The 144,179-nt window shown below is 36.9% G+C and overlaps 1 protein-coding gene across 1 annotated transcript; it reads left to right on the top strand.

Annotated features, from left to right (window-relative positions):
* Window positions 1-34,202: 34,202 nt before the first annotated feature.
* On the top strand, window positions 34,203-111,225 carry mav (maverick). Its single transcript, XM_069837090.1, has 3 exons — window positions 34,203-34,565; window positions 65,802-65,946; window positions 108,533-111,225. The coding sequence occupies exons 1-3, from the start codon at window positions 34,296-34,298 to the stop codon at window positions 109,435-109,437; spliced, it is 1,320 nt and encodes a 439-aa protein (XP_069693191.1). The 5' UTR covers window positions 34,203-34,295; the 3' UTR covers window positions 109,438-111,225.
* The last annotated feature ends 32,954 nt before the right edge of the window (window positions 111,226-144,179 follow it).

Here is a 144,179-nt window from a genome sequence, read left to right as displayed (position 1 = left end):
AATGTAAGTGAAAATATATTTTGGACAATTTAGGAAACTCAGTTTACAAGAACAGATTATTTCTATACAAAAGGGAAGGCCAACCCCAACACTACCTGGTCTTACATGTATGCATGTAGGCTAATTTGTAGCATGTTTCTCTCAAGAATGTGTCATTTTGCGCTGTTAACTTCTTTCCTCCTCTTAAGAAATATGCAGGAGCCGCCACTGTAAGCATTGTTTATCTGCTGAAGTCCCGTGCTTTGATAATAATAATAATAATAATAATAATAATAATAATAATAATGATAATAATAACAATAATGAAATGTAAACACAAACGAAAAGGGGAGACAAAAACTTGCGGCCAGGCTCTTAATGGATCTATTCACATTGATTTGAATAAACGTAAGCATTAAAAATAACGTTGGACGCTAACGCGAGAGTTTGCAAACTCCAAGCTTTCATGTTCGCATTGACGTGATTCGAGAAAAAACACTGCACCGAAATAAAAGACAGATGCGCTAAAATAGATTCATTTGATGAGAAATTGATAACACTGATGAGTGAGGTGGTGCATGGTGTTGTTTACCTGTGCTTTAGTGTACAATCCATTTCGTGATCAGAGGCACAGTATTCTTCCGTCTCTCCCTGCGAAACGAACTCAGGCCATCACAGTGCATTTTCAATTCACAGTGACCAGATTTTTCGAACTATTTACAAGTATGTACAGGGACATCACTTTATTTTTACCAACATTTTTAACATTAACCTGGCTATACTTGGAAACACTGTTATACCCCCTTCCATTACAGGAATTTGGTGTTACTAGTGCAATATGTAAACAAATAATTTTACTAGCTACAGGAGGAGAGAAAAGTAGTGTATACCTTATTTTATTTCAAGGAGTGCAGTTCGGTGGCTCCTTTGAACATCCACTTACAGATTTATGACTTCCTACACAAACAAGTCTGACAATTCCATCCTTCTTCATTTTCCACCGTCACTAGATTGTACTATTAACAGTAGAATATAACGCAGCACATTGACGTCGTTGTTTACATTCACATTATGTTCAAGAAACTCTATAGTCAAGTTGTGCGTACATTGGTTGCTGAAGTGTCCCGGATCCTAAGCCTGCTGATGAATATGGTAATTGAATGAGGAAATGTTGACGGAGTTACGTCGATATCTACATTGGTAGAAAGGGAGAACTCCGAGGGAAACCAGTTGCTGCCTTGCGCGCCACAGGTGTCTTGGATTTTGTTTGGAGGAAAAGTTCTGACCAAGGCTCGAACCTGGACCGCCTGATCTAGATCACAATTCCTAATTACTCAACAAGTGACTCTTTTGCGCTCGCCTCGCGACCGCGACGGTTCCTGGAATAGTCATGCACAATAGGACCCAAGTGTTGTATACACCACGCCCAAGCTGGATTCCATGCCAAGGTTGTCTCGCCTCCGGCCGGACTTCATATCTTCATATTCATGAATTGAGGTGATGCTAGCTAATGCATGAGGCGTCGATCCCGCCCTTTGTTGGATGTTTTCACGAGTTTCCTTCGCATTTGGATTTTCCACTTCTCAGTTCAGTAGTTTGATATCTAGTCATCATTCTGCTTTTAACCTACGGCGAAGAATTGTAATTAATAGTGTCCTTGCATTAATGAACTTATATACATGTGTTTATGCATGTTTAAGTATGTATATGTGTATGCCTATATAGAAATGTATGTAAGGATTACTATTTACCGTATTTTTTCGAATACCCCGCGCCCTCGAATAAGCCGCGCACCCCACTTTTGAAAGGGGGAAAAAGATAAAACGCATGAAAATAAAATTTTAAACAAATTTATTCAAGACAAATTAAAACCAATAACACTGGTCAACAGCATTTTTATCACAAAGAATGTGAATAGTGCTGAATTCGAAAATGAAATCAGTTTTTGCCTATCGGGCTCAGTTTTCTTGTGACACTTCCCTCTATCTATCGAAATTCTTGAAAACGCTGCATATTGGTTATTCTACTGAGACTTAATTTAATTATTCTGCACATGTAACTCTTGAAAAACAATCTAAATATGTACAAGGAAATCCCTCAGTTAAGGAATCTACCTCCAGGAAATGAAGGAGATTTGGCAACATTGCCAAGAAACAGAAAAAACCACTATTTTGGGAATAAATGGCCTGTTCTGAATGAGCTACTGCCTGGACAGAAGAATGTGTGAACACTCCTCTTGTTGACCCCAGAAATGTGTATCTATCTCCGTTGCACATTAAATTTGGTCTCCGTAAAAAACTTTATGAAAGCCTTGGGCAAAACATCACATGAATTCATGTACTTGCGACAGAAGTTCCAAGGATCAGTGAAGCAAAAATAAAGGAAGGGATATTTTTAGGACCGCAAATTAGGGAATTAATGGCTGATGAGCATTTCCTTGATTCATTGTTGAGTGATGTTGAAAAAATGGCATGGCTGTATCTCACAAGTGTCTGTAAGAGCTTTTAGGCAACCATAAGGCAGAGAACTATCGCGATATTGTACATGAAGCACTGAGATCATACCACCGTATGGGATGTAACATGTCACTTAAACTACATTTCTTGAACGATCATTTGGACATCTTCCCGGATAACCTTGACGTCCTTAGTGACGAATACGGCGAACGGTTCCACCAGGACATTTCTCAAATGGAAAAGCCTCATGAAGGCAATTAGAGTGCAGCGATGTTATCCGACTACTGCTGAACCTTAAGAAGAGAGGCAAAGTATCGCAGGAAATCGGGAGGGAAATATTTTTAGGCATGTTTCTTCACTTTTCTTTACTCTTATGTTGTATGGAATAAAATTCCGCCTTCCGAGACTAGAAGTTTGGTGGCATCAATGCCAAGACGTCTCACAAGAGTTTTGGAAACAAGAGCAAATCCCACCAAGTATTAATTTCTGTTAATTTTATGAAGAATGGGACATTAATTTGTAACTGGATGAACACTTTTTGTTTGTTGCTTTTAGTTTGCTTTTAGAGAAAACAGTTATTTTGTATTAACAGAATTGGTCCTGATCCTGGGACACACTCACGGACAGGAGGACGCGAATTCGATTATGCGCACTGTTCAAAACATACAGAGGTGAGCCTGCCCGGAGAGAAATAAAAAATAGTTTGCAGCCGCCAAATTATTCTTCAAGGAACGACCACTCATATAAATTAAGGGAAAGAAGACAGAGGACGGACACTGGAAAGTTTTCTTTTCTCAATCGTACTATTAGGGACTGGAATGCTTTACCTGCAGACTTACTAAAGGCTTTACCAACAACCAAAAATGTATTTAAAAATAGGCTTAAGGACTTTACTAATAGACGGTAATTATACACAGTATTTAAATGATGTAAATGATATTTTGTTATTGAAGTGTTGTATCAGTGAAGAATTATGTGATGTCAGTGAAGTGTGTTGTGTAAGTGAAACGTGTTCCTGTCAGTGAAGCTTTACAGTTTATAGTAGCAGTACAAAGTATTTGAACAGTGAAATGTTTTTTAAGTGTTAATGAAATCAGGATAGAATCAGTGAAATGTGTCGTAGTTCCATTGCAGTGAGTGAGTTGACAGCGAAATGAGTGTAGTGTTGAAAGGTACTTGTGCAGATATGAACATATCATACTCGTGGGTTTTAGTTCGAACTTAGATTTAAGATACAAATTAGATTTACTTTAAATGTTATTTTAAGTGATCGTGCTTCATTTAATTTAGGATGTTCCCTATTATTATTATTATTATTATTATTATTATTATTGTTATTATTATTATAAATTATTGTTAGTATTGATTATTAATATTATTATTAATTGTGTTTATTATTGTCATTATTGAGTGTAATTAGTTACCACTGCCACTGCCACCGGGTATATACCCATTGCAGTGTGAATAAATAAATACATACATACATCATGTGCATATAAATCTGTTATGTTATTAGGTGTACACGAAAAAATGATTGTTATTTTTACTATGTAATTTAAACCCTGCATATAAGTCTATTTAGTTGAAATATTTTGGTGTATGAAGACTTTGTACAGTGACAGTATATATGTATGTACATGTATATTTAATGCTTGTGTGTATACATATGTTTATGCATGTATGAGTGACTTTCCACCACCGGTCGTAGGGCGCAGAGAACCCAACCCAACTGCAGCTAACTGCTTTCCAGGAACAATGCATCTGCAGCAAGACTGTTTCGCTGTTTAGTGTATTTTTCCTGTATCACGTGAAGGTGACTGCACTGGGTCTTTTCTATTTCAAGACGTACTGTGGAGGTGAACTGAAGGTAAATATTGTTCGATGACGTTATGCCTTTACTTGAACCATAACCTGTATATCTGCTTCCTCCCTCTATCTTTGAGAGAAGCAGATTTTAGCTGTCGGAAGACAGTCATCTTCGAGAGTTCACACGTGATGGGTACGCATCAGAGGTCTGCATCGGACGTTTTCGCTCGAGCGCCAAGTAGTTCATAGCATAATCCGATAGGTAGCGCACATGCATGATGGGTAAAATTGTCACGAGCGATAAATCCTCGAACGGTATAAGCCGAGCGTTAGACATTCGTTCTTGTTACAGTGATGAACTGTGTAGTAACATAATAGATGTTTATCATTTCAAAACTTTGCAGTGTTTAACTAACCTCTCCATAGTACAACTACAAAACTTGCTTTAAAATGTAATATAAATCTTGTAGGTAAATGTTTTTTTTTTTTCCACACAGGAGTGATTTTCTTTTTGCCACATCTGATAGATGTTATTGGATGTAAATGTAATTATTATCAACGGAGAACACAATCACGATAATGCAAGAACTGTATAATAATAATCATAATAATAATAATAATAGACTAATAATAATAATAATAATCCGTAATAATTAGTGTATCAATTTTTGCGTCTGTAACAGTTGTGGCGCATGATTATTCGTTTTATTATATTTTCTGTGACGTTATTTCTGTACTAATATTGTTATTAATCTACTGGTATATCAATAATATTTTGTAAAACGTTTCTACATTGTCGCAGTATATAGGCGGAACACTATGTATGGACCTATTATATTATATGTGTAGTAAATCAAATATTGAATAATTATTAATTAGCAATAATAACTGTATATCGAAGTGTTTCATACTATTTTATTTATAACTTCATGTTACTGTTTTGGTACGTCCCATTAGACATTTGTCATAAACGCTGAAAATAAAGCCTTATTTTTACCGTGTGAGCAAAACATATGTGTATCTTATCTGTCGCCTTCCATACAAGATAAGACATGTCGGTGAGATGACCTTGTACTGTGCTTCTATTTATTACGAGCGTATCACGACCGATCGTATCTTACTCGAGGGTGCGACACTCGACCGAGTTTAAGCGAGCGATTTAACTCCAATGCAGCAGTCTGGTACGCAGTAAGGCATTGGTGTCACGAAATCAACACGGCAACTTAAGCCTTGGTTTTTCTGAACCGACGCATGCGAGATCCGAAGTGAGAGCCCGCTTCGCACAAATCCGGACTAACGAGAGATAGTGGTTTCTATAGTTGCGAGGTGCGCAGATCTCGCATCTCGTATTTATAGAAACCACTCACGTAGTCCAGATTTGTGCGAGGCGGGCCTCGCATCTCGCACGTCGCATGCGTCGTCGTTTCAGAAAAACCAAGGCTTTACGATTTTGAAACTGTTCGATTCGCGGCGTGCCACTCTGTAAAAGACGACGTATAACTGTACGACATTTCAACATTCAGGCAAGGATGTAGAAAAGTGTTAAGGTAAGAAATTACAGTCGTAGGGAAGAACACAATCATACAAATGAGACACTTTTTGTGATAATTGTCTGAGATACGTCATGCAAAATAATAATAATCAGCAGTAAATAAATTCTAATGATTTTAAATAACAATTTATACATGAGACAAAGTATAAGGCACAAACATGATTTGAAAGTTTAAATTTGTTTGTGATATATAATTATGATTTTATGACTATTTTTTTTATAAATTAACAGTACTTCACGTTAAATAATAGGCCTATAGTATATTCTTCTAAGAGAAAATAATATGTACTGTATGTATTGCGTCATGAAGAGCTGAAAGAAAAAAAAAACAAATACTCGTACGTAAATACGTACAAAGCCTGAAACAAAAAAGTAATTATTTTCTAACTTTTCATTCTATTGCTTATCTATTGCTCTATTGCTAAGACCTCATTTTTCTCACTTGAAAGACTTGCTGCAGACGTTTGGTGTTCATTTTTTAGAAATAACATTCTCAATGTCAAGTAATATTACGTTAGAAGTTACAATCCTTAAAACTGAACATACATGATTGTCTATCAGTCGAAAGTTACGATGAACAAGAACATATATTCTGAGATTATGAAATTCATATCTTTTACTGTAACTACCAGTAAAAATTTAAGGTAAGAAAATGTTCTTCCTACATCACATGACGTTACAGGGACACAATAATAACAAAAATCAATATACAAATCAGCAATATTTACATTTTACACAATATATACAAATAATTCATTTATCAAAACCTATCGTATTGCAGTGAACGAAAACATATAAGCTATTCTGAGGTTATGAAATGCAAATCTTTTACGAACATCACATAAAATTTGTTTGAACTAAGAGAATGTTCTTCTTACGTCAAATGACGTTAAAGGGGCACATTTATAACACATTACATCATTGTTATTTAATAACCCCAGGCGTACCTGCTTGCTGTTCTACCCTGCTTATGCATCCACGTAACGTAATAGATGTACCGGAAGAAACTACTCGTTCAGCTGTACGTTTGAGAACAGAAATGCGCTGCCTGTTTATTGCATAATTTCACTTACTGGCTTTTAAGGAACCCGGAGGTTCATTGCCGCCCTCACATAAGCCCGCCATTGGTCCCTATCCTGAGCAAGATTAATCCATTCTCTATCATCATATCCCACCTCCCTCAAATCCATTTTAATATTATTTTCCCATCTACGTCTCGGCCTCCCTAAAGGTCTTTTCCCCTCCGACCTCCCAACTAACACTCTATATGCATTTCTGGATTCGTCCATACGTGCTACATGCCCTGCCCATCTCAAACGTCTGGATTTAATGTTCCTAATTATGTCAGGTGAAGAATACAATGCGTGCAGTTCTGTGTTGTGTAACTTTCTCCATTCTCCTGTAACTTCATCCCTCTTAGCCCCAAATATTTTCCTAAGCACCTTATTCTCAAACACCCTTAATCTCTGTTCCTCTCTCAAAGTGAGAGTCTAAGTTTCACAACCATAAAGAACAACCGGTAATATAACTGTTTTATAAATTCTAACTTTCAGATTTTTTGACAGCAGACTGGATGATAAAAGTTTCTCAACCGAATAATAACAGGCATTTCCCATATTTATTCTGTGTTTAATTTCCTCCCGAGTATCATTTATATTTGTTATTGTTGCTCCAATGTATTTGAACTTCTCCACCTCTTCAAAAGATAAATTTCCAGCTTTTATATTTCCATTTCGTACAATATTCTCGTCAAGAGACATAATCGTATACTTTGTCTTTTCGGGATTTATTTCCAAACCTATCTCTTTACTTGCTCCCAGTAAAATTCCCGTGTTTTCCCTAATCGTCTGTGGATTTTCTCCTAACATATTCACGTCATCCGCATAGACAAGCAGCTGATGTAACCCGTTCAATTCCAAACCCTCTCTGTTATCCTGGACTTTCCTAATGGCATATTCTAAAGCGAAGTTAAAAAGTAAAGGTGATAGTGCATCTCCCTGCTTTAGCCCGCAGTGAATTGGAAAAGCATCATATAGAAACTGACCTATACGGACTCTGCTGTATGTTTCACTGAGACACATTTTAATTAATCGAACTAGTTTCTTACCAGTAAAAAATTGTTTAAGATAAGAAAATGTTCTTGCTACATCACATGACGTCACAGGGACACAATAATAACAAAAATCAATATACAAATCAGCAATATTTACATTTTACACAATATATACAAATAATTCATTTATCAAAACCTATTGTTGCAGTGAACGAAAACATATAGGCTATTCTGAGGTTGTGAAATGCAAATCTTTACGAAAATCACACAAAATTTGTTTAAAATAAGAGTATGTTGAAATAACTACTGAAGCTTTCCTGGCGACGTGATAACTCAAAATTTTCTTCCTACGTCATATGACGTTACAGTGGCATATTTATAATACATTACATCATTGTTATTTAGTAACCCCATGCGTACCTGCTTGAAATTCTACCCTGCTTATACATCCACGTAACGTAATAGATGTAAAAGGTAAAGGTATCCCCGTAACATGCCATGAAGGCATTTGGGGGGCATGGAGGTAGAGCCCCATGCTTTCCATGACCTCGGCACTAGAATGAGGTGGTGTGGTCGGCACCACGCTCTGACCGCCTTTTACCCCCGGGAAAGACCCGATACTCAGTTTTATAGGAGGCTGAGTGAACCTCGGGGCCGTTCTGAAAGATTGGCAACGAGAAAAAATCCTGTCACCACCTGGACCTTCCAGTCCGTAGCCAGCTGCTCTACCAACTGAGCTACCCGGCCGTCCAACGTAATAGATGTACCAGAAGAAACTACTCGATCAGCTGTACGTTTGAGAACAGAAATGCGCTGCCTGTTTATTGCATAATTTCTCTGGGGGGGGGGAGAAAAAAAAATCCTGTATAAAATCTGAAATAGCCCAAAAACCTTACGTGATACAGAAAATTCCGAAGACATATTCGGATTCTGCAACCAAAAATATGGCTGTCAATCAGTTTAATTAGAAACTGGAATAAAATTTAAATGCATTTTATAAAACTTTGAGAAGTTCTCTGAAACCTTCCGACTTAGGTACTGCAAGGAGTTTGCGAACCACAGTTTGGGAACACTCAATTGCCACGGGCTACGCAGAGCTGCTGCATAGGGTCGGGTTCGACCATCTCGGCCAAGCAGTCTGGTCAGCGTGCCGCGGCGGACGATCTCTGGCATTCCTTCATTCAAACTGCCATGCCGCTGCCGGTCTTCTTCCACGTCGCGTCACAGTGAAGTCTGGGCACTGGAGCAGACTCAGCCTGCAGCGAATTTGTATCACATCTATCGCATTCATCTTCAAACATCACAACTGCTTTTATCCAACATTTATTCAGAGTAAACAATTTCGCTATACCAATACGCAGCAATTTCCCTATTACCGAACTTCACTGATTTCTGTTATATGCTATAAAAAGTGTCAAAAATATTAGTTACAGTAGCGTGCAAATTAATCCGAACACGACATATTTTTACATTTTCTGTCATTGTTGGCCTCACAGCTACTCATACCGCTTTAATTGACATCTGTAGTACGTGTAATTCCATTGTTGAAGGTCTGTCATTATTTTTTTATAATATGTGACATTTTGCCTGTCGTTTTGTACTTATAAGCATTTCAGTTGTGTTGAAGACTTAATACTGCAATCCTGTGTACATTCTGTCGTCTTCACAAATGGATACAACTCCACGAAAACGATCTAAAATTATAACATTAGCAGAGAATTCTTCTATGACACAGAGACAAATTGCTGCAGAATGTCACATCGGTTTGGCTACTGTTAATTCGATCATAAAACGATACAGGGAGACTGGATCCATCACACCCCAGAAAAAAGGAAACTGTGGCCGGAAAAGGAAGACTTCACCTGCAGATGATCATTTAATTGTCAGGAAAAGTAAATTAAATCCTAGACTAACTGCTGTCGACTTAACCCGCGAGTTAATGGCTACCACTGGGGCGAATATTCACGTCACAACAGTGCGGTGTAGGCTTCTGGAAGCTGGACGAAGGGCTCGTAAACCTATTAAGAAGCAACTGCTAACCCCTGTTATGTGCAAAAAACGCTTAATGTGGACAAAATTACATCAACACTGGACAGTGAATGACTGAAAGAATGTACTTTTTTCCGATGAGTCTCATTTCGAGGTCCACGGCCACCGTGTTTCTTACGTACGGAAAGGATCCGAAAAAGTAACAGCAGCTCATCTCCAACAAACACCCAAATACCCCCCTAAAGTAATGTTTTGGGATTGTTTTACACATGAAGGGCCTGGAGCATTAATACCTATCAAGGGAATGATGAATTCTGACAAATATATTCACTTATTGGAAACCAGAATCGTACCCCAGCTGCAAAAATCATTTCCGGATGGCAGAGGTGTGTTCCAACAAGACCTGGCACCATGCCATACGTCTCGAAAAACTACAGAATTCTTCAACAAGAAGAATATTCAGGTACTCCCCTGGCCAGGCAACTCACCCGACATCAACCACATTGAGAACTTGTGGTCAATTTGCAAAAGAAGAATGCAAAAAATGGATTGTTCTACAAAGGAGAAGATGATTTCTGCCCTCATTGGTGTATGGTTTCGCGATGAAGAAATGAAGAATATTTGTGGGAAATTTGTGGAATCCATGCCAAATCGTCTCAGAGCTGTTATTAGGAACAAGGGAGGCCACATAGATTACTGAGGTATGTCTTAGATCCTTTTTTTTATCCCGTTTGAGTGTTTTTGCATAAGTAATTACGTTGTTCGGATTAATTTGCACGCTACTGTACAATGTTTCAGGGATAATAGAGGAGGCAAACACAATAGTACAGTGGTTGCCAAACACCACGAAATTGTGACGTCATAGAAATGCAACCCGCATGCCTCTATCGCAGGGAGAGGGGTGGAGTTGGTATCTCCTCAGGTAATGCAGTGAATGACAGTGCAGAGACGGACTGTGACCAAAAAACAAAAACAATATAATATTCTTCTACTTACTAACTACACAAACTTTTTCCCGTGTTAACTTTTATCTTCCTATTCATTATTTTTGAATTATTAATAAAATAAAAAATATATTTTTTTATTTACCATAAAAAGAAATGTACTTTGCATCAGCAGATATTTGAAATTAGAAAAACGTACTAGGCTGGTCACGAAGTTGTAAATTACACTACATACTTTAAAAAAGTCTTAGTATTTTACCTCGATAAAGACATAGAAGCCGATACTTTTTATTGTTCGTTTAGTAATGAAATATTTAATTTACAGGTAAGGGCGTGGTAATCTTTATATCAAGAAGAAAAATCACAACGTACATTGTTCTTTTATACTTAATTTAATATTTTACAACAAATAATGTAGGCCTATCTCATATTTTTGACGTCTACACAAAAGAAATACTTTTGCTCTCATCCTCTTTGAAATTAAGTTTTTACATATTATCTGTTTTCTGTTTTGGAAAAGACATCGAAACATATTATCCTACACACTTGTAACATTACATGTGTACGTCCGTTGCTGATAAATGTCTTATCTTATATCGAAGTGAAGGCTGTAAACAGAGGGTGGGGGTATGATGCCATGGTTACGCTTGAGTGGAGGCAGGGGCATGTGTCGCGACACAGCTTTTGGCGATCACTGCAATAGTAATATGCTTTACAAGAGCGGTATGTTGAAGTTTTCATGTTCGAGGAAAAGTTTGAAAAAGCGAAACGTAGTTGAGCTTTTTTAATTTCCGAGAATTGAAAGAAAACATACCGCTCGTGTATCGTACATTATTTTGTGCGAAGATCGTTTATTACATACTTGAAAGACGAATTTCTAATTAGTTGCAATGAAATCTCCATCTTGGTTTCTGTTCAATGACGGCAAATTTGCAAAACAAAAATATCTATCTTCAAAATTGTTGCTTTAAAAAGTGTTCTGTGTTTACTATACTCCAGCAGGCCGTGATATACGTCTGTCTTTTTTCCCCCAGTCCATGACGAGTCTGGAATCTTGTTGATTTTTTCACGGCTTCCTTAATGTTACTTGCATCACGAATGCAGTAACTTTAGTGGAGTTGTAGAGTTTACTTAATTTTTGCAAATATTTAAAAAGAATAATTAACAGTGCAATTTAGGTGAAATTGCAGTGGTAAGTTTCCAATTTATAATTATTCCTACATTGAACGTCTCTAAAAATAATATGTTAAAAGCCTAAAGCAGTAAAATCAATATGTCACTTAAGCGGTAATAAGAGGGAAATTGATATGTGTGTTAGGTTGGAAATACTGAATGTGGAATTTTAGACTTTCCGCGGATTGGTTTTGTGCGGAAACCAAGCAAATACGCACGATCTCGCACAAACATTTTTTTATGTGACGAAAACCTCTCATTTTCAGATTTGTCATTTTGGCGCTACCATACTTCGTTCCATAATGTCTGGCAGGAGATGTAAACATTTCCGGGAGAGGAGGAGAGATAACAATAATGATAATAATAATAATAATAATAATAATAATAATAATCCGTGGCGCTACAGCCCGTGAAGGGCCTAGACCGACCAGTCGGCTGCTGGCCTCAAGCTCACATGCCGAAGCAGAGGTGGACGATCATCCAATCAGAATGGAAGTATCGTGTGGTTAGCACGATGATCCCCCCCAGCCGTTATAGCTGGTTTGCGTAACCGGATTTCGCTACCTATCGTAGCTCCCCAAGTGCATCACGGTGCTGAGTGGGCACCGGTCCCATACAATGGCCGAAATTACATTAGAAAATTTCTTCCCCCATGAGGACTCGAACCAATGCGCATTCCGTAACGTGAGTCCTAGGCAGGATGCCTCAGACTACGACGCCACGGCGTGGGACACTACTTCATTATTACGTTCACAAAATTGACAGTTAACTAATATTTTGTACTCCAGTAGAAGATCTTAGAAAGTATAAACATATATAAAATATTTGTATATTTTGAGAAAAATTAATTTTAAATCGTTTTTATGCACCTGCAAATTTACAGATAAGAGATATCACTTCTAAGGCATCGCTTTAGAATATGCCATTAGGAAAGTTCAGGATAACAGGCAGGGTTTGGAATTGAACGGATTACATCAGCTTCTTGTCTATACGGATGACGTGAATATGTTAGGAGAAAATCCACAAACGATTAGGGAAAACACGGAAATTTTACTTCAAGCAAGTAAAGCGATCGGTTTGGAAGTAAATCCCGAAAAGACAAAGTATATGATTATGTCTCGTGACCAGAATATTGTACGAAATGGAAATATAAAAATTGGAGATTTATCCTTCGAAGGGGTGGAACAATTCAAATATCTGGGAGCAACAGTAACGAATATAAATGACACTCGGGAGGAAATTAAACGCAGAATAAATATGGGAAATGCGTGTTATTATTCGGTTGAGAAGCTTTTATCATCTAGTATGCTGTCAAAAAAACTGAAAGTTAGAATTTATAACGCAGTTATATTACCGGTTGTTCTGTATGGTTGTGAAACTTGGACCTCACTCTGAGAGAGGAACATAGGTTAAGGGTGTTTGAGAATAAGGTTCTTAGGAAAACATTTGGGGCTAAGAGGGATGAAGTTACAGGAGAATGGAGAAAGTTACACAACGCAGAACTGCACGCATTGTATTCTTCACCTGACATAATTAGGAACTTAAAATCCAGACGTTTGAGATGGGCAGGGCATGTAGCACGTATGGGCGAATCCAGAAATGCATATAGAGTGTTAGTTGGGAGACCGGAGGGAAAAAGACCTCTGGGGAGGCCGAGACGTAGATGGGAGGATAATATTAAAATGGATTTGGGTGAGGCGGGATATGATGTTAGAGACTGGATTAATCTTGCACAGGATAGGGACCGATGGCGGGCTTATGTGAGGGCGGCAATGAACCTTCGGGTTCCTTAAAAGCCATTTGTAAGTAAGTAAGGCATCGATATGTGTGTGCAATATACGTGGGCCTACTGAGTGCGATGTATCAAAAATGACTATGCCATATATGTCATGTGCCGCTTTTCGGTGCATCCTCTATTAAGGTACGGTCACACGTCGCTACTTTTGCTGCGTAACTTTTGTACTGCAGCTGCAAAAGTTGCGTGTCGTGTTCACACGTAAGCCAAAAGTAGCGCGCTGCACGCTACTTTTCGTGCTGCGCAACCCAAGTGCTGCAAAAGTTGCAACTGGAGGTTGCGAGTCTGTTCACACGCAAGGCGCTACTTTTGCAGCCGCAGTCATGCTGCAGGTTTCCATCTCCGTGTTGACTTCTCAATATACATTTTGTGGTTATGTTCGCATTATTAAGAAACCCATGCGAAAGCTTCCTTATCTATTATTTGCTCTTCTGTCGTATCTAGTATTCAGAAATTGACATTATTTTTACTATAAAGCTTTTAAAAACGCCTATATACTTAAATGATAACCAACAGCATATTCACGTAATCAATGTTGGCAACCCTCCTGTTTGAAACTACGCTATGGAAAATTAAAAAAAAATAATAATAATTTTATCGTGAGCAAATATTCTCAGGCTGTGTTGTACATTTAGTAACTGTTACAAATCATTTATTTTCATCACCTCTCACATTAAAATATATCCAAACAATGAAAGTGTCATTGGCACATTTGGGTGGTAGCACTGGTCACAACCACAGCAAAAGTTTCAACAAAACTGCGGCTGCAACCCTGAACACCCTGTTCACACGTCGGTACTTTTAAGCTGCGCGCAGCATGAAAAAGTAGCGGGCAGCAGGTTCGGCAGCCGCTACTTTTCGGGTTGCACCCTTGTTCACACGTCGCAGTACAAGAGTTGCGCAGTTTTTTGTACTGCAGCGCTGCGAAAGTAGCGACGTGTCACCGTACCTTAAGGGAAAGGTTTTTTTTTTTTTTACTTACTGTAAATCTATGACATTATATTAACAGCTTTAATTGCGTGTTGGAGGAAGCCATGCTAAGGGTATTTTTCGTAAATACATTCCAAAGATTTTGGCAGAGTTTGAACCAACAGACCTCGTATCAAAGGGGTCGGCACGGCATTCAGAATAACTAGACGTCCGCAGACGACTTAATGTTTCATACTGTTAAAGTTTGTTTCTTGTAAGCGCACAATAATAACTGGAATGTGGTAGCACAGAAACTTTTAAGAAGGCGTTTAATGCTTTTTCCCCATGTTTTGAAAATGCAGTACGGGAATAGCAAACAATAAGCGGGCAAGATCACCACTTTTAAATGAGATGATTGTTGGCAAGCTTCATTTCTTGGAATGAGCGTAAAGAAGTTATAGTCCTCCATACAATAAGTCGTCGCCCTAAACAAAGAAAAAGGGAAATCCCATTTGCCCTATTCTAAGCACCACGCAGTTTTAGTATCCAGTTGTCGGTTTAACACCATGGCGGAAGCTTGTGTGAATTTCAATGTTAAATGCAACCGTGCCAAATAAGTGAAGGTCGGTGGGAGGAAAAATATGTTTTCTGGAGAATATTCAACATTATCAAACTTCAAAGAAACAAACTGCAGTTACGGCGGAATGCGTTGGTGTGACATACTCTGCGATAATGACTACTTCAGAGTTAAGGTGAGTACCAATACATGAGCGGTCTTACTAATAAAAATTCTATATATAGACGTTTAACTGTCTTATACAGGGACATCATTTTATTTTTACTTGCATTTTTATTGTACCTGCATTTCTGAATGTACTTCACTCTCACCCCTTCACTAATGTCCTTGCTCCCGTCAGACACACAAGCTTACGGCCGCTGTTGCATTCGAAGTCTTCAAGCAGTGAAGTGAACACTGCAGTGTATAGTGTGTTTCATAAATATGATTGCGTTTTCTATAGAAGAAAGAACCTATATTAATAATATCGTACTAAAAATTATATTCAAGAAACGATAAATTCAATTTCAGAGAATATGCTTCAAAATGTTTTTAATAATATGCGTACTGAATTGAAGCCTGCATTGTAATGAACGGCAACCATTTTCAGCAACTTGTTTAAAAATTCAGATTAGCTTTTTTGAATTGAGGTGGCTAGAAGCAAAGGAATGCTAGTGACATTTGTAATAACATGAGTTAAGTGCATCCAGTGTAAGCAAAAGTATCTAAAATTTTAGTGGCAAAGGGATATTTTAATCGCATCACACATTAAAATTTAAATAAAAATTTCACCGATTTTACGAAAGCTTAAATATTTAAACCCCATTTTCTCAAAAGTAACTTAAGTGCACTTACAGCCCTTTACTTATGAGCCCCTCTTAAATGCACTCTCTATATTGTATGTTAACATCAATAATTAATATGCTAAATAAAGTAGACATTACATAACGAACATAGCCGCCTGAAAAGTTGAGTTTTTGAAAAAAAAAATGTTACTACTCTACTGTATTTTGATAAATTCCTTAAAAGTGATGATCAAACTTAAAATCGTAATATCGTATTTCCCTACAACATAAATGGATACACTACTTTTCTCTCCTCCTATACCTAGTAAATGATTTGTTTACATATTGCACTAGTAACATCAAACTCCTGTAATGGAAGGGGGCAACAGTGTTTCCGAGTATAGCCAGGTTAATGTTAAAAATGTTGGTAAAAATAAAGTGATGGCCCTGTACTTATACAATGAGTAGCTCGTTTATACGTCGTGTGTAAATTCCTTACTAATAATCACTACATACGTCGTATATAACAATATAACTGTTACACAGTTACGTCATAGTTTCGTCACTACTTTGTTACGAAAGGTAATAGAATATCTAAGTTTCTCTATTGAATCCGGTAGAACGCTCTAGTGTGGCGTGTTAAGTGTCGATAGTAAAACTGGCTCTAATCGATTACCACACTATATTTTGGTCAAAGAGTGCAAGCTACAGCAATATTATTCTATTATTTTGTGCTCTTTGGTTTATTCTTCTGTGGTTACAAGGCAACCATCATCATAAAATGACAGTCGATACGAACAGCTGTTAGAGGGGCGGCCATTTTTTCTCTATATACAACGCTTAAACAAGGGGTTTCGTGTATATAACTACTGCAAAGCAATTCCCATTGTGTAGTTACAGCCTGTTTATATATCCATTGCTTATGCATGGTTTATTAGTAAAGTTTTCTCTCTCAACTCTGCATAAGTCTCGTATAAAAACTATACACGGTTTATTAGTAAGACTGTATATCTTTAACATGGCTTCCTCAAGAATAGTAGTAAATCTCTGGACTCGTGTCACAGATTTAATGCTCGTAAATTACCCTGTATAAATTATCTGTGCGACAAAACTTGTTCTAAGATTGTAAGTACTGTAGTTATTACCACAAATGTTCAGTAATGGTTCACCTGACTCTTGCTTAACATCATTATCATCCTCATCATAGGCATCATAATTAGTAACTCTTGTTCATCATAATCATCATCATCAGTAGCAGCACAATTCCATTTTTCATGTTGATGGCTGCAGTTCTTTCTTCAGTTTCTCTTAACCTGAGCTATTTATAATATATTATGTTGTACTTACTGTTAGTTTTAAGTAGCCGATTTTACGCGTTGAGGAGCCAGTTGATCTCCAGCTTCATTTGAAGTTATGCTAACATAACTTAGAATCTATGCACGCTGAATCATTTTTTTCGATATGCTCAAAACGTGTTTTTCCTTGAAAATCTCAAAATTTATATTTTTGTGTTTATACCTCACCTCGTATAATGTGGAAGGTAAACAGAAACTATTCTTACCAGTGATAAAACCAAAATATTGTCATAAACTTTTAAATCCAGGATTACTAAAGCCATAAGTATTTTAGTGGAAAGAAATATTTAAGCTTCTGCAAACACACAGCTTCCAGTGCAGGGCGGAGTACTCGGAAGCAATACTCATAATTCACAGCCGCTCGCTGTGACCTAGAATGTAGCTAACTTCGGAACCTATGAACACAGCCCCGACCATGGTTCTCGGTATGTTAAGGCCCTGGGTTCTAATCTTCCCACTGCAAAGATTCTTCTCTTTTGTTAATGGACAGCAGGGCCTAGGCTATGTCCTGAGTTCTTCCGTGTGGAGACCAGACTCTATGCTGATTCCACGCCACGAAAGTTCCACTGTTCGTCCGTCTGGAACAAGGTCCGATTAAAATTTAAATTCGCGTAATATAAAGTACAGTTTGAACTAAACTTTAAGAACAACCCTGTATTTTATTCAATTTGCTGCTGAACGTAAAATTTTGGTATAAGAATTTACCTTTTTTTCATTATTTTGTAAATAACTGAATCCGTTAAAATACTTATTTGAAGAATTTTATTGTTATCTTATTAATCTGCAGTAGTTAAAAATATTCATCTTTATATTTTTAATAAAAAATGTCGTATTTTTATTGTCTTGGAACATGCTTGCGAATTGTGATGATGATGATGATGATGATGATGATGATGATGATGATGATGACGATATAATAATATTAATAGCAATAATAATAATAATAATAATAATAATATTTGTGTTGATGGCTATATAACTTTGAATCATTTAATTAAAAAAATTAAGAATTTAATAAAGAAACCCATATGGCATTTGTTGATTATAAGAAAGTATTTGATCGTGTTGATAGGAAGAAGTTACTACAAATTTTAGCAGATTGTGGAACACGAAATCAAATAATGCATACAATTTTCCAATTAGAGTCTATAAATTCTAACGTAATAGCAGTAGAAATAGGTGCAGAAATTTCTGATTGGAAACCAATAAATTGTGCGATACGACAGGACTTCCTTTTATCACTGCTCTTGTTTAACATTTGTAGTAATGCTGTCATTACCTACTTACTTATAAATAAATGGAAATTCTACACATCCAACCAACAAGCCAGAAACTGAACATACTAGAACAATACGAAATATACAGACACACAAAAACATATCCAAATGAAATTCTCAACACAAAACTCAATTTCATAACACACACACTCTTTGACTACACATTACACTACACAAACACACCCCCACAGGAAACAAAACAAAAGGCGCCAAGACCAACAACAAGCAGTTCTGAAGTTGGCCAATAGCAGGCCGAAACATGTAACAAGGTAATATAAAATTTAACACGTGAAAGACACACAATCCATTTTCCGAAGTGATATAGTGTTAAAAGTTGTGTAATCAAGATGTGTAATATAGAAAAATTGTTATATAATCCGCTGTTTGAAAGATGGAGAGATTGGGTTTGCAGTAAAAAACTTCATTTTTCACAGGCATCCCTTTATAAGCATCAAGGGATTTCACATACGTATAAGGACAGGAAAGTTCCGCGCCGTGGCGTCGCGGTCTAAGGCATCCTGCCTAGGAATCGCGTTACGGAATACGCGCTGGTTCGAGTCCTCATGAGGGAAGAAATTTTCTCATGAAATTTCGGCCAGTGTATGGGACCGGTGCCCACCCAGCATCGTGATGCACTTGGGGAGCTAAGATAGGTAGCGAAATCCGGTTGCGAATACCAGCTATAACGGTTAACCACACGATACCTCCAGTCTGGTTGGATGATCGTCCACCTCTGCTTCGGCATGTGGGCGTGAGGCCAGCAGCCGGCTGGTCGGTCTAGGCCCTTCACGGGCTGTAGCGCCACGGATTTATAAGGACAGGAAAGCAACATATCTTTCGAAGGAGTGTCCTTAAACTTTTGGTAGAACTTGTAGGCCTATATCAGCATCGATAACCCGTACTACCCCTAGACTTCACCCCAGTCTATTTTTACTATTGCGGATGATGGATGAAACGAAAGGGGAGGTGGAGAGTGCTGATGGAATAATAGAGGGAAACGGAAGTAGCCTATTTCAAGGAACGTCTGCTTTGTCCATCACTAATTCCATCGCGACCTGGTCGGGGATCGAATCCGGGCCGTCTGGATGGAAAGCCACCGCGCTAGCACTGTAGGCACAGACGCGGCCGTTGAATTGCAGCAATCCAAGCATAAACAACTGGAATATTTCTTGCATCTAACTTGCGTTGCGACGTCCAGGCTATAGGTACAGTACCTGATACCACCTGTACGCATTCCGGTGCGGATCTCCTTCCTGAATAGGCCTATGACACAGACTCGCTGAGCATTGATCTCAGATAGCGGGTGGCCGGCAACACGAATCAGCCTGGGGCAAACAATCACGACGACCTTGCACAGATCGAACCGGATCATGGCGTGACTGTACAACACGCCACGCTTTCAGAGACGCTCTAGTGTCGTGGAATGACGAATTGGACTGGACTAGAGCTGTTCAAGCTCGTCGGTTCCATTATTGAGTTTGAAGCTCTTTACAAAAAATATTAAATAAATAAGTAAATAAATAAATAAATAAATGATATTGCACTCTCAGGAAAATAGTGTCGTAACTCGAAAATTGTTAATTGCAAAAATACGATATTTCCTAGTAAAATACTGTTGTAATAGTAATATGCGTTACAAGAGCGGTATGTTGAAGTTTTCATGTTCGAGGAAAAGTTTGAAAAAGCGAAACGTAGTTGAGCTTTTTTAATTTTCGAGAAATGAAAGAAAACATACCGCTCGTGTATCGTACATTATTTTGTGCGAAGATCGTTTATTACATACCTGAAAGAGGAATTTCTAATTAGTTGCAATGAAATCTCCATCTTGATTTCTGTTCAATGATGGCAAATTTGCAAAACAAAAATATCTATCTTCAACACTGTTGCTTTAAAATGTTTTCTGTGTTACTATACTCCAGCAGGCCGTGATAGACGTCTGTCTTTTTTTTCCCCCCAGTCTATGTTGAGTCTGGAATCTTGTTGATTTTTCACGGCTTCCTTAATGTTACTTGCATCACGAATGCAGTAACTTTAGTGGAGTTGTAGAGTTTACTTAAGTTTTGCAAATATTTAAAAAGAATAATTAACAGTGCAATTTAGGTGAAATTGCAGTGGTAAGTTTCCAATTCATAATTATTACTATATTGAACGTCTCTAAAAATAATATGTTAAAAGCCTAAAGCAGTAAAATCAATATGTCACTTAAGCGGTAAGAAGAGGGAAATTGTTATGTGTGTTGGGTTGGGAATACTGAGTGTGGAATTTTAGACTTTCCGCGGATTGGATTTGTGCGGAAACCAAGCAAATACGCACGATCTCGCACAAAATATTTTAATAAATAGGTACCAAAAACTTTGATAATTTACTATTTTATTGTTATAATTTCATACCTCCAATCAGTAAAACAGCGTTGGAAATTAAATACGAAAGTAATATGTGATTTTCGCAGTGACGGTTCGTGCCCAAAATGACAAGGGGTTCACTACTTTTATGATATTATATCATTTTCCAACAATTTAAACAATATCTAATTTCTGAAAAATTAAAAACAAAATACTAGAGTTCTTTAAAGTAGATAATTACCTTAAAATGAGCCAGATGATGATGATGATGATGATGATGGTCAATTATCTTTGAAAGAACGTAGCAGTTTATCCTTAAGTAATACAGAAGAAAGATTGGAGAAAGCTGGGTTTGCAGTGAAAGACCTGCCCTTGTGCAGAACACTGATTGAATTAATTCTTCTCCTTATCCGCATTTCAAATGCTTCTAGTCGTTTTTCTTCACTTCGCCGAACGTCCAATTTTCTGCAAATCAAGCTTTCAGGTATAATTCCCTGTAAAGTTGATCTGAATAATTTCGAGGGAAAAATTGTTCCGGGGCCGGGTATTGAACCCGGGCCTTTTGTAAAACGTACAACGCTCCACCAACTGAGCTACCCGGGAACTCTACCAGACACCGATTCAATTTTTCCCTCTATATCCACAGACCTCAAAGTGGGCTGACAACAGTCAAGCAACCAACATTGAGTGTACACTAACTCTGTGTGACTTAAATTGTGGTTTTCTGTTAACGAAGAGTGACGTGTAGTATGCAAATCAAGCTTTCGGGTATAACGCCCTGTAAAGTTGATTTGAATAATTTGTCCAATTTTCTGTCCCATACAATGCAACACTCCATACTACAGTCGAGCCGTTCTTATTTCCGGCGTGGCCACGCCTTCTCGACTTTTGGCGCGACGAAGGTAGGCAATAGCGGTGTTGCTAAATCTCTGTCAAGCCAATAGTGAACGAACGCAGTTCTAATAGCAGGTTGTCGAAGAATCAGTCGGTAGTGCAGTTTTATTGTTGTTAGTGCGGTGTTATCGCTGAGTTTTGAGCATCATAATGCTGTGGAGGAGTCGGAATCCCATCAATTCGCAAAGCAGAGAAATGATTCTAAGCGTTATAGATTATTTCGAAAATGTACGTGAAAATCAGGGTAGTTTATTGCCTTTAATGCAAGTGGTGCAAAGAACAGCTGATGCGTGTGATGTGTACAAGTGCACGGTTTCTCAAATAACGACAGAGAAATACGGACAATCCGGCAAAGAAGAAAATAAACTGAGAACTATGGCGGCGGCAGGTACCAACAATGATTGTAACGATCTAGGCGTAGCACCTCTAAATTGAACAATACCGGTAGGCAAGTTTCTTCGTGTAATTTTTTTTTATGTAGCAATAACTTATCATGACAAAATTTCTAATACTAACATATTTTACTTAATTTACAGGTTATGTAGTTTTAGTTATTCATTCACATAAAAATGTTTATTTATTATATTTTACAGCTTTCTCCCATTTTAATAATTTCTTATATTGTTTCTGTATTTACGAATATCGTTATTTCAAATGGTCGGAAAAACCAATTATAGCACAACATGGTAAGTATTCTGTGTCCTGGGATGCTGAGATCAACAATAACAATAATATACAATATTATGTATTCATATATTACTAATTACTTATCGTATGAAATAATTTTTCGTTCGATGTTTAAGACTAGACATGTGCTAAAACTTCGTTAAGAGTACAAGGGTAGACTTGACAACACAGTAACATCCACCGTGAGCGGGAAGCGGTATGTCGTCTGCGTAACCTTGACGACAACCACTGCCAGTGAAGCAGAGTGTCAGCTGATCAGAAACTGTCGTGTGATTTGCTGCCGGAAATAAGAACGGCTCGACTGTAAGCACTGGTATTTAATATTCGAATGAAACTTTGGATAAACAAAATGGTAGAAATGAATCCTGACAAAGTACAGAAAGCCGTAGTGCTCACTACCTGCAATGCGTTCTTTAATTTTCGGATGTTTTCTCTATTCTCACATTTAGCATCATCATCTTGCTCTTCTTCTAATGGATGGTCGTAAATTCACCTGAAAGAAGGGCGTTTCAAGAATAGCAACATTAAAAACAATGACATAAGAACCAAAATACGAGTAGTTTCTTCTTCTCCATCCATTCTGAAGGCTGCTACCTTCTAATTTTCCGGTTATGAAAATCCTCTATGTCTCGCGTAACGAGAAGCAGCATGAAGGCGGCGTGGTAGAATCGCAGACCAGACACGAAATGTCGTCACGTACTCACTCACTCATGTGCTGGAGGATTGCATCGCGTGCCATCCAGCAACACCACATAAACATAAAGCATGGCATCCCAGCATCGTGCAGCAGGGCCAGACGGCCTCTTGTGGATGAAGAGGTCTAGCGGAGTATTTCAATTTGCTCTCTCATGTTTATCCCAGCACTCTTCACCGTGCATTCCAACGTCTTCACTTCAAATACTCACCGACTGTGAGTAGAGTGCCCATATAAAAAATAGATAATAAATAGCTTAATGTTCGTACAAGTACGTACTGTGAATGAATGAATGATTGATTGATTCAGTGATTGAATTGATGAAAGATGCAGTGGACTTATTGATAAATGATTCAATACATTAATAGACTCAGTGAATGCATAAATGCTTTAGTGAATGGGAGGATCAATAATTTATTGAATGTAAGGAATGGAAGAATGAATGATTCTGTGAATGGATTGATGAACGATTCTGTGAATGATTCTTGTGAATGGACAGATGAATACTTATGTGAATAAATTAACCAATGAATTAATGGAAGGACGAGTGATTTAATGACTTTACGGAGGAATGATTCTATGAATAGATGGTCGAATAGTTATATAAATGGACGAATGAATGATTCTGTGAAGAAATGGATGAATGGTTATACAGGGTGCGTCAGAAAGAACGGATGGATTTCACATGGCAAGAAAATTGTAAAGATTCATCAAATCAAAAATTTATTGTTATCAACATATTCACCAATACATTCAGTTTATTTATGTAAAACAACATTATCCATATGATGTCCTTGGATTTCAATACAGGCATCGAGGCGTTTTCTGATGTTCGCCATCACTTTCACAGTCATAGCTGGTGCAATTGCCACGATTTCTTCACGAATCGCTGTCTTCAGTTCGTCCAGTGTATGTGATCGATGTTTACAAACTTACGCCTTCAAATGGTCCCAAAGAAAGAAGTCGCAGGGCGCGAGATCTTACCGTAGCCTCGGACAATCTCAGTGCAATAGAATTTCGTCCAGGTGATTTCTTCTTTAATGTTGAACCTTGATACGAAATGAAGCCACCCACCGCAAAATTGTATTCCGAGTTGGAATCCTAGCGTGACATCCGATGTCGAAATGAGTCCTGAGTGGCGATCACAGACTCTTCATTTTTCAAAAATGTCTCTACGATGAAAGCACGTTGTACACCAGACCAACACCATATTCTCAACTGAAACTGCATTCTATGGCTGACCCAACAGTCGTGGTCCCCCTCACTATATCTCTCTCTCCTCGTTGCGTATCGATAGTTTGAAATCCATCCGTTCTTTCTGACGCACCCTTTATGAATTAACGGATGAATGATTATATGAATAAACGCATGAATGATTTTATGAACGAATAGATGACTGATTCTATGAATGGTTGGACGGATGATTCCATGATTAAACGGAGGAATGATTCTATGAATAAACGGAGGAATTATTCTATGAATAAACGGATGAATGGACCTGGTGATTTGGATCGTTTGTTCACGTTTATTTAACGACGTAGTTTATATATTTTTTATTTTCCTGTTGCATATAAAAGTAAAAATAGAAAACGTTAACAGAAAAGGAGATGGAAGAGGCTCTTGCTGCATTAAGAGGTTTCATGTCTATTAAATAAGCTGCGAGGCGGTTTAAAATTCCTTATTACTAGACGGCGGGCTTGGGATACCTTTACGGCGGCAATAGGTTGATGCACAACGGAGCTTAGACATGTGACGTTACTCTCGTAGGCACATTTTGTTAAGAAGGCAAAATGACCTGTCAGCCGTCCCGTTGCGTGCTGTAGGAACCGAATCTAAGCCAGCAGAGTACTGTGCGCAGTCATAGTGAACAGTTGCCTGACGTTAGTGTCGAGGTTCTTTGTGTGCAGTACAACGTCTCGTTTAGGCACAGTAAAAACGTAAACAAAGTGCAGGTAACGTGTGGGGGAGGTCGAGCCGTACGATAAGCACGAGGGATGCACAAGGTTTTAGTTACAATTAATTATAATAAAAATTATCATTAATTGACATATTTTACAAAAGCGCTAAAGTGTCAGTGAAATGCGTCATAGTGCCACTACAGTGAGTGAGATGAGAGTAAAGTGAAAGACTATTGAAACTTATGTAGGGCCTATACATAATAATGTAGGTTGAAATGTTTTTATTATTATTGTGTTAAATTATATTGTGTATTCTTATTGTATTGTGTATAAAATTGTAGGCCTATTGTGTATTGTATAATTGTATTGTGTATTGTAAATTTATTGTGTATTGCTTATCATTTCTTTATTGTGTATTGTTTATATTGTGTATACCACTGCCACCGGCTGCATGCCCACTTGCAGTGTAAATAAATAGTGTTGTCACTTCAGACCAATATACTGTAGTTTTGTTAATTCAGCCACAGAAGACGGTGATATTATGTTAGTCATACAGAGAATGAAATTCATGATCGTAAAAAATTCAGCTTGAAAGCAACATCATATAAGTAGCAAAATTTGATTTGTTATATTGAATTATTTCAACATTACAATTGCTTGTTTGTTAAAATGTGTATATGATAAAGTTATAAAATTTGTGTTCTTTTGTTTTGTGTGTTTTTGGAAAATATAATTTCAATTAATGCTCCGCCATAAATGTTGTAATTAAAACCTTGTGCATCCCTCGTGTTTATCGTACGGCTCATTCTCTCCCATACGTTACCTGCACTTTCTTTACGTTTTCACTGTGCCTAAACGAGACGCTCTACTGTATTTGGTAACGTGTACAAGTGCAATGTCGAAACACTAGTCGTATTATTTGCAATCGCCATTGACATCCTGTGATGTTGAACGGTCGTTCTCAAAATATAAAAACTGTTTTAGTGATCGCCGCGGGACGTTTCAGTTCGCAAATCTTCGGATGTATTTTGTTGTTCATTGTAATGCCGGCAACGAAATCGAAGAAGACGGAACCTTGCATGTACAAGATATGTACTCGTTTACTTTATTTTCAATCATAACCAGACTGTACTACCTTTGTTTAGCCTATGTCCGCAGTGTGCCCAGTACCGAGTGTGTAAAAGTTATAGTCAATGCTTGCGTACATTGATTGCTAAAGTATCCCGGTCACATCCTCTACTTATGACATACAATTACGCACCAGAATGCAAACAGAGAAAGAATGGATCCTAGAAACACCAAAAGACAAGAAAAGGCAACGGCTTCTAAAGTTTTTAGTGATGAGCTTCAATTAAAAAACCAAATTGTCTAACTAGCTGATTTCGGCTACTGTTTAATGAGGAATTAGGAAAAATGTGTGCCTGTTTCTTTTTTCCTGTCTTATGATTATCCACGATCTGTTAAGAAAGCGGAATGGATTCAGTGTGTGGGGTCAAAGGGAGAAAACTGTTTATTTGTGGCAAATGGATGTAGATTATAAGTTGAGTGACTGAATATTTGAGGGAAGGCTGAGCAATGAATGCACTTGTTCTTTAGCTTAGGTTTATAGGTGTTATTAATTATAGATAAATGTTTACTATTGTACTGCCATAATATTACTTGCTTTTAGTGTGTCTTTCACGTGTTTAATTTCAACGGACAGAATCACCCGACATGCGATCGGATTCCCCCGAACTTGGAGGGTGAATTCGATCGTTTACAAAACTCGTAAAATATATCAAAGCAGCTAAATTATAATGTTTTAAAGAAATATTTTCATACTGCATATCTGCATATTAGAGACAATGGAATAACCTTTCAATTCACATTATATTTTTGTGAAAATATGTTATATTATTTAGTGTTTAGCAGTAGAAATATATCCAAATAACACATAACTAGACTTCGATGAATTGCCACACGCAGCATGCAATCAGGTTGCCGATGTATGTAGCATAGAAGAGGTAAGCGATCGCCCGGTCTCGTAGTATAAGCAGTTCATGTTAAGAGTTGTGACCGGTCCAAATAGATAGAGCAGCTACAGCTAATGTATACCTATGTAAGCACTTGTTTTTGCATTACTGTGGTTGGAATAGTCGAAGCTTAACATTTGTTCAGTGTAGACAAGAATTCAATCAAACATACTACAATGAGAGTGTTGCTGTTCCAAATAATTGCCCCTGGAATACCCTTAACCCCCCAGCCATTCTTGACCCGTTGGGGAACGTGGTTGGATGGTGGTAATAATAACATTACGTCATCATAATGGAGGTCATTGATGCATTGGATAGGACAGACAGTTCCGCTGTTGCAGCTGTAAAATCATTGTCTTCTGAACAGCTATTGGAAGATATTCTGTTCATTGATTCTAATTTTAAAATCGTGCCCAAAAGCATCATTTTGTTAGAATCGTCTAAACTACAACTCTCAGAAGTCCTTAATATAGTGGATAAAGTATCACAAACCGTAATCTAAAATAACAATTCACTAATTTCAGAAAAAGTGAAATGTAAGTTGAGAAACATTATTGCTAGAAATTCTGCCTATTCACAACTTCGTATTATAAATTATGTACTATCAGGTCACGACAAGACGTCTGAAGTTTGTGTACTAAAACGTAGTGACTTTCCGTTCTTCAAATATGCACGTATTACATCGTGTGTTGTTGAACGTACATTTTCCCAATATAAAAACTGTTTAAGTGACCATCGGAGGAGGTTACTTTGCAGTCGCTCAAAATGTACGTAACTCTTCACCGCAATGCACATATTCAAGGATGATGGGAGTATATTACATTAAATTTTAAGAGTTAATATATCTCACTACAAAATAATTGTGTATTTACATGTTTAGACATTTTCTACTTCAATGATCATTCATTATATTTCTTGAATGCAGGATACAGGTTTTATTGTAACCGTAGTATACTGCTCAATGTTTACATAAGTGGCATACTCCATCCGTTGCACGTCCTCTTCACATACAATCTATATCGCGTGCGTAGTAAACCTTACGATTCTCGTGGCAATTCCACCAAGTCTACACATAACACATAACAGATCTTTACCTTCATGATGGACCAGGCCGTTTTGCTGACACAACTCCTCCTTTTGAAGTTACATATTGTTTTCCTAAAGATCTAGCTATCTTGTGTTTTTCTTTTACACATTCATCAATATTTCTTACTCCCTTTCTTCTCCGTTGTATTTGTTCATTATCAGAATTACTTTCACTCATGTTGCTATGGATGATTTACAGACAACTAACTTACAACCACACTGACAACAATATTACCAAATTAAACAAGAGACAGACTTCCTACTTGACAATAGTGATTGGAAAAAGGAAGAAAGTCCGGACATTCTTCCTTATTCCACCAATTGAAAACTTTAACGGTCTGTTACTTCATTGTTATTGCTGGTAGATTCTTCCTTTTTCCACTAATCGATGGGTGGATGGCTCAAGAAAAAAATGTGTATCTCAGCTTATTTTTGAAAATATTTGACTTTCTTCCTTATTCCAATCAGTGATTCATTCAATGTAGCGGCAGTTTTTCCAAATTCGATCGATACCGCCCTACTCTACCCTATTTATTCTTATACCGTTCGTAATTTGTTTTACAAAATCCCGTAATAAATTGCAAGTGATATCATTATAGATTTTATTAAGCATTCTAATTAATGTACTGTATATTCTTTACTCCTAAACTAGGTTTGCCAGGTGTCCCTTATTGTGAGGAATGTCCCCATTTGACGTCAGAAAAAAATGTCCCGTATGGACACCAAAACTCCCGTATTTACGGACATTATGTCATAAACGGCCAACGATTTTTTCTTTTATTCTTTGCCTCACTGTTTGTACGGATATAGTGTTGTAGAATTGTGATAAGAAACAGTCATATTTTTATTATCAATGTCTTCAGAACGAAGCAAATAAATTTAAAGCTCTAACTGACTCTGTTTCAATTAAATCTCCGATGGGCACGTGGGATCTTTGGAGACCCCAAATTTGTTCTGTAATGTATAGCGAATGAACTGTACATATTGGACCACCAGCGTCCAAAATATTTTTATTGATTTTATACATTAAGTTATTTCTCTAATTTAATTTTTTTTTACTCTTGTCATAAATTGATCTGAAATTAAAAAAAAAATAATTCCATTGGCCCTTCGTGCTTTTGAAGAGCGAATGAACGAGTAAACGAAAGAAGGAACGAAAGAGCGAACGAACAAACAAATATATTAATGGATAAAAGATTGGACGAATAAATAAATGAATAAAATAATAAGTGAATTAATAAATAAATGAGTGAGTAGACGAATGGATGAATAAGTGAATAAATGAATGGTTGAATGAATGAATGAATGAATGAATGAATGAATGAATGAATGAATATTATAAATAAATAAATTAATAAGTGAACACACAAACAAATATGATAAGTAAATAAATAAATCAGTAAATAAGTAAATAATAGGCGTCCTCATTTCCCAGAGACAGATACCGGATTCATACATTTTTCTCCGGCTAAAATCTGTCCTCGAAATGTCTCCGGTTTTTAACAAAACTCCTAAATTGTCCTTGTTTTCAAACGTTAATTAATTTATTAGGCCTATTATTAAGTCGCTAACGTAAGAGACATCAGCGATTATTAGGTCCTAGTTTATATATTTAACCCATTATAAGTTAATAAAGAAATGATAGACATAATTGTTCAATTGTTCATTCATTCATTCATTCATTCATAGTGTTCTGCCCAAGAGCAGGACTTTCACTACAAACCCAGCATTCTCCAGTCTTTTCTATTTTATGCCTTTATCTTAGTCTCTGAATATTATCCATATACAGTATCTTAATATCGTCTATCATCTGATATCTTCTTCTGCCCTGAACTCTTTTCCCGTTCACCATTCTTTCCGGTGCATCCTTCAGTAGGCAGTTTTTTTCTCAGCCAGTGACCCAGCCTATTTCTTTTCCTCTTCCTCATCAGTTTCAGCATCATTCTTTCTTCACTGGAACCAATTGGTTTTCTCAGCTATGAAAATAATGTTGACTTCACAGTGTTCAAGATTATGTGTAAAACAGCCAAATCCATGTTGATTCCCACCACAAACTTTCCCATTGCATGTCAAGAATTTGCAACAGAGAATTCTTTCAGACTATACTTACGCCTATTAAAAGAAAACACTCTTCAGAAAAATATGTGTGATTTTATGTCAGAACTATTATAGTGCATGTTTCAATCTCATAATAATTTAATTTATAATAGTAATAATAATAATAATAATAATAATAATAATAATTATGGGCTAAAGCAAGGAGATGCACTATCACCTTTACTTTTTAACTTTGCTCTAGAGTATGCCATTAGGAAATTTCAGGATAACAGAGAGGGTTTGGAATTGAACGGGTTACATCAGCTGCTTGTCTATGCGGATGACATGAATATGTTAGGAGAAAATCCACAAACGATTAGAGAAAACACGGGAATTTTACTGGAAGCAAGTAAAGAGATAGGTTTGGAAGTAAATCCCGAAAAGACAAAGTATATGATTATGTCTCGTGACCAGAATATTGTACGAAATGGAAATATAAAAATTGGAAATTTATCTTTTGAAGAGGTGGAGAAGTTCAAATATCTTGGAGCAACAATAACAAATATAAATGATACTCGGGAGGAAATTAAAAACATAATAAATATAGGAAATGCCTGTTATTATTCGGTTGAGAAACTTTTATCATCCAGTCTGCTGTCAAAAAATCTGTAAGTTAGAATTTATAAAACAGTTATATTACCGGTTGTTCTTTATGGTTGTGAAACTTGGACTCTCACGCTGAGAGAGGAACAGAGATTAAGGGTGTTTGAGAATAAGGTGCTTAGGAAAATATTTGGGGCTAAGAGGGATGAAGTTACAGGAGAATGGAGCAAGTTACACAACACAGAACTGCACGTATTGCATTCTTCACCTGACATAATTGGGAGCATTAAATCCAGATGTTTGAGATGGGCATGGGTATGTAGCACGTATGGGCGAATCCAGAAATGCATATAGAGTGTTAGTTGGGAGGCCGAAGGGAAAAAGACCTTTAAGGAGGCCGAGACGTAGATGGGAAGATAATATTAAAATGGATTTGAGGGAGGTGAGATATGATGATAGAGAATGGATTAATCTTGCTCAGGATAGGGACCAATGGCGGGCTTATGTGAGGGCGGCAATGAACCTCCGAGTTCCTTAAAAGCCAGGTAGTAAGTAAGTAAATAATAATAATAATAATAATAATAATGATAATAATAATAATAATAATAACAGAAACAACGGCGACAATAGCAACAGTAATTTGAGGCATTCAGAAGTCAACATGATTAACTCCTTTTCCAAAGAATTTGAGATATTCAAGGTTAAAGTTGAATACACATAATTGATTCTGTGTAGTAGTCAAGAAGAATATTGCATTATGTTGGCTTTTTACTGAACTATGGAGTTAATCACATTGACCACTAAAAATATGGTCAATTTTATACATTGCCAACTTAGAAACTGTAAATAACCAAATGTGGAGTTAATCATGTTGACTTCTGAACGCCTCATTTGGATGTCGTACTGTCGAACTGACTATTGTCCCCGGATTTCAGGTAAAAATTCAGGTAACCGTACCTTATTGGCATTCTGAAAACCTGATAATCCTATAGTGTCCCTACACATTTTCGATAATCGTGATAATGGCAACCGCAATTAGATATTGTAGTCGGTTATTACACTCCGTGTCAGACCAGCAAGTTACTGTGCATTTGGAATAGGGAACCATTTCGCTCATTTAACAATAGCTCTTGGAAGAAATATTTAAAGGACCTTTGTATTTTGCAACTCAGCACGTATAGAACTGTAAGCTTAAAACCACCACCGCGTCTTGATTGACAGTTACCGCTTGTCTCTGGGCTCGTGCAAACGTATTACTATCCTGTTTGAAAGTGTCGATTGCTAATCTATCCGCTGTTGTACTTTGTGTAAATATTGCTTGTTTTTTTGTATACAAATAGTTTTAAGTTTACTTTAGTTCATCTTCAAATAGCTGTGTAAGAATAAGTCAGTGTAGTACCTTCAATTAGTTTGTTCTTTCTTGTCGTACTGAAACAATGGAGAAGTCGCCAGAATGCTTAAAAAAATTGCGAACCCGGAAAAGAATATTGAGTTCCGATGAAAGAACTATGGTTTTAAACGTGTAATTTGTGGGCTACTTTCGTACTGCCTTTTTATTCAATGTAACTGAAGCTCCTAAACATGCGGCGTTAATCACAAACATTTCCTTACAAACTAGTGCTAACAATAAGAAAGGGGTTTAAATTGAAGGGAAAACTTCCAACACCCGTGAAAAAAGCCCAGGCGTTCAAAAGACGAGAATGCAGAAATATGACTCAATGACTCAGATTGCAATAAGGCGTCTTACTGTATGCATTCATTTTACAGGAAAAACACACTGCCAATTTAGAAGTCACTCCTCTTCCTGATTTGTGGTATTACACTAATTTTATTCTTTAATTCAATTACTGTCGATGACACAGCTCATCTGCCCTGAACCTTGGGGAAGTTAGGGGTGTTGTTTAGAGGGGTGTGAGGCTAACTTTGGAGCAAGCGGCTGGCTAACGGTACTTTTGGTGTGAATACCCTCTGCTTAATCCCCTTTCTATTTTCTTCAAAAAAACATTTCTCTCTCTTCATTTGTACTTGGAAGACGAAGGTGAACGTTTGCTTAATAGAATTGCTGGTTTTATTTATTTTAGTTCGTTATTTAACGACGCTGTATCAACTACTAGGTTATTTAGCGTCGATGAGATTGGTGATAGCGAGACGATATTTGGCGAGATGAGGCCGAGGATTCGCCATAGATTACCTTGCATTCACATTACGGTTGGGGAAAACCTCGGAAAAAACCCAACCAGGTAATCAGCCCAAGCGGGGATTGAACCCGCGCCCGAACGCAACTTCAGCCGGCAGGCAAGCGCCTTAACCGACTGAGCCACGCCGGTGGCTAGAATTGCTGGTATAAATATATATTCAAAATTAAGACGTAGCAATATAACTTTCATGTGTAGTGTAGTCCATAGTAACGTGGCACGGAATTGCTAAATCAATGTTTTTATAATGCATGCTACATTGTATTTCGAACTTTCTCTCCATCCACTCCATCCACTATTAGTGCGAAACTACTACCCCAACCCCGCATTCCTTCCAGGGCAGATGAACTGTGTCACTGACAGTAGTTAAATTGTGTGCGTAATGTAAAAGAAAACATATTTTTATGATGGATAGTATACACAAGGAGCCAGTACGCTCTGCCGTACTTCCCTTCCCCCACACCCCTGGACAATTACTATTACTGATTGTTTGTCTGTGGCTGTGGTGTGAGGGTTTGTTATTCCCATAAAGCCTGCAGTAACTTGCTGGTCTGACACGGAGTATAGTTACGTTGAATTTCCCTATGAATTTGAAATTCTGCACGTAGGTTTAAAGGGCCTAATAACAAGAAACATCTGAAATAAAATTTGAAAACGTTTTAATTGCATCGAACTCAGAACTCGCACGGACTCGAGGGGGCGTAGCACGTTAATCAGACCTCTTCGGCGGGCAGGTGTTAACACTTGACACGTGTGGGCGCAGCTTAGGAACGTGGACTCGACACATTCGGTGTAATTGCGGAGGTGCGAGGCCCGCTCTAGATTGATCGGCGGTCGAGGATGCTACTGTTTGCGGTAATTCCTGCCCGCTCTGTCTCGCGTGGGGCGAGGGAGAATTAGAGGAAGAGGCATAGTGGGGGGTGTGAAAATGTATTCTAGGAAAATTGGAAATTACCCCAAAATCGTTAAGTACGGAAACTCGCGGTTCGCATCTTGTGGGCAAGTGCAAGTCAGTGCGGATCTACTTCCGGCAACAGTCTCTGAGCGCAGAGAACTCGCCCCGCCTTCCAGCCAATCACGAGCGCCGCCTTTCCAGTCAGCCTAGTCGGAATCCTTCATATATAACTATTTGCCAAGTCGGCTGCGAAGAGCCCACATGGCAGTGAACTAGCGAGTGCGGTGTGTCGTCATGAGCCAGTGAGCTCCGAGTGCACGGCTATGGGCAGGCATCCACTGACCCCAGCAGCTGTGTCCGACCCCGGTCCCGTTCCCGTTCCCATTCCCGCCTCCCGACTGCTTCTTGCCGCCGTGGTCCTGTCCGTCTTCTTCCTCGGGTGGAACATTGATGGCCAGCACGGTGTAGCGGCGCTGTCCCTGCCGGTTCCCGCGGAGCCCGCGCCCTACGACCTCGACAGGGAGGAGGTCGCCAGACTCAAGCAGAGGATCCTGGAAGGACTGGGCATGACCCGAGTCCCCGACGCGTCCAAGGTAAGCGTACACCTGCTCCCGTGCTCCGGGCCCCGGGCACGTAAATTATCTGTCTGATCTTGCCGTGCCAGTTACCACAGTCGGCTCCGTTCGCTGAAGAATGCAGCTCGCTTCGGCTATTGGATACATTGAATCTTACCGCGGATATCTGAGGACTAGGAGCCTCTAGGAACAAGTAACCACCTCGGTCTGTGGATGCAAGTCCATTTCTAATAACGTCTGCAGAAACAGAAGTGAAGCAGCAGGGACTTTACAAGAAAGAGGAATGCTGACCGCTGATTAAAGCTCGGAGCAGCTGAGTCATCGCTCCGGCGGGCGATCATGACAATTTAACGCTCTGATTGAGGTTATGAAACTTACTATTGTTTCAACGCGATGTCGAGGTGTCTCCGAGATCTGGTGGATGACTGGCCTTAGTGCAATCATTGTTGTAACTGCCTTGTTGAGGTTTTACACGATTTGTGAACAAATTAATATTAACAAGTGTTTCGTCTTCTGTGACCACTTCGACGCGTACTGCTTTATCAGTGATATGTCTCGGTATCAGAAGTGTGGAAAAATACAAGCTAGTCTGTCGTGTGCATGACGACAAGAGCTCAGCTTGGAAACCCGAATGCTGTACGCGGCATACAGAGATATCCAATGGGGTATCTCAGGTGGAGACCTGACACCATGCCGACTTCATGGCAGGGGAGTCCCAGCAAGTGTAAGATCGAACAGATTGACGACAAACATTTGTGACAGTATAATGATAAACTAGAACTTGGAACGCTGGCAGAAATATGTATTACAAAGTGCTCTGGCAAGATGCTTATTCATACGGCTTAAAGCGGTTGGTAATTATTTTTCAATTAGTACAACAGTGTATTTAGTAATTCCACTTTTTCACTCAAGGCAAAAAAAAAGCTCATTTGAAAATTACGAAATATAACTCGACTGCCTCAGCTGCATTTACATTGAAATTTTCACTCGGTTATTTAACGACGTTTTATCAACTGCTAGATTATTTAGCGTCTATAAGTTGATGATAGCGAGGTGGTATTCGATAGATGAGGCCGAGGATTCGCCATGTGATTAGCTGAAATTCGCCTTACATTTGGGGAAAACCTCGGAAAAAATCTCAAATACTTAAGGTAATCAGCCCAAGCGGGAATCGAACCCACGACGGAGCGCAGCTCCGGGTCAGCAGGCAAACGCGCCTACAGCCATATTGATGTTGGAATGAATGTCGTGCAGAAGGTCGACTCGAATTAACTGGCTCTACATCAGACTACATTTCCTTCGTACCGGTAGTTTAATTTATTTAGACCTATTTGATTTTAACTCTCTCATATAATGCAAGAAGTAGCATTCAGAGTCCACGAGAATGATGGTTGAGCTATCTTCCAGAGTTCTGAGTCAAGTCCAACCATAAACCATTCCTTCGATTTCTCGTTCTGGAGTGAAATGTTTTGAATTATCGCAAGTATAAAGCTTTCTGGTTCCTCGATCTCGGTTCCCCGCAAATTGTATCTCCTTGTGTTGACAAAAGCCGCCTGTCGATTTCTTCTGCATTATTCGAGGACTATTAGCAATCTGTTGTTCTCTAGTAACACAAGTCATACCAGATCAACGGATAAACTGATGTTCGCTACTGTTTTTGATAAAATATATACTGTCGTGGGCAATATAACTCTAAGATTACGTAAATTACGCCTTATAAAATATTCAGTAATTCTGTTGAGTACCTTATCATCCTGAAAAAGGAGGTAAACCCCTAGCGTTACGCCCATCATAGTGAACTATTACGCTTTACTCCCTATTTTCGCATTCTCAACACCGTTGTCTGTGCTAAGTTCGCTGCGTCTCCAGTTTTCATGAAGACATCCTCACATAGAGAATGGCCAGATTGATATTAATGTCTTCGTATGAAAACGGCAAAACTCGATAAAAAAACAACTGCGATTTAGTCCGCTACTGGTCTCACAACAGATTTTTCAATAAAAACCCAAGTACGATTTAGTCCGCCACTAGTGTCACAACAGATTTTTCAATAACCCAACTGCGATTTAGTCCTCCACTAGTGTCACAACAGATTTTTCAATAAATATCCAAGTACGATTTAGTCCGCCACTAGTGTCACAACAGATTTTTCAATAAAAACCGAAGTACGATTTAGTCCGCCATTAGTGTCACAACAGATTTTTCAATAATCCAACTGCGATTTAGTCCGCCACTAGTGTCACAACAGATTTTCCAATAACCCAACTGCGATTTAGTCCGCCAGTAGTGTCACAACAGATTTTTCAATAACCCAACTGCGATTTAGTCCGCCAGTAGTGTCACAATAGATTTTTCAATAACCCAACTGCGATTTAGTCCGCCAGTAGTGTCACAACAGATTTTTCAATAACTCAACTGCGATTTAGTCCGCCAGCAGTGTCACAACAGATTTTTCAATAACCCAACTGCGATTTAGTCCGCCAGTAGTGTCACAATAGATTTTTCAATAACCCAACTGCGATTTAGTCCGCCACTAGTGTCACAACAGATATTTCAATAAAAATGCCAAACCTGTACTCGAACCTCGACCGTCTGCGTGACAGGCTGATAATCTAGACTGCGCAGCCATCCCAAGAACATTAACAATACGTATGCAAGTCAATGAACATTCACTGCATCTTGACAAAACTCGAAACTGGAACACGCAAAAATCGCCCTGAGCCCAAACACCACCTCACACCCGTGGTCTAAACATGCTCCAGTATCAAGTAACCTAGTCTCGTATTTTCAGCCCTTAATGAACGATCTGGCGGAGAGGTACATAAATTTCGCAGCTCTTCTTAACTAATTGGTCCATTGTGTGGGTGTAAAATGAGCTCATCTTCCCTTACATCATTTCGCGCGTAAGTGTTCGTGAATGTGTAATTGGTCTTCTTAAGCGATTCGCTAAATTTCATTAAATTTTACCAAAATATCACCTCTGTCAACATCACAATGGTGTAGGTGTCACGAACGTGGGTCTATTGTCTCGGGCGGACATAGCTACACTTGTCCACGAATGTCATTGATTTCTTACAAGGTTTTGTTGGTAGTTCAAAATTAGACGCCTCCTCCTTCACTGGTTACTTTCGATGTCTGATTCATTTTCTTCTGCAATATTTGTCGTGATGTCTTCATTTAGCACCTTACATCTCCTTACGTGTAGTTCTGGTGCTCTAATTATTGATGTATATTGTTGCTTTACTAACGAATTTCGTATAAGTTTACATTTGTAGGCATTTCCAAAGTTTTAAATCTTTTCAATTTCTTCATAGTGTTTTCTAATTACATTAGTAATTATTAGATATTCGGTTTTATTATTTGTAAGATACTTTTCGCTCAGCAATAGTTAACGTACAAGCGATTACTAATATTAATTTTTTGTTTGTTTTGCTAAAACTGTATAACCACCGCCCATGAGCTGGATACACTGCAGAGCCCATCTCATGAGCCGTTGGAGTCCCGACGTCCTCTTGCCACTGATATTATACTCTGAGTTAGCGAGGACGGTTTGTGAATATATTTCCATTGTCATAGTCCAATTTCTCCATACGTCTACCCTACGCGGTAAGTTCTCATTACGTCACCCAATAAAATTCACAATCAGGTTCATAATTGAACGTCCAATTGCTTTTGTCTTAAGGATCGCGAAATTCAGCGTTGGATTTAACGGAATTTACTATAAGAGAGAAAGAGTTTATTTCATAGCGAAATTACATCTATGTCTTCCATTTTCGAATCAAAAGTTATCTTCTTGATAGACATTAATGATAAAAATAACTGTACTGTTTCCGTTATTAAACTTAGGAATTGCGAATACACAGAAAATAATCCTAAAATTATTATAGAAATGGACGTGAACACAAATATTTTTAATGTTAAGGCTGGTTCACAATAAACCGGGAACGGAAATGACGAGAACGAGAACGGAAATATTGTTAAATTAAATGTATTTAAACGTGAGCATTCACAATTAACTATTGTGAACGCTCACATTTAAATACATTTATTTTAACATTATTTCCGTTCTCGTTGTCGTTTCCATTTCTGGTTTATTGTGAACCAGCCTTTATTGTGTTGAAAATTGTTCGACAATTATTTGCAAGACAACTCGAAAAGATTTCGCTTTTTACTACAGTAATCGAGAACTTGTGGTTTTTGAGGACACAACTCGTTAAACTCGCCTTCATAACTAAAAATGCCCCCGATACCTTCATTGTCAAATTTCGAAACTAGTGTTTTCGTGATTAGTGATTTGATTAGGCCTATTTTCACTGGACGATGATTAACTTAGGCCTAAATAGTGTGTATTGTAAACTTTCTGGAAATCGTATGCATATTTGGACGCACACTTAGAGTGGGCGCACACAAATGATTTGTACTCAACTAAACTGTTTTGTTGGATTTATGCGCACACTAATAACTTTAAGTTGACCAAAGAGTTGAGATGAGTAGACACCGCACACAGCCATCTCAGCTGCTAAATTTTCTATTAAGTACAAATACCATACACTTCGACTGCAATAAATGTCATAGAGACTGTCATAATTTGCTGCTCGCTAATTGCATTACGAGTCTCGCGCCGAAACGTCGTGGTATAAGGCATCATGCCTGGGTCTTGCGTTACAGAATGCGGGATAATTCGATTTCTCATGGGCGAAAGTATGTCCTCTTGAAATTTTGGCCAGTGTATGGGACCGGTACCCACCCAGCATCGTGATGCACTTAGGGAGCTGCACAGGTAGCGAAATCCGATTACATAAGCCAGCTGTAAATGCTGGAGAATCACCGTGCTAACCACACGATATCTACGTTCTGCTTGGATTATCGTTCACCTCTGCTGAGACATGTTGACGTGATGCCAGAAGTCGGCTGGTCAGCCTCGGCCCTTCATGGGCTGTTGCGCCACGGATTAATCAGGCAAACGGTACTATTTGGTTCATCCTATACACAGTGAAAGATTATTTGGAAATTTTTATACTCTCTGTGCTGAGTTGTACCTCTGATTGAGGTTCTGGCTAATACATCTATTATCAGGCAGTACATCTCACTTGTCGATGTGTCAAAGGAAGAACAATTGCTTGTATACAACTGAAGTCTGTTTACTAGTCAGCGATACTTGCAATGGTGGGGGAAGGAACTGCCCACCCTACCCCATTACTTCCTGGCTTAGTTGCCTCATGAGTATTGCTTTATTGGTGTCATGAAATTCCAACCTGTCTTCGAACAGTTGACATACCTGGTAAGGTTTATCTTGTCTCAGTAGCAATAAAACCAAGTCCCTTCAAAAGAGGGTGGAGATTGTAGGAGGGTTGTAAATTTTCAGGATTCCTTTCAAAATCTTGTTATTGTACAGGCTGCCGGAACTCAGTTTCTTGAAAGACAAGCTCAGTGACGGAACTACACAGTACGAAGAGAGATATTTTGTTATTTTATTTTGCGCTACAGAATGTATCAACTAGTCCCTTCCGCCACTGGATGGATGGACGGCATCGCTCCACTCCCCCATCCCCATAACAACACAGACGAAGTAAGACATACCTCCTTTGTCTCTCTTTTCACAGTGAGACAAGATACATTACACAGCCTTTAATACATTTGCTGAATTGAGACATTTCTCAGCACAATTTTTTCTCACTTCCGTACTCTGCTAAATGTTTGTCATAAATTACTGGGGTCTTTGCTATTTCTTTAATAAACTCTTCGATATCATCTTTATTATTGACATCGTGGGCCATCTGGACAACGACATTGCAGATTGAACTAAAATGTCAGCTGGTGTCGGGAAGGGGAGAATATACGTCCAGCTTTTATTTGTCAGTGTGTGCATTTTCATATTGTAATATGTGCATATTTGAATCACGTTCGACAGTTGATTAGAGTGTTTGGTTCGCTTGTAATTGGTCTCATTCCCAACCGAAAAGTTGAGCTGGTGATCAATTTGGAGTGCCTGCACTCTGCCATGTAACATCATACGCTTTTAACATGCAACAAAACTGTTGAGTTCATCTTCTGCGCCTAACCTTAGCGTGACTCCCTGTACGTGGGTTTCCCAGGACGCCTACCTCGAAGACTACATTGACAACAGAATTCTTAAACCAGCCCTGCAAATAAGCACGGAATATTTAGGGGCCAACCAAAAAAACTAGAGGTCCATTTTCTTAGGTATCTGATCTTAAAGACAGGTCGGCGTGATTTGGTAACAAACCAGTTTTGAATGCATTCTGTTGGGTCAAAGGTGGTAACGGATGGCCCATTCATGCTAATGGTCATTAAATTAGTTGTTGTTTCAAATATTAGCATGCTTCTGTGAGTAGATTTTATTCCATTCATACAAGAGGTACCACGTTCACACGCAGCTGTAGACACTGGCAATGTTGCAACAATTGTCAAAAGTACACAAATAAACGTGAAATGCTGAAGCTGACATAACATTTTTGTTCGATGTTTCAAAAGGTCTTTGGGCACTTGTTTTAACTCTAACCGTTCATCAAGCAACTGATCTTCACTGAATTTTGGAAGGGAATCTTGGTATGTTCTGCCAATTCCAATGTTTCTTTGTTTCCAGCTATAGCTGAATGTCGTCAAACTAGCCATTTAATTGTGTCAAAAAAAACGTCCATGTTTGACAAACAGAAGATGTATTAATAAATATTCCTTTCAGATATACTTGCCCGTTATTCACATTCTTATGATCTTTTGGGAAAATTGTCTTCCCGATACTCTTCATCATTCACCGTTTCAATTTCTCGTCATTGGAACTCCCTACCTCACACCTTCAGGGGCTGTCAGACATTTACTAATTTAAAAGTCCGGTTGTCAGCTAGACTGCTTAGACTGTAAGCTTCCTAAAATATACATATTTTATTTATATGACTTTATCAGTAACACGTGTATGTTAGATTTCTTTTAATTCTCGACATTATACATTGATTAAAATACAATGTCTAACCAGTTGGATGTTATATTTAAGCAAATTACTTCAAATGAACTGTCTTTAGAACAGTATATTGGAAAGATGCTGAAGAAACAAGGAGTGACCGAGAGGTAGGAGAAGGTTACGAACACTTGAAAATTGTAAGGAAACCCTGTTTTGTTTGTACACCATGTTTTCGATCACAGGGCAAAACAATAGAAGCCTACCTGCTACTTGAAACCCCACAGTAATATCATTGCATTTCTGCGAAAATGAAGGTATTTTAGAACTATTCTGAAAAACTTTCATAGCATTACATTTCTCCGAAAATATAGGTATTTTTTTTATCTAGCCTAAAAATCTTTCATAGTATTACATTTTACCACGGCTCGTTATGGTTTAAATGAATGCATAAAATATGAGAAATGTTCAAACATAATATTATGACGCGAATTTTTACTATAAAACCTTAAAAAATGCCTAAATATGCTTACATTTATCCCCTAAATATAAGGTTATTATGCAGTTTCGTACTAAATATGCTACAGAATTAAAAACGGTTCAAATATGCACTTATATGCCCAATAAAAACCCTTTCATTTTCTTCAGAATGCTTGGAATCTAGTCTAAATCAGTCTGAAAACCGAAACAATCCCATAGGAAAAAATATGACATGTCATAGAAATCCGCCTCTTAATAACAATAACTGATATTGAATATGTATTTTCTACGAAGTGGAAGTCCCAGTAGCTTTGAGGATCACAGAGGTGGGTCCCTGACAAGAAAAGTTGGCCACGGCTGTATAATGAGTATCCTGCTGCCTCCCTCTCAGCTATGCTCCGACAGATTGGGATCGAATACCTGGCAGTCATCAATCACATTGCGCGACGAGTTCCGCAAGGGGTTGTGTCCTGCGCGTAGGTAGGGTTCCGCGAACTCTACGTGGATGAGTAATGTGTCGAGTAAACGGCTAACGATTTCGCAGAATGACAAAGCAAACCACCCCCACCTCCACCTCCACCGTCTGACGGTTCCTTCACGTAGAAAGTAGAAAGTTCTCATTGGCATGAATGAAGTCAGGGAATTCAGATTGGCTTAATAGTAGCAGGTCACATCTAATTTGAGCAATGACTCCATGCACATTTCATCTTCCTTCGCTGAAGTTAGTTTCTTTCACATTGATATGGGTAAGACGCTATTGCCGCAACTTCACTAACTTTCTGCTGGTTACCGTAGGAACGACGCTACTGGGGTCAGAACGCAAATGTAGCTGTACGAAATTAGTAACTTCTCTCCTAGAAACTGTTCCACTGTAGTTGAACCTTGACCTAGTCGTCTCGTGTAGGTTACGTGGGCGGCAGCACGTGAAAATATTACGAAGTAGATGCAATTTCGTCTACTGCGCATGCAAGGTCATGCTTCAACCACCGTGGGACGGCTTCTATACGATTATAACAGATTTTTATGAAGTTTTGTAAAGGAGTTACAAGTAGCATACATTTTTTTGTAGCCTATACAAACTCCGATTATGTTCGTACACTACCTGTAATTTCTATTTAAAGTTTTAAAATATCCCTTAGATACGACAGAATTAATAATTTTTTTCTAAATACATCACTTATAAAGGGGTAGTTCCTCTTATACATACGTAATCAGAATTTGTACATAAAAATATATGCTACCTGTAACTTCTGTACAAAGTTCCACAGAAATCTGTTAGATAGAGAAGTTGATAATTTCGTCTAAATGCACCCACCATATAATGCATCCCTTGAGCGTTGTTAAATAACCGAGTATAAAATATAAGCAATATCGAAGAACATTCCTTGCTCAGTTCTTTGGCGTAGCCCGACGTAATGAGTCCAACAGAGTAGGCGATTTCTTTGTTCATACGTACCTGTCCTGTTGTTGGAACTTGTCTGTAGATCCGAAACGTTGGAAATGTTAAGTTTCAGGGCACGGTGAAATAAACAAATGTCATTTTAACCACATTCATGGTCAAACCTAAAATCGCATACGTTGCTAAGTTCGCAACATTTAACTACCGGTACTTTCGCATCTTTCTCCTGAATACAATTAGACAAAGATTGGCTTCAGATCTGTGTATGTCCAGTTGAGTACACAGACGTCCGCCAGAGTTTGTGAAAATATCGTAACAGTTCTTTCTTGAAAGTATTTTTTAGAAAGAATAATATTAACAATGAATAATACTTAAAGATAAACCAGTTTCAAATATATGACCTTCACGTTTGAAGACTTGAATTTGGTAATGAATGACAAGATCATGTATTATTATTATTATTATTATTATTATTATTATTATTATTATTATTATTATTATGCATAGTAATCGCTTGTCTTTTTTCATCATTTTAAAATTAGCTACTTTTTATTTCGTGATATCTTGTGTCAAATAATTCTGGAAATATTTCTTACTCGTTGTCCAGCGATGATTAGCTGCTTTACGATCTTCACACATATTGTGGTCTAAATAACTAGTGACGCCTTAGACACATTCAACATTACACTTAACATTTCGAGTCATATTTGGCTACTGCAAATCTCAGTGTAGTGACAGCCGTAATGGGGCGTTCAGAGCACAAGAAATGAAGTCCAGTTTTGGTCAATTTGAAGATATTTTGTCTGTAGATACGTTAAAGGCTATGTGATGTATCTTGTCTCACTGTGAAAAGAGAGAGAAAGAAGATATGTCTTACTTCGTCTGTATTGTTGTGGTGATGGGGGGAGTGGAGCGATGCCGTCCATCCATCCAGTGGCGGAAGGGACTAGTTGATACATTCTGTAGCGCAAAATAAAATAACAAAATATCTCTCTTCGTACTGTGTAGTTCCGTTCCTGAGCTTGTTTTTCAAGAAACTGAGTTCCGGTAACCTGTACAATAACAAGATTTGAAAGGAATCCTGAAAATTTACAACCCTCCTATAATCTCCACCCTCATTTGAAGGGACTTTGTTTTAGTGCTACTGAAACAAGATAAACCTTACCAGGTATAGCAGAAGCTACATTATTTCACGTAAAAGTACAATATTTGAAGTTTCCCCTGAAATTCAGATATTTAATATCACTAGCATCTTTTCCATGTAATTAATTATACACAAAAACAGGTGTAATTTTCTTGAAACCTTATTTTTGGGACTTAATTCCCTTGTGTTCTGAACGAACCATATATGATTGGGGTTTTGTCGTCACTCTAAGCGAGTAAGAATTGTGATTGGTAAATACATCAGGCGAGTGAAAGCACCAAATTGACGCGAGGCCCATGATGCCCGCCCACTGCTGAATACAGAAGCAGTCATGGAAAGCTCGGAATGATCTACTACTTTCACCCGACTGATAGCTCGAGCGCAGATAACGACACTTGGAAACAGTTGAGAGTCGAGAACGTGCGCGCATGGGCTATTCCATATGAAATCGATCAGTAAAAAACCTCGCATTTTTTATACTCTAATTTTTTCCTTATTTATACAAGGTGCTGAGGAGAGTGCATTTGCAAAAATATACTATCGAAAGTCAAACGGTTTTCGTATTGTTAAGCGACAAATTTAGCGTATTTTAGAAAAACAAGCCTCTTTCAGCGCTCAGAACTCTCGAACCATTTACTGCAGAACATTGAACGAGAGCTCATTTTGAAGCTGACATTTGGTAGGTTATGATAAGAAGTAATCCTTATTTTTATTGTATACAGAGAGACAGATAATCTGATTTTACTTACTTTTAGGCTTTTTGCCCATTTGTAAAAATGTGAAAAAATATTGAGAAAAAACCTTGCATTATTAAGGGGGATTCGGCATTGTTTGCTTAGTGTCACGGCAATAAGTTTCGGGGGTATCAATTAAATTATATTCACACGCCTAGACTTGAAAGGCGCAACACAGCAAGCACTGGCCGAGAGATGAAGATAAGCGAGCTTTGGGCGTCATTTTACTCCTGTGTTTATGAAAACCTGTGATAAAGCTAGCCCAGCTATGCGCTACTAGACGAAACATCACGTGTTTATGTCTCCTGGCCTTGCTTGCCTAGGCTAGCTCCCGCCTCACAGTCAGCTGGTTAGCTCACGCGCGTACTATTTATTTTCTTTATTTGATTTTTCAATACTCTCTTATTAACGTTGCACCAGTAAAAAATACGTGTTTATTTGTACTTTCAATGCGGAATCTAACCATATATTTTAAAAATATTTTTTCGTGGGAAAAGGTGTCTTAATTAAGAAAAATCTAAATTTCTCCATTTCCATAAAAAGTAAGAAAAACTGTTTACATGTCAATATAAACTTTAACTTTTCTGCATCAAAATAAACCATGATTTTGATCATTGGGTGAAAGGGTTTCGGAGCCACAACAGTTTAAATTTGCTAATTTTATGAAAATACGACAAATTAAAATAATTTTTAATTTAAACACTATGAAGTTCTGATGCCTCAAACTTTGCACAAAGCATTGTATCATAGTTGTCTACGGACAGAAAAAGTTTCATTGTATTTAAAAATTGCAAGGTCAATTTTCTCTATATTTCGGTCGATTTGAGATGGAATTGCCAGCATACAAGTCTTTGGAAAAGCATTATACATAAAAATAATAGTTATCCTATCCTATCCTGCGAAACTTTCAAATCTTCATCAATGAAGGATAGTCTTCATTTTGTACAGTATTAGGATGTGTGAATGTATGACAGCTTCCACTTGTGTAATCTTTGTGAACTTCATGGACAGTTCAATGTCGCAGCGTGTTCTGATAACGCCCTTTTTTTTCTGTTTGTGAATTAAAAATAACAAATCCAAGAGCAGCCAGGCGTCACTTCGATGTCGCTTCAACTCGATTCATACACGAACTATCAAGTATTAAGTGGACGAAAGGAAAAATTCCGAAATACAAAGTCTTCGATTTCAATTTTTCTGGTTTTTAAGTGTCATTTAAGATTATTTTCAGGGTTGGACGGGATCCGATAATTTTGTAATTTCGTTCAAATAACGAATATAAGGCGTACTGGGTTTTGATATACTTACTTACAAATGGCTTTTAAGGAACCCGAAGGTTCATTGCCGCCCTCACATAAGCCCGCCATCGGTCCCTATCCTGTGCAAGATTAATCCAGTCTCTATCATCACACCCCACCTCCCCCAAATCCATTTTAATGTTATCCTCCCATCTACGTCTCGGCCTCCCTAAAGGTATTTTTCCCTCCGGTCTCCCAACTAACACTCTATATGCATTTCTGGATTCGCCCATACGTGCTACATGCCCTGCCCATCTCAAACGTCTGGATTTTAAGTTCCTAATTATGTTAGGTGAAGAATACAATGCGTGCAGTTATGTGTTGTGTAACTTTCTCCATTCTCCTGTAACTTCATCCCGCTTAGCCCCAAATATTTTCCTAAGCACCTTATTCTCAAACACCCTTAACTTATGTTCCTCTCTCAGAGTAAGAGTCCAAGTTTCACAACCATACAGAAGAACCGGTAATATAACTGTTTTATAAATTCTAACTTTCAGATTTTTGGACAGCAGACTGGATGATAAGAGCTTCTCAACCGAATAATAACACGCATTTCCCATATTTATTCTGCGTTTAATTTCCTCCCGAGTGTCATTTATATTTGTTACTGTTGCTCCAAGGTATTTGAATTTTTCCACCTCTTCGAAGGATAAATCTCCAATTTTTATATTTCCATTTCTTACAATATTCTGGTCACGAGACATAATCATATACTTCGTCTTTTCGGGATTTACTTCCAAACCGACCGCTTTACTTGCTTCAAGTAAAATTTCAGTGTTTTCCCTAATCGTTTGTGTATTTTCTCCTAACATATTCACGTCGTCTGCATAGACAAGATCTTATTGTAGGGATTCGTAACAAGCTGTTTTTTACGGTGATGGGTTGTTGTTAGCCCTTCGCCCAACCCCCAAGCTGGAGGACCACCCCTTATCGGCTGTCCACGACTGCTTATTCAATATATTCGCAGCTACCCTCCATATCTGAAGGCCGTCTCCTCTATCCTCAACCTGAGGACGCGCCATGCGTGGTGATAGGGACCCATCATACATGGTGGGTTTTGATATACACCAATCAAAATTAAACTTGTTCAAGCAAGATCAGAAAGTTCTCGCTACAGAAAATCATGCGCTGCTCAAGTACTGTACAATTTTGTAGAAAGTGACACTGAAAACTTTTTCAATTATGAAACAGTAATGAATCTAAAGGGGATACCTTTACCATTACAAATATTCTTAACCTACATATTCTATTCAACACTGTACCGAAAATAAATTTAAATTATATTAAAAATGGCCATAAAAACTGTAAGTGCCAATATCGTTGAAAATTAGTTTTTCCTGAAAATAAAGCTTTTATGACCCTGTCTCAATCCACTAAGAAAAATGATAAATCCTATTGTAGCTTTTCCGGAGACGAACAAAATGTATGAATGTACATTACGTTACTATTAGCACAAGAATGCTTTGTTTTCTGGGTTTCATCTCTTTGGCACTTACAGGCTTCTTTTATGTCCATTCTTCAAATATTGGAATTTTAATTCGATTTTCATATGTATTTAAAATAAATAATCATAGAGCTGTAAGTATAGTTGTCTCCATTGTTGTAAAAAGTAATACTTCAAAACCATTACCTTATAATTAGTAAATTTATAATTCAAATTAAATTGAAATTGTGAAAACTTTTTTATATACAATAACGAAAATCTTTGCAAAATTTGATGTAATTTGGACAATTGATTATTGAGGTATGCATGTATTCTTTGAAGTGATTGTTTTCAAAGAAATTACTTTTAAAATTCAATAAACTTTCAACTAAAATGTACTGTAGCCTACTGTATATTCACTCCAAGAAGACTCCTAACATAGGCATACCGTAACAAATAAATTAATATCAAATTCGTTACACTTAATTCAACATTTCATATATGTCCAACAAGAAATAGGGGACCGGAAAGTTGAAAAGCTCCAAATTTTCAATTATTTTTTATCCATAATCTACAGAATTTCTCCTTTCCAATGATATATGATACACATATATTACTGTGCTGAAGATGAAGATGAGGTTGCTGACAATCCATCATATGGTGTTGGAATGCATTGACAAACTTTGAAGCCCGTTTCCCGCAAGTTGTAAATTTTAATATACAATTTTCTTTTTCTCAGGATGTATTTATCTGAATTGGTTCAAACTTAAGGGATAAAATTATTGAGGCCTTGAGTATATTTTGGCATGGAGATTTTTTATTTCTTGCATTTCAAAGAAGTTAGGCTCTTACAAGCCTTGAAAAATGTTCTAAAAATTTCCACTTTTTATTAATTTTGATTTTGGAAATAATTAATATTTTAAAAAATCCCTGTTTTAAAGCAATCAGAAAGGTACATTATATAAATCATATTTTTTGCAGGATTGTAATCTTTATATATTATAGGCTATGTATGCATTTTTAACATTGGTAAGATAGAATCTTTCCGGACTCCCTTAACTCTAGAACACTACACCTGAGTAAATTTTACTCACTCTGCACGATTTCACTTCTTTACTCGAGAGCCCTGATTACTTTGAATGTCCATTGTAATATTCCTTTTTTTTAATTTCATGTTCAAATTTACAGAGATAATATTATATTATAATATAATATTATAATATTATAATAGATAATATAATATAATAATATTATAATTATATATATAAAACCTATGTTATATTTGTATTCTATAATTTTGAAATATATATATATATATATTGTCCTACTTTTCACGTGCGATATTATTCTTCTCTAGTGTTAATATTATATTATATAATTCCATTGCTGCTATAATTTAAAAATTTAAATTTTAGTTCCTATTTTATTTTACTTATTTATTATTATTATTATTATTATTATTATTATTTTATTTTCTATATTTCTCTTATATTAATATTGTATTGTATAATTTCTGTAACTGTACTTTTAATTCTATTTTCTATTTTATTTTATTTTATATTCTCTTATAGGCCTATTAATATTATATCTGAACTGCGACCGAACACGAGCGCTGCTCATTCGGTCTCATATTTTGTTAATACTACTGTATCTCCTTTTTATATTGTTTGTATTATTTTATTTCTATTTCTCTTGTTTTTATGTAATTATATTCTTTATTCTTTATTCTGTATATTTAAATTTAAATAAATAAATAAATATCAAAAATAAATAAATAAATAAATAAATAAATAAATAAATAAATAAATAAAAATCATGTAGTTCAGCAATGCAGTAAATACTGCATAAATTGATGTTTGAATCTTAATTCACATAATATATCATGCTAAAATTTCTTATCCACAAAAAATAAACATGAAGGTAATCATAAAATACTCTCTTAAGATTTTAGTTAGTGGTGATTGAAAAATATATGAGTAAATTTTACTCCTGATTAGTATGCACGGGTGTAGAATATCTTTAATATTCTAGTGTTAAGATAGTTTTCAATCATCATCATCATCATCATCATCATCATCATTGGCATTACGGCCCTTTTAGTTTAGCCATAGCCTCCCTATAGTCTTCAATTATAAATTGAAATCAATGTCACATTTTGAAAAGTTTTAAGAGAACAAGACGCGATGTGATAGTTCTTGACATAAGTATCTGTTATATAAGCAAGAAATCGTAACATGAATGCTTTATCGGAGACAATTTCGGAGTGAGCTTCATTGAAGATATCTCGGGTCACCGTCGATACGCGTATGTGGGCCGAGCAACATCAGTGTGAATTAACTGGAAAGTCTAATGTCTACTGATTAATGATTGGAATTTATTGAACTATAAATTGTCCTTTATCTGTCCGCGTGATTCTCGGCATCCATGTTTATAGCTTCGAACTGGGCGATTATTACATCCATTTAATGCGATTTGAATGAAGCGTTTGAAAGTTCCGATTTGTTTCGAATTCCGCAATAACCTTTTCGCCTTATATTTCGATTTTTCAGTGACATTTCCAACTGATAAGCAAATTCAACATGTCACTTGGCGAGCACGAAGATGTTAAGGACGGATTGGTGATTCTCTTGAAACTTTATATTCGAACTAAAGGACCGTTACATTGAAACCAATAATTGCGCATCATACATTTTAACACTAAGAAGACTGGATATGGTGACATACCTAGAGAGACTGAGAGGGTCATTTTGACCCCTTGTTTTATATTGCCTTAATATGTACGGAAAAATGATTTGGTTGTGTAATATATAATGTAATGCGTTAGCAATATATTTTTAAGTATCATAATGATGGCTCTTCATAAGAGAAGTACAGTCAGTATAAAAGTCAATAGGTAGCACAAAGCAGTAAGATTCTAAATATTATAGTGTTTAGGATTAAAGTTATTGTCTTTTTAGTAAGTACTATTTTCGTTATTTTCCAACTGTTATAAGAACTATTCTAAACCACTGAACTACAGTCACTAAAAATATAATAGTATTTACGAATTTTATTTTGCTTTGGAACATTCTCTTATCAACTTATATTATTCACATATCACACCACACAATTCGCTTCTTTTCACACTCTCTACAGACATTTTGCACATACCATCACAGTTTGAATTCAGAGCATAGAATTGAGTCCATAACTAGTCACTAATTGAATAATATATTCTTAGCAGGTTATTTTACGACGCCTTATCAACATCTTCGGTTATTTAGCGTCTGAATGAGATGAAGGTGATAATGCCGGTGAAATGAGTCCGGGGTCCAGCACCGAAAGTTACCCAGCATTTGCTCATATTGGGTTGAGGGAAAACCCCGGAAAAAACCTCAACTAGGTAACTTGCCCCGACCAGGAATCGAACCCGGGCCACCTGGTTTCGCGGCCAGACGCGCTGACCGTTACTCCACAGGTGTGGACAATATCATTATACTTCATTACTGATAATTACATCTCAAGTCTGATTAGTGTATTATGTATCTAGTCAGCGATGTATACAATGGAGGGGGGAAGGAACTGGCCAACCCACCCCATTATCTCATGGCTCAGTTGCCTAATGAGTGATGCCTTATTGGTGTCACTTGGTGTCACGTTCAGACCAGTCTTCGGGCTGCTGACTTTACATACATACTGATAATATCGACGGATATCAATTTGACCCCTCAGTCTTTGTAGGTATTTCTTTTAATATCTTCACTTCTATAAAAGTTTCAACGTCCAGATTTCAGGTGAACAATATATTGGTAAAATTAAGAAATGTCATAGAGCTACAATTGTATATGACATGTAGCATAGGATTAATGTCCTCATAAATAAGGAAAAAGGACTCCTCCTTCTTTCTAGTGTTAACGTGTTGACTTGTCTCCAGGTATTAAAGACACGGAAGCGGCGTAAAAGCGTGCTGAAGCTGCACTTGAGCTTGGTTTCGATTTTCGCTCGGCCTGATTCCTTTGGTTTTCTCTGAGGGTTCCCCACAGTAAGTAAATATCGGGTAATCCCTTGGAAAGTTATCGGATTCGTCCCGCTAATTAAAGCCTCGCTATCACCAACTCCACCGACGCGACAAGCACTCCTTCAAAGAGCAAGAAGTATGAATGTAATTATCAGTTGAAGCACTTGGAAACGAGTTTAACTTCATTTCTTGTGAGCAACAGTCACATCGGACACCCGCATGTACGGAAAAGATGCAAGTAGATACCACATAACTTAGTCTTCAATTTTTGTAGCAAAAACGCCCTACAGTTAGTTATTCACTGGCTATTAAAGAGCGGAGAGTTGTGTTTGTATGCGGGTATAAAATATCACAGCCGACCACGATTCTGGAGATCCGATCATACGTTCTGAACCGACGCATGCGACATGCGGGGTGTGAGTCGGGGCCTCGAACAAATCCGGACTACACGAGAGATAGTGAGTGGTTCCTATAACTGCGAGATGCGATGTCTGCGCACCTCGCAGCCATAGAAACCACTCACTATCTCTCGTGTAGTCCGGATTTGTTCGATGCGGGCCTCGCACGTCGCATGCTCGGTTCAGGAAAACCACGGCTTAACAACTCCTTCTACAGAAAAGTGAAGTTCGCACTAAAACCTAATAACATGCTTAATTGTCATGTTTCGATCTACACAAATCGCTTAACCGTAAATAGTATGTTTATCTTTAGCTTATAGTAACTGACGTACGTTAATTCGTACCCTGAAGCCTTAGTTTTTCTGAACCGACGCATGCGAGTTGCGAGGTGCCAGGCCCGTCTCGCACAAATCCGGTCTATACGAGAGATAGTGAGTGGTTTCTATAACTCCAAGGTACGCAGACCTCGCACCTCGCAGCTATAGAAACCACTCACTATCTTCCGTGTTGTCCGGATTTGTGCGAGGCGGGCCTCGCACGTCGCAACTCGCATGCGTCAGTTCAGAAAAACCAAGGCTTTAAGTAGGCCTATATTTTTATTTCAGGACGTTGAAGGAAAAAGCAAGATACATTTACGCAGTCTGGCTCTTCAGCGCATCATTCGTATCCGTTGTAGAGAGGTTGGCAAAGCTGACGTCATGATGAAAATTAAAACAGAACATGTACATGGACATGGTTGAAAATCACCGAAAGAAAGGACAAGTGTGGAATGTAATGGACATGGAATGGAATGGAATTTCGGAAGGGGGCACTGTGACACAGCTCTACGACCTTTAAAGATTTATTGCGCTAACCCTCAAGTTAGGCGCATTTCCACTGTGTGTCGCCAGGCGGCGTTCTGGGAATGCTATGGAATGATGACGAAATGGAGAAATACAGACGAAATAATGCAGGTGCCTATTATGGGGAAACGGGAGAACTCCGAGAAAAAACCCAACTGCGATCTTGTTCGCCACAAGTATCACTATGGATTATTCATTGAAAAATTCCACGACTGCTCGGGACTCGAGCCCAGACCGCCTGCGTGTCAAGCTGAAGTTCTTACCACTCAGCCACCACAGAAGTCCAATGGACATCGTTGTGATTGAAAACCTCCGAAAAAGCTGGACGAATGTAAGTGGTTTGAAACTGCCAGAAGAGCAGGACAAGCGTAGAATGTAATGAACGTGGATATTGATTGAAATCGCCGGAAGAACGAGCTCAACATGGAATGTAATGAATATGGATATTGGTTGAAATCACCGGAAGAACGAGACCAACATGGAATGTAATGAATATGGATATTGATTGAAGTCACCGGAAGAACGAGACCAACATGGAATGTAATGAATATGGATATTGATTGGAATCACCGGAAGAACGAGACCAACATGGAATGTAATGAATATGGATATTGATTGGAATCGCCGGAAGAACGAACCAACATGGAATGTAATGAATATGGATATTGATTGAAGTCACCGGAAGAACGAGACCAACATGGAATGTAATGAATGTGGATATTGATTGAAATCACCGGAAGAACGAGACCAACATGGAATGTAATGAATATGGATATTGATTGAAGTCACCGGAAGAACGAGACCAACATGGAATGTAATGAATGTGGACATTGGTTGAAATCACCGGAAGAACGAGACCAACATGGAATGTAATGAATATGGATATTGATTGAAGTCACCGGAAGAACGAGACCAACATGGAATGTAATGAATGTGTACATTGGTTGAAATCACCGCAAGAACGAGACCAACATGGAATGTAATGAATATGGGTATTGATTGAAGTCACCGGAAGAACGAGACCAACATGGAATGTAATGAATATGGACATTGGTTGAAATCACCGGAAGAACGAGACCAACATGGAATGTAATGAATGTGGATATTGATTGAAATCAACGGAAGAACGAGACCAACATGGAATGTAATGAATATGTATATTGGTTGAAATCACCGGAAGAACGAGACTAACATGGATTGTAATGAATATGGATATTGATTGAAGTCACCGGAAGAACGAGACCAACATGGAATGTAATGAATATGGATATTGATTGAAATCACCGGAAGAACGAGACCAACATGGAATGTAATGAATATGGATATTGATTGAAGTCACCGGAAGAACGAGACCAACATGGAATGTAATGAATGTGGACATTGGTTGAAATCACCGGAAGAACGAGACCAACATGGAATGTAATGAATATGGATATTGATTGAAGTCACCGGAAGAACGAGACCAACATGGAATGTAATGAATGTGGACATTGGTTGAAATCACCGGAAGAACGAGACCAACATGGAATGTAATGAATATGGATATTGATTGAAGTCACCGGAAGAACGAGACCAACATGGAATGTAATGAATATGGATATTGGTTGAAATCACCGGAAGAACGAGACCAACATGGAATGTAATGAATATGGATATTGATTGAAGTCACCGGAAGAACGAGACCAACATGGAATGTAATGAATATGGATATTGATTGGAATCACCGGAAGAACGAGACCAACATGGAATGTAATGAATATGGATATTGATTGGAATCGCCGGAAGAACGAACCAACATGGAATGTAATGAATATGGATATTGATTGAAGTCACCGGAAGAACGAGACCAACATGGAATGTAATGAATGTGGATATTGATTGAAATCACCGGAAGAACGAGACCAACATGGAATGTAATGAATATGGATATTGATTGAAGTCACCGGAAGAACGAGACCAACATGGAATGTAATGAATGTGGACATTGGTTGAAATCACCGGAAGAACGAGACCAACATGGAATGTAATGAATATGGATATTGATTGAAGTAACCGGAAGAACGAGACCAACATGGAATGTAATGAATGTGTACATTGGTTGAAATCACCGCAAGAACGAGACCAACATGGAATGTAATGAATATGGGTATTGATTGAAGTCACCGGAAGAACGAGACCAACATGGAATGTAATGAATATGGACATTGGTTGAAATCACCGGAAGAACGAGACCAACATGGAATGTAATGAATGTGGATATTGATTGAAATCAACGGAAGAACGAGACCAACATGGAATGTAATGAATATGTATATTGGTTGAAATCACCGGAAGAACGAGACTAACATGGATTGTAATGAATATGGATATTGATTGAAGTCACCGGAAGAACGAGACCAACATGGAATGTAATGAATATGGATATTGATTGAAATCACCGGAAGAACGAGACCAACATGGAATGTAATGAATATGGATATTGATTGAAGTCACCGGAAGAACGAGACCAACATGGAATGTAATGAATGTGGACATTGGTTGAAATCACCGGAAGAACGAGACCAACATGGAATGTAATGAATATGGATATTGATTGAAGTCACCGGAAGAACGAGACCAACATGGAATGTAATGAATGTGGACATTGGTTGAAATCACCGGAAGAACGAGACCAACATGGAATGTAATGAATATGGATATTGATTGAAGTCACCGGAAGAACGAGACCAACATGGAATGTAATGAATGTGGACATTGGTTGAAATCACCGGAAGAACGAGACCAACATGGAATGTAATGAATATGGGTATTGATTGAAGTCACCGGAAGAACGAGACCAACATGGAATGTAATGAATATGAATATTGGTTGAAATCACCGCAAGAACGAGACCAACATGGAATGTAATGAATATGGGTATTGATTGAAGTCACCGGAAGAACGAGACCAACATGGAATGTAATGAATGTGGACATTGGTTGAAATCACCGGAAGAACGAGACCAACATGGAATGTAATGAATGTGGATATTGATTGAAATCAACGGAAGAACGAGACCAACATGGAATGTAATGAATATGGATATTGGTTGAAATCACCGGATGAACGAGAATGTAATGAATATGGAAATTGATTGAAATCACCGGATGAACGAGACCAACATGGAATATAATGAATATAGATATTGATTGGAATCAGCGGAAGATAACAGTGACGATATAATAATCATAACAATAATAATAATAATAATAATAATAATAATAATAATAATAATAATAATAATAGTAATAATAATAATAATAATAATTTGTGGACTGCATAACTTCACGGAGCAGTCATGGACTACATATATTATAAGCTGTAGGATTAACATAATCTATTCTAATGTGCATACACAGAATCTACCCCTGTGAGAGGTAAACCTCGTGCATGTTGAAACGTGTAGCAGACTGCAGTAGGAAACGGCGCTTATTTCTTGAGAAGTGAACGTCCTTGATAGTGACTTGTTTCATATCACAAACCAAAGTTCAAATATAAGGTGAAATACGTGTGGCCCAATATAATCTCAACATCAGCATCCATTAACGAAGAATCTCCACCACCAGACAAGCAGATCGAAGCTGCTGCTTCAAGGTTAATAAATTGAAAAGGAATGCAGATGAATTAAACTAAGGCAACGAATCGCAATGTTGCGCAATAAGTACAAACGAGATGTAACGCAACTCTTGCGACAGTTTCTACATCCTACAATGTGGTAACAGTAAGTTATGAGCTTATTCACCGTAGGTATCGTGTATTACACCGATCATCGTCGAGACTTGAACATTATTTCTCTATTTTATGGGTGCGTTAATCTTGCATTCCAGTAGAATCATAAATGTGCAGTACATACATTGAACTTGTACTCTCAACAATGAACAGCAAAGCTTCATATTTCGTTTTATGGAAGTCACTTAAAGTGTCGATCGGTAGATGTTTTACAAAAGGCGACGTTATAGTGTTACTGATTTAAAAGAGTTAATAAGTTACATGATTGTATAATTTTATGACCACTATTAAGTCCATAGTCTCGACTTCTGAGCTTCCCATCCAAGCGGTCCGTCTTTCTATTCCAAGCTTGTGCAATGAAAGGGATGTATCTTCCGCCCACGGGATTGGGTGTAATGTGCGTCCTGTGTTGTCTCAGCGATGATTATGTGTTGTGTCAAGGAGACCTGGAATGTGTATCTATCTAGTGTTGGTCAAAAGATATAGTGTATTCTCCCCTTAGATTTTAAGTAGGCCTACATTCTACTTAGAAATTGTTTTATTGAACAGGAACTAGACTTTTGTGAAAGTCTCTAAATAGTCTTAATGATCAAGTTGTTATTTATTTCTCCTCTCTTTTCTTTTTTTTCCCGTTTTTATTATCTTGATATATTACTTAATCATTTGTATCTGTTTGCCATATAGTACGATTTTGCTTTTCAACTGATTTTGATTATATGTAATTTTCTACTTTATTTTATATTCTCCTTATATTATGTAACTGATCCTGACTATTTATAATTTTCTACTATATTTTATATAATTTCTAAGGTACCTTCTTTTGCGTTGTTTTGTAATCTATCACTTAACTTTGCATTTCATGTGTATTATTGAAACCTGGTTGAGTGGAAGAGAAGGCCTTATGGCCTTAATTCTGCCAGGCAAAATAAAACTACTAATACTACTGCTAGATTGTAAATCATAAACAGAGAGGAAGAAAGAAAAAAATAAAGAAATGCTATTATTATAATAAAAATCACAGACAGTTCTCTACTTACGTAGACAAAAAATTCCGTAAGTTGCAATGCAAGTAAAAGTCAATATGTCGGATCATGTCCTACACTTGTTGCACACTCAGTAACAGAGCGCTTGCGGGGTCATCGTAATGACCACACATTACCGCCGTACTCCTTGGATGATCGTTCACCTCTGTCAAAATATGTGGGCGTAAGACCAGTAGTCAATTCAAGTAAAGTTCAAGAACCCGAATATGTTACAAAAACATTTACGTCAGGTTCGCACCTCCTCACGCAAGTCTGATAACTGGATTGATAGAGTTACGTAATGTACAGTCTTAGAATAAAAATTTTGTCGCACAGATCTTTACAAGTCCCAGAAAGGAGGCATTACGCATGATCAGAGGACGAGCGACCTGGTTCACAAGAAATGGGCTAGTTGAGGTAATAAAATTAGTTTTGTTTCGTTGTATGTGTGATCATGCGCATTGCCTCCTTTCTGGGACTTATAAAGTATCTGTGAGAGAAAACGTTTTTCTAGGTCTGTACATATATAGAATTAGAATGTATTAAATAGTTGTGACTCAGTCTGCCATTGAGAAATTTTTCTCAAAAATATTTCCATTTTCGTAAACAAACTATTTCGGAGATAGGTCCAACTTTGTCATTGATAAACCTATGAAATGCAGCCTAAATTCCATATCACGTAGAATTAGTCAAATCAAATCTTTGTAGCTGTCTCATTGATTATCTTTTCTCTTCATAGTCCACGCGTGTCTTATCATTAGGCTTCGAGACTTCGGACCCGATAGAGCAGTTCAGTGGGAAATCTGCATAACGGCGTACTGAGTATAGTGGTAAAGCGTACTGTGGGTGGGGGTACTGTAGAATGAATGACAACAAATACGCAAAGGAAAATGCTCTGGATTTGAAGGTTCTGATGAATAATTTGGTTTTCATACAAAGCTATTTTCAAACTGTGTCTGAAACTATTACACGGTTAGAAAAGTCAGAGTAAGAGATACCGGAAGCCCTCAAATTAGTTGAGGAAATGACACAGAATTAATGGAGACACCAAGTACGCCGGTTAATGAACATGTAAAACAGAAATAGAAATAAATTTATGTAAAAATAACGGATATGGAGCATTTCGTAATATAAACAGCAAGTAAGTGGACATAGAGTCACCCGAGAATGAAGGACTGTCTCTTAGAGACTGCAATTGTTAGGTTTTTTCGTTTTGATTCTATAAAGTCATGCGACGTAGATGCATCTTTTCACAGTACAAACTGTGTTTGGTAGACAAATAAAAAAGACTTACGTTTGAGACACTGAATATGTATCTTGTAGTACATTTCAATTCGGTACTGTAACTGCACTTCCTAAAGACAACCAATAGGATAAATGAAGAAATTAAAATTGCTACATGTTTATTTCCACCATTAACACTGTGTAAAATTAAACACAAATGCTTATAAAAGACAGGTGAATAAAATGCTTTTCACATTCTTTTGACATTGTCATTGTGTAATGTATATTTACTTTCAGAATGTCCATATGTGTGCGTTTCCCCATACCACCGTACTCTATTCTAAATAGCAACGTTGTTACCTGAATACATCTCTACCTTTCACTACCTGCAGCGAATCAACAACCTATAATGCAAGCACAGTAAACTTATTGTATTGGGTCCAAAGTCTCGAAGCCTGCTTATCATCTATTGAAGAAGTTATGTAGAAAGATTGTTAAAGTGGCTGTAGAAGTATGCATGTGCAGCAATATTATCGAAAAATCCCTCTTCTGGTACTCTTTATCTTCGTATTTGAATAATTTAATGATCTTTCATTTACTTACGAGGCGTTTCTGTTCCGATCACGGAGCTTCTTTCCGTCTTTCAGCCAGACGACCCACATTTCGTCAGCCATCTCCCACCTTGTTTTCCTTTGCCTGCGACTCCAAGAGTCGGTCAATTCTTCGCATTCCAGCGAGGAGCCCCCCACGAGCCGTCAGCTGTGAGTAATTATTTGGCCCGACGCGACGCGGCAAGTTGGGCTTGCGACCTCCGCATTGTCTGAGGTTCGGCTTGTCTGACTCAGACTAGTGGCTACCGTGAGTCACACGTTGGCAGCCCAGTGACGATGGCTCACGAAACACTTTGGATCAGGTTGTGCAAATGTAATCCTAATTACGGGCTCCATTACATAGACATTTAGTTTCGCTTCGTAGTTGGCAACTTTCCACATTCAAACTACAGATGTTACTCGGAAAATGTTCGTCGTCGTTGTCTTCCTTTCATGGAATTTAGGCCAACTGACCTGTTTTGCTCTCATGCAATCTCTTCTTTGGTCTGTCCAACCGTTTCTTTCCTATTAGCTGGCAATTTTTTATGAATTTTGGTACCCTAAAATTCGTCTTTCTTTCAATGTGACTGATTCAATTTGATCTGTAATTTTTTACATGTTGCAATATTGAGGTTATTTTTAACACTTCCAAAATTGATTTCTGTCCATTACTGTAAAATCTACAGAATTACTATATTTGTTTTTTTTTAAAGATGGGACATGACAAGAGCGTTGCGATCGGAAAAACAAATGAATGTTACATAGCGTGGTAGACCTGTTGCTATGGTAACAACGGTTACCAAAGTTACACTTCCCACGTGGCGAGTGCTTAATAGCTCTCTTGGCGACATTTATTGTGCACATAATGTTAGCATTGGCACGTTTCGTCTTTGATTCTCTGTCGATTTTTGTATTGTTTTCTTACCTTCGCGTCAATTGTCAATGAATGTTTTAACGTCAGCCATCTTAACGACAATTGCTAGCTTCCATCAGCTGGCAGCGTGGCAGTCCATATTGGCAACATGGCACTGTAGTTCCAAGATCGGCCGCTTAACTGTCATGTCTCATCTTTCAAAAAAACAAGTATAATATGTCGCATTTCTACGATCTGTATTCTTTTTAATTCCCTTTGTTTATAAGTCCATTTTTCACTTCCATAATATGTTTTAGTCATAATATTATTTAAAATACCATATAATGTAGGCCTAATTCTTGTATTTTTTTTGCACATATGGTAGTTTAAATTTGCTGTTAATAAAATCTGTTACCCTTATCAATTTTGATGTTATTTCTGTTGCATCTTTTTCATTTTCATGTGATATACCTTAATCACCGCAAATATTTAATTTTAGGCCGACTTTCTCTATACTTTCATTATCGATTACTATTTTGCTTTTAACCGAATGATCTTTGCTTTACTTTTAGATGTTTTCGTTGTATGGTTATTGATTATTTCATTTAGACATCTCTCGGAGAATACCTACTCCTTATCGGCTTCGTTGTCCAAATGTTCACGGGCTGCGTGGGATCCATGTTATTTCGTTTCTACGTTATTAGCAGGCTTCGAGACTTCGGATCCGATAGAGCAGTTCAGTGGGAAATCCGCATAACGGCGTACTGAGTATAGTGGTAAAGCGTACAGTGGGTTGGGGTACTGTAGAATGAATGACAACAAATACGCAAAGGAAAACGCTCTGGATTTGAAGGTTCTGATGAATAGTTTGGTTTTCATACAAACCTATTTTCAAACTGTGTCTGAAACTATTACACGGTTAGAAAAATCAGAGCAAGAGATGCCGGAAGCTCTCAAATTAGTTGAGGAAATTATGCAGAGAATTAATGAGACACAAGTACACCGGTTACTGAACGTGTAAAACAGAAGTGGAAATCAATTTTATGTAAAAATAACGGATATGGAACACTGTGTATATAAACAGCAAATTAGTGGACATAGAGTCACCCGAGAATAAAGGACTGTCTCTTAGAGATTGCAATGATGTTAGGTTTCTTTGTTTTGCTCCTGTAAAGTCATGCGATGTAGAGCGCATCTTTTCACAGTACAAACTGTGTTTGCTAGACAACTGAAAAAGATTTACGTTTGAGACACTGAAAATGTATCTTGTAGTACATTGCAATTCTGTACTGTAACTGCACTTCCTAAAGACGACCAATAGGATAAATTAAGAAATTAAAATTGCTACACGTTTATTTCCACCATTAACACTGTGTATAATTAAACACAAATGCTTATAAAAGACAGGAGAATAAATGCTTTTTGACATTCTTTTGACATTGTCATTGTGTAATGTATATTTACTTTCAGAATGTCCATATGTTTGCGTTTCCCCATACTACCGTACCCTATTCTAAATAGCAACGTTGTTACCTCAACACATCTCTACATGCAGCGAGTCAACAACCTATAGTACAAGCACAGTAAACGTATTGTATCGGGTCCCAAGTCTCGAAGCCTGGTTATTAGTCTCGAAATTTCTTTCTGTGTTTTACGTTTCAAGAGAAATATGAAACGTTTCTGCAGGAATGAAAATTTATAATTTTACTGTTACGGCCTAAAGATGAGAAGTATGCTACGTTTTTTATTGGCTATATAAATATTTATATTTGTTTATTTATTTTTCTTCATTTATATATATATATATATATATATATATATATACACTTTTAACACATATATCACTGATTAAACTTCCAACTTCTTTACTGTGTAACTATGGCTTTGGACAATGAAGAACAAGACTTCGAAACTAGTCAGCCAAGGTAAATCCTAAATATTAACACAGCAAAGAAGTTGAACATTTAATCAGTGATTTATTTGTTTGTTTACACATTCATTTTATGTATTGTTTATTTAAGAAATGTGCTATTAATTCCATCAATTATATTTTTAAGAGTAGGCCTATATGTGCAAAAAAACAGTCTAATCCTCAAAATGGAAAATTTCCAGATTAGTGCTGCCATCTCTTGGCTGCAAGGGATAACTATGAGTGTTCTGGAATCAGGAAGCATCGCTGGGGTTAAGTATATCACATCGAATTTCTCGTGTTTTTTGCTCTCGCCTTATAACATTGTCAAAGCTGTTTTTTTCCCTCTTTTTAATATGTAGGTTATACCGTTTTTGTGCATATGTCTCTGAATGAAGCTGTTTTACTCCCGAAAATGTCTGAAAGTATTTTGTTCTGCAACACCATTCAATAAATGTTTAATAATAAATTAATCTGAACGTCACGTTGTACACAGTTCATTAGGAAGTGTTTCATTGTGGTTTAAGAATTATTAAGTGATCTGAAGAGAATGACTGCTGTAATATAATCAGGATATTGTATCACTTAGTGTGATGTGATAGGTTTGTATGTTGCAATAAACATCAAAGTATAATTCGTTTCTTTAACATTATGCAGTGATTTTTGTTAGAAAATATAAGTGTTATTGTAGGCTGGTATTTCAATATATGAACTTATTAAATATGCATATTTTTACAAAATATCATAAATAATAATTATCATACTTAATAAGTAAATATATAAACTTATATAAAAATATGCATATATAATAAATTTATATATTTAAATACCAGCTTAAAAAACTTATATTTTCTAACAAAAATCACTGCATAATGCTAAAAAAAACCCTTTCCATAGGGTAGTTGTTTGTGATACACCCATTTGATAAGTAGTATTTATTACATATACTTTAACGTAATGTGACATTGTTATTTTGATTAAATATGCATAGTTAATAATTTTGATTGTAATTTGTGCGCTTAAGTGTTTCACTATATTAATATTTTTAACTTTGACATTCATTAACTATACTTTGATATGTATCGTCTTCACAATCGTATTGTAATATTTGTTTTCATAAGATATTTCTAATCAATGTCTGAAGATGCCATATTGCATGGCGAAATCATTAACAGTTTTAATAAATAGAGCGTAAATTTATAACTATAACATTTTTCTTTTTGATTTGGTACTTGACTTACTGGAATTTTGCAAAAATGAACTCAAAACATAAATTATAAATTCAAAACATTTAACTTTACCCATTTGTCGTAATTAAAAAATCTGGAATACTACTGAAGACACAAGATCAATATTTGGTTTGTTATATGACAATAACTGTAAAATTAATTATTACTTGTCAAAATCCACAAAAAAAACCTTAAAATGTTAATGGTTATGTCAAAGTTTACATGGAATGACCTGATACAAATATTGTGTTGTATAGACTATTTACTCTCCAAAGGATTTACTTAAGTATATTGTAATATTTGGTAGGTTAAATAAACTTGAAGTACAGGGACATCATTTTATTTTTACTTCAATTTTTATTTTACCTGAGTTTTTTAATGTACTTCACTCCCACCCCTTCTACTAATGAAGTTCAACCGTCCTCCACACAGATCCAAGACCGCATATACAGTCATAGTAGCCTTACGGTTATAGTAAGCAGTACGTTCCAAAAATATGTTCGCGTTTTCCAATGACGAAAGAGCTTTCAATATTGAATCATTTTCGCACAGGTACTGTCGTCCATTTGCCTAGGTCGTATCCCGGTTTTCCCCACCAGCTTTTATTCGCCAGCTAGTGGCTTAGCTCTTTTCTGAAAACATTAATTTCTGTTAGGAATTGGACGTCTACATAATATTATACAACTGTTTAAAATAGCTTAAATAAAATGGGCTCGTTAAGTAATTAAATGTCACGTGATTTCCTCCCTTTCTACGACCCTATGACATAACCACTTGGACGGACAGTAGATAGTATGTCTGAGTAATTTTATCTTTTCGGATCGGGCAGAAGTGAAGATTGAATTTACAGTACGTAAGGAACTCTTTTATAGGGTAGGTACAGAATTATTTCAACATGAGATACTAGTACGAAGAACGAAACTGGTAATTGGGATTAGGTACAATAGTCTATAGTGCGATAATATGCAGAAAATAACTGAAGCCTGCATCGAAATGAACGGCCACCATTTAAAACAAAATGTGTTTAAATATCCATATTATGATTATTTTTCAATTTAACTTCATTCCCTGCTGTAGACAGTATAATATACACTGCATAATGAATACGTCCACATGGACAGCTCAGATCGTGAGTAAAAACACTCATTATTAATACTGCACTGTATTTTGATTAAACAAAAGCCTAATGAAAATTATCAAACTTAAAAGCGCGATATTTCCTAGTTTACGTAAATGGATGAACTACTTTTCTTCCCTCCTATACCTAGTAAAGTGATTTGTTTGTACATTACGCCAATATCATCGAACTCTAGTCGTGGAAGGGGGTAGCAAACGGCGTTGATCCAGAGGTATAACCAAGTTAATATTAACCCTTTCCAGCCCAAATTAAATTGAAAATTAAAATAAATATTTTGACATGAAGGAGAATCGCTGCCCGATAGTGTTTTGTTTCGGGATTTCAGGAGTGCCAGCTATCTTAAAAATAACTAAGAATATGGCTATGATAACATATGGAGTCATTTGGCATTTTACATGCATTCTCAGAGCAGGTAAAGTGTATGATGCCATATGGAATCATTGGGCTGGAAAGGGTTAAAAATGTTAGTAAAAATAAACTGATGTCCCTATACATGTTTTAAAATGGCAAATCTTTAGCAATACGAAACATAGTCTTTGACAGATATTTTTCAAATCTTTTCTTATAAAGTATTGAATTGGAAGAAAAATTTAATCGTGTTCAAGCAGTCTAAAATCACCTCGAAAAACCAGCCTGAGTTCTTTGCATCCTAAAACTCGAGCTCAGTTTCTTATTAAAACATCTGTCAATCTTATCCTTTGTGTGTCAGTAAATACGCACAACGGGTTTACAATAGCCTATTACTCAGAGTTGTATAACCGAACAACACCGGCTTAGTGGTTCCACAATTAGCAGCTTCGTCACAATAGTATAAAAGTGGTTTCGAACATTTGACGCGTGGCTCGGGTCGAAGTCCGACCTTGTTTCACTGACTTCGCTCTGCATGTGTGCAGATGAACGTGAGCCAAGAGGAGTACGCGCGGATGTACGGCGTGTACCTGCGCAGTGTGGAGGAGAATCGACGCCGGCGCCAGAAGGAGCAGCAGCACGAGCACCTCGGCGTCACGGCGCAGAGGTTCTATAGCTTCACCCACGACGGTGAGTATCGGTGCAGCGCTCCGCCCGCCAGCACGCTCGCTTGCTTTCGTAGTCTGCCTCCCAACAGGGACTGAATTTTGAAACTTCTACGGTCTTACTAATAAACCGTGTACAGTTTTTATACGAGACTTCTGCAGAGTTGAGACAGAAAACGTTACTAATAAACCTTGCATAAGCGACGGATGTATAAACAGTCTGCAACTATACAATGGGAATTGCTTTGCAGTAGTTGTATACATGAAACCCCTTGTTTAAACGTTGTATATAGAGAAAAAAATGGCCGCCTCTCTAACAGCTGTTCGTATCGACTGTCATTTTATGATAGATGCACAGTCTACTATATACAGTTGCGAGCTCGATATGTACTAAAAATGCAAACATGGGTAGTTGCCCACCACTAGGATGGCTACTATCGCCTCATCATCGCAGATCTCTCTCCTAGCAGACTACAAAATATGTTATACTTTCGTTGTCGTGTTCTTTTGGAAAAATTAACACCTTCCTTCCATTATTGAAATATTAAATGCATAAAGTTAATTTATTATTTTAATTAAGTATATTAAATTCCACCATAAACTCGAAGATACCTGCAAGAAATAAGTTAATATAATTTTTGTTTGTGCAAAACGAACTGAAATTTACAATAATCGCTTCACTCATTCAAGATTATGGCGATAATTAACTATGGAACCAATAAATATTAATTTGCATTACCCTTTACAACAATAATAATGGAAATATGAATTAATGGAGTAACTTATGTGTACCGGTACTTGTAGTGTAGGCTTACGTAGTTAACAAAGTGGGATGAGGTTAAGCAATAATAATCACACCAGAATTGGAAATAAAACGTGATTAATAAATTTTATTGTAACAGACTTTTTGTACGTCTCTAGTAAAGTAACAAATAAAAATAACAACAAAATTAACAGCTATAATTAAAAACATATCCTTTGAAAAAAATAGGCCTAAGCAATAATAATCTCACCAGAATTGAAAATAAAACGTGATCAATAAATTTCATTAAAACGAACTTAATTTTTCTACGTCTTTAATAAAATAACACATAAAAATAATAACAAAATTAATAGCTACAATTAAAAATATATCCTCTGAAAAAAAAAGTAGACCTAACCTTTATTTCTCTGGAAATTTAGCAGCCTAAGTGACAGAACTTTAACCGGTATCTAATGTCCTTTCGGTTAGACTGAAACATTTCATTGTGAAATTTAAGGATATAATGTATTCTAACAGTCACAAAGAACTTCAAAATTAAGAGTTTTGTTTCTGCACAGCATTCTTGTGGAAACCCAGGAACCTTTCTGAATCTTTCGGAAATCGGACAAAGGATAACTCTGGCCTCTTTCTCTTACTGTTGCTACAATTTATAGCACTACAAACATCTCCTCCTTGTCCCATATTATTAGTCCAATTATTATATTTTAGCCATTAACATTTTCATTACAACCAATAACGAACATTTCACAAGCATCAATGTGAAATACGCAACGAGCTAGCACTCGATAGAAATACGACACAGTCCAAAGTCGACCATGGACAGTCTATTGTTTCTAGTTGCTAACCGCTTGGAGCGCTTTATCACGAGATTTGCAAAAAAACACCTCAAGCTTCGCGACTGTATATAGTACACTGTGGTTGTATATAGAGAAAAAAATGGCCGCCTCTCTAACAGCTGTTCGTATCGACTGTCATTTTATGATAGATGCCTTGTAACCACAGAAGAACATACCAAAGAGCACAGCATAAGTAGAATAATATTGCTGTAGCTTGTACTCTTTGACCAAAATATAGTGTGTAATCGATGAGAGCCAGTTGTACTATCGATACTTAACACGGCACACTAGAGCGCTCTACCGGATGCAATAGAGAATCTCAGATATTCTATTACCGTTTGTAATTAAGTAATGACGAAACTATGACGTAGCTGCGTTAACAGTTGTACTGTTATACACGATGTATGTTGTGATTATTAGTAAGGAATTTACATACGACTTATAAACGAGCTACTCATTGTATAAGTATAAGACAGTTAAACGTCTGTATATAGAGTTTTTATTAGTAAGACCGCTAAAGATTTTGATCAATTGCTTTCAAATTCGGTGAATTTTTGTATCTGTACATTTAAATAACAGTACCAAATTTAATGGGGCGCGGATAGCGTCGCAACTCTACAAAACCAGAAGGTCGCGGGATCGATTCCCGACGGAGTCATGGATTTTTCCAAGGATCCTAAAGGCTGGCTCACAATAAACCGGGAACGAGAACCAGAATGAAAACGAGAAGTAGAGGACGTGAATATGAAAATTTTTGATTCACAATAAACCGAGAACGTAATAATAATAATAATAATAATAATAATAATAATAATAATAATAATAATAATGTTTTATTTTCGCTGGGAGAGTTAAGGCCATAAGGCCTTCTCTTCCACTCAACCAGCCTTAATCAATACAATGCATATTTAATTTACAAATATTTACACTACACTTAAAAGGTTCTCAGTTTTAAAAACTAGTAGACTACATATTTATTTAAATTTAGATAAACCTATAAGGTAAAGTAGTAACTTAATTTATGAGCTAATTTAATTCAATCAATTATAATTAATTTAATATTTGAGATAGCTAATAAAATGATGAAAATTAATTTAATATAAGCTTACCTCTGGGAGCAACAGTAACAAATATAAATGATACTCGGGAGGAAATTACACACAAAATTAATATGGGAAATGCCTGTTATTATTCGGTTGAGAAATTTTTATCATCCAGTCTGCTGTCGAAAAATCTGAAAGTTAGAATTTATAAAACAGTTATATTACCGGTTGTTCTTTATGGTTGTGAAACCTGGACTCTCACTTTGAGAGAGGAACACAGACTACGGGTGCTTGAGAATAAGATTCTTAGGAGAATATTTGGGGCTAAGAGGGATGAAGTTACAGGAGAATGGAGAAAGTTACACAACACAGAACTGCACGCATTGTATTCTTCACCTGACATAATTAGGAACATTAAATCCAGACGTTTGAGATGGGCAGGGCATGTAGCACGTATGGGCGAATCCAGAAATGCATATAGAGTGTTAGTTGGGAGGCCGGAGGGGAAAAGACCTTTAGGGAGGCCGAGACGTAGATGGGAAGATAATATTAAAATGGATTTGAGGGAGGTGGGATATGATGGTAGAGAATGGATTAAATTTGCTCAGGATAGGGACCAATGGCGGGCTTATGTGAGGGCGGCAATGAACCTCCGGGTTCCTTAAAAGCCAGTAAGTAAGTAACCTTACTAGGACTATGTTACAGGGAGAAAAAAAAAATATATATATATATCTAAAACATATTTCTATAATGAGAATATTAATGTAATTGCCATTAGAGGTTTTGTAAGTCTATTTAGAGAAATTAATGATAATAATAAGAATGGACAGATGTTAGTTTCATTATAAGTAACAAATATTAATCAGCAATTAATCTGTTAAGTAAGAATTTATGTAATTTTGACCTAAATGAAGTTATTGTCCAACGTAGATGCGCATCGATATGTATGTCAATAACTATATGTAAAGTCGATATTACGGATTCTGCTGTTATTTGTGTATAATTGACCAATGGCGTTCTCTCATGAGTACAAGGCAGCCAACATAAACGCAGGTTAACTACCTTCGAAATTTCAACCGAAACATTTCATTAGGTACGGTACTATAAATATGACCATGCATTTTTATTATCACAACCTATTTTAAGCCTACCATAACGCAAAATAATTAGAGAAGAAACATTTGTAATAGAACAAAAATGAACACAACACTAGTTGTTATTGAATTGAAGCGTGAATATGTAGTGTGTAATACAACCAATACAGTAATAAAATATGATTCGCTTCCGATCGGTGTTCAAAGATGCAGCTACTGAAAGCCACGTATTCTCCTTCATTTTCTCATCTTTATACGAGGCGCGCCGCTAATCGTAAATGTGAGGATTTCAATATTAGAATCTCATCAAATAAAACTTGCTCCATGAGGCACAGCACAGAACAAAATAATGCATAGGTTATGTCACGGTCTTCTTGCTACAAAATATACGACGACAAAATAGCTTTTAGATTGCAATAGAATGAATCTAGTGGGCTGTGATCGGAAACGTGAACGCCAAAGTTGAAACTTGGCCAACTCTTCGTTCCCGATCCTGGGCTCCGGCAAGCTTTTCGTTAATTGTGAATGCTCACATTTAAATGTATACATTTTAACAATTTTACCGTTTTCGTTTTCGTTCCGATTCTCTTTTCCGATTTATTCTGAACCAGCCTTAATCCTTTCAGCCGCACTATGGCCTTGAGGTCTACTCATCCTGTAACGGAAATGAGTACCAGGGGCATTTCCTTGGGGGTAAAGATGGCGGGGACGTAGGATTCAAGTCCACACCTGTGGAGTAACGGTTAGCGCGTCTGACCGCGAAACCAGGTGGCCCGGGTTCGAATACGGGCCGGGGAAAGTTACCTGGTTTTTCCGGGGTTTTCCCTCAACCTAACTTGAACAAACGCTGGGTAACTTTCAGTGTTGGACCCCGGACTCATTTCACCGAAATTATCACCTCATTCAGACGCTAAATAACCTTAGATGTTGATACAACGTCGTATAGCAACCTACTCAAATAAAATAAAAAGAGTAGGATTGACACCCCTATTGCCATTAACTTGACGATTGTCTGTAAAAGTGGGAGGGAGACTTAACCTCCCGACCCAGCCTCTGGGCCGTTCTGCCTGTCATGGGGTTGCCTTTACCTTTTATGAAACGTAATCAAATTTCATGCATTAGTTCCTTAGATAATAATTTTCAGTTATTTCAATGGTATTAAATTATGCGTGAATTCAAAACATCCCTGACGGCTTCAGAATTGGTATTGCGTATTAAAATTTTCTGTAAAGGACTTACATCACATGATTAAGAAAACTACGCATGGATTTTTATATTAGAGAACTGGTTAATGGGATATCTTTTTTTTACAGAAATCCTAATTTTGCTTGATAATTTTATTTAATTTTCAAAAGTTAAAAATTTATACGACCTTTTTATTGACTAAAAACGTAGTTTTGAGAAAACACAAGTCCACACCTGTGGAGTAACGGTCAGCGCGTCTGGCCGCGAAACCAGGTGGCCCGGGTTCGAATCCCGGTCGGGGCAAGTTACCTTGTTGAGGCTTTTTCCGGGGTTCTCCCTCAACCCAATACGAGTAAATGCTGGGTAACTTTCGGTGCTGGACCCCAGACTCATTTCACTGGCATTATCACCTTCATTTCATTCAGACGCTAAATAACCAGGGATGTTGATACAGCGACGTAAAATAACCCAATAAAAAAAGAAAACACTATTGTTAGTGTATGTGTTAGGTTTAAAGAGCTGCGCGTAGCATTTTAAAAATTGGCGCCAGATCTCTGAAAATGGCGGGCGAAGGGTAAATATAGGACAAATGTTAAATAAATGTATAAGGTAACTATTTACATATTTAAAAAAAAAAAAACAAAAAAAAAAATATTTTTGTCGTTTTGGCCAAAAACTCAGTCCTGGTGTCCCATAACACTTACGATTCGTCCTCGGTGGTGTAGCTATTACATCCTAGGTTCGCGGCTTCAGAACCGGTCGAGGACGATGGATTTCAAATGGTGATAAAATCCTTAGCATAGTTTCTTCCGAGAGGGAAGGAAGTAAAGCTTGGGAGTTCCGCGTCGTAGATTTACGGCGCGTAGGAGGACCCTGTCTCTGATAGAGGGCTCCTGGCAAAATTTATCGGCCTTTTCTTGCCCATGTTCAATCTCGGCATTTAATAAACTCTGCAATTGAAATGGTCAGTAAATAAATTACTGATACAATGTTTACAGTTTCTTTAGCGATGGGAAACGAAGAATATTACACGAGTTTGGAGAGATTAAATCTTAATACACGTTTGGGAAGTCCAAAATCTTAGACTTAAGGCCGTATTCAAGAACGTCACTTCAATTTCACTTCGTCTTGACTTCAAGTCAGAAGTTAGGTCATATAAAGTAAAGTGCTGGATCCGTATTCAGAGACGATACTTAACTTTCCGCTGAAAAAGCCAAATATAAGAAAAAAACAAGTGAATTTGGTGCTCGACGTCATCATATAATGACGTAGTGCTTCCAGGCCATAACTGCTCCATACGGGAAATGCAGAAATCATTCATTTATTGCTGGCTAGATTTCGTTTCAAATATGTTATTTTCAAAACATCCATAGAAATGGTAGGCCTAAATCAAAGAACTTACAAATATAAAGACATGACGAAAAATAAGATACCTGACACCGTTTAGCTTTCGGCAAAACAGAAATGACATGGAATTTTGAGCACAAAAATGTAATACTGGTAATAATGATTAGGCTACATTAAAATTGAATTAGAACCTTAACCACAATTTGAATAAAGTATATTACTATAAGATTATAGTAATTTTTATTCTAATATTAAAACATCATTACTATATTGTAGATAATTTTTTTCAAACTCCGTTGTTATATAAACATTCATTCATTCATTCATTCATTCATTCATTCATTCTTTTCTGCCCAACGGCAGGTCTTTCACTGCAAACCCAGCAATCTCCAGTCTTTCTTATTTTAGATCATTCTTTTAGTCCCCACATACGATCCATATATCTTAATGTCCTCTATCATTTTATATATTCTTCTGCAACCAGTGACCCAGCCAATTCATTTTTCTCCTCCTGATCAGTTTCAGCATCGTTCTTTCTTCACCTACTCTTTCTAGTACAGCTTCATTTTTATTCCGTCTGTCCATATTTACAAGTTGAGCAGTTTAAAAAAATCAAATCGTCCTTAATTGATTTTGAGATGCAAATAATACTTACTTACTTTTAAGGAACACGGAGGTTCATTGCCGCCCTCACATAAGCCCGCCATTGGTCCCTATCTGAGCAAGATTAATCCAGTCTCTTTCATCATATCTCACCACCCTCAAATCCATTTTAATATTATCTTCCCATCTACGTCTCGGCCTCCCCAAAGGCCTTTTTCCCTCCGGCCTCCCAACTAACACTCTATATGCATTTCTGGATTCGGCCATTGCAAATAATACTAGTAATAATAATAATAATAATAATAATAATAACTAACAATAAACAGGAATTAGGAACTTAAAATTCACTTTATATCTACATAATTTCGGAATAAACTAGTAACTGGAGATAAGGGTGAGGCTATTATTACCGTAAACTGGGGTAAAGAGGATCACATGTGGTAAAGTGGGTCATATGTGTATTGTTAGATAAGTCAGCGCCACATGGATCACACATGCAAAGAAAACTATTTTTAGTGGAATTTATAGAAGAAAGGTTTTCTTTGCATGTGTGATCCATGTGGCGCTGATTTATCTAAGCAATACACATATGATCCACTTTACCACATGTGATCCTCTTTACCCCAGTTTACGGTACATAGAAAAAGCTACGAATAAAAATAGCAAATAATATAACAGAAAATGTATACTCCATGAATTCTTGGGATTGTCATCTTCTAAATCCATTTCAGCCCATTGAACTTAACTTTATCTTAGTAAAGAAATATAGTTTTATTAGTTTTTGTTCAGGCAAATTGTAGCACCTAGTGAGGTGACTACTTCATTTTTACATTCATTCCTGAATGTTCTGTAAGAATCCGTTGAGTTTCAACCAATCACAGCTATATAGAACAACGCAAAATCATCACAAAATTGTATCGCATACAAATTACCGCACCTACGCGGCAGTTTTATTTTGTGGAATCGGTTGTAACCAAGTCCTCATGGAACATGTTGAACGATCGGAAGAAGGTATAGACTTTACAATAACTAAAGGCGCAAGACCTTATGAGTTTGAATGATTTTTTTTTTAATTTATTTAGCCTGTGAGAGTTTTAAAATAATTTGTTGTTTATTTATGAATGATTTTCCTGCAGCTGTATTTCAATAGCTTCTTACGTTAAGTTCATAACGTCAAAGTATTAGTGTTGCGTAATACAAATTAAATATTAATATTTCTTTCTGTGCATAAGGTAGGTCAGTTGTAACCAAGGTCTCCAGGTTAGCTGCAATTCGTGAGCGTGCCGTGACAATTTAATCTCATTGTTAGGGCCTAAACAGTGATTCATCTACTGTAAATATCTTTTATATAATTTTTAATAGTAGACCTGTACCTAAAATAACAAGTGACAGTGTTAATTCAACTCCCGGATGATGACAAAATAGTGAGGTAGGTTATTACATCTATGTGCATGTGACTGTCAACAAACCCGGGCTCGGCGAAGAACAAGCCGCTTTGAAATGTGCAGTAAAAAGTTCGTGGGTTTGCTATTGATCTTAATCTATTGTCTTAAAGGACAATCCTTATTTATTTGGCTAGCTTTCTAATACTATTCTGCATATTAGCTTATCATATTCATGAAATAGTCGAAACAAATACTACTCGTGCTACTCATTCACTATTTGTAAATCCACTCGTAGCTATACTTCTCGTGAATTCATCGCATAATAAATCGGGCTTGTGGTAGTAATACTATGACTATTACACTTTTACTCCGTCACACTACTTTTGACCAATAAAACGGTACGAAAGGACGTCTTTCAACCAATCATGGCTGCTTATCGCACAATTTTATCGCGTCCCTAGCATTTGTTTAATTTTATCGCTTCCCTAGCATTTGTTTATTTTTATCGCTACCCTAGCATTTGTTTCTTTGTTTGCCAACATTTCAAACTGCATTGGTCTGGACGTCAACAGAAAATTACAAACCACTGCAGTCGATGCACAGCAGTTTCAAATATGACTCGCATTGGCATTCAAGAACAAGAATTAATAAAGATCACTGGTCATAGCTATGCATCTTCCCTGAAACCCTATTTACAAATATATGAAGAGCACCATTCGGAAATCCTGAATAAGTTGAAGAATACACCATGTACATCAACGAGTTCCACTTCTTTTACGCACACGTCTAATATAAAACACTAACACCAACCACTAAAACATTCAAATTTAAAAATTGTACTTTCAATAATTATTGTTTCTTTTAAAATTATTCATGTTTATTTTTTATGTCATCATCGTTAATTAAAACTTTTCTTGTTTATATCATCATCCATAATTGAAACTTATCTAACACTTGTTTATATTATTTAGGTTATGTTAGTTATAGCTTCTGCTATATGATATTATGGATAGTCACGTATCAGAGATTGTTTAATACTGAGATTTATTGAAAATCATCTGTCAAGTGACGTTGATTACTGGGATCCGGATGATTGAAGTGGAATGCAAATGTTTTAATAAAAATGAAACTGAATCAACAAAGCCTTCTTGAGTACTAACCGTCCACAGAGTTCAATGAAGATTCCATAGTTAGCACAACTGATAACAAGAAAACAGCTAATCATAAAACACTACTGCCATCTAGCGTAATGTTGAGATGGTACAATAATACATTTGAAGACAGTTGTATTTTCCTAAGTCAATTAATATTTTATTGTATTGGAGTACTTCGTTACTTCTAATCTTTATATACTTTCTTCTAATCGTGTAATAGTAAATTAAATCCCACTCGAGTTTTGATTTTCTCTAGATAAATAAAAAACCTCTAGTGAGATTACTGTAGGCCTAGATATTTTGCTTGTGAACTTTTCTTTTGAACCTATGTGTACTACCCAATAAAGACTACACTATTACGTGGGAGGTTTTAGTCTGTAAAGAATTTAATTATTTCCTGATAGAGATTTCAGTTCTCTTGTTAAAATTCTTGCGGTCACGAAAATTATTTGTGTCACAAAGTAGTCCATGTTTCACATACATAGCAGAATTCCTGTACTTAAATATTTTTACATGTGTTAGTTTCTTTTTTTCCTCGTTGTACGATATTTCTCTGTAACGGCATTGATGTATTTGCTTTCAATTGTCACGTATAATTGTGTTCAGGTACGTGTGAATACGAACTCTTTGACGCTTTCCGAAGTGACGAACTCACATGCGATCACGTTTTCTGCCAGAGCGCAACATTCTCATGTTAAGTAGTTCATGGTTTCTTCATATTTTTATTTTAAAGATAGCCGTATAAGCAGACGATTAGTGGAACATCTACATGAACCGTTCCTGAATCGAACATGCTGAACAATGTCATAAATAGACGTAGAGCGTGTGAGCCTCTGGCCTCTGTTGTGTTTATGAGAGTTGAGAGCCCGCTCCGCACAGGCTAAATTTAGTCCCTCTTCCCACACAATTTGTAGGGTGAATGGAGGAATGCGTGCTCACGTGTGCAACTAGAACTTCATTCATGAAAACGCGCGCCCGTCGCTTCTGGCCGCCTAGAGGAGAGAGAGAGAATCGTGACTAAATGACAGAATCACCAGCTGACATACTGACCGAATTACACAGCTTCTTGGACGGACAGACGAAATATGTTATAGCAACGCACTTTTATTTTCACTCTATCATTCATCTAAGCATGGCATACGGGCTAGTTGGGTCTGCAGATGATGGAACTCAGCGTTAACTGAACAAAGAACTGACAATACTCGTCACTCATTTTGTATTTTTTATTGCTCGAGTTATATTCGTAATTTGATTTGCGTCCTTTGAGATAAATTTGCGTCCTTTTCTTCATTTCTTTGGTAATGAAAAGAGTTAGCTAAATTTGACCTTCAATTTATGTCATTTTGGTAGGAATGTTTGATCTTTCGAGTGGGGAAGAAAAATTTAATGCTCAGTTTTTACCTTTTCTCAATTTATTTGGTAAGGATACTTCATTTCTTTAACGAGTTAGCTAAATAAAAAAACCCTCAGTTTGTACAATTTTCGTAATTTCTTTGGCAAGGATGCTTGAATTTATGAAAAAGTTAGCAAATTTAACTCTCAGTTTGTATCGACGGTTCAGAACATCGAGTTACATTCGTAATTGGATTTGCGTCATTTGAGATAAATTTGCGTCCTTTTCTTCATTTCTTTGGTAATGAAAAGAGTTAACTAAATTTGACCTTCAATTTATGTCATTTTGGTAGGAATGTTTGATCTTTCGAGTGGGGTAGAAAAATTTAATGCTCAGTTTTTACCTTTTCTCAATTTATTTGGTAAGGATACTTCATTTCTTTAACGAGTTAGCTAAATAAAAAACCCTCAGTTTGTACAATTTTCGTAATTTCTTTGGCAAGGATGCTTGAATTTATGAAAAAGTTAGCAAATTTAACCCTCAGTATGTATCGACGGTTCAGAACATCGAGTTACATTCGTAATTGGATTTGCGTCCTTTGAGATAAATTTGCGTCCTTTTCTTCATTTCTTTGGTAATGAAAAGAGTTAACTAAACTTGACCTTCAATTTATGTCATTCTGGTAGGAATGTTTCATCTTTCGAGTTGGGTAGAAAAATTTAATGCTCAGTTTTTACCTTTTCTCAATTTATTTGGTAAGGATACTTAATTTTTTTAACGAGTTAGCTAAATAAAAAAAAGCCTCAGTTTGCACAATTTTCGTAATTTCTTTGGCAAGGATGCTTGAATTTATGAAAAAGTTAGCAAATTTAACCCTCAGTATGTGTCGACGGTTCAGAACAATACTATCGTAACTAGCAGCGTCAATAGTGGTAGTTACGATAGTACTATTCTGAACTGTAGGTATTATTTTCTTAATTCATTTGGTTAGGATACTTCATTTATTGAACGTGTTAGGAAAATAAAAACTTTAGATTGTAATTTTTCAAATTTCTTTGAAATTTCTTCACTTCTTGAACGATTTAGCTAAATGAAACTCTCAGTTTGTATCATTTTCTTATTTTTTTTTTTTTGATTAGGATACCTGAACGTATGAACAACAAGTTAGCAAATTTAACCCTCAGTATATATCGATGGTTCAGAACAATAATATCGTAACTAGCAGTACCAATAGTAGTAGTTACGATAGTATTATTCTGAACCGTACGTACCTTTTTCTTAATTCATTTGGTTAGGATACTTAATTTATTGAACGAGTTAGGAAAATAATACCCTCAGATTGTGTTGTTTCTTAATTTCTTTGATAAGGATACTTCACTTCTTGAACGAGTTGGCTAAATAAAAAACCTCAGTTTGTACAATTTTAGGGGCATAGGTCTATATTTACTATCACAACCATATGACTAAACAAGGATACAACTTTATTCAGCCATTGAACGCAAACATTTATTGTTATAAATAAATGCTTTAATATTAAATTGCTCCATCTACATAACATGTTTCAAGAATCTGATGTTACATCCTTTTTCGGGGGAGGTCTTCAATTGTGTACACGCCAGATGATGTCAGATTTTTGACGTGATGGATTCAGTCAGACCATTTGGGATTTCTATCTTTCATACATTTGCCATTATTCCGCCATCACATAATCATATTCATTTTTAGTTTACGAAGTTTGAAATATTTATTGAATAACTATCTCTGCGCATGTGCAACACGTATTTGTTGTATTTCCCGAATGAACTTAATTTTTTCCAACGTGTGTTACAAAATATGAGACACTATGCACTTAATTCTCCGTTAGAATAACTTAATTAGTAGGGTCCGGAATTTCAGGCGCTAAATGTTAGTATTATTCCTCGCTATAGTTTATAAATAAAGAAGCCAGCTCCCACTTCTTTGAGATGTCATTCCTGTCATTCAGTATTTTTCCTTGGTATCGTTAAAGGTCTTTAATCCTCTTAACCACCATTTATAAACTAGCGCACCATTTACAAGCTCCATTGTCCAGTCCTTGCTACTTTTTTTTTGTCTATTATTACAAATCGTATTCTTGTGAACTAGGCTTAAAACTCTCCTCATGGGCACTACATCTATTCATCTACACTTAGTATCACTCTTAACTTTTAGCACAAAAAAAATTCCGAGCTCTATTAATTAGGCAGTTAAAGCACTTAACCCTTTCTAACCCAAATTAAATTTACAAACAATCCATGTTGAAACAAATAGCTGCATTAGGAACAAGTTACGGGAGTGGCAACATTTGAAACAAAACTATATTGATGAAAATGTATTGAAATAGAAGTTATCCAGCAAAATTTACCTTCATATGTAACACACAAGTATATAAATGCTATAAAGTTAATTATTGCCATATGGTATCTATAGGTAAGAAAGGGTTAATGATAAAGATTTTTTATGTAATTTGATCAAATTCACAATTTGTCGAATAAAGCGAATTTATAAATTGTATATTCCATGTGAAAAGTAATGGAAAAAAGCAACTGCAAAGTTTATGTCTCTACTCCGAGATTGACACGATTGATTTAAGAGTAACTATAGGATATTGTCAGACATTTCTGTGCATTCAGGAGAGACTTTTTCAATTCTCAATATTAAGGAACCAAATTTTAGTGGGAGAAAACACAGACGCTGCAAGATCTCTAAATGACCCAAATCTTCACCATATTTCGTTTCCATTAATACTACGATTCACTATCGTCATTCAACAAATTCCTAGGAGTTTACATCTAATATAACCAATGTAAACGAAAAGCTACCTTACAAATGATTGAAAAAAAAAAACAACTAAATATATCCGTGCCATTATGAGGCATTCAGACTACGCTACAAGTCACAGCAAAACATAACCTAGAAAAGAGAGAGCATTGGAATTTTGATTACCGAAGCAAATATTTCAGGAGTTTCTTTAGTGACGCGAAGAAGTGGATTTCTGTGGACTCGGCCGAGCGCCTATCTTCCAATCTTCGACTAGCTGACATGCTAATTGGTTGCCAAGCCCGTCCCGTCTTGCCACTTCAAACAAGTTTCTGGTCTTTTCACTATTACCATGGGAAAAAGTAAATTGTGAGCGGTACAAGAAGTTACCTTGAAGAATTAGAAAGGAAATATTTGCTTAATGACATATATTGTATTTGTATTTCCTGAATTTTAAATTATCGTTTTAGTAAATTCATTCAAAACGTCGATTTTTATACTTTCGTCAATTAAATTTGAAGATATGTCTACAGTAACTGGATTAAAATGCATTCTAGCACCTTTCCAACTCGTCTATTAAATTACTGAGACACTTCAGTACAATAAAGAAAACGTCATTGTAACGTAGGTAAAGTTTATCTTATTGGTAGTGGTTGAAATTATGTAACTTATTTTGTGCGAGATCGTGCGTATTTGCTTGTTTTCCGCACAGAACCAATACGCGGTAAGTGTGAAATACCACATTCAGTATTCCCAACGTAACACACATAACAATTTCCCTCTTCTTACCGCTTAAGCGCGACATTCATTTTACTGCTTTAGGCTTTTAACATATCATTTTTAGAGACGTTTAACATAGTAATAATTATAAATTGAAAACTTACCACTGCAATTTCACCTAAATTGCAATGTTAATTATTGTTTTTAAATATTTGCAAAAATTAAGTAAAGTCTACTACTCCACGAAACTTATTGCATTCCTGATACAAGTAACATTAAGGAAGCCGTGAAAAAATCAACGAGATTCCAGATGCCGATGTTATTACTGCAATATGTTATATAAATAATATTGTTAAAATATTAAAATGAAAAATAAATCATTACATAACCTTACCGTTTGTTTTAAGTTCGCATTTATAGACTGGGGGAAAAAAAAGACAGACGTATATCACGGCCTGCTGGAGTATAGTAAACACAGAAAACATTTTACAGCAACAATGTTGAAGAAAGATATTTTGGTGTTCCGAAGTTGGCGTCATTAAACAGAAACCAACATGGAGATTTCATTGCAACTAATTATAAATTCGTCTTTCAGGTATGTAATAAACGATCTTCGAACAAAATAATGTACGATACACGAGCGGTATGTTTGTTTTCATGTTCTCGGAAATTAAAAAAGCTCAACTACGTTTCGCTTTTTCAATCTTTTCCTGGACCATGAAAACGTCAACATACCGCTCTTGTAACGTAAATTACTATTTCAGTACGCTGAGCTGGTAGAATTACTGTTCTTTATCAAACCTCATACACTAAATGTGGGCATGTGAGTGAATTATCAAGTTCACGACCTCTAACGGATACAGTTTATTAATTCTTGCCATTCCGATCAGCTATCCATCTGTGGAGAAATTACAATTATAGAATGGCTTTGTTCATCTGTTTAATTTTGTGGTTTGACGATGGATAGATAAATTACGAAATTTTGGTAGGGAAGACGCTAGTACCCCTAAACAACCGTCTGGATTTGAACCCGGACTTTCTCGCAACGCCGTCCGCTTCCCTGTTCGAGGAACATCGCCCGCCTTTGTCAATTGTGTATGTGTATGCATTTATTCACACTGCAAATGGGTATATAGGCCTACCCGGTGGCAGTAGTAACTAATTGCACTCAATAATGACAATAATAAACACAATTAACAATAAATTAATAATAATACTAATAATAATTAGTAATAATAATGTAATAATAATAATAATAATAACAGGGAGCATCCTACATTAAATGAAGCACGATCACTTCAAATAACATTTAAAGTAAATCTAATTTGTATCTTAAACCTGGAACTAAAACCCACGAGTACGATATGTTCATACCTGCACAAGTACCTTTCAGCACTACACTCATTTCGTTGGCAACTCACTCACTGCTCTGGAACTACGATACATTTTACTGATTCTATCGTGATTTCACTAACACTTCAAAAACATATTACTGTTTAAATACTTTGCACTGCCACTATAAACTATAAAGCTTCACTGACAGCAACACACTTCACTTACACAACACACTTCACTGACACAACACATTTCTTCATTGATACGACACTTCAATAACAAATATCAATCAATTACACCCTTTAAATAGTGTGTATAATATACTACCGTCTACTAGTAAAGTCCTTAAGCCTATTTTTGGTCGGAGTTACGCAATACGAGACCAGCAGCCAAAGTCCTGTTTTCGAGATACTGACCGATGATATTAATTTGGTTTTTATTAAACATTTTATGCAAGAAGTATTGTAACGTTCATACAATTACAAAAAAAAGCACAAATAATACTAAAAAAAACTGACTGATTTTTAATAACTATCCAGCAGTTCATTTAATATTGCAAAATAAATAAATAAATAAATAAATAAATAAATAAATAAATAAATAAATAAATAAATAAATAAATAAAGAAATAAATAAATAAAGAAATAAATGTTATGCAATAAACGAATTTTGATTATAAATAGCAGCAAAATGCATATATCCCATTCTTGATTTTTTTCGAGTTAAATAATACAGTGGAGTCCCTCCGTTGGAAACCTCTGTTATGGAAACTTCTAATTTGGAAAGCTAGCTGACTCCGACCACTACAGGAATACCACTCAAAACATTACTGATAAGACGATCGCTTTGCCCATGCTCGACGTTGACATCAAAACATACAGTAAAGAAGAAGAAAGAAATGTATTTAAACTTATACATGAAAACATTAGAAACTTAAAAAAGAATTACTTTAGCATCTAAATATGTACACATACAAATATAAGGAGAGGGTTTTTTAGTAACACATACAAATATAAGAGTAAATAATTACAGTGGTAACTCCTCTAAATAAAATAATTGTTTTAAGGTTAACGATAAAAATATTTTTAAGTTATTTAGACTGATACCACTTCATAATACATTTACTCAGACAAAAAATTAAGTTGAAACTTGTAGGGCATCTACTGCGTGTTGCATCCAACGCTCAGAGACAAGTATGTACAGTGTTTGTACTCACCATATTGTGTACACCACGCTCTCTGTCTACCAGTCACCAAGTTCATCGTTCGGCATTGGTTACATCGACTAGGTAGGGGCGGGCACAGAAGACCAATAATGTACAGTACGTACAAACATATCAAATTACCTTTGATTGGCTAATAGTTTTTACACCCATTTATAAAAAACGAAGTGACTCCACTGTACAGTCAACAACAGATCTGTGTAAAGAACTCATTTTTTTTTTTCAAATTGTCGGTTGATCTATTGTTGCGTTACTCCGTCTAATTGCTAGTTGCCAGTTACTTGCCAAATGTGTTTTTGGTCGTCACGTATGGAACACACTGAGATATATTGCCATTCATTATCTGGAGATGAAGGGTCCAGGAAGGATACTGGTCATTTTGAATCCAGCCTTACTTACACATTTGACACGTGCCTTTTGAAGTATTACGCAATGTCGTGAGAGTCCATCATTGAGAAACAACAGCTGTTAGAAGGGCGGCCATTTTTCTGTATACAACGCTTAAACAGGGGATTTCGTGTATTATAACTACAAGTGTATAGTTACACGCTGTTTATACATCCATCGCTTATGCATGGTTTCTTAATAACGTTTTCTGTCCCAACTCTGCCTAAGTGTCATATAAAAACTATACTTACTTACTGGCTTTTAAGGAACTCGGAGGTTCATTGCCGCCCTCACATAAGCCCGCCATTGGTCCCTATCCTGAGCAAAATTAATCCATTCTCTATCATCATATCCCACCTCCCTGAAATCCATTTTAATATTATCTTCCCATCTACGTCTCGGCCTCCCTAAAGGTCTTTTTCCCTCCGGCCTCCCAACTAACACTCTGTATGCATTTCTGGATTCGCCCATACGTGCTACATGCCCTACCCATCTCAAACGTCTGGATTTAATGTTCCTAATTACGTCAGGTGAAGAATACAATGCGTGCAGTTCTGTGTTGTGTAACTTTCTCCATTCTCCTGTAACTTCATCCCTCTTAGCCCCAAATATTTTCCTAAGAACCTTATTCTCAAACACCCTTAATCTCTGTTCCTCTCTCAAAGTGAGAGTCCAAATTTCACAACCATAAAAAACAACCGGTAATGTAACTGTTTTATAAATTCTAACTTTCAGATTTTTCGACAGCAGACTGGATGATAAAAGTTTCTCAACCGAATAATAACAGGCATTTCCCATATTTATTCTGTGTTTAGTTTCCTCCCGAGTATCATTTATATTTGTTACTGTTGCCCCCAGATATTTGAACTTCTCCACCTCTTCAAAAGATAAATTTCCGATTTTTATATTTCCATTTCGTACAATATTCTCGTCACGGGACATAATCATTTACTTAGTCTTTTCGGGATTTACTTCCAAACCTATCTCTTTACTTACTTCCAGTAAAATTCCCGTGTTTTCCCTAATCGTCTGTGGATTTTCTCCTAACATATTCACGTCATCCGCATAGACAAGCAGCTGATGTAACCCGTTCAATTCCAAACCCTCTCTGTTATCCTGAACTTTCCTAATGGCATACTCTAGAGCAAAGTTAAAAAGTAAAGGTGATAGTGCATCTCCTTGCTTTAGCCCACAGTGAATTGGAAATGCATCTGACAGAAACTGACCTATACGAACTCTGCTGTACGTTTCACTGAGACACATATACACGCTTTATTAGTAGGACCGTTAGTGTTTAGTTATTTTATACACAAGCAAATGGACTTTTGAATACAATATATAATATCATGATTTATCTGCACTGTAGACTAATGATATTCTATCCGTCTCGAAGACAAGAGCTTCAAATTAACGAGTGTGAAATGACATCGTGTCTTTCTTTGATTTACTCTGCAGACTTATCAACTAAGATTTACTTCACATAGCAGACATTATGACCAAAGTGCTGCAAATCAGACTACATTTCGCACAAATAAGACAGAACGTTCCTTCTAAGAGGTAGAAGGAGACATCCGATAAGTTAACCACTGACCCACGCTGCGACCTCTTCCGACGTCATGCGTTGCCTCTCAGAATATAATGCACCAAAGTGTTCATGTGGTGTCAAAGTGCATCACTGCCGATTGCGAGTTGAACTTTCGATTTCCTTTCTGAAACAAACACCATGTGAATGCAGCCACTGTAACATTAACTGAACGGCATTCCTACTGGCTATTTGTTGCTTTTCTTTTCTTCGCCTTCGAAGACTTTTCTTACGCTCTTTGGGAAACTTTTCAGCAATTATATGCTAATCAATTGGCTGCTATTTATTTTATGTCCACAGACGTCGAGGATTTCCCTCCTATTACGTAACCGACGACTCTAGTAAATGAAATGTGCAAGGACTTTATAGCCAAGTTGTGAATTCCTTCTCATGAATATGCACTGCGCCATAAAGCTGTTTGTACAAAATATCAAGTGTTATGATACCGGTAGTGATATCTGCAGAAGTAATAATGACGATGATCTTATTAACTGATAATAGATAATGAGGTAAGTATTGTTATTCAAACGTAAGTTTAATCTTTCAGTTGGTATTATCTTTTCTAATTTGAGTTTACTCAAAATACGGAAATAATATATTTTACATATTTTATTCGTTTCTTACCTTATAATCACTCGTAGTATATAAAATTGGATTCAAGGATTTCGCCCTCATCGAGAAATAACTTATTGCCTGCATATTTATTTTCGCGTGGGAACGGAATTCCTCCTTAACTACTGGACAGATTTCGTTCATATTCAGTACCATAGAGTCAATTTAACCGGAAATGATGTGTACAATACCGGTATTTTAGTACAAAATAGTAGGTCTATTTTGCGATACAAGTTTTGAAAATAGAATTTTATTTTTTGAATATGGATAACCGATCCTTGTTGGTAGCTACTATAGTCGGACCATCGGATCTGTGCCCCCGTCAGATATGCGAACTGAACTCTAATTCCTTCTCAGCCTCGGTAATTCATTTCTCTCCCTGCATTCCTATCTCTCTCTTTTCTACCTCTCTCCCTTTCTGTCCCCCACTACTCACAATTTTGGCCTTCTTGCGGGACAGTTTACAATATCTGCACTTGCAGTCCAGTATTGTCAACTCAACATGAATACTGTAGCACGGAGTGGCGAAAGAAATATTAAGTACGTAATAGCATTTTGCGATGAAGAGAAACAAACAGGTCAATATCTGTTTCCTATAAATCAGGCAACGAAAAGAGCAACTGATATCACAGGTGAGGCTTATTTTATTTCAAATGATTATGTATTAAAATTATTTACTTAACTAATACTAATAATACAACATTTTATGTAATTTATATAGACAGGTCAGAACTCCTAATAAAGAAAATCAGGAGAGATGGAGTCTGTGCAGGAGATGAAAAGCTAGAATCACCAGAGAAGAACAGACCGAGGGAACTTTTAATTGTTGTAGGTGATATGAACTGATGTATTTTAAGAAGAAAGATACAAGAATTTTATGCCGTTCAGAAAGAAGTTTCAACATTGAATAAATTACTGAAAAGTAATAATTTCCAAGGTTGGACAGAAAAACTACGGAAAGTGATTCGAGACATGGGATTTAGGTTTAAAAAATGTAGAAATACAAGATGTATTTTGATTGAAAGAAATAACATTGTAGCATGGAAGACTAGTTATTTATGACACCGTTTGACGGAAGTTTGGCAACATCCCTATTCGGCAAGGTTCGTGGCCTGCTGTTTAACGTGGTGGGAGGAAAGCGGGTGTAATGGAGTGAGTACAGGCGTTAACTTTTCCAAGAACGACGACAGCGCTGAAGGGGCACAGATCCGATGGTCCGACAATATAGAGAGAATTTTCTCGGATTCTTCAATGCTGTATTCCTCCTAATTCTAATAGTCAAACTTCTATCAAATTAAAAGCAAACAGAAGCGTAGCTCAGTAATAGAGCATAGGAATTCACTTTCAGAGATGCCCGGTTTGTACACTGGTATCTCCTATTTTTTATAATTTTATTTAATTCTTATTTCATTCTATAGTTATCAGCAGAGCTAGGAAGTTAGTAACGAAACTATTAAGTTGTATGAACTTGGACTATATCTCTATCGAATGAAAATATAGTAGCGCAGATCTCAATGTCAGTGAACCAGAACGACAAACATATACATCCGAGTGATAACCAAACTTATGCTCCAATCGTCCACGGCCTTAGAACAAGAAAACAATAAACGGATTAAAAATCAATAATTTGTAATTACAAACTTCGTAACTCCCAATCTAAAATAATTTACCCATACATATAAAAATATCATATAATGTTTACAATTATGATTCTAGCCTCATTATAACAAACAACAATGAACATTTTCATTTTATTAAAATAAATACTCCTTTTATGTTCAGAAAAAGAACAATATTTGTACTCTGAAAATATTCGTTCTACGTCACAAGAAGTTACTGGAGCAAGTCTGAAATATGATACAGTATTTCTTACTATCATCATGTGAACAACAACTTGGTGAATCTAATAGTGTATCTCATATGTGGCACATAATATTAAAGCCATAATTGTTTTTAAGAAAATTTTTCATTTCTATTGTAACGACAGCTAGGAATTCGTATCGTAATTCTGATGTTGAATGAACTTGGGCTGTAATGTAACCGAATGCATAGTAGCACGAGACGTCAACAGCCCAGCAAAACAAACAAGTATTGACGGCTGGTATATAAACTTGTCTCTGAACCAACATTTAACGAAGAATAATCCGGGAAAAAATAAACGTGTTACACTTTCGTGTTTGCATAATTATTTAATAACAGATGAGTTTACTTTTTTTTAATCGTGCATAATATTAACATTACGTAAATAATACAATAATAACAGAATAGCTCACTTTGTTCAAAATCTAAACTCTTAATATAAATTAACAATATTCTTCAAACTATTCACGACTGTACACAGCTCCACAGAATGATACTATGCGTTGTTTATGTGAACTGCTTATCGTCTGTAGCGAGCGAGATCAGGGCGAGGCGCGGGTGACATCTATAGGCCTACTCCTCGCTGAACTCAACTGAAGTCTACTGTTTTGATACGAACTTCCTACCTGTGGTTTTCAGTAAAACAGTTGCTGAAACAATTTATGTTTTAACAAAAACAGTAATGCATAATAGTCACAAATAATGACACAGTGAACACAACACTAATCCAATACATCCCTACCCCACAGAACGAAGCTATGAACTGCAGGGGGGATTCCCCGTCACACTTTCCCATAGCATTCGTGACCTTGTGTGGACGGCTAGGAACTCCACCGCTCTTTGGATCTCTTGGTAGTTAATGCCTTTTGGTGTGCAGTTCAGAAAAGAGCGTTCATCTTATCTGAGTACATATTGAATAGTTTCATTCATTTGTCTTTCGAAGAATAGTTCAAGAAAATATAAACTGTAGTTCCATTGTCAACATGACAAGGAAGTGAATTGTGAAATGCATAAGATATAAAATAATTAGAAAGTATGTGTCAATTTATTGAAAGTTTTTATTAATTTTCGTTTTTATTTTTTTATTTTAGTAGGTTATTTTACGACGCTTTATCAATACCTAAGGTTATTTAGCGTCTGAATGAGATGAAGGTGATAATGCCGGTGAAATGAGTCCGGGGTCCAACACCGAAAGTTACCCAGCATTTGCTCATGTTGGCTTGAGGGAAAACCCCGGAAAAAACCTCAACCAGGTAACTTGCCCCGACCGTTAATTTTCGTTGTCATGGTAATATGTTTGTTGACAATTAGGGACTATTCAAGAATTGATTTTAATTTACTTTTTAATTCTGCTACTAGCATCAATATTTAGTAATTATTGTATATATATATTATTATTATTTATGGACATTTAACTTATGTTTACTCACATTGAAACAATAATACGTGTAAATATTTACAAACTAATGATGTCATTCCTTTTATTTTCCTAGTCATGGTAATACAGGGATGTGAAAACGCCTGTGTTACGTACTCAGACTACAAGCAATACAAAACCAACAAGGTTCACTTAACAGCAAGATAAAGTACAATCATCGCTCTTAAGGAAATGTTGTGCGGGTTCTTGAGAGCACGCAGTGCAGGCGTTTTGACATCCCTGTGGTAATATTTTCATATAATTATGTTAAAGAGTAGCTTTTTCATTATACAATTATACGAGAAATCAACAAATTCTGCACCGTTTTAAAAATGCTATGAACTTTCAAGTTCATAAGCTTTGTCACGTATTGCAACTTGCCATATTTATGCACTGTAGATTAACACACATTGAAATCATATCACAAGCAAGACATTCTCTGAATTCTAGAATGGCGCCATCATCGGATATATATCCGTAAGATATTTTGGCCTATGGCTATCATAAAGACAAAGTTTTTCATCCTAAGACTGTCGTGAATATGAAAGGACGAAATTTCTCCTTTCTTACTTTTATAATGTACAGTACTGTAATTATATATCAACTTACTTAAAATTCAAGGTTAGAATCTGTGTTGAATAAATTTCAGTATTCAAGTAGTAATATCTCGTCTGCCGAACTTTTCACGCAGGTGTTCCAGGTACAAGTTCTGACGTATTTGTGACGTACGTTATTTCCCTCCTGAATTGTAACAGCTCTACATTAACCATCACTCTATAGTTGATGTTTATTCACAACCCGTGGTATAGAGCGTGCAACGAGAAAATATTCTAGTTTGCGAACGTTACTCCTAGAGGAGACATACTCTAGCAGTGCGAGAGACTTGAACCAACTGCTCGTACCCGTGAATCAAGGCCACCGATTCGGAAGGAGAAAGCATAAAATTAGTACCTGGGTAAGGCAGATGTAGGTAGGTATATAGAGTGGAAGGAAATAGCCTATATTATTAGATTCGTTCTTACATACAGTATGATTCCTAGAAGTATGACGAACAAAAACTTATAACAACATTTTGTTCCTTTGCGGACAGTTAAAAAAAATGTGTTAAAATTCTGATTGGGGATTCCATGAAATTATTTTGAAACATGAATAGTTTTTTGTAGGTTTTTTTGCAAATTAAGCTATTTATGACCCTGTTTTAGTAGTAATTTAGTAATAAAAAACACATGCTTCGATTAATCGACAAAATAGATTGCGCATTTCACTCGTCGACTACAGCTTGTCCAAGTCAAGTCTGCGAGTGGGGATATCGGGATGGAATGTAGAGGCAAAACACAGTTGCCACATAGGTCACTTGACGCTCAGATTTCAAAGTGTGCACATCGTTTAAAATACATTAGGGAGCGCACGCATTTTTTGTCCTTGTCTTCAGATAAAGGCAACAGTTTCGCTGTCTCCCAGCCTCCCCCCTCATGCAACTTTCTCTCCTACGCCCACGCTTGCCAATCAGAACGCCAAACCTCACTGTCAAGCACAAGTAGAAGTACAGTCTATTTCAAAGCGTCTTAAATTGTTACCGCTCTATGAACTGAAGGCAGTAGGAAAACTTTGCTGTCATATGAGACTGTACTGGTCTCCTCTCGTTACCGCCTCCTTTCACTACAGAACTGCCTCCAACTTCCCCTCTCGGCTCGCAGACTTAACTTGGTCGAGCTGTATAGTACAGTGGCTATTGAAAGCCGGCAACGCTGCAGCTAGGATACCACAGTTAGGGCTACAGCCACTCCTCTGGAAGTCAGTAAAGTAAAGGTGTACGTACTGACTACCATTATTTATGCTCTGTAACATTATACATATTACATTTAATTTTGTATAAGGCCTTCTCAATAGATTATTGGACGCTTGAAAAATACTATCTAATAAAATTTGCTTGTAACGGCCTGATCTATAACTCACTTGAATTTATGTAATATATTTCCTTCCACTCTGTGTTGTTATTTAAAAATCACGGGATGACAGCTTGAAAAAGATATCACGTCCCCAGAAATAGCAATGCTTAAAAGAAGTCAACATGTTACCATGACACGCACTTTATTACATAACGGAGCCATAGAATTTGCATGTCTCGTGTTCGAAGGAAATCAGTTGCACCACTGTGTATATAATTCATATAGGTCACTCGATATCTCGTGAAAGCAACCTGCGCGGCAGGGGAAGAATAATGTGGACTGAGACGCTTCCCTCCCTCGCTACCATATGATGAAGGATGGATGGTAAAGGTATCTCCGTAACATGCCATGAAGGCACTTGGGGAGCATGGAGGTAGAGCCCCATGCTTTCTATGACCTCGGCACTAGAATGAGGTGGTGTGGTCGGCACCACGCTCTGAACGTCTTTTACCCCCCCCCCCCCCGGGAAAGACCCGGTACTCAATTTTATAGGAGGCTGAGTGAACCTTGGGGCCGTTCTGAAAGTTTGGCAACGAGAAAAAATCCTGTCACCACCTGGGATGAGGGATGGATGGATAAGAGAAAAATTCTCTCCGGCACCGATAACGCAGAATTCCTGCATGGAAATATTTATTTTATTGGGTTATTTTACGACGCTGTATCAACATCTAGGTTATTTAGCGTCTGAATGAAATGAAGGTGATAATGCCGGTGAAATGAGTCCGGGGTCCAGCACCGAAAAAGTTACCCAGTATTTGCTCGCATTGGGTTGAGGGAAAACCCCGGAAAAAAACCTCAACCAGGTAACTTGCCCCGACCGGGATTCGAACCCGGGCCACTTGGTTTCGCGGCCAGACGCGCTGACCGTTACTCCACAGGTGTGGACGCATGGAAATATCATATGTACTTCGGTACATCATAATAATATGATATGCGTAAGTAATCACTTAGTGATTCAAGACGGCGCTCATCCCGTCGGATCCTGGCCACTTAGTCACCCGTAATGAGTGCACCTCTGTGCATAGTGCATTGGACATTGTGCCACTGTCATATTCTGTGACACAGTACATGAGGTTAGGTCACCGAAGGGAAAACTGAGAGATAGAACTTAAACTGAGGGGATTCGATCCGGTATCGGAACTGAAATCCGGTGTGGCTTAGTGGATAAACCGTCAGCACGTAGAGCTGAAAACCCGGGTTCGAGTCCCGGTGCCGGAGAGAATTTTTCTCTGATCTCTCCATCCTTCATCAAAGTATCATCACAGTCTAGTATATACAGTCACGAAGCTCAATACGTAGTAAATATGCATCCATAGATAGTTGCTAACCACTAGGATCGCTAATATCGCCTCATTACAGACAATGCGAAATAGTACCGGCACAGTCTCTTGTTCCTAGCACCCTCACAATTCAAGCTTCGTGACTGTATATACTAGACTGCGGTATCATGTTTACGTGGTTCCGCGTATTGGGAGAAGTTTCGCTTTTTTATTTTCAGATGTTCGCCATTGACCCCAATGTCGAAGTGTATGATGAGAATATTGTATGAATGTAAGTTATAAATTTACAAACACAAAAATGTTTTGTATTGTTCCTAGGATTTTGGTCAATAAAAAACAGAGAATTTGTATTAATTTATTTCTTTAGAAACGGTACTATTTAAAAGTAAATTTAAACTGAGGATTTATTATCATTTTACTTATCCTGAAAACATATTTTTGTAGAACTTTGGGAAACCATCAGAAAACATCCAGTATAAATCGAAACAGCATCCATAGTGTTTTGTCCTTCCTGTCAAATTAATGAAAATGGACTTAACTTGTTTTGGGAGAAAGCTCTCCAATTGTTATTTCTGTCGAAACCCAAGTTGTACATTTTAAACCCAACCGATAAGGATAAATTAGGAGCGACTATTGGAATCGTAATATGTCCACTTCCGGTACAAAATAAGTTTGATGTGGTTTCCCATAGTTTTCTGCCTCCTCTACAAATCTGCACTGTAAAATGCTTCAATTCGGATTATATCCCCTTGAAAAACTAGTCACAATAGTAACCTCCACAGCGAATTGAAATTTGTCCATCACTGAAAACGAATCGAATCGCAATATGTCCATGGAGTTAAAACTACTGTTTTTCAACTGTTGGTACAATTTATTTTATTTTGTATTGTATGCTCATTGTTAGCAGACGTGTTGTTGTGGTCTCGAGAGTTTTAATTGAATAATTATGAATGAGTTTGAAGATAGTTTGGTTGTGGGAGAGAATTCAGGAAACAGAGGTACCAGGTAGAGAATAAAAAGGAAATCCAAACTGTAACAATAATATGAAGCCAGGTTAGTTGATAAATTTAATAAAAATATTGTATTAGTCCGGAATACAAGCCTTTGGCATGCTTGTAATGAAAGTTGTAAACTTGTAATCTCAGATATAAGAAATTTAATCACTCTGTCCTGATACTTAGTGACAGTGTTATAGTATCGCTTACATTAATCAAATCACCAGGAGAAGGAAAAAGTCATCATAAGAACCGTGACCTCTTTCAAGTTTCTCAGAATGCAACGTTGTCATATTTTTCATGCTTTCATATTCTATGTTAGGTTTCAGAGTTTAACAAGAACGAGATTAAATTAATGAAATATACGTTTTATTCGTTATTACACTGTATTCTTTTTTTAATTTTAAAATACTTTCTTCTTTATAAGTCCCGCGCCGTGGCGTCGCGGTCTAAGGCATCCTGCCTAGGACTCGCGTTACGGAATGCGCGCCGGTTCGAGTCCTCATGGGGGAAGAAATTTTCTCATGAAATTTCGGCCAGTGTATGGGACCGGTGCCCACCCAGCATCGTGATGCACTTGGGGAGCTGCGATAGGTAGCGAAATCCGGTTGCGAATACCAGCTATAACGGCTGGAGTGATCATCGTGCTAACCACACGATACCTCCATTCTGGTTGGATGATCGTCCACCTCTGCTTCGGCATGTGGGCGTGAGGCCAGCAGCCGGCTGGTCGGTCTAGGCCCTTCACGGGCTGTAGCGCCACGGATTATTATTATTATTATTATTATTATTATTATTATTATTATTATTATTATTATTATTATTCTTTACAAGGTCTGAAGATTACCGGTAACTGTAAATAGTTATGAATTTTTTTATATAAAATCAGGCCAGATTTGCAGATATCTTTTTCATTTTTTAAAATTAAATGACTAGCCTACATTCCTACAATTAATTTTCACTCATTTGCAAGATTTAAATTCGGTTTACATTAAAAATGCATACTCATGTAATTATACCAGACTTTGAAAGTGGACTTGAAAAATGTAATGTGTGTGGTTCCTCATAATAAAACTGTTATTCTCATCAATGAGCAATATTTAACATGGACAAATTTGTAATAAAAATCACTGTGATGTTTAAAATCTTGAAATAAAACTCATTGTGATGTTTAAAATGAAACAAAGTGTAATATGTCCATGAAATTGCTTCAAAATTTAATTTCCCTAACAGTAATTGTTTAATAACTTCGATGTTTTTTATAATTGAATCGGTCAGAGCTAAAAGGAACTAAGTCAAAATATGCAGTTTTGGGTTATGTAACAATTTGAACAACGGATGTCATGCGCATCGAACGGTGGAAGAAGGAACTAAGACTTTTAAATATTCTTTTGTCTTTTATAACATAAAAATATAATATTTCTGTTATTAGAGGAATGTGTTTTGCTTCTCTTGAAAAGTTGTGAAAAGTGATTTAGTTCCTTTTAGCTCCGACTGATTCCATTGTTTTTATCTCAGCCAGCATAGCAAACACGAGGATATAATGTTTTGTTCGTATTTCCTACTACAAAAGTTTAGAAAATACAGGTTTTTGGCTTTTTCTGAAAAGTTTGTTTTGTGTGACATATTACGATTCGATTAGTTGCTCCTGAAATTTTTCAACTATAACATCGAAATGGATATAAAGCCGGGAATCCCGTTTCGTAATAGGCCTATTACTTCAATGTCAGTTTCTCGGCTATGTATTATATTACTTTTGTGCGAGATCGTGCGTATTTGCTTGTTTTCCGTACAGAACCAATACGCGGTAAGTGTGAAATACCACATTCAGTATTCCCAACGTAACACACATAACAATTTCCCTCTTCTTACCGCTTAAATGCGCGACATTCATTTTACTGCTTTAGGCTTTTAACATATCATTTTTAGAGACGTTTAACATAGTAATAATTATAAATTGGAAACTTACCACTGCAATTTCACCTAAATTGCAATGTTAATTGTTGTTTTTAAATAGTTGCAAAAATTAAGTAAAGTCTTCTACTCCACGAAACTTATTGCATTCCTGATACAAGTAACATTAAGGAAGCCGTGAAAAAATCAACAAGATTCCAGATGCGGATGTTATTACTACAGTATGTTATATAAATAATATTGTTAAAATATTAAAATTAAAAATAAATCATTACATAACCTTACCGTTTGTTTTAAGTTCGCATTTATAGACTGGGGGGGGGGGGGGAAGACAGACGTATATCACGGCCTGCTGGAGTATAGTAAACACAGAAAACATTTTATAGCTACAATGTTGAAGAAAGATATTTTGGTTTTCCGAAGTTGCCGTCATTAAACAGAAACCAACATGGAGATTTCATTGCAACTAATTAGAAATTCGTCTTTCAGGTATGTAATAAACGATCTTCGCACAAAATAATGTACGATACACGAGCGGTATGTTTGTTTTCATGTTCTCGGAAATTAAAAAAGCTCAACTACGTTTCGCTTTTTCAATCTTTCCCTCGAACATGAAAACGTCAACATACCGCTCTTGTAACGTATATTACTATTATATAGCATTGAAAGCCGTGTCTGACCGCTGACAACGTTCGGAGATGACCGCTCAAATGAGGTTATTTTTATGGGTTTAATTTGAAAATAAATAAATAACAGAGAACAATGAATCATGTACCGAGGTGACCGCAGAGTTGAGGTGGTCGTTTTAGGCAGGTCTTACTCTACAGTACAGACCTATCATTTCTGCAAGGACCGTGACTAGACCCGAGCGTCGAGAAGGCGGTGCTGTATTGCAACCAGTTCATGCACGAGGACGGGGGATTCCTGGTAGTGCTTGTCTGACAAGTTTACCGCGCACATGTATTATCATTTCATGACCATTTTATAATTTCCAAGCAGAGGAGATTATTTTTTCCCTTACACCATAAAAGCTGTTCGGTAACTAGGTACTCTTATTGCACAAACGTTTCCAACTACAAATAGTAAAGTGCTACCACGCCACTATCACCTTCACTGAAATCAGCACTACCACTGTCACTTCTGCTACATGGATATATGATAAAAATCTTTGCAAGGTGAAATATTCCGTGCTTACGGCGAAAGCAGACCAACACTGGGAAATGCAACTAACTAGTATAATCATCCGAGATCTGCAACACCCATTCGGAATATATCTCGGCCGCAAAATATGTTTCGCTTCCTTCCAGGAAATTTGTGTAATAATAATAATAATAATAATAATAATAATAATAATAATAATAATAATAATAACAATCTTTCGATTTCTGTTAGAGGCTCAGTCGATTCCAGAAGCATAGTGTAGCCAGAAGGATTAGGAAAATTGAAAATATCAATCAGCCCATCGGTAGTCGAACCCGCAACCTTCCGTTATGGAGTATAGCTTCTTTATCACTACTCTACCATGTGTCCCCAAGTAGTAGTTGCAGTAGCAGTAGTAGTAGCAAGTAGTAGTAGCATTAGTAGTAGCAAGTAGTAGCAGTAGTAGTAGTAGTAGTTGTAGCAAGTAGTAGCAGTAGTAGCAAGTAGTAGCAGTAGTAGTAGTAGCAAGTAGTAGTAGCAGTAGTAGTAGTAGCAAGTAGTAGCAGTAGTAGTAGCAGTAGTAGTAGTAGCAAGTAGTAGCAGTAGTAGTAGCAGTAGTAGTAGCAAGTAGTAGTAATAGTAGTAGTAGTAGCAGTAGTAGTAGTAGTAGCAAGTAGTAGCAGCAGTAGTAGTAGTAGCAAGTAGTAGCAGTAGTAGTAGTAGCAGTAGTAGTAGCAAGTAGTAGCAGTAGCAGTAGTAGTAGTAGCAAGTAGTAGTAGCAGTAATAGTAGTAGTAGGAAGTAAAAGTAGTAGCAGCAAGTAGTAGTAGTAGTAGTAGTAGTAGTAGTAGTAGTAGTAGAAGTAATAATAATAATAATAATAATAATAATAATAATAATAATAATAAGCATAACGTCATTGTTCATGCAATAGCTCCTATATGCAAAATATACATTTTTTCAGTAGGAAGAAAAAACGCATTTATTCATTCTATGGCAGTGGTACATTGGAAATTGTGAATTCTTACATTTGAAGACTTTATTACAAAAACAGCCCCAGTCATTTTTAATAAAATTGAGTTAAGGACACATTTGCTACTATTTCAAATTTTTATAGACTCCAAAAATGACGCATGTCAGGTGCAATAACCACAAGGATAAACACCAGTTGGACAGAAACAGCTGACATGTATTGTTCTATTTATTTTTATTGTTTTCCTGAAGAATAATAATTTTGACAAGGGTTGTTTTTGTAATAATGTCTTCATTTTGAAGGAAAGAAATATAATTGCGTATAGGAGATTTTATTATTTGCTGTATCACTATTTAAGTTATTTAATAGAGCAAAAATCTGAAAATCCATTAATATGTCACATAGGAGTTATTGCAGGAACAACGACGATAATTATTGGTATGTATACTCGCCGCTAACATATATTAGACCTTTAAATTAGCATTGGGCTGTTCAACATATGGTGTTACAAATTCCTCGGATGTTGGCTTATGTTCATTATTATTATTATTATTATTATTATTATTATTATTATTATTATTATTATTAGTAGTAGTATTATTATTATTATTATTAATGCTACTAATTCTTATGAAGTAACTGAACGAACGCCTGTTGTGATACCTTCATTGGCGTTTACCTGGACATTATTTATTTATATATTTTGTTGCGGTTACACCTATCTCAGATGTTACATGAGCTAATATTCTGTTTAAAATGAAACAAAGTGTCCATGAAATTGCTTCAAAATAAAATTTCCCTAACATTAATTGTTTAATAACTTCGATGTTTTTTTTTTTTATAATTGAATCGGTCGGAGCTAAAAGGAACTAAATTAAAATATGCAGTTTTGGGTTTTGCAACAATTTGAACAACGGATGTCATGCGCATCGAACGGTGGAAGAAGGAACTAAGAGTTTTAAATATTCTTTTGTCTTCTATAACATAAAAATATAATATTTCTGTTATTAGTGGAATGTTTTTTGCTTCTCCTGAAAAGTTGTGAAAAGTGACTTAGTTCTTTTTAGCTGCGACTGATTCAGCAATTTATAAATTTTGTTCCATAGAACGCCAGTTGTTTAGATTAGATTAGGTTAACTATCTTGATGCGATGTGGAATGGAAAATCTACCTGGTAAGTTTCTGCTCTACAACTACCAGATTTGCCTGTGATGGTTGCATTAATTTGTCTGTTACTTAAAGTTAGAAATTTTCCGATCATCACCATCGTCGCCGTCACAACCATTTAACTCAATCTTCACCATCACCGCCTTCTTATTCTTCTCGTTGCGTGAAAGCGATATAGTGGAATCTGCATTTCGGCTGTAATTATGAATAAACTGGAATTATATTTCTAACAAAATGAAGATTGTTGCGCTCGCAATGACAGCAGGATCCAGGGCAGGTCGTGGCGCGTGGCTCCTTCGCAGTTATTCCCCTTCGGTCGCGTGGAAAAGATACAAAAACTTAATTCCTCCAAGGTCACACTCCTAGAGAGAGGTGTGTTCTCCAATCCGGACATCACGTTAACTGGCTGCTGCCTCCATTCGTCCCGTCGGCGGCCCGAGGCAGAAATGCTACTGTTTAGCCTGGTTTCCGAACAAGGCGCAGTCTTTATAAAAGCGCTTGTAAACGTATGCTTCTTTATGTCTCAACTTTTTAACCGGATCTTAACAGTGATAATTCGACAAGAGTAACTCGATCAGTCTTTGAAAACGTATGTAGGAAAAAATGAAACAGAAAACTTTATATTGCATATGAAGACATTATTACAAAAACAACCCTTGTCAAAATTGCTATTTTTTCAGGAGAAAAATAAAAATAAATAGAACAACACATGTCAGCTGTTTCCGTACAACTGGTGTTTATCCTTGTGGCTATTGCACCTGACAGGGATCATTGTTTGAGTCTATAAACATTTGAAATAATAGGGAATGTGTCCTTAACTCAATTTCATTAAAAATGACTGGGGCTGTTTTTGTAATAATGTCTTCATATATTTAACTGTACTGTTTAAGACCCTAATTATAAAGAAAACATATAGTACACTTGGGAAAGGAGAAAGCTATCCAGGAATGCCACCCGTCCCAGTGTTTGCGGGACAGTTCCGATTTCGACTTGTTGTCCCATGTACCGCCATGCTGTCAGTCAAGATGCTGATTGTCCCAATTTTTGGAGCTCTTATTAATTTAATTCACTAAAGAAACTTTCATTTCCTCATATGTATGCCTAATTTATTTTAATATTTGAATATTCTTTTTGGGGAGGCACATGTACGTACCCCTGAGCAGGAGCAAAAATGACCCCAATCATATAAAATAATTATAAAGTGATCCTTTTTCTTTAGTTGTATGAAAATATTAATCTCCTATCTTCAGAAGAACTTATATTTCTCTTAAAAGGATCGGTCTGGGTGGCGCAGATGGTACAGTCCTGACCTTATGTGCCCAGGTTGCGAGTTCTATCCCGGCCCAAGTCGATGGCATTTAAGTGTGCTTAAGTGCGACAGGCTCGTGTCAGTAGATTTGCTGGCATGTAAAAGAATTCCTGCGGGATAAAATTCTTGCACACCGGCGACGCTGATATAACCTCGGCAGTTGCGAGCGTCGTTAAATAAAACATAATTCAAATTATCTTAAAAGAGCTCTCTAGAGCAGGCCTGGGCATTAATAATTCAATCGAGTCACTGCAAACTACTCCTTAGCTACCCCCACCTTCTCCGGCTGAGACAGTAATGTTTCGAGTAGTCAGGAAGTTAAGCATTGTTCAGTGACGGACTGCATAAGGCAGGCATCGTAGCATTTACGAACTTTCGACTCGCTGGGTCGCCTGAAATCCACTACTGATATACAGCGCCTTAATGTTTTTTTTTTTTTTGTTTAGAAGGCGGTGTAAGCGCAAAGTACATGGGCGAAGGTTTCTGAGTTCCCTTTCACTTCTCCGTTGTGCCCAGGGCTGCTCTAGAGAAACTTAAATCATTATCATTAAAAGAAAACAGTCAAATTTATTTTGAAATATATTCAGTGGAAGGTCCGGGTTCAATTTCAGATGGCAGCGAGAATTTTCTCATTGAAAAAACTTGTAGGGGTGCTTTTCAGCCTCCTCTCAAATTGAGTACGAGAACTTTCCTGGGAGTAAAAGTTGTCCGAAGCGTTGTATCAACCACACCACTTCATTCTAATGCCGAGATGAGGGAAGCACGGAGATCTACTTGTATGCCCTCCATGTGCCTTCATGGAATATTAATGGGACACATTTACTTTTCATAGTCTTTATTCAGACAAATTTCTTTGAGGGAAACCAATACTTTATGGATAATTCGAGATGTTAAATGTGCAATCATCTCACCACACGAGAAACTAGAAAGTACCAGTTCATCTCTAAATGAGGCATGCTGAATTTATGATTACTGCAACTTTTTGCGTTGTACGTTGTCCAGCTTTCAGAGTTTGACTCCATTTCATTCTGAAGAGGTTGGAATTAGAAATTGCTGAAGTTCTTTCAATGAAATAAGCGTGGGGCGTAGCTCCATTGACATAGAATAGACTAGAATGTTTTATTTTCTCTGGCAGATTTAAGGCCATAAGGCCTTCTGTTCCATTCAACCAGCCTTAATCAATACAATAGCAACATACATATTTAAATTATGAATATTTACAATACACTAAACATTCTCCAGCAATATTCTTCAGTTAAATTGTAACGACTAATACGACATGTTGCAGGGCACACCTAAAAAAGAGAAGAAATAGTACGCAAACAATTTTCTCATTTTCAATGAAACCTCTCTTTATTTGAAAGTTATTTCATCACAGTGACAATGTTGTATCATGGGTTCGACTCCCCACGTCCCAGGGTCTTTGTTCCTTTAAACGTGAGTTTCTTTGTCTTTGGTGGAGGTATAGCGTCGTGCAGACCCCAATTCACAGGAGCTCCTCTGTGTTCTTAAAAAAGAGGAAAGTTATGAAGAGCAATGATACCCAATTGATGGAATTGGTGATTGCGAGAGAGTGTTTTGCAAGATTAGGCCGAGTATTCGCCATGAATTACCTGACATTCGCCTTACAGTTGGAGAAAACCTCGGGAAAAACTCAACCATATAATCAGCCCAAGAGGAAATCGAACCCCCTGTCCTACCACAACTGCGGAACAGCAGGTAAACGCACTACCGCCTGAGCTACGCCAGTGGCCTTCACAATCTTTATTAAATAACATGTTCGAAGTTACAAGAAGAATAATAATAGAAATGTGCTCAATGTTCATTCAGATTTGGGACTAAAACTATGGAATTGAACACACTGTAAAAGGAATTATTCAGAGCAAAAGAGGCATGATTTCTCCCTACACATAAAGGTCGAATGGCTGTAGGACATGTCATATTTTATTCGCTTGTGGTGGAAGTTAGATAAATTAAATTTGTAGGCCTATATATTTTCGTATTAAGTCAATTTTCCTGCGAAAAAAAATTTCAAATCCCTACCTTGGAGCAACAATAACAAAATATATAAATGACACTCGGCAGAAAATTAAACGCAGAATAAATATGGGAAATGCCTATTATTCTTCGGTTGAGAAACTTTTGTCATCCACTCTGCTCTCAAAAATATCTTAAAGTTAGAATTTATAAAACAATTATACCGGTTGTTCTGGATGGTTGTGAAACTTGGACTTTCACTTTGAGAGAGGAACAGAGCTTAAGAGTGTTCGATAATAAGGTGCTTAGGAAAATATTTGGGGCTAAGAGGGATGAATTTAGAGAACAATGGAGAAGTTGCATAACGTAGAATTGCACGCATTGTATTCCTCACCTGACATAATTAGGAATATTAAATCCAAACGTTTGAGATGGGCAGGACATGTAGCACGTACGGGCGAATCCAGAAATGCATACAAAGTGTTAGTTGGGAGGCCGGAGGGAAAAAGACCTTTGGGGAGGCCGAAACGTAGATGGGAAATGGATTTGAGGGAGGTTGGATATGATGGTAGAGACTGGATTAATCTTGCTTAGGATAGGGACCAATGGCGGGCTTATGTGAGGGCGGCAACGAACCTCCGGGTTCTTTAAAAGCTATTTGTAAGTAAGTGAGATAAGTACCATACAGATATAAACATTTTCAAAAACGGGGGTCCGCAATCCTTAGCTAATTGGGAACCACTGATCTAGAGGTAAAACCCTCAAGGCCTTGGATACATAATTGCATCATTAATGGCTTCTGGGGAGGAGATAAAGAACTTGGCCTTCAGTGGTAACTAAAACAAGTCGATTCCTAGGTATTCCCTCATTCTCCGTCCTTTTCTTTCTCTTCCCCTCCTCCAAAGTTAGTATTTTGTTCGAGTTCGGTTTCTGCTCGATACAGGTGATGAAATGAGTAGCAAAGAGGCGTGGTACCCTATTGAAATGCTTCGGCCCAAGTCCGTATCGGGAATTCTTTTAGACTTGACCATTTTAGTTTGAGAGCGGAACCCGTGGCGTGGGAGTCAGCACCATGTCTTGCCTCGTTTATAACAACACGAGACGGAAGCTAATACAGGGAAATTATCCGCTTAACGCTACGATGCACGTGGCAGGAACTGTGCTTAGGCTTTGATTATGATTCGGGTGACTCCGTGGTGGCACAGAATCGGAGACCACCCTGGTCGGTGCAGCATTCCAGGGGCACCAGATGGTGAGTGCCGACCCACACGCTCGGTGGGCTGATTAAATCTCCATAATCAGGGCTTCGTGTTCACCACTTCGAATATTACGTGTAACGTGATTACGAATTAGGAGCCAACCGACGTGGCCTATAGGCCTACTTCCCCCGGGCTCATTCATACACACCGAGTTCATACAGCTTCAAACAACCAACGTGTGCATAATGCGTGCGTCCGTTATACAGGGACATCATTTTATTTTTACTTGCATTTTTATTGTACCTGCATTTCTGAATGTACCTCACTCCCAACCCTTCACTAATGTCCTTGCTCCCGTCAAACACACAAACTTACGGCCGCTGTTGCATTCGAAGTCTTCAAGCAGTGAAGTAAACACTGCAGTGTATAGTGTGTTTCATAAATATGATTGCGTTTTCTATAGAAGAGAGAACCTATATTAATAATATCGTACTAAAAATTATATTCAAGAAACGATAAATTCAATTTCAGAGAATATGCTTCAAAATGTTTTTAATAATATGCGTACTGAATTGAAGCCTGCATTGTAATGAACGGCAACCATTGTCAGCAACTTGTTTAAAAATTCAGATTAGCTTTTTTTGAATTGAGGTGGCTAGAAGCAAAGGAATGCTAGTGACATTTGTAATAACATGAGTTAAGTGCATCCAGTGTAAGCAAAAGTATCTAAAATTTTAGTGGCAAAGGGATATTTTAATCGCATCACACATTAAAATTTAAATAAAAATTTCACCGATTTTACGAAAGCTTAAATATTTAAACCCCATTTTCTCAAAAGTAACTTAAGTGCACTTACAGCCCTTTACATATGAGCCCCTCAATTTAAATGCACTCTCTATATTGTATGTTAACATCAATAATTAATGTGCTAAATAAAGTACACATTACATAACGAACATAGCCGCCTGAAAAGTTGAGTTTTTGAAAAAAAAAATGTTACTACTCTACTGTATTTTGATAAATTCCGTAAAAGTGATGATCAAACTGAAAATCGTAATATCGTATTTCCCTACAACATAAATGGATACACTAATTTTCTCTCCTCCTATACCTAGTAAAATTATTTGTTTACATATTGCACTAGTAACATCAAACTCCTGTAATGGAAGGGGGCAACAGTGTTTCCGAGTATAGCCAGGTTAATGTTAAAAATGTTGGTAAAAATAAAGTGATGTCCCTGTATTTGTAATATTCGTAAGTATGATCATGTTTCCCCGTCTTTCCAAACTCTGTCTTGGCTAAGGCTAAGCGATCGACGAGCCCTGCATTCTCTTGTTCTCTTATTTCAAATTCTGCGCACCGCTACTCCAATATATTTGGCTTCTCGTTTTCAAAATTTATCCGAATATCATCAGCTAAGTACAAGATCTCATCAGAACAATTTACTCATTATACCCTACCACAAGACATTTTTATATTCTTCATCTTGTACAGTTTCAGTTGCTAGAAATTGGAACTCGCTACCGAGTGATGTAAGGGGTTGTTGGACAATAACTTCATTTAGGTCAAAATTATATAAGTTCTTACTTAACAAATTAATTGGTGATTAATGTTTATTACATATAATGAAACTAACATCTGTCCATTCTTATTATTATCATTAATTTTTCTAAATAGATTTACAAAACCTCTAATGGCAATTACATTAATATTCTCATTATAGAAATATATTTTAGATTTATATATATTTTTTTTCTCCTTGTAACATAGTTCTAGTAAGCTTATATTAAATTAATTTTCATCATTTTACTAGCTATCTCAAATTTCAAATTAATTATAATTGATTGAATTAAATTAGCTCATAAATTAAGTTTCTACTTTACCTTATAGGTTTATCTAAATTTAAATAAATATGTAGTCTACTAGTCGTTAAATCTTAACTGAAGAATATTGCTGGAGAACCTTTTAAGTGTAGTGTAAATATTCGTAATTTAAATATGTATTGTATTGATTAAGACTCGTTGAGTGGAAGAGAAGACCTTACGGCCTTAACTCTGCCAGCGAAAATAAAACATTATTATTATTATTATTATTATTATTATTATTAATTTTCTTAACAACTTCGTATGATAGCGACAATGAAGCAATGGTATAACGTGATATGAAGAGACTGGAGAAAGTGTGTTCCACATCTAGTAGAAATCTCCGGTCATGTAATTGCGATCCCTTCAGCGAACTGACTCAAATGGTAACGCTTTGAGACAGACTTCTGAAACTGCTTTCTGACCTATTTCGGGGTCAAGACTCCCTCGAATGTGAGTCACGTCGTGTGAGATTTCAGATTGTCACAGCGATTAATAATAATAATAATAATAATAATAATAATAATAATAATTTATTTATTTAATCTGGCAGAGCTAAACCCAGTAGGCCTTCTCTTCCGCCCAGCCAGACTCTAATTCTAATTGAATACAATTGGTTACATAGTTATTACATTAATATCTAGACCATAAACAACATGAAAGTAAATAATGAAAATTGGATAACTAATGTTAGTGTGACAATAATAAACATTGGTAAGAAATAGTTATAATAATAATAATAATAATAATAATAATAATAATAATAATAATAATGAGATAATTTAGATATTTATCTGTGATATATATAACCATTAAACATTGAGAAACCTGAAACAGCTATTATTGTTAACAAGAATTGTTAGAAAAATTTTTCGTTAGCCTATTCTTAAATTGGTTTGATGTCTGACAGTCCCTGACATTACTCGGTAGGGAATTCCAAAGCCGAGGAACAGCCACAGTGAAAGAAGATGAATATGGGGATGTTCGGTGGGAGGGAATGGATAATATTGAGGAGTGTTGTGATCGTGTGTCTAGGTTATGATGGGAGGATAAATTTGAAAACGAGACGCAAGATAGACAGGAGTGGAGAAATGCAATATGTGAAAGAGAAGGGAAAGACAGTGGATTTTACTACGATCTTCTAGACGGTGCCAGGACAACATTTCGAGGGATGGTGTTACGTGATCAGCCCGGCGAATATTGCAGACGAAACGGACGCACATATTATGAACACGTTGTAGTCTCTGCACCGAAGTAACGCTTAGGTCAGTAAGCAGAATATCACAGTAATCGAAGTGGGGCATCACGAGTGTTTGCACTAACATTTTTTTTTTTTTTCATGGAAAAGGGTAGAAAATTCTTCAATCGCCTAAGCGAGTGGATTAATGAGAATACTTTTTTGCAGGTTTCTGCAACTTGAATGTTCCAATTTAAACTTTTATCCATATAAATACCTAGATTCTTTACTGATTCACTGAACGGAATTTCGGTTGTTTTAGTTCAGAAATGTAAGCTCCATCCCAATCTTCGTATCGATATGATGTGAAAGGTTCGCATATCTTGAGACATAAGAGTTTGTGGATGAAACCGTAACGAACAGACATGTGTAAAACCTAAAATTGTCGTCACAGCTCTATAGATTTATTAACTTATCAGCATAGACTCAGAGATTGTATTCGCGACACGATAATGTTATCTGAAAAATTGTTGACCTCTCTACACAACATAAGTATGAGTTAAACCGTGGTAATTCAAGTTTTCAATCATGTCAAGGCGATTTGAGTTTGAGAAAGTTCTAGCTACTGCAGCAGTAGTAGTAGCAGCAATTTCAGTTGTAGTGGTAGGCCTATTTTATTTAAGGGCTCCTTGAACTGCAGCAGTTATTCTATGTCGAAATTTAATTTGGACGAGAATAGGCCAGACAAATTTTGTGCCGTAATTCTACGTCACTGACGTCTCAGTATTTACCTCTCATACATGAAATCATTCTAAGGATTTTATCGTCTTTTAAAATTAATTTTCATCGACCGGTTTTAAACCAGCGACCCTTCGGGTCCAATGGACAGCTTAAGTCAGAATCGAATTTATTGATATAGAATCAAATCAGGATTGTATATGCATCATGGTGTAACACAATTAAAAATTGAGATACGATAAAAAAATAAATTAAAACGAATAATAATAACTAAGGGGCGGATGTTGATGAAAAGTCATCTTATTTTGCACATTAGGACGATCCCTATGAATATAGAAATCCTTTCTATATTAATATCAACGTAAAAAATTAATTTCTTATATTGCATTTTTTTTGCATTTTTCGACGTTTTTGAACTAATAGGTCATTTTTATATCTTTTCTTCATTTTTTGGTAATTTTTAATACTTTGTAGAACTTTTAGATCATTTGGAATGCATTTTACTTTCTTCTTTACCGATAGGTCTGTTAAATCTTTTTCTAAGCAAATAGGTCAGGAGTAATTACTTACCGAATAAGTGAATAACAATGAAGTTTTTTAGTTTTATAGTTTGAAACAAACTGTAAAAACCATTCCTCATTCCAGGTTTCACCTCACACAACAGAAGTAATATAAAATGTTTGACAACAGCTTAGTTTAACTGAAGGCTTTGACCGCTACTTTTCTCTTGTCGGTACGATGGCGTCTTTAGAATTTATGTTTGGAAGGGGAGAAAGTTTCACCGTGTCCTGGACAGGACGTTGTGTCCCCATGGAAGGGAAGGGACAGTATTTTTAACACAAAAATATACAAGGATAGTAAGAGCCAGAGTATTGTATAACTTCATTCCAGTTTCTTTAAAGCTGTCTTAGGTCCATATATACTGTTTATTATGTCTATTATTATTATTATTATTATTATTATTATTATTATTTTTTATTTTTTATTTTTTTGAACATTTTTAGCTTGTTATTGGTATCATTTTCTCGGTCATATGAGATCAAATTTTCTAAATTTCCTAAGAAAAGTACCGCGAAACCAGGTGGCCCGGGTTCGAATCCCGGTCGGAGCAAGTTACCTGGTTGAGGTTTTTTCCGGGGTTTTCCCTCAACCCAATACGAGCAAATGCTGTGTAACTTTCGGTGCTGGACCTCGGACTCATTTCACCAACATTATCACCTTCATTTCATTCAGACGCTAAATAACCTAGATGTTGATACAGCGTCGTAAAATAACCCCCCCAAAAAAGTAAATCCATGAATTATTCAATTCAACAGTTTCTCATATACCTAGTATATATTCGATATTCGTCGAATCATTTCAGTCTCAGCAAATAACTGGAGTGAACACACCTCTGAGTCGCGACGTGCTTGTAAAGTGGAACGTATTTCCATGAGTGAAGTGAGCTGTTCTTCATCGACACCGTTTTCATCCTGTAGAATTAAGTATTGTGTTATAAATATAGAGACTGTGGCACACGCAGATATCGTCGGCCATTATGGAGTCATTAATTGTTATAATTAGAAGTGAACTCATATCTGCCGCGGAATGGATGTCTCTTCACCTACCCCATCACGCCGACTGCTGCATTATTTGTTTATCTATGATTCAGAAGACACCATCATAGCCTGGCGAGACGCAGGCCGGCCTTTGATGGCGAGCTCCCACCCGCCCACCCACAAGCTCCAAGTAACAGTCGTTGAACGTAACGTTTTGGAAACTGTTGGCATGGCGGGGTATCACTCCTACTGGCATTCGGATAGAAATAACCTCAATTACGTATAGAGGAGCTGCTTTCCGTCAAAGGAGAGTTAATAACTTCAGCAGCATGTTACATGGTCACTGGTTGTATTAAGTTGTTTGGTTCGTCCCACGATTTCTTGGTGCATTCATTGCTCGCTTAAGTACCGGTGTGTCATCGGACTGGACCGGGAGGAATCTAATACTGTGTATAAATATCGATTGTGGCACTAGTTTACTTAAAATACTTCGGTTCTTTGCGACTCTTAGTCCATTCACCATTGATCCATTACCACTATTTCTTCGCCAAAACAATTCTGAAAATTCCGTGTACGAATTTTGTGAAATTAACATCCTACGCACCGACGACATACTTTTGAGCTTCTCAGTTCCGTGTTTCTTGTTCTTACAGGCGCTGCATACCCAGACAGGTAATAGTTTAGCGCACGAACTGACAGCAATGCAATCTAAAGTGTGCATGCATTTTCGTGCTTTCAGGTCACCTGAAAGAGAGAGTCCGCCGTCAAGTGGGAGCGAGGCGTCACCGGAGCGCAGTCACCTGGCTCTTCTTTCCTCTGGACATCCCCGAAGCTCGACGCAGAGAGCAGGTGGACGTCGACTATGCCACGCTGCGGCTCTTCGTGTCCGGCCTCCACCCCGACGAGGCGGCTCGCGGCGGCAACTACGTGGAAGTGCGGGTGTTCCAAGTAGTCCAACCCGACGACGATGCCCTGAGGCAGGCGGACGGTTCGACAGGCATTCCTGAAGAAGGGAGATTACTCATCGATCAGCGTCAGATCCATCTCGCGGCCTCGGCATCGAAATGGACGGAGTTCGACGTGACCAAAGCGGCGGAGGCGTGGGTGAACGGCGGAGCCAGTAACCTCGGATTGGAGGTGGAGTGCCGCGAGTGCTTGCGACGAGGAATCTCCCTTGTCACGCAGGACACGCAGGGCAGCAACAGCTCGGTCAGCCCCGTCCTCAACGTCCTCGCGAATGTACACGTCGGCGGAAGTTCCAGACAGAAGCGTTCCACGGACCCCCTGTCCAGCACGCATCCCATTCGACGGACGGAGTGCCGACAGGACGGTCACCGTTGTTGCAGGCACACGATGGAAGTCGTGTTCAAGGATTTGGAGGGATTCGGCTTCATCCTCCAGCCGAAACGTTTCGACGCGGGCTATTGCAAAGGACGGTGTCCTCCCCGCTATAACCCCGCGCACCACCACGCGCTGTTGCAGAGTCTCATCTGGAAGAAGGACCGGGAACGCGCCCCCAGGCCTTGCTGTGCTCCCAATAAGCTCACGGAGCTTGAGATACTACACGTGGACGACGAGGATCACACCAAGCTCAAGGTGTCCAACTGGAAAAACATCCGAGTTCTCGAGTGCGCGTGTTCCTAAGCTATTTCTGTTCCTTATTTGGCGCCTTGGACGATGAATCCAGCGATCTCTACCAAAGATTTCGGCGAAGTGTCGACTGTATTTAATAATTGTGCAACTTGGAGACGGAGAGCCGTCTGTGCGTGTTACGGGTTTCAATGGTCACGTATATGATCTAAGTACTTAATTACTGAATTACGTTTTATATAAGTGAGCACGTGGTGAAATACTCCAAAGCGACTGTTTGGAGCCTCGTCAGAATGCTCAAGTGTCGCTTGCTTCTTTAGAGTTCCGCAACTGTGATATGAATTAGAGCGAGTCCCCAAGCTAAATGAACAATATTGGAGACTCGTTTGTTCCTTCGTCCACCACCGTCTGCTCACTTCCTGTTGCACCGTGTGACACGACTAGGCATGCTAGAAGTCCAGCCAAATATTTCTTCTGCTCCACTGCTGCATGCACCACGTTTGCGCCTTGTTTGGAGTCACCTACGATTTCACCGTGTTATGTTGTTATTTAGCTCCTGGCGACGGAGTGTGCTTCACACTCGAAAAATTCCTCACATACTACATGAAGACATTTATTTTCCATTTTCCATCCCCCTATAAAACATTTCACCACGATCCACAGTTCCTATAGTGTGCGAGTGATTGCATGAGTGTTTCTGCAGAGAGACTGACCATTTCATGCGCAACACGATTTCAGTTCGCTCAGGAATACAATTGCAATTTTTATGAATATCGTTGTAGCTTGTAACTATCATACTGTTCATGGTGTGTTTAACGCAGGAGTACACTCATCAGTATGGTCAGGGCTCATTATTGTGTCAAAATTCCCAACGCGCTGCTTTGTGAAGGTGCCTGCAATACGCAAAGCTAGCATATAGGCTGTCCATCGTCAAATAGTTCAGTGTATGACATTGGGCAAACATCGACATACATATCAGACTTCCCATTAACTTAATAACAGTACATATGTGTAGTTTGTAATCGTGATATTTAGAATGTGTTTGTCAGAACAGATATTCCTGATAAAAGCCATGAAATTTTAAGAATTAATTCTTTATATAAGGTACATGACATCCATGATTATGCTACAATGTAGCAACCGTTAAATTTGTTATACAGGAATTCATTTATCATCGTACCTAAATTTGGTTGATTTTCTATTCTCTAATACGTAATATGTAAACAGAATATACATTACAGATCTGAGAACAAAGATAGGAATGGAGGAAATGTAATACAATTTGAATGTATATGAGGATATCTCCAGAAGTGTACTTTTGAACCAGCTGTGTAATATTTGTACACTGACTACATGCAATTCAAAGGAAACTTGTAAGGCATGGATGTCAAAGCGCCTGTAATATGTGCTTATACCACAAGCAATACAAATCCAACAAGGTTCACTTTTGAGCAAGATAAAGTACAATAATCGCTCTTAAGGAAATGTTTTGTGGGTTCTTGAGAGCACGCAGTGCAGACGCTTTGACAGACCTGTTGCAAGGTGTTTAAGGAAAGCATTCGAACTTCCGCCTGTGCTTTGTTCACAGGTCTGTAGTTGTCTGTTAACCTAGTATTTATAAGTACTGCAATTTTAAGCTGTGTTGTTGGCACGATTAAAAAAATCGTGAACTGAACCCACCTGGTACCATGATGTCCATTCTCTCTGCCTCACCCACTCCATGTATGTCTTGTTTTTCTACGATATTTAAATTGTGTTAAGTGTGAAGAATATGTATTACATTGCCGTTATATTTATTTTAATAAATTATTGACTGACAGGACACTGGTTCCTGAACTATGAGATTGTCTTTCATTAAATGTGAGTTTCGTCGTTTCCCATGCAACTCCAAGTGAATCGTATAGTTGCAAAAGCAGCTACATCACATTCACATATTTTTTCAAGAAACACATAAAATATTATAACCTTATTGTATGATTAATTAAAAAGTTCAACTGTTGTAACATTTAGGAATGGGATGAACGGAAATATACGTAAAATATGAACATTAAAAAATTTATATTTTATAAATAATGAGGATTGTATTTTGGATGTATCTGGTTTTGAAGCAATGTATGATGATGTATCTGGTTTTGAAACAACACAAATATTTCTTAACAATATTATATGTTCAAACAACTTAGGTAATGAGGATGTATTCAGTTTCACAGTAACACAAATATTTCTTAACAGTATTATATGTTCGAACAACTTAGATAATGAGGATGTATTCAATTTCACAGCAACACAAATATTTCTTAACAGTATTATATGTTCAAACAACTTAGGTAATGAGGATGTATTCAGTTTCACAGTAAAACAATATTTCTCTACAGTATTATATGTTCGAGCAACTTAGATAATGGAGATGTATTCAGTTTCACAGCAATACAAATATTTCTTAACAGTATTATATGTTCAAACAACTTAGGTAATGAGGATGTATTCAGTTTCACAGTAACACAAATATTTCTTAACAGTATTATATGTTCGAAGAACTTAGATAATGAGGATGTATTCAGTTTCACAATAACACAAATATTTCTTAACGGTATTTTATACTCAAACAACTTAGATAATGAAGGAAGATTGGGAAAATGTTCAATGTAGAAGATTGGAATTGGTTCAGTGATTCCCCTGATAATTTTACAACAAAATCATCAACTTTACAGGATTTTTCGCAAGAGCGCTGTTCTTCCCGAATCATAAGATCATTTTGAGCAATGTTGAGAACAAAATGAACGTGGACAATAGTTTTATAGTATGATAAAAATTACAAAGACAATCATTCATCACCAAAGTGTTTTGCGAGTAAAGATAAAATATCTTTTATATTCAATGGAAAAACTTTTACTCCAGTCGGTGTTAAATTAGCCGACTCAATATCCTTTATTGTCTTACAGATTTTACAAGTACAACATTTTAGTAATCAACATGAATCCTGAGTTTTCAACCTCCAATAAAGTTAGTTAGTTAGTGGGGTTTAAAAGGGGCGCGTCAGCTACTATGGCTATTTGCGCCCTTATCTAAAATTCTTTACAGAAGAAAACCAGAAATACAATAACCAGAATGCCAAAAAGAACTAAAAAGCGTTGTCGCGGTAAAAACGAGGTACCTCCAATAAAATAGCTGCGACAACTGGCGGACTATTTTGCAAGTAGGGATACAGCGTCCGGTTTATTCACTGATTATCTGATTTTGAAACTGAATTAGTAATCTGGTTTGAAACCAACCCACAACTTAACCTGCTTAAAACAATGCAATGTAGCTGGAATTGAAATAGAATATTCTTGCAGACTTATAAAAGGCCTCTGTGGACATAGTAAATGCAGTGAAAATACAACTTCATAAAAAAAGTGATGTAGCTGCTTTTGAAAATACAGGACTCAAATCTCTGCCTTAATTCGTAGGCTATCCTGTCGGTCGAAATTGTTTGTTTAATATTTCGCTGCTTTCAAAATCAGAAGTTTCAGGAAGGTCGACTGGAATTTTCTGTCATTAACTTTGTTTCTTTATCCATATAAAAATAAATTAAAACATGAAGCGAGCGATCCTTTCAATACCAGAGTAATGCTACGACAGTAGGATACTCGGTTTTCATACGACGTCCTTTTTAAAGAAAATTATTCAGTTCTGGAAATGCAACACGTGTATCCATGATTACGGAATCCCGCTGTAATCCTGCAAATTGATTGGTTCATGACATTTGTTTCTTGTACATTTATTTTTGTCTCTTGCTACGGCAATCAACAAGACATGACCCGTTACAATTCAAAAGATATCAGTGCCAATCGCAAAATAGCAACGAACCATATTGCATTACCCGTTCTAAAGGAGAAATATTACAGTAAACAAATGTGTACGTGTATAGTGAACTGTAGTCCCACGTTACAGCAGCACACCAGTTATCCAGCTTGCTTCAGAGTCAAGTAATTCCACGTCCTCATTAATAGATTGTGATAACCATGTGTCGAGTTTCGTGTGACAGGAGAAACGTTAATTCTGATCACATGGCATTACTTCAAAGTGCACTGTTGTGCTACAATTTTTAGGGACATACTCAACCATTTCTTACAGACTAGGTTTGAAGTACATCTAACGTCAAGAGAAACCATGTAGTCTACCAAGAATGTGTCTACTTCAAGTCAACCAGATGCGGCGCCAGTAGTGGGGCTTTTGTTGGCTGGAGCCCACCCAAAATTAATTTGAGCTCATTCTTTAGCCCCCAACATGAAAATGAATATCATGTGGATATTTCTTATGTATTGTTTATCAATTTCACGAAAAAATAATTGTTTGAAATAGTTCTTAATAATCTAATTTCAGTAATGAACTTTCCAAGAGTAGGTCTCAGGGACGTTATTTGGCACTGATAATAATTGGAAGCTTTACGTTACACACACAAGGTATAGCTCAAACAGGTCATGATGAATCTCAAAGGAACAATAATGAGGCATATTTATTTGGAATTCGTGGGGAACTTGGATCCTGTACTGAAAGCAAGAATAGAAGATGAGAACCACAACTTCACGTATATACATATAATAACAAATGAAATATTCAATATAATTTCTAAATGTACCATAGCTATTTTCAAGCGGTCAGCCAGATTAGGAAGTACTGTTTTAGTATACTTCCAATAGCGAAGTAATCCTAAAACTTGCACTAAGATATACCCGGTGTAACTGGATTCAGTAGACCTCAAATATATTTTACAGTTATGCTACCATTTACGTGACTCTTGGGGAAGTGTTTAAGTGATATAAAATACATAAACATTTGCAAGCGTTATTAAATATCATTTCCGGTTTAACCGGAAATAACCCTAATTTTCTTATTTCAAATAGAACACTCTGTATATTAGTAAATAGTTTTGCTTCTCTCTAAATTCTGAAGCCAATGATGTTAACATGTCCAGATTTGAAGTGATAGTCTTTTGTCTAATTCAGCAAAGTGCAATCGTACAAGGATAGTTTGGAATCGGCGAGATAATATAAAATGTGAACGGAATAAATAGTGAAATGTGTATAAGAAAAGGAAGCCACCAACTCATTCGGAGGAAGCTTGATTCACAGTATAATACGGCGTATCACTTTGCATAGTCCATCATATCACAGATTTCTGAAATGCCTACAGAAGCTTGAGGTGAACAAAAGTAGCTGTATAGGAGCAACAACAACAACAACAATGAAAGAACGTGCTTAACGGTAAACACAAATGCCACAAACGGATGGATGAAGATGTGAAAAGAAGTATGGATGGACAGATAGTCTATGTAGGGGGATGGATGGAAGGGCAGACAGACAGATACATGGAAGAATGGAGGAAGATGTGGACAGACTGAAAGACGTAAGAAAGGACAGACAAGTGGATAGAGGATAGCTGGACAAAGGTATATTCGGTCAGAGAGATGAATCCATACACATGCTCAGATACATGCACAGGAAGATAAATAGGTATTGCATGTCTGCCTATGGATATGTACAGTATATGGATGGATGGATGGATGGATTGAAGGAGGAACGGATAGATGTAAGATTAGATGGCTAGGGAGATGGATAAATGGAAGAATGGATTCATAGAGGGGAAAGATGAAATATGAGTGCGTAGATAGATGAATATACGAACAGATGGATGGACGGATTAATTGGTTGTATATATAGGTGAATGGATAGATGGACAGATGGACGGACAAATGGACAGGTAGGCGGGCATGCAGGCAGGCAGGCAAGCAGGCAGGCAGATAGAACAGGCAGACAGACAGATGGATGGATATGCGAATGGATAGATGAAAGAATGGATGGATAGAAAGATGGACAGATGGATTGAATGGTAGTTGAAAGAATGAATGGATAGGGAAATGAAAGAATGGCTGGATAGAGAGATAGATAATTAAGAGAATGAATGAATAAGAAGATGGATAGATGGAAAATGAAGGTGTAGATGGATGCATGGATGGATGGGTCAATTCATGGGTGTATACTGTCTGGATAGATGGATAGGTAGATTAATGGTTGGTTGGATTGATAGATGGAAGAATGGATGTATAGAAATAAATGGAAATTGGATGAGTAAATAGATGCATGGATGAATGGATGATAGATGAATGATTGGTTTGATAGAGATGAATAGATGGAAAATGGATGGATAGATGGTTAGATGCACGGTAGTCTGTATGGATAGGTAGATGGATGAATGGCTGGAAAGGTGGATAGAAAGCGTCGGCTGGAACAACGTTATAAGTTACATTTGGTAAAATTTACAGGAGCTGCAAAAATGTGTACACGTACAGTGTTGTTCTTATAGGGTAGCAAACTTTTGAGTGGACAAATTTCACGTACTGCATTGATGGACAGTTGCAAGCCAAAGAGTATAGCAAGGTAACATGCCATACAACATTATTACACGGAAACACGCCGAATGAAAATTTTGTAACTTACAACGTTGTTCCAGCCGACGCTTCAATTAATGTACAGATAAATGGATGGATGATCGATTGGATAGATAAATGGATGGAAGAATAATACAAATATAGATAAACGGATGGATAGATGTGGGATGATCGGATGGATAGATAGGTGAATGAATGGAAGGAAGAATTAATGTATAGATAAGTGGATAGATAGATGACTGGATGGGTGAATAAATAGATGAACAGATGGAAGTATGGTTGGGTAAAGAGATGGACAGGTGTAAGAATGAATGGATAAATGTATGGATGGATGGATGGATGGATGGATGTATGGAATGGATCTACGGATACGCGGATGTGTGGGTGAACGGGTGGAAGTATTAATTGATATTATTTAACCCTCGGTTCTTCAGTCCCAATGGACCATTGGGCGTACTTGGGAACTTGAGATTTGTGTACTCATATTGATTCCGATACTGAACGGTTGGTTTTCCCAATGAGAGCGAATACCGTTACTTATTTCTCAAAGAATGATTAGTCCTCAGAATCCCTGAGAAGGTCGCTGGCCCCTCCCGTAGCACGGCAATCCCTAGTCAGTCATTTCATATACGGAACCGACTCATGGAGTGCGCAATATAATTAATTCTAGGAAATGTATGTGAATAATGCATTAGATGACTGAAATTTGACTTTAAGGAAGCCTACCCCAGAAACGACAGCGCTGAGAGATCGCCAGGAGCAGTCCATTGCCTTTCCCAACAGAATGACTCAAAGTCCTAAATAAGTTGCAAGCCTCAATCAATCACGTATGACTAACACATGACTTTTTTGGATACCGATATCCAAATCTCGCAGTATGCGGGGGTTACAAGGTGCGTGGGCTACATCTGTTTCACCATATCACTTCTTATTCTGTATTGCCAGGTATTTTTTTTCAAGAGAGATTTAGAACAGTGTTTCTGAAACTGTGGTTCGAGAACCATCTTGGTTCAGCCCGGTATGCTAGCGAAAACATCGCATTATTTGAAATATACTATAGTTTGAAATTGAATTCTATTTTTTAAAAATATGTGAAGGAACCACTATGTTGAGGCCTATATTTACCAATGGGCAGGCCAGGGCAGTTGCCCCGGGGCGCCAGAATTTAGGGAGCGGCATTTTTTGCCCGAAGTGCCTGAGAAATATTCACGAATTGCGTTATGAGGGAGAAAAAATTCGTTGAGAGTGAGAAAGAAAACCTTTTGAACTCTGTACTTAAAATTATTATGTAATTCTTTCCGATAAAATATGATTCCACATTCGAACAAACCCAAAGCGAATAAAAGATGCTTTTACTGCAACAAAGAGTGAGTACCAGTTCACCTCTGAAACCGCGCGCGATGTAGTCATTCACAAAGCAACAATAAACATGTAGCATTCATAAGATGTCAGTGATATATACAGTAGACCACGGAACTTTATGCACTAAAAAAATCTGAAAATATGCAAATGTAAGGAAAACGTTTTCGATGTCACTCTACTTATCTATTGTCGTCGCAGCAATTTCATGTCCTCAACAGTAATTTTATTATTGGTTTTATTTCTGACAATTGTTATATTTATTGGAAATTATTCTTACTTTTACCAACAGTAATCTCACTAGAGGTTTTCATTTATCTAGAGAAAAACAAAACTCGCGTGGGATTTAATTGATTATTACACGATTAGAACAAAGTATATGAAGATTAGAAGAAATAAGTACTCCAATACAATAAAATATTAATTGACTTACTGAAATTCTATTTCACTAATGTTAGCTTCACCAGAACGTTTGAACGGAGCCGCCATTTTCAGTTGAATATCTATGCGATAAACAAATGACAATCGCAAAGCATGCTTTATAGTACCGTAAAGAATTTGCAGTTTGAAATGTTAGCAAACAAAGAAACAAATGTTAGGGATGTAATAAAAACTGAAGAAAATGTATATAGAAGAAATAAAGTACTCTAATACAATAAAATATGAATTGACTTACTAAAATTCTATTTCACTAGTTTTAGCTTCACCAAAACGTTTGAACGGAGCCGCCTTTTCAGTTGAATATCTATGCAGTAAACAAATGACAATCGCAAAACATGTTTTATAATACCCTAAAGAATTTGCAGTTTGAAATGTTAGCAAACAAAGAAACAAATAGTAGGGATGTAATAAAAACAGAAGGAAGTGTATATAGATTAGAAAAAATAAAGTACTCCAATACAATAAAATAGGTATTAATTCTACTAAAATTCTATTTCACTAGTTTTAGCTTCACCAAAACGTTTGAACGGAGCCGCCATTTTCAGTTGACTATCTATGCGGGAAACAAATGACGGTCGCAAAGCATGTTTTATAGTAACATAAAGAATTTGCATTTTGAAATTTTGGCAAACAAAGAAACAAATGCTAGAGAAGTGATAAGAACGAACAAATGCTAGGGAAGTAATAAAATTGTAGCAATAAACAGCCATGATTGGTTGAAACACGTCGTTTCATACCGTTTTATTGCTCAAAAGTAGTATGACGTAGTAAAAGTGTAATAGATAATTTTGAAATTAGATAATAAATTGGGTAAAACAAGGAAATATGATAATATATGCATTTAAATGTGCAGAATAATAGTACATTATGCAACGAGCCTATAATGAAGGTAATTAAGAAGTGAGTATGGATATTTATGAAACAAGCGCAAGCGAGTTTCATAATTTTCATACGAGCTTCTTAATTACCATTATAGGCGAGTTTCATACGACTTTTTATGCTCGACCATATTTCTAACTTGATATTATTAATTTTATTGTATCTGACCTGGAGCAATGTCCCGTATATTGTGAGATGTGCGCAGACGCGAAAGTATTGATTTTTTCCGAGGAACAGATGTGCACATTGACCTTGCTAGGCCATAAGAACCTACAGAGATAACATTGAAATTAAATTAGACATTGAAAAACGAGATGACAAATTGAATTTATTTGAATATTATTTACAATTAACGCTAATTATTATAGTAACAGAACATAACCTTCTGCGACAGTATTGGATTTCCAGCCTCCGTGACTTTTCGCTAATTCTCTTTCGAGTGCATATCCGAGAATAATCGATACTTGCGGTTTTATAACGGTAGAAAGCTGGCCTGTCATTGGCTGAACAGTTGTAACCTGAGTCGTCATTGGCTGAAAGACCTGACCTTTAATGAGTAGGTGTACTTTAATGACATGCATTAAAGGTCTGCTACCAGGTGTATAATTACTACATTTCGGCATGGTCGAGCATAAAAATATATATGCATTTAAGAGGGAAAACTCTCGAAATATGCATTTATGCAAAATAAAGTTGGCTTCATTCGAACGTACAACCATGACCGCAAGGATCCGCTTTTACTTTTTCAAAATGTCAAATTTATATATATATATATATATATATATATATATATATATATATAAACATGCAATTGCATGTAGTTCCGCGGTCGAGTGATATATTTGTGAGAAATTATGTTTAAAAAATAGCGATAATGACATTTAATATTCAAAGAAAATACTGAAAAGAGATGCCAGACTGACAGTTACTGGCAATGCACTTAAGGTTTAATTTAGCATACCCGATCAACTGTGAAACCGAAGTCCTCATTCATTTTTCATACTGCACTGAGTCGTCGTTGACAGAGCTCTCTGTTTGCAGCTGCATATTGTGGAGTGATGATAGCCTGGTAAGTTGATCAGTTGATGTGTGATTCAGAGATCAGTCAAATGTAAAGAATTAGTGACCGTACAGCTAAACTAAGTGGTGCACAGTGCAGAAGAAAAACATTTAAAAAACAATCAAAAGAGAGTGCTGTTCGGAATAATGAATGAAATTATTCCAGAACTAGAATTTTTTTTAATAAATCCTATTCGAAAAGTTCGACTCGACAACATAGTACTTCTGTGTCCAGTTCTTCTGATTTAAGTGATAATATTCTGAGTGAAATCATACAGATATACAGTAGACGGTACGGACAACAGTTCGCCAGTAAATGATAGTGATATTACATTTCCCTGGAGAAGTACGACGTAGTAAAAGGTACATTAAATTAATATATAAAAGTATTAGTTAACTGTTAAAATAGTACATTATGCAACGAGCCTTACTGATAGTAATTAAGACGCAGGTATGTTTGTTTATGAAACGAGCGCAAGCGAGTTTAATAATTTTCATACGAGCGTCTTAATTACCATTATAGGCAACTTTCATACGACTTTTTATGCTCGACCATATTTCTAACTTTAAATTATTCAGAAGTATACATTTTATTTGTATCTGACAGAAGATCGCAAGTGACCTTGTTCATAGCTCTTGAATTGTGAGATGTGCGCAGACGCGAAAGTATTGATTTTTTCCGAGGAACAATAATGTCATTGACCTTGATGTAATGCAGAGAATGTATAACCTGGAAATTGATTTAGAATTGAAAAAACGAGATGACAAATTGAATTGATTTGAATATTATTTACAATTAACGCTAATTATTATAGTAACAGAACATAACCTTCTGCGACAGTATTGGATTTCCAGCCTCCGTGACGTTTCCCTCGTCTTTCGATTGCATATCCGAGAATAATAGAAAACCTGAACTTTAATGAATAGGTGTACTTTAATGACATGCATTAAAGGACTGCTACCAGGTGTATAATTACTACATTTCGGCATGGAAAAGCATAAACTTATTTTTATAGTCATGTAAAGCTTTTAAAACATTTTTAGTTATTCTGTACGACTGAATTTTTCATATTTTTTTTCCCAAGAGCATAACCTCTATATTTAAAACTGAGTGCACATGATTTATGACTGCCAGAATTTTCGAAGTAATGACCCTGTTGACGGTCTGCATTGGAATGGATCGATTTAAGCAAGGGGCGGCAAAATATAAACTGCCCCGGGCGGCAGAATGTCCAAATAGGGCCCTGAATTTGATACGAAAGTATAAATAAAGTTGAAAACAGATCTTTCTCTAAATGCTTATAATTTGTAACACTAACTTCCACTCAAGCATGCTACAGTTTTATTAAGAATTTGTAAGAATAATGTTCCATAAGAATATTCTGACAAGCTACTGGGTTACAAGTATCAATACTGCTTTATTTGATACAAATTACAATTTTTTACTAATCAAATTTTATTATATTTTTAATTTCAGGGAATAATTTATTTAAAATATTAAATTCGGTGATTAAAGAAGGGATAAATATCTTATTAGTACTATTATCATCATCATCATCATCATCATCATCATAGGCGGAGGTACAGGGCAACATAATGGGGCAGTGCTTTCAGGTCAAAATGATATATGTTTTTGTTTCTTTCTTGTACGGAGAAAGGACCCGAAGGCTTACACTGATGCCTGAGGCTTATTGTGCTTACCACTACTATTCTGTGAATGACTGGGTAGCCGAACGGCCGCGCTCTTGTACAAGTACAGCACACCGCAACTTGAACTTAACTCGGGGCTACGGTATCGATGATGATGATGATGATGTGAATTAATGATGGCGAAATGAGTCCGAGGTTCAACTCCGATATATGATATGATGGTAGGACTGGATTAATGTTGCTCAGGATGGGGACCGATGGCGGGATTTTTTAGTTGGTTATTTAACGACACTGTATCAACTACTAGGTTGTTTAGCGTCGATGAGATTGAAGATAGCGAGATGGTATTTGGCGAGATGAGGCCGAGGATTCGCCATAGATTACCTGGCATTCACCTTACGGTTGGTGAAAACCTCGGAAAAAATCCAACCAGGTAATCAGCCCAAGCGGGGATCGAACCCGCGCCCGAGCGCAACTTCAGACCGACAGGCAAGTACCTTAACCGACTGAGCCACGCCGGTGGCTTTGGCGGGTTTATGTGAGGGCAGCAATTAACCTCCGGGTACTATAAAAGTCATTTGTAAGTATTATTATGACCACTTAAAAGAAGAAGAGCGTGTTTCGTACGCTAACAAAAATAATATGGTTGGACGGGACAGTTTCGATTACCTTGCGAATGGAATGTAAAGGAAAAGTATTATTAGGCATGTGTTCATTTATTATGTTTTTCGCTAATTTTTGTAAGAAATATGGAAAATATTTATTTTCCTGTGCTATAACAATTTTAAATTTATGCATCATACACTTCTGGTTTACCATTTAAAAGTGTGAGTACTGTTTATTTTACTTTTTTAAAAGAACTGAAATATTTTTAGGGATTAGAGAAGTCCATTCTCCGAGCGCCGGATTTCAAAACGCTCCACATTACTCTTAACAATTAAGAAACGCTCGTATAGGGAAGTATAGGCTTCTATCCTGCAAATTTATTTCCAGTGTTTTCTTCCTGTTGTTTATAGGTTGTAAACCACTTCTCTGCAGCGCCGTAGGAGCAAACCGTTTCTTTGCAGCGCGTACAGAATGGCATGATGCTCTGAAGTTAGATGCGCCATAGCAAAACTGTCCGGGCTGATCGTAGAGACACAAATTTATTAGTCTTCCTTAAGCTGTCGTGTTGGACGGATGTCGAAAAGTAAGAGTGAGTTCGTGCAAAAATGGAATATGCCAAACATCAAGAAAAGGTTCTTCCTGTTAGAGAAATCAAGGCGTTTCATAGCGAAGGTAAGGGAATTATTTATAATACAGGGACATCATTTTATTTTTACTTAAATTTTTATTGTACCTGCGTTTCTAAATGTACTTGACTCCCACCCCTTTTCACTAATGTCCTTGCTAACGTCAGTCACACAAACTCACGGCCGCTGTTGCTAGCAGTGAAATAAACAGTACAGAGTACAGTGTGTTTCAGAAATATGTTGCATTTTCTGTAGAAGAAAAAGCTTATATTATTGAAGTTTATTTTCACACAGGTATGGTGTGTAGCATAACTGAATTTATCTGTGTGGACTGAGCACAAGTGAAGATTAGAGTTACCGAAAGTACGGTACCCTATAATATGGTGCGGTACTTAACAGCATTATTTAAACAAGAGTTTTGTTTTACTGTTTTTAGGTATGAACGACGATGATAGAAACTGGAATTACAATATAACCGAATGTGAACAACAGTTTTTTTTCACAATTTCCTGATTATATCATTACGGAATATTTTCGTAGAAATGTCATTAATCTGGTAGATAAATTTAGAACAAGAGAGTGTACAGAAAGGAAGAATAGTGTAAGATGGCCAACAAAGGTGACAGAAGATGCTGTAGAAGATACTAGAGAAAGGATGCAGGGAGGTCCTAATAAGTCGGTCAAGAAGTTAGCTGTAGAAATTGGGGTTTCTTGCGGAAGTGCTCACAAAATTCTCAGGAATAAATTAGGTTAGTAATATGCTGACTAAAGAAGACATTACATGATGTGTATAACCCTCTGAAGAGTTGAGTTTGTGAAAAAAAAAAGTTACTATTCTACTATTTTTTGATAAAATACTGTAAAGTAATGACCAAACTGAAAATCGTAATACTATATTTCCCTGTAATATAAATGGATACACACTACTTTCCTCTCCTCCTATAGCTAGTAAAATTATTTGTTTACATATTGCACTAGCAACTCTAATCTCCTGTAATGGAAGGGGGGTAACAGTGTTTCCGAGTATAGCCAGGTTAATGTTAAAAATGTTAGTAAAGATAAAATGATGTCCCTGTATATGCGTACCTACAGTACACATAAAGAAAGAGACGGAATGTAGTCCCACATAGTTTTGAAACAGATATACTGTAGAAAAGGGCTTCAGCCTGTCTGCTAGGAGGATGAGGTTCTTATAAAATATCTTTTCCACTACTGGATCGGTAAACATTTTTGTGTTGTAATAAACAACTAAGATTTGAGGCTAACAAGCAAACATTCCCATGGGGGCAGATAAAAAAGTTATTTTTTTTTCTTTCACCAAGTTAACAATGTCAAAACAAGTGCTTATACAAATTTTGGCCACTCGACCGCAATTACGAGGTCGTCCAGAAAGTGATTTTCCCTCGGACCGTTTACAGAAAAAAGCACTATTTCATGGACAGATTTATTGGAACAGATACAACAATTCCGCTGTTTTTCAACATTTTCCCCATCAGCATTAAGACATTTGCCATACCGTGGGATCAATGCACAACACGACACAAGGATATAAATATTGATCCCACGGTATGACAAACTAGTGTCTCAATTTTAGTGGGGAATATGTTGAAAAATAGCGCAAAAATTGCTGTATTCGTTTCATTAAATCTTTCCATGAAATTGTGTTTTCTTTCTGTAAACGACCCCAGGGAAAATCACTTTCTGGACGGCCTCGTAATTGCAGTGGAGTGGCCAAAATTTGTATATGCAATTGTTTTGACATTATTAACATGGTGGAAGGAAAAAAAATAAACTTTTTTTATCTGCCCCCATCAGAATGTTTGCTTGTAAGAGGGATGAAGTCACAAGAGAATGGAGAAAGTTACACAACGCAGAACTGCATGCATTGTATTCTTCAACTAACATAGAAACATTAAATCCAGACTTTTGCGATGAGCAAGGCATGTAGCAAGTGCAGGCGAATCTAGAAATGCATATTAGTTGGGAGACCTGAAGGGGAAAAACGCCTTTGGGGACACCGAGACATAGATGAGAGGATAATGTAAAAATGTATTTGAGGGAAGTGGGATATGATGGTAGGGACTGGATTAATCTTGCTCAGGATAGGGACCGATGGCGAGCTTATGCGAGGGCGGCAGTGAACCTACGGGTTCTTTTAAAGCCATTTGTAAGTATGTAATAAGCAACTAGGACAATGCTTTCGAATCGACCATTTCGAGAATCTTACCAAAGCAGTTTTGTAAAGAAAGGTTCAAGGCATTACAGGAAAAAAATACAGGCTCCGTATTTGTGTATTTTAACGATATCAGCTGTGGTCAGAGGTGGGGAGACAGTAGCGGCATGTGTGACTATACTTGTTACAGTCCTCCGTCTCCTGTCACTTAGCTATACCATCATCTAACCCACTCTAAGCTTGTTACATTTTTCGCTTCATATCAGTTAGCTATTCCTTAATCTAACTCAATCTAACCTTGTCACGTTCCTCGACCTCCGGGAGCATGCACAATTGCAGTGTTAATAAATGAAGAGTCCGCTGCAAGAATGATGGATGATTTTATTTATTTTATTTGTTTTTTATTTTAGTTGTTTATTTAACGACGCTGTATCAACTACTAGGTTATTTAGCGTCGATGAGAATGGTGATAGCGAGATGATGTTTGGCGAGATGAGGCCGAGGATTCGCCAGAGATTACCTTGCATTCACATTACGGTTGGCGAAAACCTCTGAAAAAAACCCAACCAGGTAATCAGCCCAAGCGGGGATCGAACCAGCGCCCGAACGCAACTTACGATGGATGTCATTTGGAATACATTTTTCAGGAGAAGCAATTGAAAGTTTGAAATGGTTAGCGCTCAAAGCTTAACTGTGATTTTCCGATCATTACTGGACAATGATTATCAGTGTTAATACCATATAACTCTCTATGTACATTCTATATGTCTTAAGCTATGCATTGACTGTCTTGGTTCATTTTCGACAAGAAAGTGACATCCATCATTCTTGCAGTGGACTCTTCAAATGCATGCATATACATACATACATACATACATACATACATACATACATACATACATACATACATGGAATAACGGTTAGCGCGTCCAGCCACGAAATCAGGTGGCCCAGGTTCGATTCCTGGTCGGGGTAAGTTACCTGGTTGAGGTTTTTTCCGGGATTTTCCCTCAACCCAATATGAGCAAATGCTGGGTAACTTTCGGTGTTGGACTTCGGACTCATTTCACCGGCATTATCACCTTCATCTCATTCAGATGCTAAATATAACCTAAGATCACAGTCTACTATATACAGTCACGAAGTTTGAGTTTTGAGGGTGCTATAAACAAAAGACTGTGACGGTACTATTTTGCATTGCCTGTAATGAGGCGATATTAGCGATCCTAGTGGTGAACAACTATCTAATGTTTGCATATTTACTACGTATTGAGCTTCGCGACTGTATATAGTAGACTGTGCTAAGATGTTGATAAAGCGGCGTAAAATAAATTACATACATACATACATACATACATACATACATATTGTGCATACATGCCACTTAGTTATCCCCTCATATAAGCTAACCTGTCCTAACCTAACTTTACCTAACCTAACCTAACCTAACGAAACCTATCCTCACCTGAACTTCAACTAGCAATATTTACGGAAATACACGCTAGCGGAGACTAAAGAAACAGTACAATACTATCTATACGGTCAGACGCTATCATTAATAAATGCCAAATTCTCTAAACCAGTGGTCGTCAGCACTCGCTGAAATGTGCAATGGGTACGCGGTGCCGTCCCCTGTGCACCGTCGTGCAACAGGGAGCGATAGAGAGCATACCCGCTAGCAGCTACGAGAGCACTATAGTGCACTGCGTTTTCCACGGGTAAGAGAGGCTAGCCCCAGCGTGCTCTGTGCTGACGACCCCTGATCTAAACCGACTATGTCGTTAAAGTAAATACATTACATAACGGCTCTATGCTGAAGTATTTAGGAAACGGTTAAAAGTAGAATTCTTTGCATTCAGCTGGCCGGTAAGTGTGAATACATCGCTCTTGTCTGGCTGATTTCACTGTTCCGGTTTCCAAGGAGCAGTAACACTCCATCTTTCTGCTTAACCTCCCCTCTTACGCAGAACAAGCGAAATGTCATTCCGAACAAGCAGTACTTCTACGACGAGAGATGTAGACAAATTAATTAATTCTCTGTGGAACATGAAATCATTGCGGAACTTGCTCTAACAAGTAAGTCCATGTCGGAACTCGACATACTTCACGGACAGGCATGAATCATGGATCGGCGCAGGGCCATCTTGCAATTAAGGCACTGGCAGACATTCCTGATCTTCGTAAGATTCGAAACCTTGACCATGACTTCACATAACATTGTATACAACGCAGAAGACGCTGACTGAGTCATTAGTTTACTTTAGGACGAAAAATAGCCTATAGTCATTGCAGTAACATTCAACAGCTGATTTCTATACACTAAGCTCACACAAACGACTGAGTTGAAATGAATTCCAGGAAAGAATTCTTTATTTCTCCTACCTTACACATTAGAGAAAGTTTGTCAAATACTTGTCATAAAGTGATTAGAAGCAGTGGCGTACGCAGAATTTTGTCAAAGTATTAAAATTGTGTACAATTTATATTACTGGTATTTTAAAATTTGTGTATTGTTGTTATTATTATTATTATTATTATTATTATTATTATTACTTACTTACTTACTGGCTTTTAAGGAACCCGGAGGTTCATTGCCGCCCTCACATAAGCCCGCCATTGGTCCCTATCCTCAGCAAAATTAATCCATTCTCTATCTTCATATCCCACCTCCCTCAAGTCCATTTTAATATTATCTTCCCATCTACGTCTCGGCCTCCCTAAAGGTCTTTTTCCCTCCGGCCTCCCAACTAACACTCTATATGCATAAATTCTTACTTAACAGATGAATTGCTGATTAATATTTGTTACTTATAATGAAACTAACATCTGTCCATTCTTCTTCTTCTTCTTCTTCTTCTTCTTATTATTATTATTATTATTATTATTATTATTATTATTATTATCATTAATTTTTCTAAATAGATTTACAAAACCTCTAATTGCAATTACATTAATGTTCTCATTATAGAAATAGAAATATATAAATATTCTCCCTGTAACATAGTCCTAGTAAGCTTATATTAAATTAATTTTCATCATTTTATTAGCTATCTCAAATATTAAATTAATTATAATTCATTGAATTAAATTAGCTCAAAAATTGAGTTACTACTTTACCTTATAGATTTATCTAAATTTAAATAAATGTGTAGTGAAGAATATTGCTGGAGAACCTTTTAAGTGTAGTGTAAATATTTGTAATTTAAATTTATGTATTGTATTGATTAAGGCTGGTTGAGTGGAAGAGAAGGCCTTATGGCCTTAACTCTGCCAGCGAAAATAAAACATTATTATTATTATTATTATTATTATATGCATTTCTGGATTCGCCCATACGTACTACATGCCCTGCCCATCTCAAACGTCGGGATTTAATGTTCCTAATTATGTCAGGTGAAGAATACAATGCGCGCAGTTCTGTGTTGTGTAACTTTCTCCATTCTCTTGTAACTTCATCCCTCTTAGCCCCAAATATTTTCCTAAGCACCTTATTCTCAAACACCCCTAATCTCTGTTCCTCTCTCAAAGTGAGAGTCCAAGTTTCACAACCATACAGAACAACCGGTGATATAACTGTTTTATATTCCAAGTACCAAATCTCAAAACCTTATTCCTTTGCTGTGGTCGTGCCAGAGAATCAGTCCCATTCCGAGGCTTATTTGAAGGATTCGTAACAAGCTGTTTTTTTTACGGTGAAGGGTTGTTAGCCCTTCGCCCAACCCCCAAGCTGGAGGACCACCCCTCATCGGCTGTCCGCGACTGCTTATTCAATATATTCACAGCTACCCTACATATCTGGAGGCCGTCTCCTCGATCCGCAACCTGAGGACGCGCCATGCCGTGATGATAGGGACCTACAATACATGGATTATTATTATTATTATTATTATTATTTATATTATTTATATTATTATTATGTTACCGTTAAAAATATAAACTGTCAAATGCACAAATCGAACATTTCACAATGAAGTCAGAACTCAAACTAACGAAAGGCTAAATACCGTATCGTTCTTAAAAATGATTTTAAAATCGACAATGCACAATATTTAACATCTGCACTGCAGAACTGTCAAAGCATCCTTTTCAATATGTTTCACAAGTTAAATTTCGTATTGTCGGCTTCATTTTATTACAAGGTCGGTACTAGGCGGCAGGTGTCTCTATAATAAAGATAGCATTGTTATAATTCGAACGTGCCGCAGTACCAAGCACAGGGATTATATTGAAGGAAGAGTAGGGGGACTATGCCTTTGTCGGTGTAGATTTTGTTACTCTGACTGACAAATTAGAGAAAGGAAACGATTGTGGATTTAAAAAAATACTCAAATCTAAATATGCCATTTTCTTAAGTTCAAGAAGGGGTTTAAACCCGGTAACTCCCCCCCTTGCATACGCCCCTGATGAGAAGAATTTATAGATATAAATAGGCCTACATACAAATGGCTGAATAGATAAATGGATGGTTAGACAGACAGAGAGTTATGGAGATAGGTAGATAGATAGATATGGAAATTGGTAGATAGGTTCTCCGAAGCAGTTCTCCAAGGACAACTTCGAGTAGGCCTATGTCCTTTCTTGCTGTATTGTTTTCGTTCGCACTCGTTCTCGATCACATAGGCTTATTTCTCTGGTTTATCGTGAGACATAATTCCTCAGTGACGTAACATAATTGTTGTGAACGATGGCCTGGTGCAGGCGTATTATATTTATATAAAACGCAGTAAATATAGAAAAATACATATTAATTACGAATTAGGTTTTTTAGTTCTAAAGGTCCAATTTAGGTTTTTTTTTTTTAGGTTGAACAGAATTTACATATATGACTCTTATGGCCGTGATTATGAAAATTATCTAAGAAATTATGGGCCGTATTCATAGACATTCTTAGCGCGGGCTTCCGGTGGATGGTCAGCGAACTAACGTTTTTCGTATTCATGAACCAGTGTTAGCGATATGATATATGATATGATATGATATATGATATGATATGATAAGATATATGATATATGATATGATATGATATGATAAGATATGACATGATATGATATGATATATGATATGATATGATATATGATATGGTATGATATGATATGATATGATATGATATGATATATGATATGATATGATATCGTCACGTGAATGCAAGAACTAGGTAACTCGAAATTTGCATTTTTTAGTTACCTCTTTGTGATATGATATGATATGATATGATATGATATGATATTATATGATATATGATATGATATCGTCACGTGAATGCAAGAACTAGGTAACTCGAAATTTGCATTTTTTAGTTACCTCTTTTATAGCATAGCAAAAATCGCACAAAATGTAATGCAAGAACTAGGTAACTGATCGATCGACACCAGCGACATCTATTTTCCAATATAACAAGTAGGTACAAGAAAACGAGACATTTTCCTTAGTGCAATAAATAAGTAAATAGGCAATGTCACAAAATATGAAAAATCAAGTTACCTAGTTCTTGCATTCAGGCGACGATATGATATATTATATATGATATGATATGATATGATATGATATGATATGATATGATATGATATGATATGATATGATATGATATGACATGATATGATATGATATGATATATGATATTATATGATGTGATGTATGATATGTGATATGATATGATATGATATATTATGATATGATATGATATGATATGATATATGGTATGATATGATATGATATATGATATGATATGATATGATATGATATGATATCGTCACGTGAATGCAAGAACTAGGTAACTCGAAATTTGCATTTTTTAGTTACCTCTTTTATAGCATAGCAAAAATCGCACAAAATGTAATGCAAGAACTAGGTAACTGATCGAACGACACCAGCAACATCTATTTTCCAATATAACAAATAGGTACAAGAAAACGAGACATTTTCCTTAGTGCAATAAATAAGTAAATAGGCAATGTCACGAAATATGAAAAATCAAGTTACCTAGTTCTTGCATTCAGGCGACGATATGATATATTATATATGATATGATATGATATGATATGATATGATATGATATGATATGATATGATATGATATGATATGATATGATATGATATGATATGATATGATATATTATGATATGATATGATGTGATATACTGTATGATATGATATGATATGAATCCAGTGCAAATAACCAGTCGATAGCCGGGGCTAGTTTAGCACGTTCGTAGCGCGGGCTAGCGAAATGTCTATGAATAGCACCCTAAGAGTTCAGAGTAAGGAAAAATATAGGGAAAACCTATAATTCCGTTCCGTAGTTACAAGATTGTCACTTGAAGTTCCAACGCTAGCGTACGTCTCGAACTTTCTGGATTAAAAATATGTGACTATAAAAGTTTTGTACATTTATTTGACGCCCCCTCGTTAAACCTGAGTAATCCTCAGGTGGGGGGGGGGGCGCGCCCCACAATTTGAGAACCGTTGGCATAGTTGATCAGTATGGGTAAAAATGTGTTTAGCGGAGGACGGCACAATGGACCGGAGGATAGTTTATTAATTGCTAGGTTGTCATGATTTATTTAACTCATATCAGCACATGAGGTCGTTAACGACTCACTCAAAGAATTTTTAAAAATTGTTTCAAATTACAAAAGCAATGCATTGTTAAGGTTGGCAACAATAATTAATTACCATTGCTTAAGTCAATAATAATAATTTTGTGTCTATTAAATAAAAAAATCATGCCTCAATTAAAACAGTTGCAATTCCAAAACTCGGTTTCAATTGTAATAATTTCCCACTTCCATAGACAACATTATTTAGCTACTAGAGATATCACATCTGCCCAGTGGGTCGTTAACGACCCGGCCTCATAAGGCCACTTGTGCTTGAAATATAATTAAAATTCTTGTTTCTCGTCACTTCTTAAGTCCTAACGATGAATATGTGTAAAACTTATAGAGAAACTTGAAGGAAAAAGTTCCGGGCAGATAGGAGTTAATTGAACTACCATATTAAAATGAGCAACGGGAACTTCTTTAAACGGATGAAATATGAAGAGATACCGGGTTGTGTTCTTTGTTCTATAAAATAAATCGTTAAGGAGAGAGATATAATCATGGCCTGTGAAAACAACCAGTGGTTGGAGTTCTGATTTAATTTCAAAGGCAAAATTACATCATACATGACGTAAAAAAAGAAATTATACTTACGTGTTTAAAATATATACGTAGACACATAATAATATAGATATATAGTACATGTATATAGCTTGTAATTCCTGTTACTTAATTTAAATCGGTTGCACTAGTGACTAGTGCATTCCTTCATGAACTAAGCTTGAATTCGCACGTCTTTTATTATCGCGAATTCAGACATGAAGAGTGCATCGTAATTAAGTTGGCAGCACAGGTTCTGCTTTTTTCCTCGTGCTCTTTTCTTTAAGCTTGAGCCTCCTAATGAAGATGGTTGGAATATAATAAGAATAATTAGCCAGAATATTATAAATTAAGTTTATCTTAAGAAATTTGTTTGTTTGTTTGTTGCTGTCTAATATCCTGATCGCGTATTTTATCTAATTTAGTGCCTCTATTTACAGACTGTCTTAAAAATATGTTTATGTTGCTTGTATATGAGATTCGTCCTTCTGTGTTGGTAACCATGATTCACTTCTGTGTAAGGATGGGACAGCGATTATTTTATAAAATCGTATCTGTGCGTCCTTTCTTTCTGGCTGTTCCATACATTGTCTGATATCTGTGTAACATATATTTAATATCCTTATTGCAGCTATACAGGGTGTTTCCGAGGTGGTGTTACAAACTTTCAGGGATGATGGCGAAGGGCACATGTATCAATTTGAGATAAGGAACCTTGTTCCGGAAATGACTGATTCGAAAGTTGTAAGCAAAAGTAGTTGTGTGTGAAATGGAATTGTAATTTGGCACCACGTGCCCTCCTTCCCTTAACTTTTGGAACAGTCGTGGAAAGATGGTATGAGCCGGATGTCTCCTACGTGGGTACTTGCCCCGATACAATCTGTGAGCTTGTCTACTGTTCCCATTGGCTCATCCGTATTCGAAAATGAGGTCTGCTTATTCCGCTCTCGTGTACTCCTCCATTTCACTAGGACTGATCGACTGGACACTGCAACTTGTACACATACACTGCTGTCTACAGACATGTATATCAGGACCGACCATGTCCGTTACACATTACGCTATCTGCATTGCCTTAGTGTAGTTTCCTGTCCCCATCCCTCAGACAGCGCACTGAATAAAATACTGTAAGTAGGCAACGTAAACAACGTCAGATAAATACAGTATGTGTAAGACGTACAGATAAATACACATAAATAAGGTGTACAGAGGAATAAAATTATTTCATTTCCACACAACTATATTTGCTTGTAACTTTCGACTCGGTCATTTCCGGACCAGGGTTCTTTATCTCAAATTGATACATGTGTCCTTCACTATCATCCCTGAAAAGTTGTAACACCACCTCTGAGACACCCTGTATATTATATCAGATCCCAGGTAATTAAATATTCTACTAGTTTCATTGTTGTATGCACCATTAAATATATTAGATGTAATAGTTTCATATAAGAAAAAAACATCGTGAAAATAATTATTATTTGGTACTGTTATGCATAATTCTCTGTAAATGGACTCATAGATACTGAATATTAATAAAAACCATGTAATAATTGAAGACAAATCGACGTACGCAGAGAACTGGCATCTCAGAAAATATTCTTCGGTTAAAACATCAGAATGTTTTCTCTTCGCATAGATTGTAGTAGATGAGTAGATAGTGACGTGTTAAGAATTTTTAAAGCTGTATAATAATAACCGATCAATTTTTATTGTGTAAATATGGAATAATATAATACTGTGTGTAATGTGATGCGGTAACTCTGCCAGAATAAATAAATAAATAAATAAATAAATAAATAAATAATTTAGTAAAATAATTCAAGATAGCAATATTAACACGGGTGCTAGATATATGCAAACAATGCGTAGACATATGAAATGGCTACAACTGTTCTTTTCTGCATCTGCCGATCATGATGTCTGCCGAGCGGCCAGCCTACCGTCTCCTGGCTCTTGCATGTGCCCGCAGTGTAAAATCTACAGTAAATGCATATAAAACTATAAACACTATAACGATTCACTTAATAATACCCACTCTTACACATTCCGAATGAGGACTGCTCTTCACATGCTAACATCATTATAGATACCCAGTTAAAAACTTGTCTCTCCTCATAATAAAACGTAAATTTAAATAGGGGAAATAAATGAACTGCCATTTCAAAGGGGTAACTGCTTCAGCAGTCGGGTACCTAGTTCTAATGAGTGCACTGATTCTGCAATTAACACGCAGATAGCCACCGGCGTAGCTCAGTCGGCTAAAGCTTTAGTTTCTCTAAACCAGCCGAGGCGAAGAAGAGTTCGTGCGCCGAGCCACTGTGTAACCTGCAACGTGCATAGCACCTGTGGAGGGAGGCGGACACCCGAAGGGGAAATGAAGCAACTGTCTGACTCAGTAACGGATTTGCATTTTCCTTACGTCCAGCATTTAAATATAATTTTATATAGTACAAGGCTACAAACTAATGTTTCGTACGTACAACGAAAAGAGAAATGTACAAGAAAACATAGGCCAAATTATCACGAGCTGAAATTAACTGTCTTCAGAATGTCTCTGCGACAGAGTTTCAAAATCAGGAATTATGTCATTTACTGCCAGACGTAGTTGATCACGAAGGTGTTTGTCTATCAGTCGTGATCTACATCTGGTTTTAACTATTTTCATTATTGAAAATAATTTTTCACAAACGTAAGTTGTAGCGAACATGGCTTCAACAGAGCAAGCGAAAGAACGAAGCTTCGGATACTTATTTTTTGACAAAGATTTGAAAAGTTCAACATATGTCAAGTCCTTACATCTAGCTTTCATTGCAACATCACATTGTAAGTCTATGAGTTAAAATTGAAGATCTAACCGCATCATTCGTATATCTGCTGAAAAAAGGTTGACGTACAGAGATGATGATGATGATGATGATGATGATGATGATGATAACAACAATTACCTTTCAATATTTCATAATGTGGGTGACATGTAGTATAATGCCGTTTCATGTTATACAACCGTTTTCCTCATAATACTTGTGAACAAATCATACATTTAATATTCTCACCATATTGGCAGCAAAAAAATGCGTCTTCCCATCCTACTTGAAACTTTCGTTTTTGTAGATGTACAGTACATGTATTGGAGAGAGACATTGCGACGGTACGCCACTCGCAGATCAGAGGCAAATACAAATGGAACGGAGTTTGACTCCAGTAAGTGAGAGGGTGGGGGTTGTGGGAGGTAGAAATGCACAGGTATCACTGCGAGCCACAATGTGCTCGTGAGTCGCATTTTCGCCGCGGCTGCTCTAAACAGACGCATGCGACGTGCGAGATGCGAAGCCCGCCTCGCACAAATCTGGACAACACGAGAGATAGTGAGTGGCTTCTATCGTGGCAAGGCGCGCAGACCCCGCATCTCGCAGTTATGCAGGGACATCATTTTATTTTTACTTCAATTTTTCTTGTACCCGAGTTTTTGAATGTACTTCACTCCCACCCCTTCTACTAATGAAGTTCAACCGTTCTCCACACAGATCCAAGACCGCATATACAGTCATAGTAGCCTTACGGTCATAGTAAACAGTACGTTCCAGAAATATGTTCGCGTTTTCCAGTGACGAAAGAGCTTTCAATATTGAATCATTTTCACACAGGTACTGTCGTCCATTTGCCTACGTCGTATCCCGGTTTCCCCCACCAGCTTCTATTCGCCAGCTAGTGGCTGGGCTGTCTTAACTCTTTTCTGAGAACATTAATTTCTCTTAGGAATTGGACGTCTACGTAATATTATACAACTGTTTAAAATAAATTAAATAAAAGGACCTCGTTAAGTAATTAACTGTCACGTGATTTCCTCTCTTTCTACGACCCTACTACATAACCACTTGGACGGACAGTAGATAGTATGTCTGAGTAATTTTATCTTTTCGGATCGAGCAGAAGTGAAGATTGAATTTACAGTACGTAAGGTACTCTTTTATAGAGTAAGTACAGAATTATTTCAACATGAGTTACTAGTACGAAGGACGAAACTGGTAATTGGGATTAGGTGCAATAGTCTATAGTACGATAATATGCATATTAGAACTGAAGCCTGTATCGAAATAAACGGCCACCATTTAAAAAAAAATGTGTTTAAATATGCATATTATAATTATTTTTCAATTTAACTTCATTCTCTATATTGTACGCTAATGTGCTGTAGACAGTATAATATACACTGCATAATGAATACGTCCACATGGACAGCTCAGTTCGTGAGTAAAAACGCTCATTGTTAATACTGTACTGTATTCTGATTAAACAAAAACCTAATGAAAATGATTAAACTCAAAAGCGCGATATTTCCTAGTTTACGTAAATGGATGAATTACTTTTCTTCCCTCCTATACCTAGTAAAGTGATTTGTTTATATATTACGCCAGTATCATCGAACTCCAGTCGTGGAAGGGGGTAGCAAACGGCGTTGATCCAGAGTATAGCCAAGTTAATATTAAAAATGTTAGTAAAAATAAAATGATGTCCCTGTAGAAACCACTCACTCACTATCGTCGCATGCGTCGGTTCAGAAAAACCAAGGCTTAAGGCGCTTGCCTTCCGATTCAATTTTGCGCACGGGAGCGGATTCGATCCCCGCTTGGGCTGATTAATTGGTTGGGTTTTTCTCCGAGGTTTTGCTTAACCGTAGGGCAAATGTCAGGTAATCTATGGCGAATCCTCGGTCTCATCTCGGCAAATATCATTTCGCTATGACCAATCCCATCGACGTTAAATAACCTAGTAGTTGATACAGCGTCGTTACATAACCACTTTGTTAGTTGTCAATTACTCTTTCTGAAATCATATTTGAGCTCTCTTTCCAACATTTTACAAATTAACTTTTTTATATTCGAGCAGCAAAATAACATGACGAATAGTAGATATTTAGGACTTGGGAGTCCCCGCTGCTACGTATTCATCTTAATTGCTGCAACTGTTAGGAAAGTGAGTGAGAAACAATTATGAATCATTTCCCGCCTTACAGCCTGTTATTCCTGTGGTTAAAACACAAGCGATGAAATTCGCGTTACGAAGATGACGCATATATTCTCGTACGTTTTAAGGGATTCGCAACTAGTTCCTCTGCCATAGTAATAGGCAGGATCAGTGTTCTATGGCGTCATGCCTCAGAATAGAACACTTTTCTGAGAGTAATACTGCCCTCTTTTAAGCACAAGGCAACAGTGATGAATTCAGGGAGAGGTTCGGGGAGGAATCCCCCCCAGATTCCAGGATCCCCCCCCCCGATATTTTCAGACTTTTTAAAATTAAAAAATATCATGTATACAATATTATATTTAAATTTGAGATTACATTTCAGTAACTAAAAAATTATTAAAAAATTTAACATACAAAGACAACATAATTATTACAGTATTAAAACACACATTGAAAATCATGTCTAAACCATACATGTTTCAGGACGTGCGGTCCTATCATCACTGGTCATCTGTAAGGAGAATAATTAATTTAATTTAATCGCATTTAATTTGTCACATTAGTCTTATTTAATCGGGTTACATCAGCTGCTTGTCAATGCGGATGACGTGAATATGTTAGGAGAAAATCCACAAACGATTAGGGAAAACACGGGAATTTTACTTAAAGCAAGTAAAGACATAGGTTTGGAAGTAAATCCCGAAAAGACAAAGTATATGATTATGTCTCCTGACGAGAATATTGTACGAAATGGAAATATAAAAATTGGAAATTTATCCTTTGAAGAGGTGGAAAAATTCAAATACCTGGGAGCAACAGTAACAAATATAAATGATACTCGGGAGGAAATTAACCACAGAATAAATATGGGAAATGCCTGTTATTATTAGGTTGAGAAGCTTTTATCATCCAGTCTGCTGTCAAAAAATCTGAAAGTTAGAATTTATAAAACAATTTATATTACCGGTTGTTCTTTATGGTTGTGAAACTTGGACACTCACTTTGGGAGAGGAACATAGGTTAAGGGTGTTTGAGAATAAGGTGCTTAGGAAAATATTTGGGGCTAAAAGGGATGAAGTTACAGGAGAATGGAGAAAGTTACACAACGCAGAACTGCACGCATTATATTCTTCTCCTGACATAATTAGGAACACAAAATCCAGATGTTTGAGATGGGCAGGACATATAGAACGTATGGGCGAATCCAGAAATGCATATAGAGTGTTAGTTGGGAGGCCGGAGGGAAAAAGACCTTTGGGGAGGCCGAGATGTAGATGGGAAGATAATATTAAAATGGATTTGAGGGAGGTGGGATATGATGATAGAGACTGGATTGATCTTGCTCAGGATAGGGACCGATGGCGGGCTTATGTGAGGGCGGCAATAAACCTTCGGGTTCCTTAAAAGCCAGTAAGTAAATAAATAAGTAAGTAAGTAAGTCAGTAAGTCATATTTAATTCCCTTGCATTGGAACCACCCATTTCAACATAAAATAGCTGACCTTAATAGCCTAATAAATAGACTTTTAAACATTACCATGAAAAAAGAGGACTACAATAATGAATTAGGAATTATTTACACAATTACTTCTGAAAATAGATACAAAAAACAACAATAGATAATTTAATAAACCGTACAAAACAAAATAAATTCATTCAAGACAATAGCACTGTATTATCTGTTCTGTACGCTATATTATATTTAAATTTCTTAAACGTATTTGTAATTATATAATTGAAGCTGTTGCAATAAGTGAATAACGAGCCTCTTTCACAATAGCCCTGCCAAGACTCTGGAATTCGTTACCTGCTAGCATCAGGGACTGTCGAAATAAAATTCAACTCAAACGCAAACTTACTAGGCACTTGGTCAGTAATTGAGACTCGTTCAGACATGGTTTCTTGTAAATAGTTCTTTTAATCTACCACAAAATATCTCAATATCCGGTAATTTCATCACTATAGAATTTTGTTATTGTAGGTTTAATTTGTAATTTAGTAAATACAAAAATATTCTTTGTTCTTAACTTCTATGATAAAATGTCTAGCTTTCATTAATCAGGTATTCTTGTCGTACTTTAATTTTTATTGTAATTGTAATCGTAAATTTAATATTAATTGTAATCTTATTGTTCATGTTATAGTTGTAATCCCCTGGTAGAGGGGCAGAGAAGGCCTGACGGCCTTATCTCTACCAGGTTAAATAAATAAATCTAAACTAAATCTAATCTAGCACACTATCTCAGACAAAAGAAAGCAAAAAATATTTTACATTCACTTATTGCAACAGCTTCAATTATATAATTACAAATACGTTTAAGAAATTTAAATATAATATAGCGTACAGAGCAGATAATACATTGCAAAAAGAATTATGTAGTATTTTGTACCAGAACTTTAATAAATTCAACACTTCCGGCGTTTATAAATTAAAATGTCAATTTCCTGATTGCGGAGCCTCATATAGCCTATAGGTCAAACGGGCAGAACATTTGTTACAAGATATAAATAACATAGACAAATTTCATACAGTAATAGCACAGTCTACTATATACAGTCACGAAGCTTGAGTTTTGAGACTGTACCGGTACTATTTCGCATTGTCTGTAATGAGGCGATATTAGCGATCCTAGTGGTGAGCAACTATATATGTATGCATATTTAGCACGTATTGAGCTTCGTGACTATATACTAGACCAGTAGTGTCAGAGTTGTAAGCTCCGAAACCGGTTGTGGAGCTAGAGACGTCCAGTCGGAGCGTGAACGTGCTTATGTCTGTGGAAGCACCGGAGCTCGCAACGAGTTATAGTGGAGCGCTCCGCTCCGTTTAGGCTGTGTCTGACAACGCTGTACTAGACTGTGGTAATAGGGTTCAAACAGCGTTCAACGAACACATATATATCAATCAACATTTCTTTACGAATATAGAATCAGATATGACTATCCTGCATGTACAAAGCAAAGGTCAAACTTTTAAACATTCTAGAATCCATAGAGATTTATAAAGACAAAATTACAAACAAAAATAATTTAAATGATAAAACTCATTGATCTGTGTATTGCTTTTCAATTTGACCAGCGTAGTCGCAACACACGTCGTATTCAGTCTCCTACCAACACCGGCGTCGCATCTCGGCGAACACCAGCTGGTTAGTCGTAAGTATTCATTCTGTACGATGGCCGTTTTCAATTTTAAACACATTAAACTTCAATTTCAACATTGTAATTTTTGAGTAACGTTGTATCACGAGATTATTCTCCTTACAGATGACCACTGAAGCTAGGACCGCACGTCCTGAAACATGTATATGATTTAAACATGATTTTCAATTTGTGTTTTAATACTGTAATAATTATATTGTCTTTGTATGTTAAATTTTTTAATAAATTGAGTGAAAACACTGTCGAATTAAGATTAGGTTTTAATATGTCTGTTATAAGCCTGTCCAACGTTAAACGCATTACATTTTATAGATTTTCAGGTAGTTTTTTTCTTGAAGGTTGGTGGACTGCCGGACGAATTCGATTGGTTGAAATTTAAACCGTCTGAATTTTCAGTCTTGATTGTCACAGTTAAAAGTCCGGTGTCTTGTTCACTAAAACATGTTCGAAAGATAATAATAGTATACCTTTGCTTTGCACTCCCGATGAAGCAAAAGCTTGTGGCCGGGAGAGGAGTTTATATTAAGTAATTAAATAATAATATGCGTTACAAGAACGGTATGTTGAAGTTTTCATGTTCGAGGAAAAGTTTGAAAAAGCGAAACGTAGTTGAGCTTTTTTAATTTCGGAGAATTGAAAGAAAACATATCGCTCGTGTATCGTACATTATTTTGTGCGAAGATCGTTTATTACATACCTGAAAGATGAATTTCTAATTAGTTGCAATGAAATCTCCATCTTGGTTTTGTTCAATGACGGCAAATTTGCAAAACAAAAACATCTATCTTCAACATTGTTGTTTTAAAATGTTTTCTGTGTTTACTATACTCCAGCAGGCCGTGATATACGTCTGTCTTTTTTTTTCCCCTGTCTATAAATGCGAACTTAAAACAAACGGTAAGGTTATGTAATGAGACTGGAATCTTGTTGATTTTTTCACGCCTTCCTTAATGTTACTTGCATCACGAATGCAGCAACTTTAGTGGAGTTGTAGAGTTTACTTAATTTTTGCAAATATTTAAAAACAATAATTAACAGTGAAATTGCAGTGGTAAGTTTCCAATTTATAATTATTACTATATTGAACGTCTCTAAAAATAATATGTTAAAAGCCTAAAGCAGTAAAATCAATATGTCACTTAAGCGGTAAGAAGAGGAAAATTGTTATGTGTGTTAGGTTGTGAATACTGAATGTGGAATTTTAGACTTTCCGCGGATTGGTTTTGTGCGGAAACCAAGCAAATATGCACGATCTCGCACAAAAGTAATATTACACGCTTAAGGCTACACTAAAATAATTATTAAAATGTTTAATTTAATTAATCGAATATAAGTAAGCAAAATTAAAGTGAAAAATACTAAAATGATAATACAAGAAATACAACGAAATTATATCAGGTATTACTCAGAAGAGTAGGTTAATTAGAAAGAACAAGGGGCGACGGCCCTTTTAAACAATATCGAATAAATTAAAATGGAAAAGTATTAAATAATAAAATTGGAAAATAAATACAAAATATTATACAATAATATAGTGGAGTAATATATTATATACAGTACATAAATGATATTTTAGTTCTATTTTATTTATTGAATTTTGAAAGATTTATAACATAAACATTTATTTTTTCAAAATTTAATGTAGGAGAGTAATATCAGAAAACGAAAATAAAAAATAATAATACAGCATAGGTTATATATATATATATATATATATATATATATATATATACTGTATATATATATATACATATGTAAGAGACATTTTTCCTTTTCCTTAAAAACAGAATACGTATTGAGGAGTCGGTGGAAAACGCACCCATTACATTTAATAAAGAAATTTCTCAGTTGGCTTTAAAGTGAAATCTGTGGTTCGGTATTTCTATCTGCGTTACCTTCATCTATTGCTGTTAATGAATAAAACAGTTGGACGCTAAATCAAATATCTAAAACGGTGGGAAACTAAAAGACGATTGGTTGTATTTTGATCGTACTCGGGTTGGTGCAGTTTGTAAACTGTGTGAAATGCATTTAAAATGGCATCAAAGCTATTCAAAAAAGGTGAGGGTGTTCATGTCAATACCCTTAAAAAACTTCAGAAAATCTACTGAAAGATCATTCGTTTAATTTCATCGATCAGTAATTACTATTTGAAGAGTCCACTGCAAGAATGATGGATGTCACTTTCTTGTCGAAAATGAACCAAGACTGTCAATGCATAGCTTAAGACATATAATGTATATAGAGAGTTATATGGCATTAACACTGATAGTCATTGTCCAGTAATGATCGGAAAATCGCAGTTAAGCTTTGAGCGCTAAGCATTTCAAACTTTCAATTGCTTCTCCTGCAAAATGTATTCCAAATGACATCCATCATTCTTGCAGTGGACTCTTCATTTGTAGACCTACTAATATTATGTGGTTTATATAAGAAGACAGTAGAACGACTAGATAATACGCACGGCACACCAACGTCGGCAGTCGACGTTGCTCGCTGGCCAGTAGTGACCGGGCCGTACCGAGTCGTGTCAAACAAAAGACAATCGAAATAGTGGTAGTAAAATTCGCGACTATATTCATAAACAATTCACTCCATTAGTCAAGTGCAAGGTAAACTTATGTGCAGTACAACGGCGGTGTTTTGAATGCACCAAAAGAAAATGCAGTTGCAGTAATATCATGTAATATCATAAAGTAGGTTATCACACCGAAATAAAGGGTGAAAAGGTGTGTTTTAGGACTATTCCTTATCATTAAAATGAAGGAAAGTAAATTTCCGGTTAGTGTTCGCCAAAGCGTTAAACGTTGCCGTTTTATTTGTGGTCTAGAGAAAATACCTAGTCTTTTACGAAGAAAACTGTTATCGGCCATGACATTATTCACCGCTTTCATCATATTATTATTTATGAATATTATGAAACAAAAACAATCATAAGGGCCACGACCGACATGATTATCTTGGTTGTCTGCGTATGCGCGGACTTTGTTAATAAAAACCTAAACCAACCAAATATGCAAGACGTGTAACCGGGGCAAGATGGGATCTTCTTGATTTGATCTGGAATGTGCACACGAAAATAAATTGAAGTAAGAATCACGCTGCCACTGCATCAGAGATCCGAGCATGCACCACAGCAAAACTCTTCCTGTAGCGAGCCTGTCGTCTAAGAAACGTAATCTACTTGCAATATTTACGCAAATATATCTTGTTGCTAACAGTGCTGCTATCTCTCATTAATTTCAGAATGAAAAAGGTACAAAGAAAAAAAATTCTCCTTCTAACAACGCCGCAGATGAATGTCATTTTCTTATGTTGGCGACATTGTGTATTTAGTTAAATTTGGTCGCAACCCTAACTGCACGGTTCAAAGCTACCGTAGCAAGTTCTCCAGTTTAGCGAAGACAGTTAACACCGGTTTTATGGGATGATTTTACACAGAAGGATAGTCCATATTCACCGTGTTTTACATAACAACATTATCATTTTTAAATTAATACCTGTATCAACATTTAATATCATTTAAAACAAGTATAAACTCTGTTTCTTTCATTGACTTCATTCTTCTATGTTCCCTTTTACATAGACTGTCTCTATTGTTGTTACGTAAGGTTTGAATTTTTTTCTCTTTTGCTATCGGTTCCACGGTTTACCTCACTCCCAGTATAATAGAAATCCCCCGTGAGTGAAGAAGATCTGAATGCAACACCGATCGGCATTCAGAACCGTGAGTAGGCGAAAGGGGGCTAAGAGGCTTCAATTGTACACATTTTCACACGGAAATTGGTCGCTGTTCAGAGACTACGTCCCACCTCGAAATAGCTCGGGAATCATCGTGTACGCTGTGTTTACTCTCGTGTGTTTTACATAGAGAGATTCAAAGCCCCGTTTTGTAACGAGAATAAAAAGCTCTATCGCTAAGCCATGAAGGTTTTGTAGGGAACATGTCGTTCCTGACATAGAGACGTCGCTGCTACGATTTGAATTCATCCTCGTCAGACCGATTATTTAGTCCTGACAGCTCAGCGACGCGAAAGAGGGAAAGTAATAGGAGTAGTGGGGAGAGCTCCGGAGTAGAGATAAGGGCGAGTGGTCGGTAAAGGAATACAGTACAGCTTAATTGTACTAAAAACATACCGCTCTACCGCATGTATGACATCCTATCGCTCCGAAGGCAAGCGACTGAATAACCCAAACACCCCTTGGCGTAACTAAATGGACTCGCCTGACCCAGGCACATAACTCCGGCGACTGTCAGGACTAAATAATCGTACTGTACCTCGATTCTTATTATTGCCAAAGA

Source organism: Periplaneta americana, chromosome 10 (genome assembly GCF_040183065.1).
Source record: "Periplaneta americana isolate PAMFEO1 chromosome 10, P.americana_PAMFEO1_priV1, whole genome shotgun sequence".
In the NCBI taxonomy this organism is placed as follows: Eukaryota; Metazoa; Arthropoda; class Insecta; order Blattodea; family Blattidae; genus Periplaneta; species Periplaneta americana.
Note: the sequence above shows the minus strand (reverse complement) of the source record. Positions and strands in the feature narration are given on the sequence as shown.

Excerpts from the sequence above, each read along its gene's own strand:
- mav (XM_069837090.1), top strand. The coding sequence starts at position 34,296 with ATGGGCAGGCATCCACTGACCCCAGCAGCTGTGTCCGACCCCGGTCCC. Across the intron at positions 34,566-65,801 it reads GAGTCCCCGACGCGTCCAAG|ATGAACGTGAGCCAAGAGGA; the intron begins GTAAGCGTACAC and ends GCATGTGTGCAG. Across the intron at positions 65,947-108,532 it reads CTATAGCTTCACCCACGACG|GTCACCTGAAAGAGAGAGTC; the intron begins GTGAGTATCGGT and ends TCGTGCTTTCAG.